Source organism: Rhinoraja longicauda, chromosome 11 (genome assembly GCF_053455715.1).
Source record: "Rhinoraja longicauda isolate Sanriku21f chromosome 11, sRhiLon1.1, whole genome shotgun sequence".
In the NCBI taxonomy this organism is placed as follows: domain Eukaryota; kingdom Metazoa; phylum Chordata; class Chondrichthyes; order Rajiformes; family Arhynchobatidae; genus Rhinoraja; species Rhinoraja longicauda.
Window position 1 is genome coordinate 22,842,620 of NC_135963.1, and position 144,179 is coordinate 22,986,798.

Genomic DNA, 144,179 nt, shown 5'->3' on the forward strand with positions numbered 1-144,179 from the left:
GCGTGAGGTGAAGACGCTCCGCCGCCAGGTGAGCGCCACCATCCCCAGGTCCGGCAGCAACCAGCGGAGGCCAGCGCTCTGGTTGGAGGATCTACGTCACGTGGGTCATCTGGTCCCGCCTACTTGACCGCTGATTGGTGGAGGGCCGCTGTCTGTCAGCGCTGTTACCACGCCCCTCCTCGCGGGCGATGAACGCGGTTGTGCGGCTGCGCGACAAAAGGAATCCGGGAAGGGCCGGGCTGGAGCGGGACGAGGCGAGTAAACACGCAGCAAGTGCGAGGCGCGGAGGCCCGAGCAAGCGGTCGGCCGGCGGTGAGTCAGTTTGTGCTGCTTGTCATGGGCGTTGGTTGAACGGGAGTCATTTTGTTTCTTGAAGTGAGTGGAAGGTGAGGTTGGGGGGGCGTTTTTAACCGAGCGGAGCGGGCCGCAGTCTCCACTCTATTACCGTGGACCAACGCAGTTACACAGTGGCGGAGTAGGGGCGTGACTCTCTTCCTATTGGCATTAACACCAGTGCTGGCGCGGCGGTGCCAGGGGTGAGTGAGTTTTCCTGATCTCCTGAAGCGAGTGTCGAGAGCCACAAGGAGCACAGGTCCATCCACCAGGTGAGCGGGAATGGGGGTTTGGTTAACGGATGGGATGAGTTTGCTGCGGGGGGCTGCGGGCATCTTCTGCCGCCAAGAAACTTGGTTCGCGGCAGCAGGTCAGACTTGAGAACTATCCGGTTACGGAACGGCGCGGAACCCTGCCGTAACCTGGGCACGACCAGCGTTTGTGTTTGTTTACAATTGCCCTGAATTGCAGTATCTAAGACATGAAATACACCAACTAACTCCAAACAAAAGTTAGTTTGGAAGTCGTATTGTGGCACGTAACGATTGCAACTTCAGTGATGACTATTGTTAATTAAAATTATTTTCTAAAATCTAGTTTTGTTACTGCTGTTCTCCATTTTTATGAAGATATAATACATAGCTTGAGAATTTGGGTGAAGGTTATAATTATTGCATAATCATTAGCACCCATCAGTTTAAAAAACGATTATCACTTAAGGGAGACACAAGAGAAACTGAAATTTTAGGCAGGATTTCTTTTTGTCCAGTTTAAAGATAAGCAGTATTTGCTGTTTGGTATTTGTGATCTGTTTTTTAAATTTCTAATGTTATAGTTACCCATTGATGTATTTTCTAACAATATGTCTGTTTGATTCATAGAATTTTAAAAACTTTAATGTGTTTTTTATTATGGTTTATCCTATTTAAAGTCAGAAATTAATTTATGGAAAATTGGTGCCCATCAACAGTTTGGGGGTAAATGGGGGTAATTTACAGAAGTTTCATCCTTGTTACAGTTGTGTGTTCATTGCATAGATTAGAAAGACATTCCGAAAAGAATAGTGTCACCCATGGTGCGATAACTGACTTAAACTTTGACGTTGCACCTAGTGATCATTCTTATAAATACACATGTTTTGATATTTTTCATTACATATCCCGTTTATTTTTACGACCTACAATGACCCATGGGGTGGCCTTCTGGCTGGGTAAGACAACAATGTTTCCATCGGTCTTATTTCCTCCCACATTTCCCTGAGCCCTTGCAACTTATTCTCCCTTTTTTATACTGTTTTGCTCTAATTTATACAAGGGATAATTTACAGTTTTGCTTTGGACTGAATTTCTATAATACAATTTCAAAAACCATTGTTTTGTCTCATGTACTTAAGAGTAATTAAAATTTTCACTGCCCGTGTTTTGGAGGGGATGTGTTTTGGAGTTGTGCAGATTTCTGGGTTTGATTTTGATCTCGGTTGCTGTCGGTGTGGAGTTTTCACATTCTCCTAGTGACCACGTGGGTTTCCCCTGGGGGCTCCGGTTTCCTCCCCATCCCAAAGACATATGGTTTGCAGGTTTATTAGTCTCTGTAAATTGTCCCCAGTGTGTAGGGAGTGACTGAGAAAGTTGGATAACATTGAACCAGTGTGAATGAGTGATTGTTGAAGGGGTTGCTTTGATGCTGTATTTCTAAACTACACTAAAGTGTTTCTGACAATTGCACAAAGACGTTACAATACAATACAATATATCTTTATTGTCATTGTACAGGGGTACAACGAGATTGGGAATGCGCCTTCCATACGATGCAATAAATTATTTAGCTAATCGGTATAAATTTATACAACCCAGTGAAACAAAATTAGAAACAGTATAAAGTTCAAGTAGGTCTGTGCCGGTTCACTGTGTGATGTGACCATCCGGCGCAGCAGGACCGGTTCATAGCAGCTATGGCCCTGGGAATGAGGCTGTTCCTGAGTCTGGAGGTGCGGGCGTAGAAGGCCTTGTAGCATCTGCCTGATGCTAGAATTTCGAACAGACTATTGCAGGGGTGTGAGGAGTCTTTGTGAATGCTGGTGGCTTTTCTGAGGCATCGTGTGTTGTAGATGTCCTCTAAGGCTGGTAGCTGTGTTCCGATAGTCTTCTGAGCTCTATGGACTACCCGCTGAAGAGATCTCCTCTTTGCCTCCGTGCAGCTCAGGTACCACACAGGATGCCATGCGTTAGGATGCTCTCTATGGTGCAGCAGTAGAAGGTCGTCAGCAGCTGTTGGGGCAGACCGGACTTTTTCAGTGTTCTCAGGTAGAACAGTCGTTGCTGCGCCTTCTTGACCAGCGCAGCGGTGTTAGTGGACCATGTGAGATCCTCTGAAATGTGAGTGCCCAGAAACTTGAAGCTGGACACTCTCTCCACACTGTCCCCATTGATAAAGATCGGAGCGTATTCCCTGTTGTGTGATCTACAGAAGTTGATGATCAGCTCCTTGATCTTGGAGGTGTTTAGGGACAGGTTGTTAACTGAGCACCAGTCCGCCAGGTTCTGCACCTCTGCTCTGTAGTTTGTTTCATCACCGTTGGTGATCAGCCCGATCACTGTTGTTTCGTCTGCAAACTTGACAATGGTGTTTGTGTCGAATGCAGGAACACAGTTGTGTGTGAAAAGGGAGTAGAGCATGGGGCTCAAAACACTGCCCTGTGGTGTGCCGGTACTCGGGGTGATAGTGGAGGACAGGTGCGGGCCCATTCTCACTGCCTGCGGTCGCTCCATCAAGAAGTCCAGGATCCAGTTGCACAACGATGAGCTGAGGCCTAGCTGGTGGAGTTTAGTCAATGAATAGCATCCTTACGTATGTGCCCTGTCTCTCCAGGTGAGTCAGGACAGTGTGAAGAGCCAGAGAGTTGGCGTCCTCTGTGGATCTGTTTGTCCTGTATGCAAATTGATGCGTGTTCAGTGAGGCAGGGATGCTGGATTTGTTGTGTGAGAGGACCATCCTTTCAAAGCACTTCATGATTATAGGAGTTAGGGCAAACGGACGGTAGTCTTTCAGGTTGGTGATTTTCTGCATTTTTCAGCACCGGCACTGTGGTAGCCGACTTAAGGACTTCAGGGACCGTAGCCAGAGATAACGACAGGTTGAAGATCCTGGTGAATACCTCAGCCAGCTGTTCAGCACAGTCCCTAAGTACCCTTCCTTGAAACACTTATAGTTTCCTTGTGTCATATAATGAGAATTTTTGAATTTGGTTAGTCTTGGTAGAATAACTTTCTGTAGGTTGCAGCTAGTATCAATATTCATATTTAAACTCTTAACTCATTACTTCAGGGCTATTCCTAGTGGCTACTATTTCCAGGGGCCTAAACTTCTCTTGCATTGGTGCAGCATCCTCTCCCCCCTCAGCCCCCCCTTATCCTCCCCCTTCCCTCCCTCCCTAGGAGATAGATATAAACTAAAATGTGAATAACTTCAAAAATATAACACCGATTTCAATGAAACTTCCATTAGCACCAAATGGACGATGTTGAGTAAGGTGGGCCTGAAATTATTGCACTGTCGTGTACCGTTTTGGCTGTAGTTCAGGAACAAACAAACAAACAAACAAACAAACAAACAAACGAGAGTTTTAGTATATAGATAATAATAATGGCAATCTTTGTATAAATAGAAATGTCAGAATTTGATGCATTAAATCCTAACCTGGGACTACTGCTTGCATTCTCTTGCGTACCTAGACCTCCCCATTCTGCCTCAAGCCACTGCCTACGCAGGTACTTTCCCTTGCAAGCGCATAAGATGCAATGGCTGTCCCTGTACTTCCTCCCTTGACTCCATCCAGGGACTGCGGCAGTCCTTTTTGGTTAAACAGGTTCGCTTGTAACTGCTCTAACCTCATCAACTGCATATGGTATGAGGCCACATGCAAATTGGAGGAACAATATGTCATATTTTACTTGGGGAACGGACAACCCACTGGTATGAACATTGAAGTCTCTATTTTTAAATAACTTCCACTTACTCCCCTCCCCTGAACTTGCCCCTTCCTCCACTCTCATCATTTTACCAGTTCCACATTGTTTTTGTCTTGAGATCGTGGCTGTGTGGTGTGGTTTCTCCTATAACCCAATGCAAGAATGTTGTATAAGAAAATAACTGCAGATGCTGGTACAAATCGATTTATTCACAAAATGCTGGGGTAACTCAGCAGGTCGGGCAGCATCTCGGGAGAGAAGGAATGGGTGACGTTTCGGGTCGAGACCCTTCTTCAGACTGATGTCAGGGGGGCGGGGGATCAACAAGAATGTTGTTGGCTTTTGAGAGATTCCTTAAAGCAACTTATCTGGGAATGACTTGAACTTGGGAGTTTTGTCATCTTTTAATACAGTGCAGTTAATTTAATCATTGAGCTATCACGAGCTACACCCATTACATGAAGTGGATATAATGAATCATTAATTGAAACTCGTGGCGTTCTCCGACTATTGAATATTCAGAATCGCATAAACACTTAAACCTAAACTTAACTTTACATTTTGCATTCAGCATGCTCAGGCTATTTAGCCCAATCCCTCCTATCTAATCCTGTGAGCACAATATTCCATTATTCTCCTTCATGTTTATCTAGCTAACGTTCTTCTTTATTACCTATTCCCTGTGGTAGCAAGTTCTACTTTTCGGTGCTCACTGGGTAAAATAATTGCTCCGATGTTCCCTATTTGATTTCTTTATTTTTTTCTGTCGGTTAATGATCTCTGGTTCTGCTCTTTTCCACTAGAGGAACATTTGTGCATCATCATCTGCCTTTTTCTGTGGTTTAGTTGCAGTTTAGTTTGGAGATATAGAGCGGAAACAGGTCCATTCGGCTCACCGGGTCTACGCCGACCAGCGATCCCTGCACATTAACACTGGGGACAATTTTTTTAACATTTACCAAGCCAATTAACCTACATACCTGTACGTCCTTGGAGTTTTACCTTTATTGACAGGTACAATTCCCCCCCACCACCACCCCTATATACTTTATTATTTTTTACAAGTTGGGATTACTATTCATCTTTCTCATACTCTTGCCACCTCGTGTCTTTGCTCTCCATTCAGATTTTGCTTTGTATTTTTTGCATTTTCCTCTATCTCATTAGGTTGCCAATATTGACTCTTGATGAAATGTACTGTCTAATGACATTGTTTTGATGTATTTTATTTATCAATGCAAAATCTTAATTTAGAAAGCTATTGTTAGGTCAGTTTATAATTCTTTCCACGATTTTGATCGGGCTGACCTTGCGTTTTTGGTACTGTCCTTTTAATTTTTTTTCCATCTTCTAATTTGATGATAGTAAATGTACACAATCTTGGTACCGTAATGTCTTGTGCATCTGGAACAATTGCTGAATTAAGATCTGATATTGTTCTTGCAGCTGTACAATCAACATTGAAATTGTTTTGGAGTATCGTATCTAAATGCATCAATGTTTCCACATGCTTACCTTTGCACTTGAACTTCATGGGGAGCATAGTTACAAAAATAAATGCTGTACAACAGTAAAACAATTTCTTCAGGATCTTTCATTCTTGTCCTTGATGAAAGCAGCTATCCATTGTTATAGCTTTTAAAAGATCTACTTTCAACCTTTGTTACACACAATATGTAAAGATAAGTGTTGGAGAAACTCAGCAAGTCAAGCAGCTTTCGTGGGGGGAATGGACAGATAATATCTTGGGTCAGTGTCTTTTGACTTGTGGAGTAGTGGGAAAAAAAGCTGCAAAAGAGAAATGAGGTGAGGAAAAGTCTGCCAAGTGATGGAGTGGGTGATCGGCAGATAGAGTGATACAGTGTGGAAACAGCCCCTTTGGCCCAACTTGCCCACACCGGCCATCATGTCCCAGTTACACTAGTCCCACCTGTCCGTGTTTGGTCCAAACCTGTCCTAGCCACGTACCCGTCTAACTGTTTCTTAAATGGTGGGATAGTCCCTGCCTTAACTACCTCTGGCAGCTTGTTCCATACACTCACCACCCTTTGTGTGAAAAAGTTACCCCTCATATTCCTCTTAAATCTTTTCCCCTTCACCTTAAACCTGTGTCCTCTGGTCCTCTATTCACTTACTCTTGGCAAGAAACTGTGCATCTACTCGATCTATTCCTCTCATGATTTTATACACCTCAAAAAGATCACCCCTCATCCTCCTGCCTTCCAAGGAATAGAGTTCCAGCCTGCTCAACCTCTCCCTATAGCTCAGTCCTTCTAGCCCTGGCAACATCCCTGTAAATCTGTCTGTTCCCTTTCCAGCTTGACAACATCTTTCCTATACATGGTGCCCAGATCTGAACACAATATTCTAAATGCGGCCTCACCAGCGTCTTATACAACTGCAACATAATCTCCCAACTTCTATAAATGGTTGCATAAAGTGACAAAGACTAGTGGTGAACAGAAGATCAAAGTATGTTAGATGAGGAGTGAAATGTAAAGCTGAAGGGAGCAATATGGGTGGAAGGTTATGGAGGGTGGGGAAAGAGGCAGGATTAAAGGATATGGGGGACTGGAATGGGAGAGGCAGGAGATAAGTGTACAGAGGAAGTGAAAATACCAGGCTGACTGGGCTGGTGGGAGCAGTGTGCCCATTGGGTTGGGGGAAGGGCCAGGAAGAGAGGCAGGGTGGCGGGGTTATTACTTGAAACTGGAAATCCAATGTTTGTACCGTTGGGTTGTAGGCTATCCAAGTGGAGTATGAGGTGCTGTTTTTCCAGTTTGCATTTGCCCTCACTATGGTGGAGGAAGCAAGCTATAAACAAAGATTGGGAGGGGAATTGAAATGGTTAGCAACTGGCAGCTTCAGAAGGTTGTGGCGTATAGTGCAAGTGTTCTTTTTTAAAAATTTCAAAATATACTTTATTCGAGAACTAAAGAAATAAATATATACAAAACATATTCTTTACAAAACTCCACCCGACAATCTCGGAAGCTATACGTACATTCAATATACCAATTAATAAAATTACCACCCACCCTTGCCACTTATGTGGCCCAATGGTGTGGAATCCCTTCCCTTATTTTGAGGGGCGTCTCCACCACACCCTGCCCCCAATGTCCAGCAGTAGAAGGACCCTAGACTGTGGCCCTTCCACACAGAGCCTTGGCATTGGCTGCACCAGCTTCAGTGCGTCCCTCAGCACGTGCTCCTGCAGTCTGCCGTGGGCCAGTCGGCAACATTTCCTGACGGACCGCTCGCTCCGCTGGGAGGTCAATAAAGCTGGCAATGCCACTCCTCTTATGCTCCTGTCCTTCCTGATGGACTCGGCAAAGGGTTCAATGTAACAGACGAACAAGACGGGAGCGAGGGCAACGCTGCCTGACTCCAGACCTGATGGGGAAGCTGTGTAAGGAAAAAAAACTGCAGATGCTGGATTAAATAGAAGGTAGAGACAAAATGCTGGAGTAACTCAGCGGGTCAGGCAGCATTTCAGGAGAGAAGGAATGGGTGACGTTTCGGGTCAAGACCTTCAGACTGATGTCAGGGGAGGGGGCGGGACAAAGGTAGGATGTGGACGGAGACAGGAAGACTAGTAGGAGAGCTGGGGAGGGGATAGAGAGGGGAAGCAGGGACTACCTGAAGTGGGAGAAGTCAAATGTTCAAACCGCTGGGGTGTAAACTGCCCAAGTGAAATAAGAGGTGCTGTTCCTCCAATTTGTGCTGGGCCTCACTCTGACAATGGAGGAGGCCCAGGACAGAAAGGTCAGATTGGGAATGGGAGGGGCGAGTTGAAGTGCTGAGCCACCGGGAGATCAGGTTGGTTGAGACGGACTGAGCGGAGATGTTCAGCGAAATGATCGTCGAGCCTGCGCTTGGTCTCGCCGATATAGAGAAGTTTGCATTTGGAGCAGCAGATACAATAGATGAGGTTGGAGGACGTGCAGGTGAACCTCTGCCTCACCTGGAAAGACTGTTTGGATCCTTGGATGGAGTCGAGGGGGGAGGTAAAGGGGCAGGTGTTTCATCTCCTGCAGTTGCAGGAGCTGTCTGATTCCCAACCATTGATTTGGACTGCACTACAGATATCGGTGTAGAGCAGTTGGATCCAATTCCAGATTCCCTCCCCAAAGCCCATTTTGGAGAACACGTCCCTCTTGTACTTGTGTGATATCCTGTTGAAGTCCTTCTCCTGGTCCAAGCTGACCAGGCAGGCATCCACCTGTCTGTCCTGTACATTTCAGCAGCGCTCGAGCAAGTCTTTCACATCCACGACGGGCACATGCGGGTTGAACATGTGCACTGTGATCATCCATTACTTCTGGGTGGGAAGGGTGAAGAGCGGCTGCACCGTCAGCAGCGACAGCGGAGCTTCCCTCTTCTCCCAGAAGTCTTGCAGCATCTTCTGCCATCCCGCCGGGTACTTGAAGGTAACGTCAAAGCAGCCGTTCCCCGGGAAGTCCTGGAGACAGTAAATGTCCTCGACCTGGAACTTGCAGGCCTCCAGCAGGACTTTCTTGAAGAGGTGCCATGAGAAGGGAGTCCCTTTACTGAGGTCCTTCACCGACACTCGCAGAGTATTGCGGATACCCTGTCCTCCCGCTCCACTTGCTGCCGCCATCCCGCCTGGATAAGGGTGTTGGGTTGGTTACCCAACCAGCATGGATCCACCCCTAAGCCAGACTCCTGGTCACCGACGTGACCTCCAATTCTATCTGTCCGTGATCCTCGTCCTCGACCCAACAAAGCTCAGATACAGATACTGCTCTGATAAGAACAGGCTGCTGTTAGCGGATCATTAACATTTGATCTTAGCCAAAAGGCTCACGTAGTTCGAGACTGTTGCCTAGTCTATGCTTGGTCTCACCGATGCAGAACAGGCCCCATTGGGAGCACCGGTAAACAATCCTCTCCGCAGCCAGAGTGAGGCCACATGCAAACTAGACCAACGTTTCTGCCTCCCCCACTGCCAGATTGAGGCCAGACGCAAACTGGAAGAACAACATCTCGAGTTCCACTTGAATAACCCACAACCCAATGGTATAAACATTACTTCATGAAGATCCTGTTTTCTTTCTTGGCACAACTTGAAGCAGTGCAGTGGATTTCTCAAAGTGCCCTAGTAGATTTTTATTTCTCAACATTTCTCAGCTGCCAAACAATATAAGTGAAACAAAGATCTGATCTAAGATATCGCACATTGTTGCCTGCATTTTTGCTTATAATAGTCACTGCAGTTCACAAATTATAGGTATACAAAAATAATTTAATGCCATATTCCTGTTTGCTATTCTATTAAAGTATAGTTGATGTGTATTTGAATTTATTTGTTTCTCTATTTTGCTTGATCCTGAACACAAAAAGAAATCCCCATTAACTTGGCATCCACATTTGGAATAAGTTCCAACTTTCTATCATTTCTAAATTTAAGATGATTCCTGCTTGTCTGGATTTTCTTCCCAGGAAAAATCCTTATTCTGTAGTTAACCTAAAGAATCCTTCGTGTGGCATAAAAATAGATGTAGGCTATATTGCATCTCGAAACAGTTGCCATTCAACAAGAGCATATCTGATCTAATTGTGCCCTCAAATCTCTCTCGCTGCCATTTCCCCATAATCCTTGGTTACATTATTTCTTAAAATAAAACCAACCTATTTTTGCCTTGAGTTGCTCTGCCTCCACGGCTGTCTGAGGCAAATAATTTCAAAGGTTCATGACCCTTGAAGAAATTGCTTCTCTTCTGTATTTTACATTTGTGGCTTTTCATTATGAATCTGTCCCTTCCTTCCAGATTGACCTTATGAGAGGGGCATCTTTGAATCTCTCTGAATCAGTCTGAAGTAGGGTCTCGCCCAAAATGCCACCCATTCCTTCTCTCCAGAGATGCTGCCAGTCCTGCTGAGTTACTCCAGCATTTTGTCTATCTTTGAATCTATGCTCTGAACCCTATGCTTCAACAAGATGACCTCTCATTCTTCTTTGACTAACCTGCTTAACCTATCTCATAACAGCTCGTTCACCCCAGGATTTAATCTGATTTTTTTCCCCTGCATACTCTCTAAAACAAATACATACCACTTTTTGGAAAACAAAACTGAATACTGTTCCAGAGAAATGAGAAACTGCAGATGTTGGTGTACAAAAAAAGCCGAGGTGCTGGAGTAACAAGGCGGGTCAGGCATCATCTCTGGAGAATATGGATAGCAAGAATGACCCTGACTTGAAACATCACTGATCCATGTACTCCAGAGATGCTTCCTAACCTGCTGAGTACTTCATGTGTGGATTCACCAATGCTCTACTTTTTCTACACCAAGGCTTTTTCTGCCTTGGTAGGCAACCTCCCTTGAAATCAAGGTGAACATTCCACTTGCCTTCCTTTTACTTCCGACCAAATAGATACACTGAACTTTTTTCCTTTGTATATATTGTTTACAGAGGACTATGTTTACATATTCTGGTGTGCAGCTGCAAGTATGAATTTCATTCTTCTGTCTGGGACATATGACAATAAAACACTCTTGAATTGCCCATTTCCCCAAATTTTACTCCATCTGCCAGATTTTAGTCTGCGAACTCATTTATCTCTTGTTGACTCTGTTCACCTCCATAATTTACTTTATTACTTATCATTCTAGCTATGTTTGTGGATGATACAAACCCCCAAAATCTGTTCATCAAAATCATTAAAATAGATAATTAAGACACAAGCAGATATCCATGTGGCTTGATAGTTTGGAAAAATGTTCCGATTATCCTGTATTTTTTCTGACAATGAGCCTCTCTATGCTATTACCCCCAATCTAAGATCTGTTGGCTTGTACAGTAACTTTCTAAGTGATAAGTAATTGAATGGCATTTGTAAGTTCAAATATACTGCATCTGTGTATGGGCATTCAGTCCATGGTTTCTGCATATTCGTGAGTTAGTCTGGATGACATCTCGAATAAATATATCTATGCACCTTGAGGAACTAATAATTCTGTAATTGAATATATCTATATAAAATAAGGTAGACACGCAATGCTGGAGTAACTAAGCGGGACAGGCAGCATCTCTGGAGAAGGAATGGGTGACGTTTCGGGTCGAGACCTTTCTTCAGACTGATTAGGTGATCAGTTTACAGGGCATTTATGCCAAATGGCTTGCTTTCTCCACTGTTCTTTGTTTACGCACTTGCATCTTGTGATTGCAAAACCAATCACAGCTTGTAAATATCAATGCATTCAATTGAAGTAGTTTGTCAGCCAATTCTTTTCCCGGAGATATTTGAATGTTTTGCTGTGTATATTATTGTGTTAATGCTTTTAGAATAAATAGCATTTTTGTTTATTTGGGAGTTTATGGGTACAAAGTTGATATCCTTGGTGGTAACGTTGTATTTTGTTTCCTGAAGGGAAATCTGTGCTGCTATCCTTCGAGGATAACAATGACAGTGCACTAACCTGAAAGCACGAGGTATTTGTGCCTTAAATAGTGCAGAAGCCAAATGTAAATGTTATTTCAATAATTTCAAATAAGTCTGTCAATCCCATTGGCATTCATTTGTTTCTATCCATTCTCTGTTCTTGGCCATTTTTCTTTCCCTTTTTCACCTCTCCACGTTTGCACTTAAAATTTCTTGCATTTTTTCAATTTTAATGAAATTATAACCACCTCACTTTCCACAGACAGGTTATTTGCAATAATGATTGCCTCCTGGTTAAGTCTATGAAAGGGGTCGGAAAGCTAGGACAGGGAGGGCCGGAGAGAGGGTAAGCAAGGGTTACTTGGTTATTTACAATTTTTACAAGCTTATTTTCATTGTTTTTGGTTATACAAGATTGCTGGAAATGCTATATAATTTTGCTCTTTTTTACACACAATCCTGCACCACCTGATGGTTCATTTGAGTTCATCGACTCTTCCCATTCCATGTGCCAGTAAACTCAACGAAATTCAGCTCTTGAATGACCTTTTTGTAAATCCTATGCTGACTTTAATGTGCTTTTACACAGCCAAAGTGTTTGGACATTCAGTCCTTGATAGATTCCAGCAACTTAACAACAACCCTTGTTAAACCAATTCCAGATGTTCCATTGATGTTTAACAGTTTGGTAATCCTAGTTTATAGCAGCTTTTTGAATCTAGGAGATGCAGTTCTTTGGGAGTAGTCATTGTGGGAGCACACTGCACCCATTTTTTAGCATTTTTTTTTCTTTGACTTTCCACTCAAACTTGCTTACTTGAGTCTTGCTAATTTTAATACTTACCCCGCTATTTGGCTGGTTTTAATGCTAATTTAAAAAATATCTTTAAGAAATATTCCATGTTAATATCTGAGGTACCAAATTGACAGAACAGTTGAAAATGGGTAGATTACATAACATGCTTTAAGCTATTCTGTGATAGTTTGAGAACAGTTGATAAGAGGCAAACTTCCTGGAAGAAGTTATTGACCAAGTACTGTTGGAAAACTGCTAAAGAAGCAGAGTTTTGGTCTGTGTTCTAGGAATATTGCTGTAGTTTTTATGTAGAAGCAAGGAACTTTGCAACATTGGGATTTGGCTTTTTTAGGGTATGCAATTTGAAAGTTAACATTGTCTCATCAAAACCTAAACTGCTTAACTAATTCAATGTAGATTTTTGAAATTCTGCTAGAGATTCTCTGCTGACATGACCTAAAAGATATTTGTGTTAGAAGGATTTCCTGTGATGTATGTTTGATTTTGGGCCGAATTTCTCAGTTTAACATCTGATTGCTTGAATGTTCTTTTATTGGTCTTCCTGTTGGTTCAAGTGGTTGCTTTTTTTTTTGCATACCTACATTTGTATTCCCTGCAAAGGGATATAAGCAAATAATAAATGTTAGCAGCCAGTGGTACTTGTAATTCAGGCAGGGGAATAGATTTTTATTTGCAAATGAAAGAGCTTTGTGCCTGTAGGTCCAATGACTCGGGACAATGCAATGGACAATTATTATGTAAACATAGTTTTTAATTAAATGTTTTCTTGGCTGTCAGCACCCATAATAAACAATGTCTCCTTCATTTATCTGTAGGAAATTTAAAATAAAACAGGTAAAAATAAGAACATGCAGGTTCTATCAAAATAGTGTAAGACAGGAAATGCTTTAAAAGAAAACATTGCTGTTATTGAATCATTCCTATACTGCAGCATTAAGAGTTTATCCCTTTTTGAAATCCTGATTCTTCCATCTGTCCCTTCCTCCTGTCTTAGTGCTGGAGGTTGTGTCATTGAAATAAGATTCATGTATATATTGAAGGGTGCAGATGGGAACTCTGTGTTCTTCTGGTCGAGTCACCTTGAACCCAGAAGCCATTGTTTCAAAATAAGAGAGAGAGACTGAATAAAATTTCCATCTAAATGGCCACAGTGTAGTGAATTCTTACAATCCTACCCAAGATACCTGTGGCATGTTTGAGGCTGAATAATAGATTTTTGGATGTTGCTAGAATATATGACTATGGTGCAGAGGCAAAACATCAGCCGTGATCTTATTGAATGTTAGAGAAGATGGCAAACAGTTGAATGGACTACTCTGGCTTTAAGCTATGCTTTGGCACCATTGATAGATGTGTCCTAATCTGACGAGATAATATGAAATTGAATTTCTCCCCCTAGGACATGACAATCCTTTTTCAAAGAATCATCTATTTAACCGATTGTAATTCACTCTTTCCCATCTGCTTGTGAGTTTGTAGGCTTGCCTTCATTGGTTGAGGGTTTTGTATAAGAGTTGGGATGTCATGTTACAATGTGTATAAGATGTTGGTTATGCTGCATTGAGAGTATCGTGTGCATGTTCTGGTCACGACACTGTAGGAACAATGGCCTACTCCTGCACCTATTGTCAATTGTCTATTAAACTAGAGTGTGTGCAGGAAAGATTCACCAGGATGTTACCTCGATTAGAAGGCTTGAGTTTTAAGGAAATATTGGCAAGTCTGCTGTTTGCCTGGAGCAAAATAGGCTGAGGGATGATAATCTGTCTATATTCTATATACTAAAACTCATTTGTTTGTTTGTTCCTGAACTACAGCCAAAACGGTACATGATAGCGCAACAATTTTACGCCCACCTCACCATTGTCCTTTTGGTGCTAATAGAAGACGTTTAATTGAAATCGGTGTTATATTTTTAAAGCTATTCACATTTTAAAGTTCAAATCTATCTCCAAGGGAGGAGAGAGGAGGGAGGATAAGGGGGGGGGGGGGGGGGGAGAGAGGTCCATGGAGTGTGGGGGGAGGGGGAGGAGAGGGTGCTGCACCAATGCAGGAGAGGCCCTACGGATCCACTTGGTTTAGTGGTATATAAAAATGGTATATCAAATTATGAAGCATATGAGGTACATGGCTAGTGTATGTTTTCTATGGTAGGAATGTCCAAAACCAGAGGGTATAGGCTTGAGGTGAAAGGTGATTTGAGGGGTAATTTTTTAATACATAGTTGGAGTCTGGAATGAGCTGCCAAAGGAGGTGGTGAAAACAGGAACAGTATTACCTTTTGAGGCAGGCACCTGAATGAAAAAGACATTGAGGGAATGAAAATTAATGCAGAGAAGTGTAAGTAGTATAAATGAGCATGATGGTTAGCATGGATGTGGTGGGCAGCATGCTCTGCTGCAGGAATCAGTGCTGGGCCCTTTTTGTCATGTACCTAAATTAGTCGGTGGGATTATGAACTAAACAACTTGAGGGTTGTGCATAATCTGGTAATGTTTAGCATTGGTTGGCACTTAAGCAGTGAATGATCTTGGTGCAATTGCAGTTGAACTTTTCAGCAGAGGATTGCGTTGATCAGAAGGAAAGGGAAGAGGAGGATTTTTTGTCTTTTTTGTATTTCATTTTATGAGCGTTTTTTTTTATTTTTAAAGGATTTTTCCCATATAAATTTCCTGAGGCATACAATTTCAAAAAACAAACAATTCAAAATGTTTATTCGTATTGTAAATGTTATTTGTCTATTTTCTCATTTTAATTTTGGCCTGTGTGTGGGGGAAAATGTCAAGGCTCCAACTTTTCTTATTAATGATTGTTGCTTAAGAAATTGGTGGAGAATACCAGAAAAGGGAGAACTATTCACAGAGTAGAATTGCATGCATAAAACAAATTAATCTAATAACTCGAAGTGACACTTTTTTAATGATCTTGATATTAGAAATTTTATGTATCTTTTTGAGGACCTATGATAAATGTTAGTGGATCTTGTGTAAGGCCACATCCACTTCTAACATTTTAAGATAAACTTTCTTTGTTTTTTATTCCAGTCCCATTGTGCTGCTTATGGGCACAATGGGACTGTGATTTTTCTGAAATTTCAGATTTTTCTGAAATTGAAATGTTACTTATGGTTTTAGGTTATTGCTTTTTTGCTCTTCTCAAAAATAACTAGCTTCTACTTTACAGGACATGCAATACCTAATTTGTGTAGGAAAGAACTTTAGATGCTGTTTTAAATCGAAGCTAGACACAGAATGCTGGAGTAACTCAGCAGGACAGACTTTGACAGTCTGAAGAAGGGTCTCGACCTGAAACATCACCCATCCCTTCTCTCCAGAGATGCTGCGTGTCCCACTGAGTTACTCTAGCATTTTGTGTCTACCTTCAATACCCGATTGTTTTTAATGAGATGGCCTCAAGTTTGGAGCAAAATCTGTGTGTTGAATTCATTGTGTTTGGGAATAACAAACTATTTGGCTCCTTGAACCATCTGAATGTTCCAACATTCATTTGGATTATCTCTATCTTGACTTTAGCTGTCTTGGAGTGCAGTTTTTTTTAGAAATACCTGAAAATACTGTTAGTCAACAGTTACTGTAGCATTACATGCGTCTCATTCATCACAACTTGCATATTGCTCTATTAATCTCATTTGCAAATTTATTGCAAATGGCTTGTTTGTTTTCCCAGTCACTAAAATAAGTTGACATCCCTGAAGCAGTAGAATGTCTGTTGTTTTAAACCTTGCCTTTCTGAAACTCTGCCCGTTTTCTTGTGTATGGAGGTACTAGGATTTTGCATTGACTTTGTCATATGTGATTTTCATAAGGTAGAATGTGGTCTTGTGTAATTAGCCTTTGCTATAAGGCACTGTACATAATGGGAAGTATTTTTCCCCAAACAAATGTAATGAGTTAGCCACCTTTTTATAGTTTCTTTGTGTATGCTGCTGTTTAATTAAAGATTGGCATTGATAGAAAATGGACCAAGATAACCAAACAATTTCATTTGAGAGGAAAAATGTATTTTGTCTATGTAATGCTGTAGAAGTTTCTTCTCCAAGACAAATTACATACCAAATGCTAGCACAGTTGGACAAGTTGTAAAACACTGACCTAAAAAATGATTACTGCCTTGGTGACCTCAACAGTGATATAATCAAGACAAGTTGTGACTTAGCTGAGGTAATGAATTATATTAAGATGCATAAAGTTTTCAAAACTAGATATTTCGGTGTTTTCAAATGTTATACATGCGATTTTCATTCTTTCAATTCACAGTACATATGCATACTTCTAATGCATTTTGTTTGTCAAGTATTATAGAAGCATACAGGCTTTTTTGAGTTTTACTTGCGTGGAAGCTAATTATTGGTTATTGGCAACATTTATATTTAGCCGACACCCATAGTATTGCCAGTAGTACTTCATGGAGAAAGGAGTTGTAATTTAGATTGATTTGACAATAAACTCCTCCAGGAAATCAAACCCAAGCAATAATGTGTTATGGTACCAGCCAAATGATATCCAATCATGTTCTAAATGGAGACCTGTGTCAGCTTTTGAACACCTTATTCAACATTTTCAGCCAATTGCCTTCAGTGGGTACGAGAAATTGCTTGATTCAGAGATTCATAACCCTCAGGGTTGTGTTGAATTGATTATTTTATCTCCAGAAACTACAGTAAAAGGGAAAGACTGATGTTTAGACATTAAGCAAGATTTTAAGTTAAAAAAAAAATCATAACCAGAATGTTTCAGTTGTTTCCGTGGATTCAATTGGATTAAACAATGTAAGATGGTTGAATCCCCAACTCCTAGCTTCGCCAATCTCAGCGTGAGCTACTGAAACTCGAGCAATTGAGGCACATGGTGTGCTTTCTGTAAAGAGAAAAATATTTTTTTGATTAAGATTCCTTGACAAAAGAATGGTGGGTAAGGAAAGAGGAGGAATGAAATGTAAAGCAAGAGCGAGGGATATGGCAAGAAGGTGATGGGAAAGGGTGGATAAAAGGGAAATATGGGACTTGAGGATGGGAGATGTGTGGGGGGGGGGGAAGAGCAGGATTGCTGGAGTGGTGGGAATAAGGGGAGAACTGTGTGCACACAGGGTGCGGTGTCGCAACGTGAATGAAAGGGGTGTATTACAAAATTGGAAAATGTGTGTTCATCATGTAGTTGTAGGCTACTCAAGCAGAATGTGGGTGCTGTTCTAGTCTTCATGTGACTATTATAGCAATGAAGGAAAGTTTGGGATGGAGAGTTAAAATGGTTAGCAACCAGGATCCCCGGTGAAATAAATTGTTCATTACGAGAATGAGTTCAGCTGGCAGGATAGTCTTGAAAGATTGATTTGCACTCCCTTTCTGGAAGAAGCTGTCTGTTCTTGCCAACTTGTTACAGAATAGAGGAATAGAAGAACTACATGTTAATACATCTCTGGTGAACTATCCCCTTTGGTACCACTATTTTAACACTTTAATGATTCTAACCGGCTGATTGGCACCGTGAGGTTTGGTTTCCAGGATTTTCTAGTTATTTCCAGTTTACTGCCTATCTGATGGATGATAGATTAAATGATCTTGGGCCAGGTGAGAATATAGCTCTCGGATTTTTCAAGTTTCTATGTTAGTATGAAACAAAATGAAGCCCGACTTTGGTTGTGGATCATTGAATTGTCCTTATGGTATCAGGCTCAAAAGAAGGAAATTAGAGGATGGTTTGCTTTACTTTGCGTTCCGTGCTCGCTAGAAGTGAAAGTTAAAAGGTTTGTTTATTGTTTCATAGAATGTGTATATTCATGGCAAAGTTTATTGCTCATCCCCAATTACCCCCAAATGTATTTTTTGGACACTACCACAAGCAGGTCAGTCGATTACCTTCTGATGAATGATGGGGCTAGAAGGGTGAGTAGGCCAGACGGCATAAAGGTTGCAGATTTCCTTCCGTGAAAGGGTTTTTGTGGTGAGAAGAAAATGCCGAAGAAAATGCTTTCATGAAAGGGGACCACAAAAAATTACTGATACCAATGAAAGCATTTTTTTCTGTATTTCACTGCTCAGATTTTGAAATAGAGGCATAATTTTCAGACAGGTCCGTTTATTAGTGATGAAAAACCATTTTGTTTGTGCACAGAAAAAGAACGTGTTCCCCAAATGACTTTGTATGGTGTACTGATTGAATCTTAGATTTAAGCTGGCTAAGAGTACAGTAAACCGTCCTTTATAACGGACCGGAGTTGGAGGGACTGATGTCTGTTATTGCTTATTGTCTGTTATAATCAAGTAAGGGATTGTCATTACATGTAGTTGAAACAACTGTAGATGATGGTTAATACACAAAAGGACACAAAGTGCTGGAGTAACTCAGTGGGTCAGGCAGGCAGCATCGCGGAAGAACATGGATTGGTGACAACGGGACCCTTCGGACTGATTCAGTCTGCAGAGTTATTCCAGCACTTCATGAGCCTGCACCAGCGAGCACTCCTTCAGTTCATGCGGCTGTTGTGGGTCATGTTGTAGCCCTTGGGGACAGCACTTTCTTCAGGCCGTTGCCAAGGATAGGACATGCTCAGTCACCACGGGGCTCCCTCCTCTCTCGCACATTGCCTTGTCCTCCCCCACCACCATTTTCTCCTCCCCCGCAGTCACCAACATCTTCCAATGTGGAGTATGTTGGCGATTCCGGAGGGAGGAGGCCGAGTAGACCGAGCGACAAGAGGAGGGGGAAGTTGTGGTTGAGAGAGCAATGGTCAACAGAAAGAAGCTTTAGCTGGTGAGAGGGGTGGGAATTCCAGTGACCGAGAGTCCTATCATTGGCAGTGGCCTGAAGAAAGTGCCACAACCAGGGGCAACAACGTAAGCCGCAGCAACAGGCCCGTCACCTGGACCGTGCTGTGAGTGAGGAAGTGCTCGCTAGTGCACATTGCAAGCCAGCTGTAGCATCAGAAGCCACGGCTAAGGAGGCCATGTGAGTGGGTAGGTCGACTTGCTATAAAAAAACACGTTATGAATCGATGTGTTAATACGAGGGTTTACTGTGCTAGTGGATATGGAATATATGCAGGTTAAGTTTGAATAGTTGTAATCTAAATCCGTTTTGGGTGAAGGTTCTGTTGCTGAATAACACTGCTTTTTTTTCAGTTGTAGCTCTTATTGGCAGTTATCTCAACTCTGAATTCACTGGCTATCCTATTTTGCTTAGGGGCTGGGGAACTTTCTTGCCAGAGAAAAATACCGGTTTAAACATTGGCAGTTAATTATTACACACTGAAAATCATTACATGGAAATTATCTTTCATCTTCCAGTGAAAATGTTTTAACTCCTAAAATGCATTTTGATTTGTTTTAATTTATGCAAGTACATGGGATAATATTGTTTTTTATTGAAAAGCACTTCATTGCTGATAAAGAAGGAACGTTCTCTGGACTGTGGCTCTGTTCATGGTGCAAGCACACTGGTGAACAACTGTGCAGTTCTGGCAATGATATATCTTGGCAATTTCTGAAGGGAAAGGAAGACTGACTGACATACCACCTCTTGTTGAATAATATAGTTATAGGCATGCATCTTTAAAAATGTTAAGTGAAGAGTGAATTTGTAGTTACAATGATAAAATTTTCAGGAACTAGGAATATGAGGAGGTTTCTTAAATTTGTCAGCAAATCGGGCATTTTGAACTATTCGACCTAGCCATGGTGGTTAAATGTTGGTCTCAAAGCTGAAGAAAGACTGCTGTTTTCAAGCTGATATCCAATGCCTTATGCACACTTTATTAATCTCAAAGGGATGTTCCTTATATTTTAGATATAAGAACTTTTTCAGTTGTAATGCTTATCGATATGAGAGAGTACACTGTAGACTAATGTATTGAATTACCAACTTTTTCCCTTCAGTACGAGTCCAAATAAGTAAAGATTCTGGATTCTAAAATGTGACAGTCACGTTAGCTGAATCCTTTGGAATGGATCGCAATAAAAGAAATTCAATAGGCGGTTTGCCATCAAGACATGAACGACTGGAAGATTTTGATGGCAGCAGAGAAGGTGGTGGCATTGGTCAATCACCGTTTCCTTCATCCTACAGAGCCTTACGTAGTGCTGTCTCCAGACTTACTAGGCTTGATGACTTCACCTGTGAAAAAATTGGATCTGGATTTTTTTCTGAAGTCTACAAGGTCAGTACATGATCACTCGCAAGCTATAAATCGGTGTCGGAAATGTAATTTTTGAAGTTGAACTGTTACTAATTTTTTATTTTGCTATTAGCAAGTATCCTTTTAGAGTTGATGGAGATGAATGGGAGGTGGGAAGAACACTCTTCTGTGCTTCCCACTGCCTGTGCTGCCGTGCAGTATGTTGTTCAAGGAAATTGAAACCTGGCTGTGCTAATGCTAAAAATGATTTTCAAATCCGAATTGGAACTGATGAAACTTTAATTTGTTATACATGATTAAAACGTAAAATATATTAAAGCAAATGCGGCTACCACTTATCGTTCACTGAGGAACCCTCTGTAACCTTTTTAAAATTTTGCATTGCTGCTTTCCCCTCCTGCTATATTGTGATCTGACTGTAACGTCAATTTATATTATCATTTGTATGTTAGGGTTTCTTGGAATGCAACTGTAATTCCCACCAGCAATGACTCTAATCATATTAGCTTCAAGGTTACATGGATATCCATGTGTTTCACAATTCCATGAGCGATCTGCTCTGTAATACAACACTATTGGCGCAGATGTTTTCAGAAAATTGCACCAGTAACACAAAAATATCATGTGACTTTGCTAATATCCCATTGTTAGTCATTGCACAGCAAGCTGACAAAGCTCTGAATGCCATCATTTGAGTTTTAACTCCATCTATCTATATGGAATGTTTCTTGTAAATTTGATCTGTAAAATATGCACATAATTTAGCCGTAGAGACTTGCTGCATCAGGTTAGATAACTGAGCCCGTTCCATTTCCTTGTGTTGGTCCCACACACCTCATAAACCTTTTGTATGCATGAAAAAAAACTGCAGATGCTGGTTGAAATCCAGCTGATTTTGGATACCTACAAGGTCACCCCTTGGCCCCAATGCTCCAGGGAAGCTGGCTGGAGGTAACAATAATGATAACGGGTAGGGCAGTGTATGTTATATTAATTAACTTTAGAAAGGGATTTGACAAGGTCCTTTATGGCAAGATGATCCAGAGATTAAAGGACATGGGATTTAAGGACACTTCGGGGAATTAATTCGAAATTTACTTGGCCAATAATGGTGAAGTGGTATTGTTGGAGGTGATTCTGAGGGCCAGGATCCAGCTGCATTTGCATAGGCAGGATAGATATAAAAAGTTGGAGTAACTCAGCGGGACCGGCAGCATCTCTGGAGCGAAGGAATGGCTGAACTTTCAGGTTGAGACGCCTCTTCAGACTGGTTGGAGATTGTAGGCATGGTTTTGTGCATAGAAAATCGTGTTTCACAAATCTGATTGTGTTTTTTTTGGAAGAGGTCACCAAGAAGAGGGCTGGGCAGTGGACTTTATCTATGTGGACTTTGACAAGGCCTTTGACAAAGTCCTACATGGTAGGCTAGTCTGGAATGTTAAATTACAGGGAATCCAGTGTGCGCTATCCAATTGGATTCAACATTTACTTGGAGGAAGCAGTTGAATTGGATTCAAAATTTGCTCGGAAGTGAAAGGGTAATTGTGGAGGATTGTAAGGTTCCTAGGCCTTAGACTAGTGGTGTGCCACAGGGTTGTGCTGGGTCCACAGTTTATCTACATGATTTAGATGGCAATGTAGTTAGCATTGTTAGTAGATTTGCAGGTCAAACATATTGGTGGTATCGTGCACAGTAAAAGCGGTTATGTACATAAGAAGATCTAGATCCGTTTGGAAGATGAGCCAAGAAATGGCAAAAGGTATTTAGCTTTGACAGGTATTATGGGAGATAATACGATATTATATTATTTTATACACTAGACATTTTTACGGTATTATTTTATACATTGTTGTTTAAGGTTTGTAACTACTTAGGCATTAGGCGCCTCTCTGTAACTAATTAAGGCGCTCTAGACATTCCGTACCCTTGACACGTCTCTGTAACATAACACTCCTTTGCTTTAGCTTGTACCCTTGCTTTAGCCTAGATGATAAGGGTAGCAGAATCCGAAGAGATGCAGACATTCATCAATGAATAGGATTTAATGGTGGCAAGAGAAGAGATAAGGAAAAACATAGGCCTTGGGGTGATGGATGGATGTGAGGATGAACTAGCAGGAAATAAGGGAGGCGAAATATGAAGGGATGTGAGCATTGAGATAAGGATATATTACTAAATGGGATTTAATGGTGGTGGGACAAACAGGTACTACAAAGCAATGAAGGACTGAAGAAAGGAGTGTGGGTATGAGGTAATGCAAAGGAGATAAGGTTTAGAATAATCCTATAAAAATAGGCTGCCGGGTGTACTAAGTGGGCAGTCAGATGGTTGACATCCTGATTGTTCCAGCCGTTGTTTGCAAATAAAGGCTTTTAACTTCTTGAAGAATTCTCCGTGTCATCTGCTTCATTTTGAACACCGGTAACCACGACAAAATTGGCGTAGTCGGCAGGATCGGAAAGAGGCCCGTTCGATAACGGACGACAAGCTAAAGGCGCTTCCAAGCCCGTCAGGGGCTCCCCGGTTCAACAGGTAAAGGGTGGCCACCCGCAAAAAAGGTAGGCGGTTTTCCGCTTTATTTGGACTAATGGCCTGTTGAAAGCGGGGGACCACTGGTGGCACAGGAGCGCCCAGGCGGTCCAAGGGCCTCTCCGATCCAAAGAATCTGTCTAAACTATTCTAAAAAGAGACCCGGAGGATTGCTCAAGAAGGCTGCGCAGTGGGGTAAGTAGAAAATAGATAAGTTAAGAAAGTAGATAATAGTTGAGTAAGATTTTGTGACGTCACTAAGACCTCGTGGATACCGCCCTAAGAGGATAGGGGACTGAATAGACGAGGCGTCCTGTGGATACCGCTCTAGTTAACTAGGGATCACTCTGATTAGCTAGGGGTCTGTACGGGCAGGATAAAACGTCCTGTGGATACCGCTCTAGTTAACTAGGGATCACTCTGGTTAGCTAGGGGTCTGGACGGGCAGGATAAAAGGTCCTGTGGATACCGTTCTAGTTAACCGGGGATTACTCTGGTTGGCTAGGGATCTGTACGGGCAGGATCAAAAATTGGAATAATTGGATAACATAAAAAATAAAAATTGCAAAATATTAAAGGAATATAGTAGAACTGTAGAAAATAGAAATAGCGTAGTAGGTAGCATAGTGACTATAGAGACGGAACGAAGTGAGAACAAGGACTGCATTTAAATTGACCAAGTGCACTAAAATAAGACAAGTACAATGAATAAAATAACTGCAGTTGAACTACTAAGTAAGAAATTCCCCGTATCCAAAGAGGATATTAAAAAACACTGAAAAATGGGAAAAAAGGACGAAAAAATTGGTTACGAAATGGCCCACGGAATGATATAAATATGATATAAATTTTGATATAAGTATGTGTGACGAAATGGAAGTGCTGATTAAGAACTATAAGCCTAAGGATAAATCAGAAATCCGAGTAACGAAAAAGGAAAAAGAACTAGGCGTGCTTAAATTGTTTAGAATAGAAGGAGAAAGGCTGAGGAAAGCATACCAGGAAAAGAATACCACCCCAAACAAGGGTGAAAAACCCGAAAAACAGCATGAAAGTCAGGAGCTTCAGGGGAAAAAATCAACTCTGTACCCCAGCCTAAGGGACCCTGGGTATCCCCCTCCCTATTCCAGCCAGGACGGAATAAAGCAGTGCCCTTTGGTGAAAGGGATAGTGGAGATAGAGGGAGAAGTCGAAGTTTGGAGGAATGGGCAAGACATAAAGGAATATAGACAAAGAAGGGGGCAGTGAGAAAAGGAAAGGATAAGGCAAGAAGAACAGGAACTAGATTCAAGATTCAAGATAGCTTTATTTGTCATCCAAATTGGATGAAATTCAGTCACCCACAGTCCAACAATAAAAGCATTAAATAGGCATTAAAATTACACAACCCCAAAAACACACAAAAAAAGAAACATCCATCACAGTGGGTCTCCTCCAGTCCTCTCCTCACTGTGATGGAAGGCCACAATGTCTTTCCCTTCTCCTGCCGTCTTCTCCCGCAGTCAGGCTGTTGTGGTTGCAGGCCGCGCCGGACGGTCCGCAGCGGGCCGAGCCTAAGGCGAGTCGTAGCCGCTCCCGCAGCCTCCGAAGACGGCCGGCTCCGCCGATGATAAGTCCGATCCGGGGCGGGCGAACACGCTGCTGCTGTTGCTGCATGTCAGGACAATCGTGGCTCCCGACATTGAAGCTCCCGCCCAGCAGAGAAAATTTTAGGCCGCGCCGGACGGTGAAATGTCCGCGACCCAAGCCCCGCGATCCGGCGGGCGAACACGCTGCCGATGCCGGAGCTCCCGATGTCGGCATCCACGCGGCCCGAGCCTAAGGCGAGTCGTAGCCACTCCCGCAGCCTCCGAGGACGGCCGGCTCCACTGATGGTTAGTCTGGTCTGCGGACTCTGCGAACCGGAGCCCTGGAGGCTGCCAGCTCCAGGAGTTGGGCCGATGGTAGGCCGCAGCAGGAACGGAGACACGGCCCAGAAAACAAAGGTGGGGTCTCCGTTCGGAAGGGACACCTATTTACAATTTTACAGTTCCCCCCCTCCCCCCCACATACACACATAGTACACAAACACAAAAACACGGCATCACAACTACAATTAAGACAAAAAAACAACAAAAACACAAAGACAAATGGACCGCAGGTAAGCCGCAGCTGCTATGGCAGCGCCGCCATTGGGTGATAAAGGAGACATTAAAAGGTTGCAGGTCCTCAGGGACCTCAGAGACAGAAAGATTTGTGAGATCCGTCAGGCAGCAAATGAGGAGTATGAGGGAGACTGCAATGCAGAAACACAGGCGAGTAATCAACAGGCATCAGAGAGAGGGCAAAACTGTGAGAATGAAGCAGAATTAGAAAGTGATGGGGAAAGAACAAGGGAGCGTAGAAGGGAAATAGAGGCATCCATGAAGCACTTAGAGATGGAGATGAGGGAGTTGGAAAAAACTATAGAAAGAGAAAGAAAGGAAAGCGAGGGGTACGCCCAGGAAAGAATAAGGTGGGAAAGTATACAGATAGAACCACAACAAGAGATGGTTAAAGAGAGACAGGAGCTGAGGGATGGAATGATGCCGTTACTTTTGAAAAAGGCAGGACAAACCCAGTATATTCCTTGGGCGACCCGAGACCTAGAGGGGCTGAAAAACACCTTACCCAACATATATAACGGGGCAGGAAAATGGATTAGGGCCTTTGAGGAGGAAACTATGGGACGATTATTGGCTATGGGAGATTTGAAGGCACTACTGGTGAAGGTAATGGGAACCACGAAATTCGCAGAGCTGTTTGAAATGGCTGGGATAAAAAACGCAAATAACCCGATGATTGATGGCCAGTCATTTGACCTAGTCAGACCGAGGGTATGGCAGGCCCTCAGAGACTGTTACCCGCTCAAGGTGGACCCAAAGACATTGAGGGGAGACCCGCTGGGGGACACGGATGCCCCCTCTGGTTAAGTCCAGACTGGAGGAAGTGGAGGGATTGTCAACCATACCCCACTCCCAGTTCAGGGACCACCTGGTTCATGCAGTTGACAAATATCATATGGAGAGACAAAAAATGGTGAACCAACAAGAAGAGGTGCAGAGAAAGGTGATGCAAATGCAACTAGAAGAACTAAAAAAAGAAAGAACGTGAAAAAGGAAAGAAAATGCTGGCAGTAACAGCAGACCTGGCTGAAACAACAGAAGTGAACGATACACCGATGCACAGTGAGTCCTAATGCAGAGCCAGACGGGGGCTGGATAATCCCATGCCAATAATAAATGTCTTTGGGGGAGCTTCTCCTCAAATGTCCTATCAGGGGCAAATCAGATCAGGGAATCAGCCCCGACAGGATTGGGGCCCTCAAGGGGGAGCACAAGGAAGAGGAAGGTCAGATGGTTGACATCCTGATTGTTCCAGCCGTTGTTTGCAAATAAAGGCTTTTAACTTCTTGAAGAATTCTCCGTGTCATCTGCTTCATTTTGAACACCGGTAACCACGACAGTATGAGGTGTTGCGACTTGGTATGTCAAACCAGGACAGGACTTGTATGGTAAATGTTAGAGCCCTGGAGAGTGTTGTTGAATAGAGATCTGGGAGTACAGGTGGGAAAGAACTTTCCATCATTGAAAGGGTAGAAAAAGGGATGATGCCACTGTGCATGTTGTTGGTGAGACTACACTTGGAGTACTTGATGACATCCCTCCTTTTGCATTATTGCAGAATTGCATTGTTGGAAAGGTGCAGATGCAATATATAAGCACGTTACCTGGACTTAGGAGCTTGAGTCATAGGCTCAAGGGGGAAAGAGGGACCTTGGGGGCAATGTTTTCATTTGGAGTAGTTCTTGTCTACAATGAGTTGCTAGAGGAAGCTATGGAAGTGGATAAAATTAAGGCTTTTGAAAGACAGTTGGGCAGATATATGGATAGGAAGGGTTGAGAGGGAAATGGGCCTAATACAGGCAACTGGGCCTAGCCCAGAATGCCAACTTGGACAGCATGGACAAGTTAGGCAGAAGGGCCTGTGACCACACTGTATTACTCTACAGTACAATAAACAGCCATTGTGGCCCTAGTGTTCTGATGGTGTTCAGTCTTCTAATGCTAAAAAAATGGAGGTTACTTCTGTCCCTCTGCCTCAGAAGGCAGTGGAGGCCAATTCTCTGAATGCATTCAAGAGAGAGCTAGATAGAGCTCTTAAGGATAGCAGAGTCAGGGGGTATGGGGAGAAGGCAGGAACGGGGTACTGATTGAGAATGATCAGCCATGACCACATTGAATGGTGCTGGCTCGAATGGCCTCCTCCTGCACCTATTGTCTATTGTCCCCTTAACCTTGGAATGTAGAGTTTTTAATGGCAGTTTGTTATTTAAAATATTGCAGGTGTGCCACAGAACATCGGGGCAAGTAATGGCACTAAAGATGAACAAAATAATCAGTAACAGAGCAAACATGCTACGGGAAGTGCAATTAATGAATCGTCTTTCTCATCCCAATATTCTCAGGTAGGTGGTTAAGCCTTCCAGAAGAAAATTAACCTTCTGTTAAATTAACACTTGCAAAAATACCCTTTTTGTTTATTTGGTGAATCTCCTTAAACACTAATGTTACCAGATATTCTTCCTAGAAATTTCCCCTTGTTTATTTGAATGTCACATTCATATTTGGTTGCAATTAACATTTCTGTGGCAGTTTCATTTATGTTTTGTGATGAAACTCCAATTTGAATATTCGTGTAAAAGTAAAACAAAAATCTAATGAGATTGAATTAAAAAGAACTGGTTGAAAATTTCTACTAGTGCTCAAAAATTTGGACATTAATCGTAACCCCAAAAATTCAGATGATGTATGGTGTGTGTGTGTGGGGTTGTCAATTTCCTGTTAATTTCTTGTACTCTACTGCCTGAATTTAGTGTAAACCTGTGTGTGTGTGTGTGTGTGGGGCAAATATCCAGGAGAAACTCAAAGTTTAAGGACTGGTACATACTAGTTAAGAGAACAAAGGTTTTGCAAGGGGTGTAATGCATTATTTAAATTTGCTGTTAGATTTCCAAAGTGGTTATTTTTGGTGCTGTTTATAGATTACATATCAAATGGTTAGTATCTTCTAAAGTGCTTCCAGTCAGTTGAACACAAGTGCATCAGGTGGAACTGTGCAGTGAATGGACGGATGATATTTTGGTTCGGAATCCTTTAGTCTGAAGAATGGAACGGTAATTAATCTATCCATTTTCCCCCACAGATGCTGAATGACCTGCTGAGTTCTCCTAGCACAGTTTTTCGCTCTAGATTTGAGCACCTGCAGTTTCTTTTCTTCAGTCAGTAGATATTGAGTCTCTTGTTTATGATTATCAAGAGACTTCTACTCCCCTTTGTGCGTTTAAAGTTCAGAAATATTGTCTGGAGAGTACATTTAACACACAATAAGGAAAAACAAAAACAGATCGCTAGCCTGTAGTTTTATTTATGGTTTTCTCATAGAATAGTATAGCACAGGAACAGCCTCAACTTTAGCTAGTAGAGCTGCTGCCTCACAATGCCAGAAAACCCGCATTCCATCCTGACCTCATGTTGACTGTGTGAAGTTTTCACTTTCTCTTTGTAACTGTGGACTTCCTCCAGGTGCTCTGGTTTCCTTGTACGTTCCCAAAATGTACAGTTTAGCACGATAGTTGATCCTAGTTGTGTAGGTGAGTGGTGGAAACTGAAAGAAGTTGATGAAAATGTGGAGAGCAAAAAAACAATGGGATTAATGTAGGATTAGTGTAAGTAGGTGTTTTATGGTCAGCGTGAATTTGGTGGTCCGAAGGGCCAGTTTTCCGGGGCTCGCTCTCGCTCTCTGTCAAACTAATCCCTTCCATGTGATCACTGTCCCTCCATTCATTGTCTGTTTATCTGCCTATTTAAAAGCCTCTTAAATGCCACTTACTTCCACCCTTGCACTGTGTTCCAGACACCTACCACTCTATAAATTAAAAATTGCTTGCCCTGCATGTATTCTTTAAACTTTCTCCCTCTAACCTTAAAGTATGCCCTTTATCATTTGATATTTCTGTTGCATAAGATTAAGGATTTGGATTTTGTGTGCCTTTTGAGCAACTGTTTTATTTGTTTGAAATTTTATCTAACCTTTTCATAATTTTTGTGTACATGCAAAGTTTTTTGCTGTGCCTAAAACACAGCTTTTGCTTCAATTTCTATTTTCTACTTGATTCTTTATTCATAATGTGTTAACTCCACACCTGCTATATTCTTGTTTTGTAATGGGAGGTAACTCCTGGAGCTTGTGATCATCATTTTAATCTTTAATCAAATGAGCTTCACCAGTGAGCTGTCACAGGTTTGGGAGCCAATTGTGGCTCAACTTGCCAGTATGATTCATTTCCCATGGTGTTTTCCCTGTATCTTTCAGATTCTATTTTATAGGTGAATTTCTTTGTTTAATTGTGTTTGGTAGATCTGTTGACCATCCTTCTGGAAATTTTGTACTTAACTGGGGTGTTTTGTGACCTTTCACTGTTAGTTTTAATGACATCAGAATGCATCACATTTTGGTGATGTTTCATTTGGAATATTGTGTGCAGTTCTATTTGCTGTGTGGCCGGAAGGATGTGGCTACTAGTGCTACACAACCTTCATTGAAGCTTAGCCCTAACGCCTCCGTCTGCATTTTAGAAAATCTGACTCAGGCTGTGCTCCTACTCCCTACCGACACGTAGAAACTGAAACGCGAGGATCTGGTATAGAAAACTGTATAGTGCTCATCTGACGAATCCGTTGAGTTTCTATGTTCAACTTTTGAGTTAGTGAACTGGTTCATATTCAAACATGCAGAGACCATCCTAATTGATTATACAAAAACCCATCTTCCACAATAATTCTCAACACCAGTGCCCTGCTAGGCTGCATTCTCACCCCCTTTCTATATTCCCTATACAATCATGATTCTGCAGTCAAATTCTGCTCCACTATAACATAACATAACATAACATAACATAACAACACTTTATTGTCACTCGGCACAACACCGAGCGAAATTTCAGCAGTCACACAAAATACAGCAAAAAGAAAAGAACACAGGACACCCGACCCCAACACAAACATCCATCACAGTGACTCCAAACACCCCCTCACTGTGATGGAGGCAACAAAACTTCCCCTCTCTTCCCCCCGCACCCACGGACAGGCAGCTCGACCCCTACCGAGGCAAACGACACGCACAGCCCCCGCAAGGGGATGGAAGGCCCCCCGGCCGAGCCGCCCCGGGCACCGAAACGTCCCGCGGCCACACCGGGCGATGTTAAGTCCAACGGCCGAGCCGCACCGGGCACTGAAACGTCCCGCGGCCGAACAGCGCTGACGATGTTAAGTCCAGCGGCCAAGCCGCACCGGGCACTGAAACGTCCCGCGGCCACACCGGGCGATGTTAAGTCCAGCGGCCGAGCCGCACCGGGCACTGAAACGTCCCGCGGCCACACCGGGCACTGAAACGTCCCGCGGCCACACCGGGCGATGTTAAGTCCAGCGGCCGAGCCGCACCGGGCACTGAAACGTCCCGCGGCCGCACCGGGCGATGTTAAGTCCAGCGGCCGAGCCGCACCGGGCACTGAAACGTCCCGCGGCCGAGCTGCGCCGGCAATGTTAAGGCCCGCAGCCGAGCCGCACCGGGCACTGAAACGTCCCGCGGCCGAGCTGTGCCGGCAATGTTAAGGCCCGCAGCCGAGCCGCACCGGGCACTGAAACGTCCCGCAGCCGAGCTGCGCCGGCAATGTTAAGGCCCGCAGCCGAGCCGCACCGGGCACTGAAACGTCCCGCAGCCGAGCTGCGCCGGCAATGTTAAGGCCCGCAGCCGAGCCGCACCGGGCACTGAAACGTCCCGCAGCCGAGCTGCGCCGGCAATGTTAAGGCCCGCAGCCGAGCCGCGCCCCGGGGAAGAGACCTAATAAAATAAAGGTTTCCCCCCGCCCCACCCCCCCACCCCACCCCACACCCCCACCACACACCCCCACCACACATACACAGCCAAAAACAGAAACAAAAACCATCCCAACACCGACACAAACAAAAAAAAAGAAAAAAAGACAACAGACTGCCAGAGAGCCGCAGCCGTTAGGCGCAGCCAACTCCTCCCCTCATGATGGGCTGGATCACAAACAATGATGAGACAGTGTACACTAAGGAGAATAGAAAGCTTAGTAGCATGGACAACCGCTCCCTCAAAGTTGACAAAATAATGCTTGAGGCATTTAGGCATACACATGAACATACAGGGAATAGAGGGTTATAGACCAGGTGAAGGCAAAGGTACAGACTAAATTGGCATCTTGGTTGGCACAAACATCAATGGCTGAACAGCATGTTACTAAGAATTGAAAAAATAATGCACAATTTCCAACTGGAATGTCCTGTTCTTGGGTTTATTGAAAGTTTAGCTGTTTCTTAGCACCTCTTGGCATTGGACCTCTTCCTGGTATACAGGCTGAACCTGTTCCCACTTTTGTCAGTCAGGTTAATTTACATTCTAGTATGGTTGTGCATTGCTGTTTTGAATTCTACGAACATTGATTGCTATAGGGACTACTCGAAAGGCCAGTAAAGTGCAGAATATTGTGGGTACCCTCCATGCCCAACTTTAAAAAAAAAAAAACTGGACAGCCAAACCTGTCTGCATTAAATTGTAATGTCCATTTTCATTTGGGATAAAATTGTTTCACTTGAGTCCATTCAGGGACTTCGTGCAATCATTTCCAATAATTGTTGTGTTCAAATAATTTGTGAAATAGATCAAAGCTTCCATTTTTCCAATCAGTTTATATATATTTTTATTGGAAACACCCTAAAATGCCTTATGAGTCATAGTTTCCCCCCCCATAATGGCCTTGGTCTATATGCAACATGAGTAGGCAGTACAGTTTTTCTTCGTGGGAGTTCCAAATTGATGTGTGTAATGATAAATTGGTCATTTTCTTTGAAATTTTATTTTCTGTTTTATTTTCTCCGTTTTCTCCCTTTACTTCAATACTTAACTGTAGAACAAGTGGGAGATTTTATCATTGTGCTACTTTCGCAGTGTAGATTAGCATCCTTTTGCAAACCTGTGGGAGTGCCTTACTATTGCAGGTTCTCTCGGATATCAAATCTGGCCTCTTTCCTCTATCAGCTGTGTAACTGACCCTGTGACACTATCACAAAGAACTAGGTGATCTCGATGTCCTGGCCAGTCTTTTAACTTGTGTCATGTAGTCTGTAGAGCTTGTTATATGCAAACTTGTTTTCATGTATCACTATGGTACAGAGAAGTCCTCTGCCAGTGCTGGCAAGAAGGAGATGTATCGCAGGACATGAGGGATGCCTCGGAAGGCAGTGGAGGCCAATTCTCTGAATGCATTCAAGAGAGAGCTAGATAGAGCTCTTAAGGGTATGGGGGTATGGGGAGAAGGCAGGAACGGGGTACTGATTGAGAATGATCAGCCATGATCACATGGTGCTGGCTTGAAGGGCCGAATGGCATACTCCTGCACCTATTGTCTATTGCCTATACCGCGATCATTACCCTCTGCAAGATCAAGGGCGAGAGAAGCGACTGCAACAACTACAGAGGCATCTCCCTCCTCAACATCGTCGGCAAGGTCTTTGCTCGGGTCATCTTGATCCGCCTGCAGAAGCTGGCAGAATGTGTCTACCCAGAGTCACAGTGCAGTTTCCAAGCCGGAAGGTCAACAGTAGATATGGTCTTCTCCCTTCGCCAGCTCCAGAAGTGCAGAGAACAGTGGATGCCCCTGTATATGGCTTTCATTGACCTCACCAAGGCGTTTGACTTCGTCAGCAGAGATGGCCTATTCAAGGCTCTCCCAAAGATTGGCTGCCCACCAAAACTGCAGAACATGATAGAATCCTTCCACATCACCACGAAGGGGACAGTGCAGTGCAATGGCAGTTTCTCGGAGCCCTTCGACATCTGCAGTGGCGTCAAACAAGGCTGCGTCCTCGCTCCCACACTCTTTGGGATTTTCTTTGCTCTGCTCCTGAAACATGCCTTCGGCACCGCAACAGAGGGGATCTACTTGCGTACTAGATCAGACGGCAAGCTCTTCAACCTCACCCGCCTCCGAGCCAAGACAAAAGTACCTGAAGCTCTCATCAGAGACATGTTGTTCGCCAATGACGCAGCAGTTGGGTTCCACACCCAGCAGGAACTAGTCATTGATGGACCGCTTCTATCGGGCTTGCAAGGACTTTGGGCTGACCATCAGCCTGAAGAAGACGAACGTCCTGGGACATGATACAGAGGCACCGCCGGTCATCACCATCGACGACTACTAACTCTTTGCCGTCCATCAGTTCACGTACCTCGGCTCCACCATCACCGACAACCTCTTCTTGGACACAGAGATTGACAAGAGGATCGGGTAGGCAGCTACAACTCTCGGTCGCCTCAACTCGAGTGTGGACCAATCCAAAGCTGACAGTGAAGACAAAGATAGCAGTCTATAACGCCTGTGTATGGCAGTGAGACATGGACTACATATGCCAGACTGGAGAGAAGACTCAACACCTTCCACCATAGAAGCATCCGCCGTATCCTGGGTATATTCTGGCAAGACAGTGTCCAACGCTGAGATTCTGTCTCGCACTGGCCTTCCGAGTATGTACACTCTACTCGGGCAGCGCAGGCTGTGGTGGCTGGGCCATGTCCACCGCATGGAGGATGGCCGTATTCCAAAAGACATCCTCTATGGAGAGCTGACATCTGGGAGGAGAACCATCGCCCCCCCGCCCCCCCCCCCCCCCCCCCCCAAGCTATGTTACAAGGATGTCTGCCAGAGAGATTTAAAGGTGCTCGACATCGATGTGGAGTGCTGGGAGTGCCTTGCAGCTGACTGTACAAGGCGGAGAGGTACCCTGAACCAACATCTCAAAACGGGGGAAGAGAAACTGATGAATGAGCGGCAGACAAGCGGGCACGCAGAAAGGCGCGCAGCAACTTGAACAGACCAGAGACCACACACAAATGTGACCTTTGTGACAGAGACTGTCACTCCCGCATTGGTCTCTTCAGCCACAACCGACGCTGCTCTAGTCGAGGTGTGGAGCAAGCAGCCAACTAGGATGCATCACCCATGGTCAGCCATGACCGAGGGGTCCGAAGAAGGCAGAGGTAAAAGCCTTTTTGCGTGCTATCCAGTCAGCAGAAAGACAATCATTATAATTGCACCAGTAATGTTTGCATACTAATATGTTGGAAATATGTAGACCTGGAACAATGGTTATATCATGCTTACAACATGTATTGAGGTAATTGAAATAAATTCTTGTTACTAAATAGTATGAGCAATCATTACTTTGAGAAATTATGCATTCAAATTGCAAAGTAACTGGAAATGGTGTTTTCATCTAGTAATCACTTTTTGATGTTTTCAATGTTGAATGCATGTTTAATTTCAATTAAGTATTTATTTACTCTGATCTTGCGGAATGGCTTCTCACTGTGCTATTGGTGAAATACAGGACGGTGTTTGATGCATTTCTTTTGCCTTTCAGGTTTCTGGGTGTTTGTGTTCATGAAGGCCAACTGCATGCACTAACTGAGGTAAGTTACTTCTCTGTGCATTGGCTGTTGGGGAATAGCTGCCTTTGAAGTTTGCACCTTGACTTCTCAGGTCAATGCCATAGTACAGCTGGGTACAAAAATGGAAAAAATTGTGGCACTTCAGCATTCAAGGACTTTTTCCTGTTCAATCCGGGAGTGTTTCTTGAGATAAGAATGATGATTTTCTGTAGTTAGGGTACACCTTGGCCATTTTTTTCCCAATTGTGACTGGGACTTACTTTATGTGGTGCTACTTTTACTTGTATCAGTTTTTTAAATGAAAAAAACACCACAATTTGAAAGAGTGGAAAATTTGTGTTAGTTTACAATGTGTTGTACTCGGGGCTTGACCTACTTGCCATTCTCTTGCTTGGTCCCCTTATGACAATTGGCTCTATAATAGTTAGTGTCTTGTCAGCTTGTAAGGTTTCTTGACATTCATCAGTTAGTAACATCTGTCTCTGAGGCATGATTTGTTTTGAATACAAATGGTTTGTTACGGTGCTTCAAAGATTCTGCAAATGTACTGCTCTGGAGCAAAAGTTATCACTCTGCATTGCTGGTTTGGCTTCATGAACTGGGAACTGCTAATAGTTCTATGATATTCAAATCCATTAAGGTCAATATTGTAACAAAACTTTATAACAATAGTTTGGGATATTTTGATCACAAAGTGGAAAATCAGTGGATCGCCATCAATGCATTTATAACTGATATTCGGTGATAATGTGGCGCGTCGATAGAGGCCCGAAATAAAGGCAAGAAGCCAGGTATTTCGGGGACGTTATATTTTATTATACCTCGGTTATCAGACGGGTCGAGTGCCGGAATGGCTTCGCGCCCAAAACCTTGTCCTTATATACATGGTACCGGACCCCCTCCCTGGACTGGTCCATTCCCGTGCCGAGGGGTCGGTAGTAGTATGGCCCGACTCTTGGGAGCCGCCACAGGACCCCCCCCCCCCAGAACCGGAGGCACGAAACGCATTGGTGGTCGCACAACCCGACCGGACCGCGTACGGTAATCGGTCGACAGAGGGGCCGGCGGAGGCACAGTTGGAGGGACAGGTGGTGGGTCCCGGAAGGGTGGGCGACCTCGTGGCCGAGGCTGGGCAACCCGCACCGGTTGGTCGATGTCTAAGTGGGCCGGCTTCAGGCGGTCAATTGACACGGCCTCCGGCCGGCCCCCCATGTCCAAGACAAAGGTTGTCTGTCCGTGCTCCAGCACCAGGTACGGGCCCTCATACGGCCTCTGGAGTGGCGTCCGGTGGGCGTCACGGCGCAGGAACACAAAGGCGCAGTCCCGGAGGGCCGATGGCACGTAAGGGCGGAATGTCCCATGGCGGGACGTCGGCACGGGTGCGAGCTTGCCAACTCGCTCTCGGAGGCGCTGTAGGGTGGATGAGGGCGGTTCCTCTCGCCCCGACAACGAGGGCACGAACTCCCCGGGCACCGTGAGCGGGGACCCGTAGACGAGCTCCGCTGAGGATGAAGCCAGGTCTTCCTTGGGCGCAGTCCGGATGCCCAGCAAGACCCATGGTAGCTCGTCCATCCAGTCGGGGCCGGAGAGTAGCGCCTTCAGCGCTGTCTTCAGCTGCCGGTGGAACCTCTCCACCAGGCCGTTTGCCTGCGGGTGATAGGCCGTGGTGTGGTGCAGCCGCACGCCCAACAGGTGGGCCATGGCCGACCACAGCTCGGAGGTGAACTGTGGCCCCCGGTCCGATGAGATGATCACCGGCACCCCGAAGCGAGCAATCCAGTGCGCGGCCAACGCACGAGCGCATGTGGCTGTAGATGTATCGGCCAGTGGTATGGCCTCCGGCCACCGCGTGAAGCGGTCCACCACCGTGAGGAGGTGGGTGATGCCCCGGGACGGCGGGAGCGGGCCCACAATGTCCACGTGCAGGTGGTCGAAACGGCGGCAGGGTAGACCGATCCCTTGGAGTGGCGCCCGGACGTGGCGTTGAATTTTTGCTGTCTGGCACGGAATACAGGTGCGGGCCCAGTGGCCAACCTGCTTGCGCAGACCATGCCACATGAACCGCGCAGCTACCAATGCGATCGTCGCCCGGATGGATGGGTGAGCCAGCCCGTGAACACCCTCCTGCGCCACGCGGCCGGGACGATGGGGCGAGGCTGACCTGCCGACACATCGCATAGTATCGTCGCTGCTCCGGGGTCGAGGGGAACATCCTCAAGGCGGAGGCCAGAGATGGCAGTCTGGTAGGCGGGCATCTCCCCGTCCGTTAGCTGGGCCTCCGCCAGGGCAGAATAATCAATGCCGGGTGCCACTTCTAAAACGGCATTGATGGCGGGGCGAGACAACGCATCGGCCACCCGGTTTTCCTTCCCCTCGATGAAGCGGATGGAGGTAGTGAATTCCGAGATGTAGGCCAACTGGCGCTGCTGTCGGGCGGGCCATGGGTCGGAGACCTTTGCCAGGGCGAACGTGAGCGGCTTGTGGTCTGTGTAAGCGGTGAAAGGGCGGCCCTCCAGAAAATAGCGGAAGTGACGAACGGCCAGGTACAGGGCGAGGAGCTCGCGGTCGAAGGCGCTGTACTTCCTCTGGGCGTTGTTGCGGTGCCGGCTGAAGAAGGCCAGTGGGCGCCAACCCCCGTCCGTGAGTTGCTCCAGTATGGCACCAACCGCCAACTCTGAGGCGTCCACCGTAAGGGCTGTCGGGGCATCCTCCCGTGGGTGAACCAGCAGCACAGCCAGGGCCTCCTTCGCGCCGTCAAAGGCTGTTACCGCCTCGTCGGTCCACACAACGTTCTTACGCTTGCCCGCCAGCAGCTCGTATAGCGGCCGCATGATGTGGGCCGCGGATGGCAGGAACCGGTGATAAAAGGCCACCATGCCGACGAACTCCTGCAGGCCACGCACCGAGGACAGACGGGGAAACCGGCGGATGGCGTCTACTTTGTCCGGCAGGGGAACCGCTCCTTGCGAGGACACACGGTGGCCGAGAAAGTCGATTGTGGCCACGCCAAAGCGGCACTTGGCGAGGTTTATAGCCAACTCGTGCTCGCTGAGCCGCTGGAAAAGCTGCCGGAGGTGGGCACAGTGCTCCTGCCGCGAGCGGCTGGCTACCAACATGTCGTCAAGGTAGACAAATAGGAAATCCAGCCCGCGACACACGCCGTTCATTAACCGCTGAAATGACTGCGCGGCGTTCTTGAGGCCGAAAGGCATCCGTACGAACTCGTAGAGTCCGAACGGCGTGATGATTGCCGTCTTGGGCACATCCTCCGGGTGGACCGGGATCTGGTTGTGACCTCGCACCAGATCCACCTTCGAAAATATCGTGGCCCCAGCCAAATGGGCGTTGAAGTCCTGGATGTGGGGCACGGGGTATCGGTGCTCGGCGGTAGCGACGTTCAGCCGCCGATAATCCCCGCAAGGTCTCCAGCCCCCGTTTGCCTTGGGGACCATGTGGAGTGGGGATGCCCATGGGCTGTTGGAAGGGCGGACGATCCCCAAGGACTCCATCGTGCGGAACTCCTGTCGTGCCAGGTGTAGCTTCTCAGGCAGCAGTCGGCGTGCTCGTGCGTGGAGGGGTGGGCCAGTAGTCGTTATATAATGGAACACCCCATGCTTGGGGCCATAATATCGGGAAACTCCGCCAGAACCCGAGAGAAATGGGAGTCCACGGACGACAGTGGGCGTACAATGGGCTCATTCAGCCGCAGCGCAATGGGCTCCATCGTGGCGGAGTGGACCAAGCGCTGCTGCCTGACGTCCACAAGGAGAGAATGAGCCCGCAGAAAGTCAGCCCCGAGCAACGGCTGGGAGACGTCGGCGATCGTGAACTGCCACGTGAAATGACTGGCGCCGAAAACGATGTGGACCGTGCGGACGCCATAAGTCTGAATGTGGCTCCCGTTTGCCGCGGTGAGGATTGGCCCCCGCTTCCCAGAACGAATGTCCAGCGGCGAAGGGGACGCTCAGCTCCGCCCCAGTATCCATGAGGAAGCGGCCCCCGGAGCGCCGATCCCAGGCGAAGAGGAGGTGAAACTGGCCGGCCGCCGCGGGGACTATTGGCAGCCGGCCCCGGCGTTTCCCGGAAACGTGCACGGCTGGCGGCATTGTCGGGCTGCTGCACCCCAGCGCTGGTGGTAATAACACCAGTACCTCCTGCTAGTGCTGGCTGGAGCCTGCTGGTGTGGGACTGCAGGTGCATGTGCGGGTGCAGGACCCGCAATGGCCACCGAGGGCGATCTCGCAGGCCTCCGGGGCATAGCTGTCACTCCTTCCACAGCTCCCCCGCCCGACGGGAAAAAATCGGGCGCTTCTCGAGTGACGTTTAGCACGCTGACGTCATCACGGCGCGCCGCCCACAGCGCGTCCGCGCGCCTGCCGAGGGCCCGGGTGTCTGCAAAGGAGGCGTCGGTGAGCTGCAGGCGAATGTCGGCCGGCAGCAGGTGCAGGTAAGTGTATTCAAACATTAGGCACGGTCTGTGCCCGTCGAGCAGCGCGACCATCTCCTTCAGGAGGCTAGATGGGCGCCGGTCACCGAGGCCTGGCATGTGGAGGAGCATTTCGGCCCGCTCCATTCGGGTTAGCCCGTAGGTTTGGAGCAGCAGCTCCTTAAGGGCTTCATATTTATCGTGGGCCGGGGGGTCCTGGAGGAACTCCGTTACCTCTTCGGCCGTGTCCTGGTCAAGGGCTCCCACCAGGTGGAAGAAACGGGTGTTATCAGATGTGATGCCCTGCAGCTGGAACTGGGCCTCCGCTTGGTAAAACCAAACGCGAGCCCGGGTGGTCCAGAAGGTCGGGAGCTTGATGGCTACCGCGTCGACAGCTGGGGCCTGGTCGGCCTGCGAGCCGGACGGGCGGTCGGCTTTTGCTCTTGTGCCCATCATAATATGAATGGACCGTCGAGGTCACCAATGTGGCGCGTCGATAGAGGCCCGAAATAAAGGCAAGGAGCCAGGTATTTCGGGGACGTTATATTTTATTATACCTCGGTTATCAGACGGGTCGAGTCTGCCGGAATGGCTTCGCGCCCAAAACCTTGTCCTTATATACATGGTACCGGACCGCCTCCCTGGACTGGTCCATTCCCGTGCCGAGGGGTCGGTAGTAGTATGGCCCGACCCTTGGGAGCCGCCACAATAAAATCTTAAAGGACCTGTCCCACTTAGGTGACTTTAAGGCGACGGCCGGCGACTAGGCTGTCGTCGACAGTTTGCCGGGGTGTCGCGGGCATGATCCTGAGGCGTCTTCAAAGCATCTCAGAGCGTCGCTGAAAAATCAACCAGTGAAATTTCTCGTCGACAGCTGGCTTGTCACCAGGTATCGTTGCTTATTGCGGGCGCTGTCGCATCTGTCCCCAGGTTTGCTATGTTGTCTTGGATACATTGAGAAGCACGTAATATTAAATTAAGTAAAGTCACTTGAAGATGTCATAAAATACTTGTGTTTAACCAATTCATTTACAGTCAGGCCATTTCACAGGGTGACGGTCAGGTAAGCGTGGGAATTTATGCGATGTTTATGGCCATCAGCGATTACATTTAAAGTAGGCGCCCAACCCAGAAATGCAACCCAGACCCCAGATATGCATCTCCCGTACATTTTCAAAGAATGCCCACACACTTTTCACAAAAATCCATTTAACCACTTTTAATATTAAATTTCTTAACGCTATTAGTAAACTGGAAGTCAATCCAGTTTATTCCTTGTTACCGTGAAGCTTGGTTTTCAAGTAACCCGGGCAAGATGTTATATTTTAAAACTCTCAAGTACTTACCGACTTGTCAGTGAATTCAGCGAAAATTAGGACGCCGGAGAAACATTGACAGCGTGGGAATTTTGCAATGTTTCGGAAGACGGTGTAATCTCGACCTGACTCGGCATTATCGTGGTTATTGTCGTCGGGTAAAAGAAAGTTTTGGCGATCTGCTACGACTGACAGTCGCCTAAAAAATCGCCTAAGTGGGACAGGCTCTTAAGTCTTGGACTTCCTCAATTGCCCTCACTTTCCTGCACATTAAATCCCATTTCCTAGGTTTACCTAATTTTAACCACACAGCCAATATCTTTATGCTCCAGAGAGAGCGAGAGCACATTTAATACATAGACGATAGGTGCAGGAGTAGGCCATTCGGCCCTTTGAGCCAGCACCACCATTCAATGTGATCATGGCTGATCATTCACAAACAGTTACTCAACCAGACGCAACTAAATTTAAGGCAGCTCTTCTCCAAGAAACCCTTCTTGCCATACTCCACCACCCCCAGTTTAAATTTAATTTGGAATATTTTGGAGGACCAGGAACCAAGAAGAAGAAGAAGTGCCCTGTTCCTGCCCTCCCCATACCCCCTGACTCTGCTTTCATTAAGAGCTCTATCTAGCCCTCTTGAAAGTATCCATAGAATTGGCCTCCACTGCTTTCTGAGGCAGAGAATTCCACAGATTTACAACTTTCTGAGTGAAAAGGTTTTTCCTCATCTCTGTTCTAAATGGCCTACCCCTTATTCTCAAACTGTGTCCCCTGTTTCTGGACTCCCCCAACATTGGGAACATGTTTCCTGCCTCTAACGTGTCCAATCCCTTAATCTTATATGTTTCAATAAGATCCCCTCTCATCCTTCTAAATTCCAGTGTATACAAGCCTAGTCGCTCCAGTCTTTCAACATATGACAGTCCCGCCATTCCGGGAATTAACCTAGTGAACTTACGCTGCACTCCCGCAATATCAAGAATGTCCTTCCTCAAATTTGGAGACCAAAACTGCACACAGTACTCCAGGTGCGGTCTCACTAGGGCCCTGTACAACTGCAGAAGGACCTCTTTGCTCCTATACTCAACTCCTCTTGTCATAAAGGCCAACATGCCATTGGCTTTCTTCACTGCCTGCTGTACCTGCATGCTTTCTTTAAGTGACTGATGAACAAGGACACCCAGATCTCTTTGTACTTCCCCATTTCCTAACTTGACACCATTCAGATAATAATCTGCCTTTCTGTTCTTACCACCAAAGTGGATAACCTCGCATTTATCCACATTAAACTGCATCTGCCATGCATCTGCCCACTCACAACCTGTCCAAGTCACCCTGTATCCTCATAGTATCCTCCTCATAGTTCACACTGCCACCCAGCTTTGTGTCATCTGCAAATTTGCTAATGTTACTTTTAATCCCTTCATCTAAGTCATTAATGTATATTGTAAATAGCTGCGGTCCCAGTACCAAGTCTTGCGCTTCCCCGCCAGTCACTGCCTGCCATTCTGAAAGGGACCTGTTAATCCCTACTCTTTGTTTCCTGTCTGCCAACCAATTTTCTATCCTTGTCAGTACCCTGCCCCTAATACCATGTGCTCTAATTTTGCCCACTAATCTCCTATGTGGGACCTTATCAAAGGCTTTCTGAAACTCCAGGTACACTACATCCACTGGCTCTCCCTTGTCCATTTTCCTAGTTACATCCTCAAAAAATTCCAGAAGATAAGTCAAGCATGGTTTCCCCTTCGTAAATCCATGCCGACTCGGAATGATCCTGTTACTGCTGTCCAAATGTTCTGCAATTTCTCCTTTTATAATTGACTCCAGCATCTTCCCCACCTAATTGGTCTATAATTTCCCGTTTTCTCTCTCCCTCCTTTCTTAAAAAGTGGGATAACATTAGCTACCCTCCAATCCACAGGAACTGATCCTGAATCTATAGAACATTGGAGAATGATCACCAATGCATCCACGATTTCTAGAGCCACGTCCTTAAGTACCCTGGGATGCAGACCATCAGGCCCTGGGGATTTATCAGCCTTCAGTCCCATCAGTCTACCCAACACCATTTCCTGCCTAATGTGGATTTCCTTCTTTTCCTCGTCACACTAGGACCTCTGTCCACTAGTACATCTGGGAGATTGTTTGTGTCTTCCTTAGTGAAGACAGATCCAAAGTACCTGTTCAACTTGTCTGCCATTTCCTTGTTCCCCATAATAAATTCACCTGCTTCTGTCTTCAAGGGACCCACATTTGTCTTAACAATTTTTTTCTCTTCACATACATAAAGAAGCTTGTATTATCCTCCTTTATATTCTTGGCTAGCTTACCTTTGTACCTCATCTTTTCTTCCCGTAATGCCTTTTTAGTTATCTTCTGTTGCTTTTTACAAAAGTCCCAATCCTCTGGCGTCCCGCTCATCTTTGCTATGTTATACTTCTCTTTTATTTTTATACTGTCCTTGACTTCCTTTGTCAGCCACAGTCGCCTCTTACTCCCCTTAGAATCTTTCTTCCTCTTTGGTATGAACTGACCCTGCACCTTCTGTATTATTCCCAGAAATACTTGCCTTTGTTGTTCCACCATCTTCCCTGCTACGGTCTCTTTCCAGTCAACTCTGGCCAGCTCCTCCCCCATGCCTCCATAGTCCCCCTTGCTCAACTGCAATACTGACACTTCTGATAGTCCCTTCTCCCTCTCAAATTGTAGATTGAAACTTATCATATTATGATCACTACCTTCTAATTGCTCTTTAACCTTGAGTTCCCTTATCACATCTGGATCATTACACAACACTAAATCCAGAATTGCCTTCTCCCTACGCTCGAGTACAAACTGCTCTAAGAATCTGTCTCTGAGTCACTCCATGAACTCCCTTTCTTGGGGTCCATTACCAAGCTGATTTTCCCATTCTACCTGCATGTTGAAATCTCCCACAACCACTGTTGCATTACCTTTGTGACATGCCAATTTTAACTCTTGATTCAACTTGCACCCTATATCCATGCTACTGTTTGGGGGCCTGTAGATAACTCCCATTAGGGTCTTTTTACCCTTGCAATTCCTCAGTTCTGTCCATACTGATTCTACATCTCCTGATTCTACGTCTCCCCTTGCAAGGGACTGAATATCATTCCTTACCAACAGAGCGACTCCACCCCTTCTGCCCACCTGTCTTCCTTTTCGATAGGTCGTATACCCCTGAATATTCAGCTCCTGGCCCTCTTGCAGCCATGTCTCTGTAATTCCCACAACATCATACTTTCCAATATCTAACTGAGCCTCAAGCTCATCCACTTTATTTTTTATACTTTGCGCATTCAAATACAACACTTTAACTTCGGTATTCACCTCCCTTCTCAAACCTAAGGGGAAACTTCTTCACACACAGGGGAAATAGTTGAGGCAGGTATAGTAATATTTAAAAGACATTTGGTATATAGCTAGAGCAATATGGACCAAATGCGGCCAAATTGGATTTGTTTAATCGGGACATCTCCATTATTATGGACGATTTGGGCTGAAGGTTTGTGCTGTATATGGTTCTAAATGTGAAGTCTTGCCTTTCCGTAAATGAAATCAAACGTCTGGGTATTATGTAAATGGTGACGGGTAAGAAGTCGATGTGGTTGAGAGGTGTTCTGCTCGAAGAATCACGAAGGCTAGCGGGAAGTTTAACATAGTTAAAGAGCTTTGCAAATTAATCCTACCTCTGCAGGCCATGACTGAAGTGCACATCTATGAACTTTTATTTTTATTTTGTGTATGCACTAAACTTGAATCTGAAATTAAATTATGGGAGTGGGAAAAGATTACTTCGATTTGAATCGATAAGTGAAATTTTGGACATTATATTTCTAAGTCACTTGAAACATCTTCAACTTTTTTTGTAGAAATCATAGCACAAGGCATAGAAGCATTTGATGGAAGTATGATGTTTGCATCTGAAGTTGGAGCTTCTAAGCTGATAAGTTAATTGTTGTCCATGTGTGCTACAGACAAAGTTGTAACAGTAAAGGAAAACTTCGAATGAAATGAATAGGTCAGCTCCCCTGTGCACTGTTATGGACCAATGGGTTGAATGGCTGCCTTGTGGTGTCCTGAGTAAAATTTCAGTTGAGATTTTGGAGATGCGAATTAGGTGTCTGAAATGTTAACTAACATTATAGGCATTGGCCCAGAGGTCTCCAATATAACACTATACAGCTGATAAAAGTGGAAGGTATGGAAGTGGTCTTTCTTTGAATTAATTGGAAATTAAATTGTCCCAGTTAAGTGGTCACATTTCTCAGTTTAGTTGATTGTTTTACACTGGAAAAATAATATTTTTGGATGGGAAAGAAACACTATGAGGCTGCTCGATACTGACTTCCTGGATTGTGTGTTTTCTTTTCAGTACATCAATAGAGGGAACCTTGAACAATTGTTGGCCAGCAGTGATCATCTTTCCTGGCCTGTTCGGGTCACGATAGCACGCGACCTTGCTTCTGGACTCAGCTATCTGCACTCAAAGGGTGTCTTTCATCGGGATCTGACTTCTAAGGTACAATGTGTTGAGTGGAACAAAATTTCCATTTGTTTCTTTGGACCCTATTTCAGTCATGCGTTGCTTGGGCAAATACTTAATTTGCATTAAATTTATTTCAAAATCACTTATTCACTGATGGAGCAGAGGAAAAATGCATATTTGTCTATTGAATATGTATCTGAGCATGCAAATCTTGTTTGACTGGAAGCATTTGTACAAAGACTTCTAGCACCAAAAAGTTGTAGAAAATTAAACTGTATGTCCTTCAGTGTTCTATAGAGATCTGGCTATTATAGCATGACCACATTGCCGCAAGGCGATGCTTGTGTTCTCAAATTGCCTGATTTCGTCTTTAGACTAGTTTAGAATAAATAGTCCTTTCATATTTTTGTGGAAATATTTCTTCTCAACTAGGCTTTGTGTTATCTCCTTTTAACAAATATTAACAGTAATTTTATTTTCATCAGGAATCTAAAGATTACAATGTAAAACCTTATCGACGTTATTGATCAATTTTTGGTAATAACCATTTTTGCTGTTGGGCTATAACCAACTGCATTCTTGTAAGTAATCTTTAGGTTTAGGTTTATAATTGTCCCATGCAGAGGTACAGTGAAAAGCTTTGTTTTGCATGCTTTCCAAACGGGTGAGATAATACTATACATAAATACAATCAAGATGAACTAAAGTTCAATACGTCGAGGAAAGGGGAAGATACCGAGTGCAGATTTGTACCACTTGATGATTTCCAAGTCAAATCAGAAGTAGAATAGAGCACAAGAAAAGATACAGAATGCGGGATATAGTTATTGGCATTGCAGAGCATCAGTTCCATAAACAAAGTCCAGTGTCTGCAATGGGATAGAAGTGAATTGGACAGTACTTTAGTTTATTGAAGTATCTCTCAGAATCCTGATAACAGAGGGGCAGTCTGATGGTACACGGTTTCAATCTTCTGTCGAGCAGGAGCAAGGCAAAGGAAAGGAAACATTGGAAACATGCTGAATTTTCTTAGTCTCCTCTGGAAGTACAGACATTGGTGTATGGCCTTGGCTGTCACATCAATGTGGTTGGCCATGCCAGATTGTTGGTAATATTAATACCAAGGAACCTGAAGCCCTCAACCATTTTCACTTTGGTAGCATGGATGCTGACTTGGGCATGTAGTCTTCCTAAAGTCGATAACTCGCTTCATCTTGCTGATGTTGAGCAGAGGTTATTGTCTTGACATCATGTTACAAAGTTCTTTATCTCCTTCCTGTACTCGGTCGTATCATTCCAAAGAGCAAGAGTGTAGCAGGAAGCAGTAATTTAGTTTGTAACTGATACACTCCATGTTGTTGACCTTTGATAACTAGATTAACATAGTAAACGGCAAAGCAATGACTGATTTATTCCAAATAAATGCCTGACTTGAAATAGTTGGAGGACAGTAAAGCATTTCATCAGGTCCTTCATGGTAGGCTAGTCCAGATGATTGTCACATGGGATCTGGGGTGAGTTGGTAGGGAAGCAATAAAAACTAATGAAGTCTGAGGTTAGTACTGGCATTTCTCTGACTGGAGCTCTGCAACCAGTAGTGTTCAAGAAGAATTGGTGTTGATACCTCTGTTTATGAGATGCATAATTGATCTGGATGAAAATAAGTGGTCTTGTTAGTCGGGGGAGAAAGTGGTCGGGCTGGGCTTGTTTTGCAGGGAGTACCTGATGGAGGTACAAAATTATGAGTGGCAGTTAGGATCATCTTCCTGTGGTAGGGACATCAAGAACTGGAGGACATAGGTGAGAGGAAGGAGTTTTAAAGAGTATTTGTGAGGGATTTTTGTAGTGGTTCACATTTGAAACAATATCAAAGTGTAATCAACACTATCATTAAATTTGAGACATTTCAATAGGCAAATCACTAAAGTCACGGACCTGAATGTGGGCAAATGAAATCCTACTGTATTTTGTTTTGACCTTTCCACGCATAGCAGCTTAGACCGCCCCGACCGCGGGAGCTTCGACCGCCCCGACTGCGGGAGCATAAAGAGGGAAGATGATCAGACTTTATTGCCTCCCATCACAATGAGGAATGTGGGGAATCCGCTGTGGTGAATGTTTGTTAACTTTCAAGTGGTTGTGTGTCTTGTTGCTTTTTTTAGTATGGCTGTTTCACTGTACCTTAATGGGTACATGTGACAAACAATAAATTGACCTTGAAACTTTAATATGGGTCAAATGTAGATAAATGGTACAGGGCATCTTGTCAGCATGGACAAGTTGGGCTGAAGGGCCTGTTTCCTGTATGATTCTGACTAACTTCCCTGCTGGTGGGCTGGATGATTAGGCTCTCTTTGTGAGCACCTGAAGGTGATCAGCATTTTGGTTATGTAGTGATCTGACATGGAGGGGAATTGAAGTTAATCTTTCCATTTCAAAAGAACATCCAGCATGCTCTATTTGAAGTGTAATGTTTTGTGCACAATGGATGTCTATTTATTAATGCCTCAATTGTTGTCAGTGAAAGTATGTGGTTTTATCTAATTATATAGCAATATTTGGCAACTTCGTTTGCATCTTGTGTATTTGAATTCAGTATCAAGTTAAAGGTAGTAATGTCCAGCTATGGAAATGATCCTTCAAATGGCAAATTAGCAAATGCTTTTTCACTGTTCTTGGGTTCAAACTGTAAATGTTAGCTGTTGCTGTTGGATTCTCTCCAATCAGGTGGTTAGTGCCACTAGCGCTTCAATTAATAGTTAGATGCTCAATCTTCACTTCACTCACTTTATATATTTTTGGGGCAAGTTTACACGACTTTTTTGGGCAAGTTGGGCCGAAGGGCCAGTTTCCACGCTGTATGACTCTATATATGAAACCAACCTAATTTTGACTAAATCCCTAATGGAACATGAATATTTAAATCTCAGTATTTTGCATGAAATATCAGCACCAAGACTCAAGTTGCATGCTTCTGTGAGTGGGTAGGGCAGTTGGTCAACATTCCAAACATTTTTACTTGTTATGTACTAAATCTTTCCTTAACCGTGTACTTTCAATGGGGAAAAAACATCAGATCACCTCTTTACATTGAACACTTTTTATCAAAGCAATTGTTTACTTTTGGAAACAAGTTTGAAAATGCAAATTTGATAAATATAAAATAGTAGAATTCACTTTCTTATTCCTTGATAGAAGAGTTGATCAGGAAAGTGCATTTTGTTCTGCTTGTGTTGACTATTTAGATTCGCCTTCTGTAAGTTTCACTTGAAGCTATCCGTAAAGAAGTTGGAATGTTCTCAGTTTCCCCAGCTTATCCATTGGCTTTTCTGACACATTAACCCAATTCCAGGTATTGCTGCTTATTTTAGTTTTTTAAGACTATAAGGTCAAAGAATTAACACACTCGCCCAGAACATGACCTGATGTATTTTGGCATGCACTATGTATTTGCATTGTTTTGGTCTGGTTTACCTCAAATGAATGGCAGTTTATGGTATGTTTATTTCTTGTGCTGCATTTAATGTGCCTGTAAAGCTGCAACAGGTAATAATTTAATTGTTCCAACCCTGGTGCACGTGACAATTGAAACGCCTACTCTTGTTATACTTTGGGAAAGCTGGAAGCTGCTTAATCAGAAATAAGGTAAATTTCCCCGAGATGTTTGAGCTGTGAGGATAGGAGTTTCTATTTGCATGTGCATGTGAAATTTCTCTAAGGTTGGTTGGCGTGAATATGGTGGTCAAAGTTTCGATGCTGAATTACTGACCGTGATTCTATGATGAACATGACTGGATTTGAAGTTGGTAAAATAACGGCCATCTTTGAGGGCAAATCACCCGCAGTGCTTAAATTGGAAAAAATCATGGATTTGAGTGCCTTTTAAGAACAAGTTAGATTAAAGAAAAAGGACGATGCGTTTAGTGCCAGATCATACTTTATCTTGCAGCAATTCTCATGCCATTTATTTGTGCACTGTGGATGGCTTCATGTATAGTCTGTGACTGGACAGTATAAGCTAAAGCTTTTTACTGTATCTCAGTACACATAACAGTAATAAACTGAACTAAAGCACTGATAACATCACAGGAAAATAAGTCTTGTAAAGCATAAACAGAGAAGTGTCGTTTTTTTAAATTGCATTTACCCAAATTGTGACTGGGAACTAATTTTATTGGTTTACATGTTACAAAAAAATCTTGAATGCCCACTTGGAGAAAATTTGAATTTTGTTTGTTAAATGCCAAGTTCATGTGGGTAGTATATGGCAACCATGCAGAATTTATATTTCACTTTCAAAATGTCAAGTCTTTGGGCAACTGGCCAAAACCATTTTTGCTGTACATTAGTCAGTGGGAAAAGTAAACAGTAAAGCTATGGATCAAAATGGAGCTGAAAACCAAAGGTATACATGACTAAACTCGTAAATGCAATGAACAAATACACTGTTCTCCGTTTCTGCTTTCCAAGTGTTATTTTCCTGTTATATTACAAGTACTTTAGTTTGTTATTATCACTTGTACCGAGATGCAGTTGATCATATCTAACATGGCAGGGGTTAATATTTCAGATCATCAACTCTATTTAAAAATGTTAAGTTTCTCACCCCACAACTGCTTCCTGACCTTAGCATTACCAACATTTTGGTTTATTTCAGATTTCTAGGATCTTTTGCTTCCAAAAGGGAATTGGTTAGGCCTGGAGAAAAGTAATATATAGGTCTGCAAGAAAAGAATGGAAGAATCAGCCACTGTGCAGAGAGCCAATATAGGCGTGAGCTGAAAATGCACCCATCTACAATATATCATCCTGTTTAGCTTGGTTATAAATCAGTGCATCTACATATTTCATAAGAGATAATGGGAGTAATGAACTTTATGCATCTAAACAGTCATTTTAAAAAGGTCTGCTTTGATCTTTTATAGAACTGTTTAATTAAAATGGAAGACGGTAAATACATTGGAGTGCTGGGTGACTTTGGTCTGGCAGAGAAAATTCCGGACAAGTAAGTACATTTAAAATTATTAAAGTTATAACTATGGCAATTTTTCCCCCCACTTTTTTGTTTTAATTAAGGCAGTTAATCAAAATGTTCAAATATAATAAATGCACATAATTCTGATTAATCGCTATTGTTTATAATTACTTTTTTGTTAAACAGTTTTTCAATATTCACAATGTTGGTGACTCATTCAACAGGCCAGCAGTCATCTGAAGAGAGAAAAGATAAACTTTAGTTAGTTTTTTTATCAGGATTGCTTTGAGTGTGCACAGTGGACTCTATACTGGAGAACTAAGGACAGATTCTCCATCCACATCCACTTTTGTTCTGATATGAATTGGTTATCTGAAATTATCTAGTTAGAAAATACTGTTGAATTTCTGTTAGAATTATGCAAATGGGAATGGATGGAGAATCAGTGATGGGAAACTGTCAGATTGGGGCCACCTTTCCAAACTGAATAGAAAGAATCATTCTGCAAAGTCGTTACCCAATCTGCTTTATTTTTCCAGTGTAAAAGAGTTGTGCACATTGAATTTAGCGATGTAGATTTTCGGATGTGCTTACTATTTGCTGACTCATCTCGATTAAGTATATTAATGCTTGGATGGTACGAAGGGGAAAAGCTAAAGGACAGATGTTACATCTTCTACCAAACAAGTAAAATGAAGTTTGAGAAGCTGGGAGAGTGAGATCAGGGTGTGATATATCAGCAAAGATATTAAAACTCGCAAGATCTATAAGGGACCACAAAGTAAGTTAATACAGTCGCCTGAATGCTTGCCACTGGAATAATATGAATTGAAATTTATGAAATGTTGGAGGAAAGTGTATGGTGGGTGTCCTGGATATATATTTATGATATGGGCATACAGGACAATTTTTAAGTTTGCATATGACCATGGATTTGGTACGGTGAATTGCCAAAATATTAATGAACTTCAAGGATAAATATGTACTGTACAGTTAAGTGACAGATTAAGTTCAACACTGATGTCTTGCATTTTGCTGGAGAGATTGAGAAGGGGCAATGTAAACTTGAGAGTGCAGTTCTTAAAGGGGTACAGAACAGATATGGAGGTATTTGTGTATGGTTGAAAGTGGCAGGATGTTTGATAATTTTTTTAACACAAAGCACATGAAATCCTGGTCATAATGAAACACTGTTCCAATGATAATGTAGGTTCTCTATTTACTTTGGGGATGTCTCCCTTTAGGAAAAGATATAGAGGGAGGATGCAGAAGAGATTCAGTAAAATGATGTTGGGTAAGGGGCGACAGTGGTTTGAATAGCTGGAGAATCTGGGCCTGTTCCTGGAATAGGAGATTGAGAAGGGATGTGATAGAGGTATTTAAAATCTTAAAAGGAGTTTAAAGAATGGATAGAGAAGCATTTCCATTGGCACAGGAATCTAGAATTGAGATATAGGTTTAAGGTGATTGGCAAAAGAATCAAAATGACTCAGGAAATGTGTTTCCACACAACATTTGAATCTGGAAAAGATTACCATGGCAAGTAGAGGAGGCATATAAAAGTTTGATACTTTTTAATGACAAATATCTGATAGGAAAGAATCTGCATGAGAGCTGGGAAGTGGGACTGTCCAGCTGGTACAGACTACCTGGGTTCTTTCTGGAATGTAACTGTTCTGTATTCTATATACGTCATCTTTTCTGTAAAAGCAGTAGATCAATGGCCAGCAATCATCCAATTGTTAACAGTCATTCGGATTTTCAAATTGGTTATTTTTGACTTGCAGTTCTTTATTTTTAAATGCAATAATACTTTTGCTTGTCTTTTTTAAATTGAAGTCATCATGTTTGTCATATTTAAAGAAAATAATTATATGCTGCCTGAAATCATTTTGTATCTTGGCTATTATTGTATCTACCTACTGAGATCCAGCATCGGCACCTACTGGCACATGAAATAGTTATGCAAACAAATGCACATTTGAGTCATTCGAGTTTAGAATTTCTGGTGAGTTGCCTGATATGATTTGATTATTAATTTGTGATATTTGAGGGTTGGCAGTGGAACCAAGTTGATGTGGTAGGAAAGACATGAGTTACACTGGGGAGGTTTGTAGGAAGATGCAGAGTTTAGATTTAGAGATACAGCGTGGAAACAGGCCCTTCGGCCCACCGAGTCCGCACCGCCCAGTGATCCCCGCACATTAACACTATCCTACACACACTAGGGACAATTTTTACATTTACCCAGTCAATTAACCTACATACCTGTACGTCTTTGGAGTGTGGGAGGAAACCGAAGATCTCGGAGAAAACCCACGCAGGTCACGGGGAGAACGTACAAACTCCGTACAGACGGCGCCCGTAGTCAGGATCGAACCTGATTCTCCGGCGCTGCATTCGCTGTAAGGCAGCAACTCTACCGCTGCGCCACCGTGCCGCCTGAGTTGGATCTCAACCTGAGGAGAGGTGGCAATATTCAGGCCTGGGTTTAGAGTTGTAGGGAATTATTGAAGATGTGAATAGATTAGGACCAATAGAATTATGGAATTAGTTGGTTATATTAAATCATTCTTTTGTGATGAGAATTGTGATGTCTAGTGACTTATGGAAGTTGGGTTTGGTTCATTTGGGAAAGGATGTGCCCAAGGTGTGCTTGTTCAAATGGCTAGAGGGTATAATGAATGCAATTGATATGTGATTTTAATGACTAGTGGTGATCTGCCACAGACCAGGTAAGTATTAGCTATGGAGCCTACTGATAATCTTCAATTTGTGGTTATATTGCAAGCAGTTTTTTCATCCAACTATCATGCATTGAAGTTCAAATTATGAACTGAAACTTTTCGATGCTATGCTAAAGGAATGAGAACATTTCTATTTTCTGAGCATGTTTTTTCCATTTTGTTTCTCATTCCAATAGTTTGAATGCAGAAAGGCTGTCAGTGGTTGGATCACCTTTTTGGATGGCTCCAGAAGTGCTGCATAGTCTGCCTTATAATGAAAAGGTATGTGTTCTATTCTGATTTGTAGCACTTTTATCAAGGACATCCTTGGAAAATTAATTTAAATGCTTAATTTTCCATCTTTGCCCTTTTAAATTCAGCTTCAACATTAACAAATATTGCTGTTGCAAATTGGGTAAGGCTTAAGTATTTTAAATAAATCCAAACAGATTTACTGATCAAAAATGCGTTTCATTGCACTCTTTGCACCAAAAATGCCTTTTCAGGCTGTCCTTGTTATTGGCGACTTGGAGAAGGGGGAGAGAGAGTGAAGACAGTGCTGGAGTAATTCAGCAGGTCAGGCAGCATCTCTGAAGAAAATGGATAGATGACTTTTGAGGGTGGGGGTTGTGGTGGAAGCTAGAAGAGGAGAAGCACGATAAAGCCTGGCAAGTGATAAGTGGATACAGGTGAGAGTTTTGAAATAGGCAGCTGGTTGGACGAAGGCCAGTGATTAAAAGACTAAAGATGTGAGAAAATAGAGGTGCGAATTGTAAAGCCAGAGGAAAGAATGCAGGTAGAGGGGGAGGAGAGAAATGGGTGCTGTGGTGAAACTGCAAGTTTCTTCTCATTGCCCAAGGTAGGATATACTGGCAAAGATTATGGAGAATGTAGTAACGTGGTGTCAGGACAACCTCTCTCTCAATGTCAGCATGATGAAGGAACTACTTATCAACGAGAAAGCATGGTGAAATACATCCCCCATCTGCATCAATGGTGCCAAACTGTAAATGGCTGAGAGCTTTAAGCCTCTTGCTGTTAATATTTCCAATGGCTTGTCATGAACCAACCACATTGAAGCGACAGCCAAGAAGGTACACCAATGTCTCTTCCTTCTTGGGAGAGTGAGGACATTTGGGATGTCTCCAATGACTAACTTCTACAGATGCACCATATACTGTTGGGCTGCATCACAGCTTAGTTTGGGAACACTCTGCCCAAGACCACAAGAAATTTCAGAGTTATGGATGTAGTCCAGTCCATCATACAGCCTAAACGTTCCACTGTTGACTCTATCTACAGTGCCCTCCATAATGTTTGGGACAAAGATCCATCATTTATATTTGAGCCTCTGTACTCCACAGTTTGAGATTTGTAATAGAAAAAAATCACGTGGTTAAAGTGCACTTTGTCAGATTTTAATAAAGGCCATTTTTATACATTTTGGTTTCACCATATAGAAATTATAGCAGTGTTTATACATAATCCCCCCATTTCAGGGCACCTAATGTTTGGGACACAGCAATGTCATGTAAATGAAAGAAGTCATGTTTAGTATTTTGTTGCATATCCTTTGCATGCAATGACTGCTTTAAGTTTTTAAGGGTATTATTTTGTTTGTAATCACTTTATAAATATAATTTTCCTAAATGTAGCCAGTTTTGAACTAAAATATAATCCTATTTCTCAGATGAAGGCTATTCGGCTGATTGAGTTCTCAGTGCAATAATCACACTTATTTCCATGTAATCTATTCTTGCATCAACTCCTCCGCTCCACATTGATCCCTTGCCACCCATCTACATGTATTTAAAGTAGCCAGCACGTCTCTGGGATGTGGAGGGGAACGTGGGGACCCTAAGCAGAATGTGCGAATTCTGCACAGCGCCAGAGGTCAGGATTGAACCGAGCTCATTGATAAATTCAGAGAGCAACAATACACCGATTAACCAAAACATTATGACTACTGACAGGTGAAGTGAATAACATTGATTATCTTGTTACAATGGCACCTGTCAAGGGGTGGGATGTATTAGGCAGCAAGTGAACAGTCAGTTCTTGAAGTTAATGTGTTGGATACAGAAGAAATGGGCAGGAGTAAAGACCTGAGCGACTTTGACAAGGGCCAAATTGTTATGGCCAGACGACTGGGTCAGAGCATCTCTGAAATGGCAAGGCTTGTGGGGTGCTCCCGGTCAGCAGTGCTGAGTACCTACTGACAGTGGTCCGAGGAGGGACAAACCACAAACCGGCGACAGGGTGTTGGGCGCCCAAGGCTCATCGAAGCGCGACAAAAGCTATCCCGTCTGGTCCAAAGCGACAGAAGGTCTACTGTGCCACAAGTCACAGAAAATCTTAATGGTGGTCGCGGGAGGAATGTGTCACAATACACAGTGCATCGCACCCTGCTGCGTCTGGGGCTGCGTGGCCACAGGCCAGTCAGTGCCCATGGTGACCCCTGTCCATTGTCGAAAGCGCCTACATTGGGCATGCGAGTGTCGGAACTGGACCTTGGAGCAGTGGAAGAAGGTTGACTGGTCCGATGAGCCCCGTTTTCTTTTAGATCACGTGGATGGCCATGTACGTGTGCGTGCGCCGTTTACCTGGGGAAGTGATGGCACCAGGATTCACTGTGGGAAGATGACAAGCTGGTCGAAGGAGTGTGATGCTCTGGGCCACGTTCTGCTGGGAATCCCTGGGTCTGGCCATTCATGTGGACGTCAATTTGACACATGTCACCTACCGAAACATCATTGCAGACCAGGTACTCCCCTTCATGGCAATGGTATTCCCTGATGGTAGTGGCCTCTTTCAGCAGGATAATGCGCACTGCACACATTGTTCAGGAATGGTTTGAGGAACATGATGAAGTGTTCATGGTGTTGTCCTGGTCTCTAAATTCTCCAGATCTCAATCCGATTGAGCATCTGTGGGATGTGCTGAATGGACACGGCGGCTCCACCTCGCAACTTACAGGACTTAAAGGATCTGCTGCGAATGTTTTGGTGCCAGATACCACAGGACACCTTCAGGGGTCTTGTAGAGTCCATGCCTCGGCGGGTCGTTGCTGTTTTGGCGGCACACAGAGGACCAACAGCATATTAGGCAGGTGGTCATAATGTTTTGGCTCATCAGTGTATCTGCTGCATTGCGGTGGAGCATTGGAAAATGCATAAAGCTTTGCACCACAAATAAGTTTAATTGCCATAAAATGCTTGTTATTCTGTATTCATTTGCTACTTTAAAACTCAAATCTAATTTTGCCATGTAAGGCGAGGAGAGCTCCATTTTGCTAAGCTTAAAGGGTGGATTTTCTGCTCTGACATCAATGCAAATGCTGGAAATTACCAGTATTTCCCAACCTCTGGGCAGATAAACCTGCATGCTAAACTTCAGTTGGGTTAAAACTTTTGCATCACGACAGTTAGTGTTCAGATGAATTTTAGATGTTGATTTGTAGTTATGTTTTTATTTAATGATTCATTTTCAGTTTATGGATGCATCTTTTATCTTTGCCCTCTGCCAAAAATATTTTCAATGTTTAATTTGTTGTAATTCATTGATTCTGAATTTTCAGTAATTTCAGATGTTCACAAACGAACCCAACTATATTAACTGTTTTGACCACCTCAGTCTTGGTTGGAGGGGTTCTTTTGGAACATTTCAACAGAATATGGGGTACTGAGTGAGGTGCCCAGTAGTAATTGTGCTATGAGTGAATCTGCCGAATGGTTGGGGGGGGGGGGGGGGGGAGAGGAAAGGAAGGGTCCCCGATTACTGTACACTAGGTATGTTACAGTATTCTACTTGGCTGTTTGGACACACGCTAATGCTTTTGAGCAAAAGGGTTTCATTTAAGAGCAGCCTGTAGCTAGATCCACCTGTTCAGCTGAATAAAAAATCTTTACAGCAGTGTTTCCGGCAATATGACCAAATCTTTTTTTCCCCCGCTACCAATATTACCAAAATATTTTAATTATTTGTGAAATGTTGCTATGTGAATAGGCTGAATAAAGGTAACTACAAAAATATTTCTCTGCTGGGTACCTTGGTTCTGAGAAGATGAAAGACACTTTTTATGTACAAGATTAATGTTTAATTTTTATATATTTAGTTGTTGGAAAGCCTTTTATTAATAATGTCCCTCATCTAATGGCAGGCCGATGTATTTTCATTTGGGATTATTCTGTGTGAAATTATAGCTCGGATACAAGCTGACCCTGATTATCTCCCTCGAACAGTGGTAAGAAATTTATTATGCTTCCGAAAAGATAAGCAAAATCGAAATGTCAAAGATGTTCTGTTTCTTTTGTGGTTTACCAAGCTGACCAAATTTTATCACTGATTAATGCATTGCCTATTAAGAGCAAGTTTATTTCTAGGCAACGTTCAAAAATAAATTTCTTTTAGCATAGTCATATAGTGTGGACAATATCCTCATGGAAATGCTGTATTTGAACAGTTTTCCAACATGATTATCATGGATCAACTTGGTAGATTTTAACAAATTATGGAAATATGTTCCAAATTTGTAATCGTTAATTTTTGGAAAGGTTCCTTGAGGAAACGCATCACCTTGAGCCATTGTGATCTATGCAAACATTTGAATATAGACAATAGACAATAGATGCAGGAGTAGGCCATTCAGCCCTTCGAGCCAGCACCGCCATTCAATGCGATCATGGCTGATCACTCTCTATCAGTACCCCGTTCCTGCCTTCTCCCCATACCCCCTCACTCCGCTATCCTTAAGAGCTCTATCCAGCTCTCTCTTGAAAGCATCCAACGAACTGGCCTCCACTGCCTTCTGAGGCAGAGAATTCCACACCTTCACCACTCTCTGACTGAAAAAGTTCTTCCTCATCTCCGTTCTAAATGGCCTACCCCTTATTCTTAAACTGTGGCCCCTTGTTCTGGACTCTCCCAACATTGGGAACATGTTTCCTGCCTCTAATGTGTCCAATCCCCTAATTATCTTATATGTTTCAATAAGATCCCCCCTCATCCTTCTATATTCCAGTGTATACAAGCCTAATTGCTCCAGCCTTTCAACATACGACAGTCCCGCCATTCCGGGAATTAACCTAGTGAACCTACGCTGCACACAGTACTCCAGGTGCGGTCTCACCAGGGCCCGGTACAACTGTAGAAGGACCTCTTTGCTCCTATACTCAACTCCTCTTGTTATGAAGGCCAACATTCCATTGGCTTTCTTCACTGCCTGCTGTACCTGCATGCTTCCTTTCCGTGACTGATGCACTAGGACACCCAGATCTCGTTGAACATCCCCTCTTCCTAACTTGACACCATTCAGATAATAATCTGCCTTTCTATTCTTACTTCCAAAGTGAATAACCTCACACTTATCTACATTAAACTGCATCTGCCATGTATCCGCCCACTCACACAACCTGTCCAAGTCACCCTGCAGCCTTATTGCATCTTCCTCACAATTCACACTACCCCCCAGCTTAGTATCATCTGCAAATTTGCTAATGGTACTTTTAATCCCTTCATCTGTCATTAATGTATATCGTAAATAGCTGGGGTCCCAGCACCGAACCTTGCGGTACCCCACTGGTCACTGCCTGCCATTCCGAAAGGGACCCATTTATCCCCACTCTTTGCTTTCTGTCTGTCAACCAATTTTCTATCCATGTCAGTACCCTACCCCCAATACCATGTGCTCTAATTTAGCCCACTAATCTCCTATGTGGGACCTTGTCGAAGGCTTTCTGAAAGTCGAGGTACACCACATCCACTGACTCTCCCCTGTCAATTTTCCTAGTTACATCCTCAAAAAATTCCAGTAGATTTGTCAAGCATGATTTCCCCTTCGTAAATCCATGCTGACTCGGAATGATCCTGTTACTGCTATCCAATTATTATTTGTTAAGCAATATTTTTTGGGTCAGTTGACTTGGAACAATGTTTTTACTATTTAAATCAACTTTTCACAAATTAAGTTCTGTTGTTGAAATAGAAGTGTGCCTAATTCACATGCAAAGATAAATTGGAAAATCGGTGCAGTTTAGAACTAATTAGTGACCTGGCACATCTGATAAGTGTCGCTGAGACAATGACATCCTTCACTCTTTATGATCTATTACAATAGATTTAATTGTATATATTATCTGTGTTTCACACTTTATTTTAAATGTGTATCTCCATCATACAATTAATTGTTTTCCTCTTCCCTTTGCCCTTTCAAAAATTTAGAAATTTGGATTGGACTATGATGCGTTTCAGAACATGGTAGGGGACTGCCCACCCTGCTTTCTTCAACTTGCCTTCAATTGTTGCAATGTGAGTAAATTACAGTAAAAAATAATCTTTTTCTAGATAAACCAATGGACGGAGAAGGGAAATGTCAACACTTGCAAAAAAAGTCCTACGGTTATGTTATTCTTCTATCTGATAAGATAGCAGTGGGGAAGTTTTCCTGGAATGTAGCATGAGTATATTGTTCACTCCGAAGTTGCAACCTTGAATAGAAATCTTCCATGCTCTGCTTTTTTTAAAAGAATAACTACTTTATGAAATGTTACCTCTGACTAACAGCAATGGGGAAATACACTCCCCACATGGACAGTAGATGTTGAAGTTGGCTCAGTTACAGATGAGTGATAAATGCATGTAGGCAAAGTGGATTAGTTTATCTCTGCTTCATGTTTGGCATTGTAGGCCAAAAGACCTGTTCCTGTGCTAAATGTTCCGTGCCCTACATTCTTGTTGGTTTCCTGTCAATACTAAAACGTGAATAAAACATAATTACTGATGCTCATTTAGCCTGAAAGATTTCAATTGATATTCTCGTTAAAAATGAAAATATAAAGGCAAATACAAGTGGAAATACATTGCTATTTGGTAATGGTAAGGCTGGTGGCATTTGATGTTCGCAATATTATCAACTCCCATCATCTGCATTTATGCAGTTAAATATAGGCAGAGGGGATTATTTGAATTTGGCATCATGGTTGCTGCAAATATTGTGGGCTGAAGGGCTTGTTCATGCTCTGTTGACACCCTACCTCTCTACGTTGGTGCATTATTGCTAATTTTGCCAGTGGAATTTGCACTAAAATCACTGCTGTAAGGCATGACTATTGTTTGCCCACTTTGGTTCAAATTGCCGATGGGTAAAGAGTTTGAATCAGGAGTAATTAAATGTTTAATTACGTTTTTGAATAACTTCTATTTAAATGTAATTATGCAGCTCTGCATTTACATTCTCTCAATTTTGTAGCAGAATTTTAATTTTAAAAAATCTCCTTTAATGAGCTGTGCATTGATTGACGGTTCTTTTGGATATTAAATGTAAACAGGTGCTGGAAATGAGGGCATCTCCAGAAACAGGGCTGTTGAAAGTTATTCGGCATGTGTTTGCAAAATCAGTGGAAATTAAAAAAAAATCGCTTTTTTTTACCGAATCTCTTAAAATAAAAAGTTAGCGATCTAGAGGGTAAATTATTAGAAAGAAGGCATGATCAAGGAGAGAGAGCAAATTAAGTTTAGTTATGTATATCTTGCTATACAACTTAGGAATGCATTGCAATTGAAAACATCGCTTTGGGGTATTGTCATTTTTAAATATCTGCTCTAGTCTTTCAAGTTGTGTTTTCAATGTTTTTGGAAACAATAGGTAAGTTACAAGGGCTGGAAGTATATTGATTGGAGATAATATGTTATTCTCGTGCAAAAAGCCTGTCACTTTTAGTAACTGACTGTTTCACAGCACATTTTTTGAATTTTCATCCTGTTAAATTCTTTCCTGGTCTGTAGGGACATAGTTTGACTTCACGTCCATCCCGCTTTACCCAATGTAAGGCTTAAGAGTTTAGTTTAGTACCTCTATTCCTCCCTCCCTCATGTATGGATAAAGCCATTGCATATATTTAATTTAACTATCCCATATAGATAAAGAGGAGGAGAATGTGATTTTTTTGTTAGCTGCCTTGTATATTCTTTAAATTACAATAGTAACAGAGAACCATAAAAGTGAATGTTATGCATTGTGTGTGCTCTGCTCAAAACAGGTCTTCAGTTGGGTGTTGGGGCCCCTCAATCACTAGTATAAAGTCAGAATGATGTATGATGTACAGCTCCATAAAATCAGATTGTTTTTTCTTTGTATGAAGCACAGCTCCGTAACCTGATAATCCACAAATATCAAGTTCAGCAGAGTGAAAGAGTTTGGACTTTGAAATTTCTTAACTTGTCATGCCAATATTAACTTGGCAATTAGTTAATTGATGCATCTGGCATATGCCATTGGTATCGCCCTACTTGAGATTCCTAATTTTACCATTATATTCTCCTATTTCCACTTTCACCTCAGACCAAAAATGCGTGCATTCAGTTTACCATTGCACTCCTCGTCTTTCACTTTCATTTTAAGTATTTACTACCTATTTATCATACCTAATCATGTCCTGGTTATTATTCTTTTGGCACTTCAACAATGTTACTTTCAATTTCAATTTTTTCATAATTTGAATGAGACAAAACTGCCATTGTTATTGGTGATCGACATAGTGCCCCACTACCTATTTTAATTTCTCTAATATATTTAATATCCCATCAGTCACCACAACAAGTTGCATGTATATCACGTGTTGAATGGATTAAAATGTCCCAAGGCATTTGAGTCTGGTGCTAACGAAAGTCTGACATATGTCAATGTCAATGGGCAGGGCATTTGAGTCAAATGACGTGTATTTTTTTATACTATCTCCAAGAGATTTTTAACTATTTCGCAGATAATAGTAAAGCACCCATTTCATATCTGTAGTTCTAATTATATTCTATATTAAAATGTCCGATTTTCAGTAGTAATTCATTAAGCATCTTTTGGCTAGATTTTCTGTTTAAAAAAAAACGGGTAACTAAAACGATAAACTGATTTTTTTTTAATGCACTTAATTGAAAAGGAAAAATGCTTTAATACTTTTTTCCAGATGGATCCAAAGCTTCGCCCATCCTTTCCAGAAATAGTAAATATGATAGAACAGATTATATCACAACTACAAGATGAGGAGCAAAATAGATGCATTAACAGTGAAGAAAGTATGGAGAGCAAGCCAATTAATCTACAAAAAAGTAAGCATGCCTTTTTCATTCGCAAGATTGTCAAATAGAGCTATTTTATTCTTTTATAGCCTCCAAACCTCCAGGGGATGGTGTAAAGAAAGAGCAGAAACATTAGCTACCTGTCATCTGAAGTTCTGTTTATTCTTCCTGTCAAGAGTAATTGCAGCAACATTATTTTGCTGATTTTCATCATTATATGTAAAGTTTGTGACACATAAAATTATTTATTCTTCAATGAACATCTGTTGGATTGTCTTGTCTTTTCCTAACCTGATGAGCTGTGCATTAGTGGTAGTTAATTATTGGAGAAAGTCCTAAGTGTTAAGATTTATGTACATTTGGAAAGCCATTTGCTGATCAGGAATAATCAGCATTGCTTTGTGCAGGGGAATAAATACCTCACTAACTTTAGTATATTGAGAAGGTAACTATATGAATTATGAACGAATGCGGTCGATGTCAACGTAGAATTTAATAAGGCATTTACCACAATTCTGCTAAGTATGCTGGTCCAGAAAGTGGGATCCAACTGAGTTGATTAATTAGAACCAAAAGTGGCTTGATGATAGGAGGCAGAAGGCAGTGGTGGAGGATGCTTTTCTGATTGAAAGTCTATCCAGTGTTGGTACATTTGTTGCTTGCAATTTATTACTTTGGATGTGAATATGGGAGCTGAGATCAGTTTGTAGATGATGTGAACATTTGTGGTGTGGATAACAAGGTTATCTGAAACTACACCAGGATATAGATAAAATGGAAAGTTATGCAGTTTATTGGCAGTTGAAATTTAATTCACAAGTGCAAGGTGACAGATTTTAGAAAGTCAAGTAGGGTAGAACATAGTAAATGATGGGACGTAAAATAATGTTAATGAATAACGGGTCCTCTGGGTACAAATCCATAGGTCCATGAGCGTGGTGAAGGCATGTGCATGCTTTCACAAGTTGGGGTGTGAGATATAAAATTTGGGATGTTTATTGCAACTTTACAAAACACTGGATAGATGGCACTTAAAAGTATTGTGTGCAGTTCTGGTCACCGTGCAATAGAATTGATACGGTTGGGCTGCTGAGAGTGCAGAGGAGATGTGCCAGGATTTGAGGACTTTAGCTTCAGGGAGACATTTGGATAGGTTGGGTTTGTTTTCCCTGGAGCGAAGAAGGCGGATTGGTGACCTGATAAAGACTTGGAAAATTTTATGAATCATGGTGATGGTAGCTAGCCAGAATCTTCTACATGGTAGGGTTGCTATAAATAAGAAGTCTTGGGTTTAAGCTGAGAGGAATTGGAAGGGAAATATTTTTTTACACAATGGTTGATAATTGGTACATGGTTGCCAAAAGAGTTATTTAAAAGACATTTTGGAAGGCACTAAAATGGTCAAAAACTAAAAGGACCCCATGTGGGCACATGAGATTCGTATAGACGAGTAAAAAAAGGTCAGTGTGGGTTGAAAGGCCTGCTTGCGTGTGTACAACTCTGATTTTTGGTATACTTGAGGTACATTTTGACATTGGGTGATGGACTAAACTGGACGATTTGATTAGTTCTCAGCTTGACTTCAACGACTATGCAGCAGTCACTCAGTGGTGTTAATCTCGGCACCAGAGACCTGGGTTTGATTATGATCTTGCATGATGCCTTATCCCAGTAATCAGATGGGCTTCACCTGGGTGCTGTAATTCCAGCTATCTGCCAAAGATCTGTTGGTCAGAAGGGTTAATATAGTTTGGGTGTTTGCAGGAGATTTGGGGGATGGGGATGCGAATAGATGGGGATGCAAGAAGAAAAATTTAATTTGTGCTTGAGGGCCAGTGGCAGAGATGGTCAAAGGAACTGTTCCACACTTTACCACGAATTGTACCAGGATGAGAAATGACTGAACTGTATGCCACTTCTCACGGCTGTGATTTCCCCCCCAACTGCTTTTTGTCTTGAACAATTTTGTTTTGTAATGTGATATCTTCCTGAGCAAAGAAAGGGAAAAGGAATGAGTTGATTATTCAGTTACTTTTATTGGAAAGTATATTTGGGCTTGCCTTTGAATTTGTTCCTGGTCATTTTACCAGGCACCATCAATTTAGCTTGTGCAAGCAGAACTGGCAAATAACAAAGAAAAGCTACCAGCGTTTATAGAATTGCACGCTGGCAAAAATTACATCGTCTGAAGAAAATTGAAAAATCTGCAAGATTTGTTTATTGTCACGTACTGTAATGTGGTGACAAACTTTGTATGCTTTCTGGTCAAGTTGTAATGTACATGGGTACAATCAAGTTATACACAAGTATAGTGGGTAATGCAAAGAAAAATACCAAAATGCTGACTCTTACAGCATTATAGCGTTACAGCTACAGCGAAAGTGCAGGCGCTGCAATGTGGTAGGTTGGGAAATTGGAACTGTGCCCCGAGTTTGAGAGCTCCATTCAGATGTCAGATTCAGCAGGGAAGAAGTTATTCCTCAATCTAGTGGTACAGCCTCTCATATCTTCTACTTGAAGAGTGGAGATTGGGGAATAACTGCAGAGTAAATGGTCCTTTATATGTAGATAAAGTTTATTTGGGGAGCTGGTTTGTCAGACTGGACTACATCCATAACTCTGCAATTTCCTGTGGTCTTTGGCAGTTATTGCCAAACTAAGTTGTGGTTCAGATAGTCTGCTTTCTACAGTATATCTGTAGATTTGGTAAGAGCCATTAGAGACATTCTGAATTTCCTGGTTACTTCTGAAGAAGTCTCGGTAATGGTGTACTTTCTTGGCCATGGCTTCATTGTGGTTGGTCTAGAACCCATTTGGCGATATTCATGCCCAGGAACTTGAAGCTCTCGATCATTTCCACGATGGCAACGTTGATGCTGATTGGAGCAAGTACATCACCTTGTTTCTTGAAGTCAATAACTACCTCCTTCGTCTTGCTGACATTGTGGGAGAAGTTGTTATCTTGACTCCATATTACTAAGCGCTCTATCTCCTTTGTGCACTGTTTTGTCATTGTTCAAGATCTGGCTCACTGCAGTACTGTCATCAATCTTGTAAATGGGGTTAGAGCAGAATTTGCCTGCTCGGTTGTGAGTGTTTCGGGGTTTTTGTAAGGAGCTGAGAATACATCCTTGCAGGGCATTCCGATTGGAGTAGGAAAGGGTTAATGATGCCCATGAATGCTTCTGCTGCTGCTCCCAAAGACGTGGCCAGGGACTACTTTGGGGCCAGTAGTCTCCTCTCCTTTTCAATGATTTAATGATACTTTCTTGTCAAATGTACCTAGGTACTGTGAAATGCTTTGTTTTGCATACAGCCCGGTAAAATCATACAGCAGACCTCACCTAGGCAGTACACAAGAGTCGCCACGTTTCTGGCGTCGACAATTGCATGTTCATCGAACAATTTATTATATAAAATAATATATTTAAAGAATGCTAAAAGACAAGGTGTTGGAGGAAAGCTGTCAAAGTATACAGCAACATATAGATTAGCAACAGAAATGGATGGAGAAATGGTAGATGATTGATCCGACCGAACAAGGGAGCTGTTGCATTTTGGGAGATCAAATTAAGGGGAAAATATACACATAATGGGAGGAACCTTAACAGCATTGATGTACAGAGGGTTCCTGGGGTCCAATTCCTTAACTCTGTGAAAATGGTAGTGGCTAAAGAAGGCTGATGGTATGTTTGCCTTCAGTCTGGGCATTGGGTACAAGAGCCAGGAAGTCATAGGTATTTGGTTACGGTGCATTTGGCGTACTGCATGCAGTTCTGGTTGCCTAATTGCCAGAAGGATGTGGAGGCTTTGGAAAGGTTACATGGTTTTACCAGAACAATTCCTGGATTATGGGTAATTAGCTACGTGGAGAGATTGGACAGACTGGGATTGTTTTCTCAGGAACACTGGAGGTTGAGGGGAGATGTGATAGAAGTGCATAAAATTAGAAGAGGGATAGATAGGTTAGACGGTCAATCTTTTTTCCAAGGATTGAAAGATCAAATAATGAAGAACATAGCTGTCAGTTGAGAGGGGCAAAGTTTAAAGAATATGGGCAGGGCAAGTTTGTTGTAGGAGGGAAGTGTGTGTTTGAAATGCATTGTCGGGGGTGGTGGTGGAGGCAGTTGCGATAGTGGCATTTAAGAGACTTTTGGATAGGTATATGGATATGCTGGGACATGGATTATGTATGGGCAGATAAGAGTTGGTCTTAGCATCACATTCGACACAGATAGTGTGGGTCGAAGGGCCTTTCCTGTTCTGTACAGTTCTATGTAACTCGGCAGGCCACGTAGCATCTGTGGAGGGAAAAGGACCAAAAAATATCTGTTCTTTGCACTCCACAGGTGTTGCCTGAGGTGTAAATTTGCAACTCCACACTTGAGCACTTTGCTTTGTGCTCAAGCTTCCAGCATCTGTAGTCTCTTGTTTTCATGCTCAAGGGCGAGATAGTTTTATGGCTTTGCCCTCATATGCACTGAGATGCAAATTTTTATTTAGAAAAGCCAATACCTCATCACCCTATTGCTACTAGATGCAGTATTTTACTGTGACCGTAAAAGGAGGTAAGCACTAGATTGATAATTGTCCAAAACTACTCCTTTGCCACTGGTGAGAAACATGTAATTGGGACTGTCTGCCTTTTTCTTTCCATTGAATAAGTCATTTGTTTAAACGTTGTTGAGATGAGTAGACCTTTTCCCGAGCGTCTGGAGTTTTAATCATTTTGCAAATGTAAGTTATAACATTGGACCTGCTGTTTGGATAAATCAGGTTTTCCCTAATGTTTTGTTTTGACTGATCTTATTCTTTTCATCTCCTTATTCACCATTTTTATGTTTGTTTGGGCAGCTGTTTGTTTGTACTGTAACACTCAAGCACGGGGGAGCCAGCCAAGCAGGATCTGGCTTTAGATCTGGATTCTCGCTTGTACTGGCAAAAACTGTTTTAAATGTGTTTAATGAAATGTTACTGCTCCAAGATAGGACACAAACATAATATGTTATCTGGTGTCAGATCAATGTGCGGGTTGTGTTCCCATTTAAAAATTAAATTATGCCCCTCATCCTCGCCCTGATCGGAACTCCCACCTGATGTGGTTTTTAATATCAATGTCTGTGTGATTGCAGTTGGGCTTCAATATGGATTGCGAGAGGCCTTAAAAAAAAAAGTTGTGTAGTTGTGTAGATACTCTGTCCCATGATACACTGATGAGCCAAAATATTATGACCACCTGCCTAATATGCTGTTGGTCCTCCATGTGCCGCCAAAACAGCGTCGACCCACCGAGCCATGGACTCTACAAGACCCCTGAAGGTGTCCTGTGGTATCTGGCACCAAAACAGCAGATCCTTCAAGTCCTGTAAGTTACGAGGTGGAGCCGCCGTGGATCGGACTTGTCGATCCAGCATATCCCACAGATGCTCAATCAGATTGAGATCTGGAGGCCAAGGCAACACCGTGAACACTTCATCGTGTTCCTCAAACCATTCCCGAACAATGTCGGGCAGGGTGCATTATTCTGCTGAAAGAGGCCAGTGCCATCAGAGAATATAATTGCCATGAAGGGTTGTATCTGGTCTGCAACGATGTTTAGGTAGGTGACACATGTCAAATTGACGTCCACATGAATGGCCGGACCCAGGGTTTCCCAGCAGAACATTGCCCAGAGCATCACACTCCCTCCACCAGCTTGTCGTCTTCCCACAGTGCATCCTGGTGCCATCACTTCTCCAGGTAAACGGTGCACACGTATACGGCCAACCACATGATCTAAAACTGGACAAATCGGACTAGGCGACCACCTTCCACTGCTCCAAGGACCAGTTCCGACGCTCGTGTGCCCAATGTGGGCGTTTTTGACGGTGGACAGGGGTCATGGGCACACTGACTACGCAGCAGGGTGTGATGCACTGTGTATTGTGTCACATTCCTCCCGTGACCACCATTAAAATTTTCCGTGGCTTGTGCCACAGTAGACCTTCTGTCGTCTCGGACCAGATGGGATAACCTTCGTTGCCCTTGCGCATCGGTGAGCCTTGGGCACCCAACACCCTGTCGCCAGTTTGTGGTTTGTCCCCCCTCTGACCACTGCTGACCGTGAGCACCCCACAACCCTTGCCATTTCAGAGATGCTCTGACCAGTCATCGGGCCATAACAACTTGGCCCTTGTCAAAGTCGCTCGGGTCTTTACTCTTGCCTATTTCTCCTGCATCCAACACATCAACTTCAAGAACTGACTGTTCACTTGCTGCCTAAAATATCCCACCCTTTGACAGGTGCCATTGTAACAAGGTAATCAATGTTATTCACTTCACCTGTCAGTAGTCATAATGTTTTGGCTCATTGGTGTATACTTACAGTGGATTAGCCAAGAGGAGCAGGTTATGACCATTCTAACAATGTTTTGTTGGTCAGTTAAACTTTTATTTTATATTTATCAGGGTTGCACATTCTTAAATTAGAACTACTTTAAAAATAAGCTGACAAGAGGACGGTTTTTGCACAAAGTGCTGGAGTAACTTAGCGGGTCAGACCCTTCTTCAGACTCCTGACCCGAGACAGCACCCATCCTTTTTCTCCAGAGATGCTGCCTGATGCTCTGGGTTACTCCAACACTGTCTTTCTTCAGTATAGCGCTCTCGCACAGCTGGCAAGGTCATGACCCCTGACCTGTAATGTTGCCACGCAACACCTTCTGGAGGACAAGTGGTGAACTGGAAGCAAGCCCTTAGTATCCCAGCACCCAGTCAATTGTCGCATTTTTTGCCAGAATTCTGCCGGATACTGAAGCCAAAATCGCCACTAAACTTGCAACACCTCAGCCCCAACCAAAAATCTTTATGAATGGCACCACATAATTACAGTGCTTAATCACATCAGGCTGCTTGACTGTTGTTTCCTTGCGTGTCATAAATGTGCCTTGACTTGTGTCTGTGGCCGATACCAGTGCATGAAGTGAAGCCTCTGGTCACGGATGGCAAATCAGTTCTCCACTCATTACAATACAATGGTTGACATCGCAGTTTGGACGCCGCTTCCCCTTGAAGTGATGCTGTGGAGGACACGTTAGATACAAAATGCTGGAGTAACTCAGCGGGACAGGCGGCATCTCTGGAGAGAGGGAATGGGTGACGTTACGGGTCCAGATCCTTCTCGACAAGAGGTGTCACCCATTCCGTCTCTCCAGAGATGCTGCCTGTCCCACTGAGTTACTCCAGCATTTTGTGTCTATCTTCGGTTTACACCAGCATCTGTAGTTCCTCTCTACACAATGTGGAGGACAACATGTTTTAAGCTTCCAATTCCCTTCAAATTCAAAGACGGCAAGACACGAGAGGGAAGAGGTCAGACAGACTCTGGACCTGGCCATCTTGTTCCAGGACATGCCGTGTAATTATGGCATTGATGGGTTGTGGACATGAAGTGGGGCATCCATCCAGTTGTAGCATGTCTTGGCTGGGCTCCTTCTGGTGACTCAGCCCAGAGTCGCTGTAGTGTATCCAGCTCTGGAAGGGCATTGGCAGCCATGAGGGAGTGTAAACCCGAGGTATTTTGAACAGGAGCCACGTCTTGAACTGCAAAGTTAGTCCTTTGTTTTTGCGTGGAAGTTAAGCTCTCTGCTCTCTCTGTCTCCATTTCCACTGGCGCCGTTTCCAATGTGACGACCGCATTGTACTAGATAAATCATCATGATGAGAAACGCAGTGTAAACCTGACACCTGGTGACCCACGGCACACTATAGAGCTGTGGTGTGGGGGGAAATGTAAGCGAGGAGGAGCTCTAATGAACTCTGAAGACTCGCTGTACAGTAAGTGTTCAGCTTTTTAGAATCCTGACCTGCTGAGTTACTTCAGCTTTATGTGTCTCATCTTCGGTTGAAGCCAGCGTCTGCAGTACCTCCCTACACAAGCGTTCAGCGTTGTCAATGTGCCACCGCTGGATGGATACAAAGCCGGCTTATAACGCGCAGTCATCTCATTCATCCTTCTCTGCAATCAATTCCCGGGCACAGCCTGTTGCTAACTCGGTGCATTCTCCTCCTCTCTCGTCGGAGAGAGAGAACTTCAAAGTAGACATACCTTGAGGAGATTTTGCAGTGGAACGGACAAAATGTGTAGGAAAGAAGTGCAGATGCTAATTTAAATCGAAGGTAGACAAAATGCTGGTGTAACTCAATGGGACGTACGTGTTGCGCGTGTGATGAGTGTATGTCGGAGGCTTGCTTGTCCTCCAGAACGCTTGAGCGACTCCGTGCGTCACACCCTTTGACTTTTTGATCTATCGTGCAAGGGCCCTGTCTATACACCAGCATCTGCAGTTCTACACAAGGGAATGGTTATGTTTCTTTTGGTAGTTTTGCTGCCATCTGGTTATTTTATGCAAAGCAGATTAGCCTTTGGGGATTAGAAACGTGGTACTAGCCAGGATAGCGTATTTAAATTAAAATAGCCGTTAAACTGTAATTGTTGTAATGTTCTTTATTTGTGTCCATTTATAGGTGCTGAAGAGAAAGGACAGGCAATAAAAAGGTGCAACCCTCTGGCAATTCCGACTGATAGCATTCCACCTAAATCACCTCGGCCACATCGTAATATATGGCTTTCTCGTAGTCAGTCTGACTTATTTACCCGAAAGGTCAGCCGGAAGATTAATGTTCAAGATCCGTACTACACTCCTACCAAGGGAACTGCACACAAAATTAACCCCTTCATTGCAAGGCAGGACTTGAAAGGTGGAAAAATAAAATTTGTGGACACACCAAGTAAATCGGTAATATCACTAACGTTTGATCTGCCTTCACCCGATTCTGTCGACTATTCATACACTTCAACGTCCCAAGCCAAGCAGAACTTTATTGGCGATTTTCAGGAAACTCTTCTCTGTGAGCGACGATATCGATCCCTTCCAGGTTCACCTGATTTGCCAACAAAAGAATGTCACAGTTTTGGGCCCTTTTCATTAACGTTGGGGAAGTGTGACCCATTGCAGGTTGGGACTGATGTGAGGCAGAAAGGGTCGAACAGCTCCAAATATTCTGCATTGGAAATTCCACCATTTAAATGTAAACGTCAAACTCCGCAATCTTTAGCATCAGAACAGCATGATGCAGTGGACTGTTCAGGGATCGAGAATGTACCAGATGTAAATGACCTATGTACGGTTAGCAGAACACAATTAATAACCTTAAAAACTAATCAAAGCTTGACTCCTCGTGTTCCGGAGAGTCTCGATTGTAATCGTATAGCAGGAGGTGATGAGCCAAATTTAAATGGTACCTCATACGGCAACTGGAATCGCTCAATTTCTGGTGAAGAAATGGAGGAGCAAGAAATGCAGAGAGACATGTCAAAATTAGCAATACCAGAATCCAAGTCGTCTTTTAGTGTCAGTATTGCACTGGAGCGAGATGAAATGGACCCAGGTAACTGTGCTGTCTTTGCAGCTGAAGCATCCGATAGGGAAGGGCATTCATCTGTGGTGTTGGCTTCAAATCCATGTCACCTCCAGTCAAAATGCGATATTTGAAGGCACATTTATGAATATCGTACAGAGGTTTCATAACAGTACTTTTTCTGCTTAATAAAAAAAAAATCAGTTTTTATTTTGGTAGGAAGGATGTGTAAGTCTAGAATTCCAAAGCAATTTTCTAATGTGGATTCTGGTACTATGGATGTTAGTCTATTCTGAACAATCATTTGATATTTGGTGGTAGGCCAGTGATATAAATTGTTATAATTTATTCAGGTGAACCTTTCCCGTCTTGTTATTTCAAACATTTTATGGAAGTAGCATCATAAACCAGCTGTAGGTATCTTCTACTAAATATGATCTGTGCACAAGCCCTATATACCCCAGCATTATTCAGTATTTGTGGGGTGTATAAATGTTTTGTACAGATCAGCTGACTAGTTTTCTCAACCTGAAAGCAAATAAAATATTTTATTTTTTTCTCTTGTTGCATTTTATATGGACTTAAATAGTCATGCTGACTTCCATTTTGAATTAGAAAAATAGCCAGCTTAATTGCATTTTTAAATTTGTGCTAAATTGAGATTTTTTTTCCTAAGTTATACTTTTATTTTAAGAATTATTTAAAACCATTCAATCTTATTTCCATGATTGCATCCAAACCTGCCTTAGATAAAATTACTGTTGCATTTAAGAATAGCCTGCAAATCCAAAGGTACCAGTATATACATACTAAACCACATTGTGTCAATGCGATCTTCTGCGTCCACACACGGGATATAGTTTTTGATTACATTTGTTTTATTTTAAATGACAAAGTGGACCACAAATGTTTCTTCTTACGAGAAAAGCACTTCATCACTTTCTTTTCTATAGCATGAAAGATGCTACTACTGTATATTTTGTATTTCAACCTGGACTACTGTAACTAGAATTGGATGTATTGCCGCAAGGTGCCATGTACATAATTGTTTATGATGGGTCAATTCACAGAATTAGTGCAAAGATTTTTTTAATTTGCAAAAAACAAGGTGTGTTTATCTTTTACTGTGCAATCAATTCCATTATAATGAGATTTTATTTGAATTAGTTTTCTTCTCTTGATCTCTTCCAAGAATGTGAACCCCTCTTGCCTATTGCTTTGTAAATGGCCGCTGTGCCATGGTTCAAAAGTAGATTTGTATTTCCTGCTTCTCTCATTTACCCGGTGCAAATGACCCTGCCCAGATGTTTACTACTCCACCTATTTTATTTAATCAATTAGATTTTAATAATGGATGTGAATTACAGAACAATTTTATTGTTACATTTTTGTTTAACCAAGGTCTGGATTTAACGCAGATTGAAAATATTCATGAAGATAATTTAGACCATACAGTTTGCACCTTTGATGGTAAGGTTACCTGGGATAATCGTAACCCATGGTTCAAATTTATTCCAGATTTTCCTACAGCTATGCATTTTGTGTACAAATCTGACATTTTCTACCCCAATCAGATTTGATATATTGAACAGATGGGAAATGTATTGCCAAGTGTTCAGACCTGTGAAATTAAATTCATTAAGCATTGCTTCTAATTTTCTTTAAATAGTGTTATTTTAGTTTTTTTTATTTGTGTACAGTTATTTTCTTGTGACAACCAGTTTCCTTTTGAATAACATACAGTTTGACCATCTGCGTTACGGTGAAGAAAAAAATCCAGTGCTAATTGGCTTATACTTTTGTTTTCTTAAAGCTCTTTAGTTTTTAAACTGAAATGTGTTGAAATCTTGCATTGATTTGGCAGGTGTACAGCTTACTTTGAGGTGTATTTGATTTTTTTTTAAATCACCACGCGTTTTAGTTCATTCTTAAAATTACATGTTATTCGGACTACTTGAAGGGCATGGATTGTTAAATCTTGTACTATTTACTTTCTAACCCTTTTTAAAATTCGTTATGGTCATTTTCTATTTTTCCTCTGCACTGGAGGTTTGCAAGACAAATGCACAATTCAATGCTATGGTGAAAATGGCTCATTATATTCACAGTTGTGGTATTGAAGTGTGACCAACTAATCTAATACCAGAATGAAAAGGTCTTTCCCAGCTTCTATTCAATTTACCATGTTTCTTTCTCAAAGATAATAAGAGAAGTTGCACTATGTTATTGACTTTATAGTTGTAGCCTTGCATGAGGGTGAAGTGCTGCATGTTGCAGCATAGATTATCTTTTATTTTAATGAGCTTTACTTCTAGGATACAACTACATTTGCCATGCACCATCATTCAATTGGATTAGGGTTACCACAACATCTTAAGCGAGAACGAATACAACTTTGTATTTTTAACGGTTTGTCTTTTAAAATGCCTTTCTTTTGGCTTTATTAAAATGGTGTTGTTTCCAAATAGAATGTTAAACAGTGTGGAAACTAAAACTAGTGGATTACTAATACCAGGTGGACATAAATACTATATACTGGTTTATAACTACTTCCAAATCTATCATCAAACTAAAAAATGAAAGAATTGTTGCACAACAAAAACACAGACAGTTTATTTGAGAATGTGAGGGATGATGGAGATTTAAAAATTCTAGAAAGGCTCAGCATTTCAGGTTGCATATTTGGAAGAGATAATAGATACTCGTAGATGCTCTATGACCTGCTAAATGTTCTGTTAATTTCTCTCGTTTTTTTTTTGCATCTTCAGTTTAATTTTTCCCCCCATTTAGTGGTGACGGCAGGGTCTCGTTGATACTGTACCATTTTTCTGTTAGTACTTGAACCAGTCTACACTCGTTGCAAGGCAAAAAAAACAGCTGTCACTTGAAAGATTATAGACTTAAATTCAGGATAATCTTTTTTTACTTGTATTCTATTGCTACTTCTACCCAAGGGTGCCTTGACACTATGTATGTTATCAACATGCACTTAAAACATTCTGGTTCCTCCTTGCCCTTTTTGACTCCCGATCCACCAAGTTTTGTACAAGCCTCTACGTACGTGAGAACCTGCCTGTGATCTGCTGGATTACCATCACCCTTGGGAGAAAAAAATGAAGGTGATGATTGTTTAACAAAAGTGGGACTATCCAAATGTCTTGGTTTTCTGTAATATCCAGAATATGCGCAAGACTCCATTAAAAAAAGGATTCTTGAAGATTTGTAGAAGTGTCTCAACTTGATGCATAATGTAGTTGAAATGTACAATGTAAATGCGCATACATGTGTGACATGCTGTAGTTATATATATATTATATATATATATATATATATTATTACATATACATACACATGTTTTTCCCAAAGTTTTGCACCATTTAAAATTGCTGGAACTTTGAGGCTGGAAAAATGATCAAGCCTAGCCCTCTAGCACAACACTCTGACATTGGACCCTATTCAATAGTTGCTATTGTGTACTTTCATGAAACAACACGGGCATTTGAGTAGTGCATTAAATTCCTAATTTGGACTTAAACAAAAAAAATTCACACAACTTTCCATTTCTGAATTGAGAATTCTTGATATTTTGCATTTCAGAAATGGAACCAGGCATGAAAGGGCAGAAACTAAGTGAGATTGAATTTTAAATCTGACTCTGGTTTTCTTTAATCCATGTTTCAATAGCTATTTAGTACTGCTGTACTAAAGGAAAGGTGACATTTTTTCATGTAATATAGTTTTAAAATGTTCAATATAATAACTGCAGAGAATTGTATTAAGCTGAAAGCCTGGCCTTGCCACCCTGAATAAAATTGCATGTAACAAATGTAACTCGAATTATTTTCACATTTCTGGATGCATGATAATTTCTCAGTAATGCAATAGAAAAAACTGAATGTCCTAACAACTAATACTGACATTTTACTCTGTAGGAATAACTACAGAAGGAAAATCTGAGTTGTCCCTGAACAAAATTATGTAAAATTGTCATAGAAAAGGAAACCTATACAAATTGCCCTACTTTTTCTCTGTAGATTTCAGATCTTTTCATTTGCAGGATTAACTTCATTTCCAAACTTGGAGGGATATGTTAAAGCTTGTACCACAGTTTTTGACAAGGTGCAGATTAATATTTTAGGCATCTCCACTTAACTATTTACTACTGAGTTATTTTCATAATTATGCTCATGCTGTCTGCACATGGATTCTTAAAGTATATACAAATATATAGCTACTTGGGACCCTCTCTATGTAACAATAAAAATCCATATAGGATATTTGTGATATACTGTGAAGCCATCACTATTCTCTGTAATATGAAGGGGGACTTCCACCTGGAATCCACCACATAGCATTGGGCCATGCATGCAGCTTCAGATGGTGTGTAAGTTCAGAGAGATGAATCGCACAAATCACTATTGGGGATGGTGTAAAGACAGGATTTTTGAGAAATGTGATGGCCCAATTGAAAAATGATTATGTAATGAGTGATCTGTGCTCAGCAAAAGCTATTAAATTGTTTTCTTTACAATTTCACCAGTTTTCAATGTAATGAATAAACGGTGATCTATCTGGAAGTTCCTGTGAAATGTGCATTTTCAGTGGGTGGAGAGAACTTTTCTCAGCACCTTTTATTCATTTCAAATTCATCACTGAAGTCCATCTGTCTTTTCAATTATTTAACACATAATTGATTTGAAAACCGCTTATTTTTATAACTGCTTTAATGAGTCCTTTGGGTTGTGGCTACTGATTGTATGAAGTGTAATTTACTTTCACGTAGCAGGATTTTTGCTTTTCTTGCATTTCTTCGTGAAGTACTTATTGAGGTCAAATGATCCCCTAGTGTGAATTTGTCAACTAAATGTACAACATGCATTAGACATTTTTGGAAAGGCATTATTTTGTCAAATTGTTTGGCAAGATGGGAAGAAAATTTACCAATAAAAGGTAAGCATTTCAAAACCTAAGTTTAAGTCGAGACATAATTGTCAAGGTTTAGAATAGAATTGTAACTTGAACCCCAATTAAAATTATGTATGACTTTGATTATCAGTTGATCTTCTATTAAACCATTTTCATGTGATTCATTTATTTGCAAATCATTAAGTGCAAAAAAAAAAAGAGATAATTATCCTCAAGTTTGCAGTTGAAAGTTAATTTGCTTTCTTCGGTTCATTTCTCTTTTACATATAATTTTCAGAATGGGCAAATGAATGTATTGACACTTGCTGTTCTTCACATTTCCATCATTTGAACATGGTTTCTGGCTGAACATTTGTGATACATTAATCAGGAATTTTAAGGGGAACTCAACCCGCCACATAGCTATTTAAAGCACATAAAACGATTCCATCAAAATTATAACAAGTTGAGCGGTTTTATCTGCATATTTAAGACAAACTAAGCTTTTGCAGAAGAATGGTGAAGAGATCCTGGGCACTAATTATTTTTTGAAACAGTATGAAAATGGAAAGTCCTGCTGCCCCCCCCCCTCCCCAAAATATGGAAATGCTATTTTTCAGCGTGCAAGGTAGCCATTCATGGATAGGCAACACATATTTAAATTTATGGAGTCTCTAATTTAAAAAAATAATGTTGGTGCTAGGCTCTGATCAATTTTGCTGATCATAAGTATTGGTGTCAGTGAAGTGGGTATTCATTCCACCAAGGTTATTTGGAGTCTAGTTTCCATCTGCTATCATTTTTCTTTGGAAAAGTGGGAACTAATTGCATGTTTGCATTAAAACTCAATGTGGCAGCAAAAAAAATTAACATTTTTGTAAGGGCATTTTTGTATTTGCAAAATGTGAAAAATTACTTTGAATTGTAACAGTACCAAATGTATCCAAATTATATTTTCTTGAAGCAAATCCTCAAAACTTGCCGAACTTTGCGAGCAAGCTTTGTTTTTATTGATAGGCAATTGAAGCCTGCTTGAGACTTGGAAATTATTTTTGTAATGATTATGGAGAAATCCTTGAATTTTAATTGTTTGGTACATTTACCACTGCAGATGATCTAGTTATGTAGTGTAATCTACAATTTGTAATTTTCTAGGAATCGCATTGCAAAGAGTCAAACAACAAATTTGCTCGTGCACATTTAGACGTTCACTTGGTCATGTATGTTGCATTGTGAAAAATGGAACCTGCGAACAATGGATTATCAACAGAAGATGCTGTGTAAATCCAAATTACAAGTTTGGGCACTGAAGAGATGTTAAACCTGAATTTCATTTTAAAAATCAATCTGGAATTGAAACGATCAATGATTTTAAATTTTAGCATTCTGCTCCTTTGCTGCAACACTGAATAATGACAAATGATTGGAGAAAATTTGCAGTTGCAAAGAATAACTTGAATAATATATATATACAGTAAGTTTGTTAAATGGAACTGTTCCTTTCCAATTTAATAGGAAAGAAAATTCTGAAATGACCACTAATTACCTAGCAATTGTGAAACTACCATGTTCTGAGAAATGTGTGCTACATTAGAAAAATCATTGAATAGGATGTGTTTTGTGATAGCATCACGAAAGTGCTGTTTTAATGTGTACTATAGAGCATTTGCTTAAATTTAAAATGCCATCTATTTTGTTTAATTGCATCTCAACTAAACTTGTATCATGTATTTTTTGCGAATTTAGAATTGTGTAATGCTTTCATTATAACAATGATTTACTCATGCAAGCGTGACAGATTTCAATTATAACATGTTTATTTTAACAGGTGATATTAGACACTTAAATGACTAGATCATTTGCACTTGAAATGAAGCCCTTACATTGTATCACTCCATTTTTATGCAAAATTCCTTTTTGCAACAGGAAGAAAATGTTTATGTAGATCTATTTTCTTATTTATGAAGTTTGATATGTCTTAAATTCAGAATATAATAAAAAGCTATTATTTAAAGAACATTGTGGAAAGTTTGTTATTTGTGACTGAGAAACTATTTGAAGTGCTTTCTGAACTATAATGCTGGAAATGCTAACATTCTTCCAAGTTCAGATCTAATGAATGGTCTTGAATTTGAAATGATAAATGTTTCAGCAGGTGGTCCCACGCCACCTAAATGTGTTCTAGTTTTATTTCAGATACTCTGTGCAGTTTCTTTTGTACTTGGATTGAATTTATGTTGGCTGTGGACAAATCGTAATATTGTGAAGCTTGAAAGGGTTCAGAGAAGATTTACATGGACTAGAGGGTCTGAGCTATAGGGAGAGGTGGAGTAGGCTGGCTCTTTGTTCCTTGGAGTGCAGGAGGATGAGGGGTGATCTTATAGAGGTGTATAAAATTATGAGAGGAATAAATTGGGTAGATGCACAGAATCTCTTGCCCTGAGTGGGGGAATCGAGGACATAGGTTCAAGGTGAAGGTGAAAAAATTTAACAGGAATTTGAGGGGTAACTTTTTCACACAAAGGGTGGTGGGTGTATGGAACAAGCTGCCAGAGGAGGTAGTTGAGGCTGGGACTATCCCAACATTTAAGAAACAGGTACATGGATAGGACAAGTTTGGACCAAACGCAGGCGGGTGGGTGGGACTAGTGTAGCTGGGACATGTTGGCCGGTGTGGGCTGAAGGGCCTGTTTACACACTATCACTCTATTGTAAACCACATACCAAATTGTCCATAAAACAATGCACCTATTACTACGGGAGTCAAGATTTTATTTAATCTCTATTTCATTATAGGAGTACCTCATTTTAGGAGTACTCTGCAATGTCTTGGGCCTAACTAGCTTTAGCTGCTTTCATCAGATGTGATGCATGTTGCATCTTTTAATTTAAGCTCATGGCTGCTGCCTTCAGCATTTATATTCATAAAAAACCTAAAGGCTGATCAATTAAAAGTTAAAATGTTGTGCCATTGATTTTAACCTGCAGATTAGGATAAAACGCAGGAGTCAATGTTTTGTTGCTCCAGATTCCGCATCAGCAAACATTTTGCTGGAGGAATTCAGCAGGTTAACTGTGCATCTGGACTAAGTCAAATGGGAAGATAGTGTAAGGAGGAAAGGCAGAGTAGTGGATTGAGGGGTGAAGGAGGACTGGTAGGTGGATGATTGATTGTAGAGTGTGGCTTATGGTTGGATTAAATTTGCAGTTGGAGGAAAAGGATGGTGTGCAGGCAGTTGGGTGAAAGGTGAGTAGGTGGACTCCTGTTTTCAGGGAGGTGGGGTGAGAGTAAAAGTACAGGAAAGGAAATGTGAGCACTCCACCATAAGTTTTCATGAAAAAGGACATTTCAGATTCCGTTGGGCCTCAAGAGCAGGTGAAACATGGACAGAACTGGGAGGGAAGGGATGGCACCCTTTCAAGTGTCAGGATGGGAGGAGATACAGTCTAGCTAGCTGTAGGTGTCAGTGGGTTTATAGTGAATGTTATTTGTATTTCTCCTGAGATGGAGACAGCAATCTAGAAAATGGAGCATTGGAATGGTCTAAGTGATTTGTGTTCCAGCTGGGTGCAGGGTACAGCAGCAATGGTCAGTGTTACCAAGAAAGGTTTGGAACAAAGTGCTGGAGTAACTCAGCGGGTCAGCCAGCAGTTCTGGAGAATGTGGGCGCGGTTAGGCAGGGACCTAGACAAGGGCCAGTTGTGAGACAAAAGAATTTAAGGAATCTTGGAGGGAGAGGGGAGAAATTGATACAGGTCTAGGTGAGCGGTGGTGAAAGGGCAGTCGGGGCAGTTGCCTAAATTTGGACAATTCAATGTTCATACCATTGGGCTGTAAGCTAGCCAACTGGAATATGAGGTGCTATTTCTCCAGTTTGCATAAGCCTCACTTCCTGGCAATGGAGGCCCAGGACAAAGGTCAGTATGGGAAGAGTTAAAATGATCAGTAACCAGATCTAGTAGGCTATGGCAGACCAGGCACAAGTGTTTGGCAAAATGGCCACTGATTCTACACTCAGTTTCACTGATGTACAGGAGACCACACCAGGTACACTGGATGCAGTAGAAGAGGTGCATGTGAACCTGTTTCACCTAGAAAGACTGCTTGGGTCCCTGGATGGAGGTAAGGTAGGAGGTATAGGAACAAGTGTTGCATCTCCTGGGGTTGCAGGGGAAAGTACCTGGGGAAGGATGAGTGATCCAAGGAGTAACAGTGGGAGTAGTCTGCAGAAGGTGGAAAGGGGTGGGGAGGGCAATGATGTTGGAAGTGACAGAAATGTCAAGAGGCTGATGTGTTGGATACGGAGGCTGGTGGGGTGAAAGGCAAGGACATGGGGAACTCTGTTCTGTTGGGAGGGCTGGGGTGGGGGAGGAAGAGGGAAAGTCAATAGTCTGTCCCCTGTGATAGAGACAAAGATCAAGGTGAGACAAGTATCAAAGATATAGTCCCAAGTAAATTTGAAGTTAATGTAATCAAGTTCTGCACAGGTGCAGGAGACAGCCCCAATGCAGTCATTGATGCAGCAGAGAAAGAGTTGGGGGATGGTGCCGGTATACATTTGGAACAAGGACTGTTCAACATAACCAACAAAAAAGTAGGCATGTCTGGGGATAGACACACAATTGCTGGTACAACTCAGTGGGTCAGGCAGCAACTCTGGAGAAAATAGATTGTGTGGGGGGGGGGGGTTGGAATCAAGGCATTTGGAGACAGCTTTGGGGCAGGAGCAAGCAGAAACAATAAGTCTGGTCGTGTGGGACTGGGAAAACAATAAGGTTGGATGCTGTGGAGGGGAGAGTACCAGAGGTCATGAGATCAGAAATAGTCTGGGAGCTGATGGCCAGGTGTTCATCCGTGGGGTCAAGGGGTAAGTATGAGGTGTCCGAAAGCTGGCAATGGGCTCGGCCTAGTAGAGGTTAGGGCTGCCAGGTTATCCTTTGTCAGCGAGTTGAATAACAAAGTTGGGATTGTTGAGGGAGTGGAGGGCCATGTGTTCAGCAGGGGTGAGATTGTAGTGGGCAACGGCAGTGAAGTAGTTAAGATGGCTTTTGTGCCAGCAGTCGGAGATATAAAGGTCTATGGAGGATAGAAGGCAGGCAGGGGATGTCGGTGAGGAAGAATGTTGAAGGGGTCATCACTGGGTGGCAAGGACTCCTTACCAGTGAAAAAGGACCAGAGGTGACTGAACTCAACATCATGACAGGCCTAAAATTTGGAACAAAACCCTTTAATTCCTGCAACAAAGATTAGACCAGTTCCCCTCCCTCTACATACTCGCTATTGTTCTTACCCTGATGATTTCTCTTTTAACCCCTCACTTCCTACAAAGCAACAGTGTAGCCATAGGCCCTCGCTACACCTGTCTTTTCATTGACTACATGGAACTGTTCTAATACTTGCCCTGCCTTGTATATTTTCAGGAAAAACACTGACTTGGGCATGGAAGAAGTTTGTAAAACAAAATCTTCAAGCAATGCAAATTCTGAAAGATTCTCAAGTGAAAGCTTTAAATTTTTGAATAGATGTCAGAATACCTTGTGCAAAAAGAGTCCACTGTTGATATTTAAAAACTTTATCGGAATCCATTTTGAAGATTGTACAATTACATTGTTTTACAACATAATTTAAAGAAACTAAAAGTGAAACGATTGTGGCATTCACACAAAGCCTATAGCTATTTAAAAGTACTCTTCCTCCTCAGTATCTTTTTAGACTTAAATTTATCACATGCTTTAAACAAGTCCGAGGGAAATAAACGATTTACTTAAACTTTATTTCTAAAAATATTTGCCATAAATTTCTTTGATCCTGCTCTCAGAGTTTGCCCCAAACTAACTCAATCTTCACTTTGTGAGCTTTTGAAGATTTTGAAAATGAACTTTTACAAATCTGCAGTGGTATGGATTTCCCACTCAGATAAAGTTTATTGTGGCAGTCAGGGAGCCAGGGATCCATAGTTGTGCTGTTTTCACTATTTTTCCACATCAAAATATAAGCCAGTATAAATCCAGTCATGAAAGCATCAAACCCTGCACGGTGAGTACCTCCCTCACATTTTTCCATTTTCTTCTTTTCCACCACAGTTTCAACTCCTGGGCAGGTTTGATTATCAGGGTTATTTTCCTTTTTATTGTCACTTAAAACATCCCCCTGTATTTCAGTTCCGTCAAAGAGATCATTTGTTTCCTTCTCGCCACACTGCCCATCTGAAGCTTGTTCATCACATAAAAGCTTTGCCTGAGCTTCTCCAGTGTCCATTATTTCTGGCTGCTCATCACTGCTGCCACACAGCAACTTGTGTGGAGGCTCTTCAGTGGGAGTCACGTTATCTAAAGATTCGGTTACGGCAGGGTGGTCACTCTTATCCGCTGCCTGCTGTTTCCGTCTTCTTCTGGCCTTTCTCCTCTTTCTTTTAACGTCTTTCATCCGTTCATCTTCATCAATGATGAGGTCAATATTGTGTGACAGCGTGCAGCTCATTCCATTTGGACACCAGCCATAAGCCTTTTCAAAGACAAGTCATAAGAACATAAACAGGAGTTGACTACTTGACCCCCACATACCGTTGGTGATTTTGTACCTCAAGCATTTTTATGTAGTTACCAAATGGGGCTAACTCAGGCACAACTTGGTCAGGATAGACAAGTTGGGCCGAAGGCCCTGTTTGTCGGCTGCATTAGTGCAGGAATAATATCCCTTTACATTTAAAAAAATTGACCTGTCAAGTATCCACAGCAATTTCATAGCACTCTTCGGCAGAGAATTCCAAAGATAGTGAATAATTCACTTCTTAGTTTTGCATGGCCAATGTCTTATTTTGAGTCTGACTTCAGGTTCTGCACACCTTGCATTCATTGTCATGCTGCATGTGAATTAATGAACCTTATGAAAAATCATCTAATTCCTCTAAATTCTCCTCACTAATTAATATGGTGAACGTATGTTGAATGCCCTTTATCACATATCTTTCCTTAAAACACTATTCCAGAAGTGGTCTCACCATTGCCTGCGGCCTGTGCACTAAGACATCATGTAGTCAAATCAGCCTTCAACACAGACAAACATGCTATTGGCTTATTACTTGTTATCTGCAGAGTAACCTGTAGTAATTTGTGCACAAGTACACTTGGGTTCCACTGAGCACCATCACATTGCACCCTCACCATTTCAAATATATTCCACTTTATTTTCCCCATATTATATTCTTTCTGCCATGTCCTCTCCCATTCACCATCGACTTACATCATTCTCACAATGCTTGGCTCTCTGATTGAAATCACTGATAGATAACGAACAGCTGTGGCACCAGCACCGAGGAGTCATTCCCACCCAATTCAAAAATGATCTGAACATTCCTACTTGGTGTATTCTGCCCGTTGACTAATCTTCAATCTACAGCAGAATTCACCCCATTTCTATATGTTTTAACTTTACAAGCCTGGATTGGCATATCATTGGGCTAGCCACTCTTGGTATTCCCATGAGGTTGGCGAGGAGTCATGCTGTGCTACTTTACAGACATACAGTGGCCTCCGTAATGTTTGGGACAGAGGCATTTATTTATTTGCCTCTGTATTCCATAATTTGAGATTTGTAATAGAAAAAATTACATGTGGTTGAAATGCACTTCGTCAGATTTGAATAAAGGCCATTTTTACACATTTTGGTTTCACCATGTAGAAATTACAGCAATGTTTATACATAGTCCCCCCAATTCAGGGCACCATAATGTTTGAGACACAGCAATGTCATGTGAATGAAAGTAGTCATGTTTAGTATTTTGTTGCGTATCCTTTGCATGCAATGACTGCTTGATGTCTGCGATTCATAGACATCACCAGTTGCTGGGTGTCTTCTCTGGTGATGCTCTGCCAGGCCTGTATTGCAACCATCTTTAGCTTATGCTTGTTTTGGGGGCTAGTACCCTTCACTTTTCTCTTCAGCAGTTAAAAGGCATGCTCAATTGGGGTCAGATCGGGTGATTGACTTGGCCATTCAAGAATTTACCATTTTTTAAGCTTTGAAAAAACTCCTTTGTTGCTTTAGCAGTATGTTTGAGATCATTGTCTTGCTGTAGAATGAACCGCCGGCCAATGAGTTTTGAGGCATTTGTTTGAAATTGAGCAGATAGGATGTGTCTATACACTTCAGAATTCAGCAGTTGTATCATCAATGAAGATAAATGAGCCAGTACCTTCAGCAGCCATACATGCCCAGGACATAACACCCCCACCACCGTGTTTCACAGATGTGGTATTCTTTGGATCTTGTGCAGTTCTTTCTCTCCTCCATACTTTGCTCTTGCCATCACTCTGATACAAGTTAATATTCGTCTCATCTGTCCACAAGACCTTTTTCCAGAACCGTGGTTGCTCTTTTAAGTTCTTCTTGGCAAACTGTAACCTGGTGATCCTATTTTTGCGGCTAACCAGTGGTTTGCATCTTGCAGTGTAGCCTCTGTATTTCTGCTCATGAAGTTTTCTGTGGAAAGCAGTCATTGACAAATCCACACCTGACTCCTGAAGAGTTTCTGATCTGTCAGAGACAGGTGTTTGGGGATTTTTCTTTATTATAGAGATTATTCTTCTGTCATCAGCTGTGGAGGTCTTCCTTGGCCTGCCAGTCCCTTTGCGATTAGTAAGCTCACCAGTGCTCTCTTTCTCAATGATGTTCCAAACAGTTGATTTTGGTAAGCCTAAGGTTTGGCTGATGACTCTTAACAGTTTTATTCTTGTTTCTCAGTCTCACAAAAGCTTCTTTGACTTTAATTGGCACAACTTTGGTCCTCATGTTGATAAACAGCAATAAAAGTTTCCAAAGGTGATGGAGACTGGAGGAAAGACTAGGTGCGGAGAACTCTTATACCTGCGTTAAGGAGGCAATTAAACACACCTGAGCAATTCCAAATGCTTGTGAAGCCATGTGTCCCAAACATTATGGTGCCCTGAAATGGGGGGACTATGTGTAAACACAGCTGTGATTTCTACATGGTGAAACCAAAATGTATAAAAATGGCCTTTAATAAAATCTGACAATGTGCACTTAAACCACATGTGATCTTTTCTATCACAAATCTCAAATTGTGGAGTACAGAGGCAAATAAATGATGGGTCTTTTTCCCAAACATTATGGAGGGCACTGTAACCCCCCCCCCCCCCCCATTTTTCATACCAATCAGAAAGAATACTAAAATGTCTACTTATTCTGTGATTGTTTCAGGGATTTTATTCCAAAATGTTTAAAGCAAAACATTTACCTTTCCAAGTAATTTTCACTGGAGGAATTATATGGAAAAGGGTACATTTTATAAGCACAAAATTCTCCAAAAACTAAAAAAAAATGCTGCCAGTTCTACTCACAGAAAACCGTTCACATATTCCCACTTTGCTCTGTTCTGTAACTTCCTTGTCGGCCTCTGGGAGGTTGCAGTACCGATAGTCAATATAATCTGCAAATACCTGTTGGTAATTACAGAACTCAATGGAGATATGGCTGCTATTAGCATCAGTTAATCTGGTATTCTCTCTCCTGCTGCAAATTGAAACAAATATCAACTTATTTGCATCCATAATTTTTTAGGACTTCAGGCATTAGAAAAGACGAAGTTTACTGATGTTTACAATCCACTAGAGGTCAATAAAGAGCTATAGAAACCTCTACATCGGCGAGACCAAGCGCAGGCTCGGCAATCGTTTTGCTGAACACCTCCGCTCAGTCTGTCTTAACTTACCTGATCTCCCGGTTGCTCAGCACTTCAACAATCCCTCCCATTCCCAATCTGACCTTTCTGTCCTGGGCCTCCTCCATTGTCAGAGTGAGGCCCAGCGCAAATTGGAGGAACAGCATCTCATAATTCGCTTGGGTAGTTTACACCACAGCGATATGACATTGACTTCTCTAACTTCAAATAGCCCTTGCTTTCCCTCTCTAAAGAATGGAAATAATTTTCCATTCACAGAGTCTGACATTTAGTACCAAGTTAGGACCCTGCATCTGATCAAAACAGTGCCTTCCTCTTTCGTTCCTTGCTCAGTTCCGACTCTTATTCAGTTCAAAAGTTCAAGCTCCACTCCAGAGATTTGAAGTGACCATGTCTGACACTGCAGTGTAGTACTTGGAAGTGCTTCCTTTAAGACAAACAGCTAAACCACTTTTCTTATCTACTTGAGATCAATGCCAAAGCTCCCTGGCATTAAATAAAACAATGTACTTATTGTCCTGATCAAATTATATTCTTCAATCACTCGTTTCAAATATTTCACACTTTGAAAGTATTGTGGCTGTTGCAATTAGCAACATAATGGGTTTTTTTTAAACTCCAGCTTTTCCACCAATTATAAAAATGAACATGATTCCACCACACACAAAAAAAAATGTTTAGTGTTCATCATCCCCATTATCTATATACTAAAACTCTCGTTTGTTTGTTCCTGAACTAGTCAAAATGGTACACGATAGCACGACAATTTTAGGCCCACCTTACTCATCGACTTCCCTTTGGTGCTAATGGAAGAACTTTCATTGAAATCGGTGTTATATTTTTAAAGTTATTCACATTTTAAAGTTTAAATCTATCTCCTAGGGAGGGAGGAGAGTGGAGGGAGGGAGGAGGGTGGAGGGGTTGGGGCTGGGAGGGGATGAGGGTAGGGGGGAGGGGGAGAGGAGAGGGTGCTGCACCAATGCAGGAGAGGTTTGGGCCCAACGGGTCCACTTGGTCTAATGTTTTTATATTATTGCCTTGGTCTTTTAATTCAGAAAATCAGTTTGCATTACTTACCACTTTTTGTAGGCATACTCCAAATAGGAAGAAACAAAGCGCGTTTCAAATTCAGAGGCATATTTGGTATCATAAACCCCTGATGGAAACATCTCAGATATGTCAGCTGTGAAGGTCATAAGTTGGTCTGGTAGTTGGGCATAAAAACACTGGTACAGGAATGCCACGTCTATTAGTCCATTGTGAAGAATTAAAGGCTTCTTTGACTGAATAATTTCTAGGAACAGAGCTCTAATATTCTGGCCACGACATTCGTTAGGCTGCAAGGAAATATACCACAAAAAGATATTTAGTTTAAGAGCACAGCGAGTTACATTATTTACATTTCAAGACTGTACCCAGTTATTGGAATGAAGGGATCCTGGTTGTCATGAATCCTCAATAGAAAATATTTGGACGGCATCATGTTTTATGTTTCGAATCGGTCCAAATCTTTACAGACTTTAAGACCAGTTGACTATTTTTGGTCTTGAAGACTTGTTCTTTTGAGACTGGAACTGTGGCACCGGGTTCGAGTGAAGCAATGAAAGTACTGTTAAAGTGACCATGGTTTAGCTGCTTCTGATTGATTACAATGGTATCTGAAGTGGGAAACACTCTCAGGAAGCCTTGTTCACGACAATGGGATTGCATATTTGCTTTGTATTGTAAAATGGAGCTAATCTTTAGAACTACACACCATAGCCAAGGTTATCTGAACTTTAGTCGAGCTGTATGTCTGTATTTGTATATGCTCATAGGCCAAGCTATGAGCATAACCATAGTCATTGCATACAAGCCATTGTATATTTCATTGGAAGCAACAGCAAGAGGACCCATCCATATACGACCTCCTCGATATCCATATGCACATCCCATCTACCAATCTGCCCCAGCCACATCATATTGCTTTTGGCTAATAAAGGTTCATGGTTAAACCCTGGAAAACATGGACCACTTCACACATCTCGGGAGCCACGGTGAAACCAGGCATTGATGTTGAAATAAACCACTGCATTTTGTGCACCAACAGTCTTTGGTTGTTGAGTGAAAAGACATTTGAAAAATCAATACCATAGACCTGGCACAAAACTCATGGTCTTCCTGCCCTCCTTTTTGCCTCGGAGACCAGGATCACCTACAGAATGCATCTTAAGGCATTGGGATAAATATCAGCAACACCATCCTAGGTCCTAAGGGACTGCAGAAGAAGCCTAGTGGCTGAGCACTAAATGCAGCAGTAATAAATCTTGCAGAAATCAGTGAAATCAACATCCTTTCCACCATTCCTTGCAAGTGATTAACGCTGCAAGGTGTTGGAAGGGTAGCAGAAATAGAAATTCTGAATGGATTATAAGTATTTGACACAGATCAAAAACAGTTGAATAAAATTTACTGTTACCTTGTCATTCCCTTTATGGTATGGAATCCCTTTGGCATATTGTTTATTGAAATCAAAGCCATGCTGGACCAGGAACTGGACCGACTGTGGCTCAATTACATATTCATCCATGCACAGTAGCATGAGGTTGTACACTTGGCTCAAGTAGGTACCTGGCTGAAATATTTATAGCGTCAATTAGCTAATTACTAACACAACATGAATTATAGTAACTGTAATCACATTAAAATAATCTGGTGGTGCAAAAATCTGCACTCTGTATCTTCTGCTTTCCTCTACATATTAAACTTGAGTATAGGTTGATAGTATTTAGGTATAGTATTATATAATCAGTTTGGATAGCATGCAAAACAAATGTAGTATTATATAATCAGTTTGGATAGCATGCAAACCTAAACCTAAATACTTAATTAAAAAATATATTGTAAAGTCCTGTTATGACAATAAGAGAAAAACTGCATTGCAAAGATCCTAACACCTTATAATACATGTAACAACTGCAGACAATATTAAAGGGATTGAAAGTACAATAGTCTGTAAAGGAGCACCAGCTACTGTACCTCCACTCAGCGGTAACAACAGCTGATTGCAGTAAAGTAGGGTTATTGTTGGGCAACTTAACCTTTGTGATCCTTAATCAGAAGCCATGAATCCCTCTCCTCTCCAACACTAATTGTCTTTGTGCAGCAAGAACTCTTCATGAGACGTCCAGGATTCACTGCCAAGAGACTGAACAAACATCTGATCCCTTCACTAGAGTCACTCCCAACAGCCTGGTCTCCAGTAAACCACCCCATCAAAACTGCCCTGTCCCCACACTCTTCCCTCAAACAGCCACAACCATTCACAAACAAATCTTGATCCATATTATACAGACTGCCTGGGTAATTTGAACAATATCATAACTTCAAACCTCTGCTCATTTCTATCAGAACAAAACAAAGGTGAACGTGAGGATGACCAAATTCTGGCTGGAATAAGTAGGTATCTCTTGCATTCTATCAATGAGAAAATTGAAAACCAGTGGGGATAAAATTTGAAATAAAGATAAGACAGTTTGATAGTTCATCCCCTTTTCCATGTTCTTTAATTTCAAATTGAGAAGGCAAATCTATCTCAGAATTATTACCCATAATAAAAACTCTTTGTCCCGGGGATTTGGGCAAAGAGTCATCATATCTTTCCAGCCACGGCATTGAGCCTGTACTCTCTGGAGTCGAGAAGGATGAGGGGGGGACCTCATTGAAATTTACCCTCATTGAAAGGCTTGGATCGAGTGGATATGGAGAGGATGTTTCCACTAGTGGGAGAGTCAAGGACAAGAGGTCATAGCCTGAGAATATAATGACGCCCCTTTAAGAAGATGTACAGGAATTTCTTTAGTCAGAGGGTGGTGAATATGTGGAATTCTTTGCTACAGTGGGTCATCTTCAACTGACCTTTGCTGTGGAGGACGTCAATGGACATTCTTAAGGCAGAGATAGATAGATTCTTGATTAGTACGGGACGGGTGTCAGGGGTTATAGTGAGAAGGCAGAGGAATGGGGTTTGGAGGGAGATACATCAGCCATGATTGAATGGCGGAGTAGACGTGATGGTCCGAATGGCCTTATTCTGTTCCAATCACTTATGACCTTAGGCCCGCCCAAACTAAAATGAAGCACAATTCAATTGTTATCCCTTCCAGGTTTATATGGAAATCTAGGATACTCTTAGGCAAGATAGTTTCCCTCTGCACTTTCCATATTTCATTTATCTTGTCCTATAAACCTCTTACTAATTGATCAATTCTTATTGTGTAAAAATGAACGCTGACAGTTCTGATTCAAAATTATTAAATGCACAAAATCATGGAAAACTCCCAATCAATGTCAGGAGTTTTGAAATAACAGGATAACAGAATGCTTTGAAAATACATTGGAGAAAATGCCTATAGAGATTACAACACCATGACCAAACATGAACGAGAATTCAGGTGACCTCATCTCAGGATGCAGTGGAAAAAACCCCACTTCAGAACATTTCTAAAGAATACAAAGGCATAAAATAAAATGGTCTTACTTTATTTGGTAGTTCTTTGAAACTTGCTATCCCGAGAGAAAGAACAGAACGGGTTCTGGCAGCCTGGCATATTGCTTTGTATCGATCTTCAACTGACCTGTATCCAAGTGAATGCAAATTATTCAATCTACCATTAGAAATACGCATTTTATCCTATACCTCAGGACTAATGGAATAACTAAGTTGAGAGAGATTTTTCCTCTCAATTTAAAATGTATTCTGCTGGGGTTGGGGGGCAAGAAACCAACACAGTCAGCATGGATGAGTTGGGCCAAAGTGTCCATGCATTATGACTCTGATCATATTAAGAACATTTATTTTAATTTGAGGGATCCAATGTGATTAACTACCACTAAGGGATTTTTTTTGAGAAAGTAATGGATGCAAAACCCAACTAGTTCTCTGGATCTGTTCACCTCCACCCTTGAGTAACCTCTCGTATAGTGAACAATCAGGAGTGGCTCAAGAATTTCATTTTCTGTTTTTGGTACATATGACAATTAAACACTCTTGAACAGTCTTTCTGCAGCCAGCAACTTTTGGCAGCACGGTGGCTCAGCTAGAGCCGCTGCCTCACAGCACCATGGTCGATCTTGACCTTGGGTGTTGAATATTTTTTTTTAATTGGCCAAGTATGTACACATGCAAGGAATTTGCCTTGTGTGCGGAGTTTGCACGTTCTCCCTGTGACTGCATGGGTTTCGTTCTGGTACCCCGGTTTCCTCTCACATCCCAAAGACGCACGAGTCTGTAGGTTAATTGTCCTCGGTAAATTGCCCCTTGTGTGTCGGAAAAGCAGGATAACATAGAGCTAATGTGAACTGGTGATCAAAGGTTGGCATGGACGGTGGGCCGATGGGCCTGTTTCCATGCTGTATTTATAAAAACTAGACCGCTTTCTTTATAACATTAAAGCATGTCTACACCAATCCATGTTCTCCAGAGAGGCTGTCTGATCCATGGAGTAACTCCAATGCTTTAAAAAAAAACTAGCATCTGTAGTTCCTTGCGCCTATAAGTCAAGTCTCTACTCACTGTGCCAGCAAAGCTTTTCGTGTCCCAAGTCCACTGAGTTCCTGTGTGGAGAGCAAACAAATATATACTCGTATTTAAATATTACTTCAAAGTTGTTTAAAAACAATAAATGTCATACTCACAGTATCAAGGGCTATGAAACTTGCTGTTCTAACTGCAAGCAGCATAGATGGCCAGATCTCTTTAAAATTGTCGATGTGAACATCAACGACAGGCACTTTCATTAAGGACATCTTTAGAAGATCCTCAAAAGCAAATTAAATATTTACGTGAGTTTTCCCTCATGAAGGTAACCTAAAATGGTTAAATAAGATAAGGTAAATAAGTATTAACTTTTTACATTCGAATCCGTTACAAGGTAACTTTGAAAAATACAGCGTTTTCTTTCAACAAAATCTAACTTGCCTTTTACATTGTTTATTCCAATGTATAACTAGTCCGTTCAAATGTCGCAGAACGCTCTTACAAATTTGCTCTTTACCACCAATTCGGGGCTCAAATGTGTATTACAAACATGCCACAATTTTTCATAATTCAAATACAGTGAAAGAATAATCTCTCCCTTTTCTAAATAACCCCAGGCCTCAGGCCTTTACCAATGCAAAGGAGAGTAGAGTACAGGAAGTTATGGGGAGAAGGCAGGAGAATGGGGTGAGGAGGGAAAGATAGATCAGCCATGATTGAATGGCAGAGTAGACATGATGGGCCGAATGGCCTAATTCTGCTCCTATCACTAATGATCTTACGACTCGTGTTTTACCAGCCGAGAGCTGCGCTCGTTAAATATAAACCCGAGATTGAATTTAGAGATTTTTTATTGTTTGTAGCAAAACCCAGTTGTCTCAAGTAACTCTAACCTCTCGCATATCATTTGCTATTAAGTCAGATGTGATTTGTTATGGAAAGGCAAGCGCTACTGTACATTTTCGATGAAAAAAAACCGTTCAGGAGACAACAGCCTTAAGAATTCAGTGCAGTTCCACGTGTTAACGTTAAACCACAAGTGGACGGGACATCATTAAACCACAAGTGGATGGAATATTCTCCCTCCCTTCACACCCCAAATAGCAGTTGTTGTCCTTTCTCCCTCTCCCAACCTTTTCCTTCCCGCTGCTCCCTCCTCCCCCGTTGGCCGGGATATCCACTCACTCGGTCCGCATTAACGCAACTGATCTCCCGGTGGCCCAGCACTTTAACTCCCCCTCCCATTCCCAGTCTGACCTCTCTGTCATGGGCCTCCTCCAGTGCCATAGTGAGGCCCGCCGGAAATTGGAGGAGCAGCACCTCATATTTCGCCTGGGCAGTTTGCGGCCCGGTGGTATGAACGTCGACTTCTCCAACTTCAGATAGCTCCTCTGTCCCTCCCTTCCCCTCCTCCTTCCCAGATCTCCCTCTATCTTCCTGTCTCCACCTATATCCTTCCTTTGTCCCACCCCCGACATCAGTCTGAAGAAGGGTCTCGACCCGAAACGTCACCCATTCCTTCTCTCCCGAGATGCTGCCTGACCTGCTGAGTTACTCCAGCATTTTGTGAATAAATCGATTTGTACCAGCATCTGCAGTTATTTTCTTATATCCACTCACCAGGTCAGCTCCTCACAGATGGAAGGGAAGTTGAAGCCGTCGCCGTCGCCGTCGCCGTCGCCGTCCCCGTTGCTCCCTCCTCCCCCGTTGGCCGGGATATCCACTAACCAGGTCAGGTCAACTCCTCACAGATGGAGGGGAAGTTGAAGCCGTCGCCCCCGCGCCGCTCAGCAAGCCTTCCCGCTCGGGTCCTCCGCCGGACGTCGCGTCCTGATGAGAAGCAGCGCTGCCCCAGTTCTGGCCGCAGCGGCCCGGCATCGCCGCGGCTCCAAACTCTCTAATAAACTTGTCCTTCAACTGTCTTCGAGGAAACATTGACATTCTACCATTTTACTTTACGCACGCAAATAGTCAAATGAGATCCACGAGTACTCTTTTACGGTGATCGACTAAACTGCTCGTTTGGGGCCCCTTTTAAACGATGGTCGCCCCTGAATAAGGCCTATCCGGCTCAGTGTCTGCCCCTGGGATCGACAGCGGCGCGTGCGCTGCCCCTGACTTGTTACACAATTGTGTCATTGCACCCACTTCAGCTGCAAGGTATGTTGTGCTGCAGATTATATAGATGAGTAGCATCTTTTTCAAGATATACATGTGCAGCTGACCCCTGTCTCCCTATTTCCAATATTTTCAATGGTAGCTCACATATCGAACAATTTAACAATTTAACTTTATGTTAAACAACCTTTAACATAAACATTTAATAATTTCTTGTATCCTGGGAACTGTGCTGAGTTTATGTTGCAGCTGTGGAGTTCGTCTACAAACAGAAAAAAAATCCTGATGGTAAGAAGTCAACAAAATGCATGTTGTTGCACTCCTGATCCATTTGTTCGTAACTGGAAAAGTGACAAAATGAGAGTGCTAATGAGAGTGCTGTAGTTGCTGAGCGAGGAGGGTAGAGAGAATGGAAGGAATGTCGAGAAAGAGTAAACACCGCAATTGTCCAGGTGACATAAACTCTCTTGATAACATCCAATATACTATATTTACTCGCCTCTGGATAGATCAGTTGTGATCAACGAGCATTCATCACCCTATATTGAATATAGGGTGATGAATGCTCGTTGATCACAACTGATCTATCCAGAGGCGAGTAAATAAAGGAAGGTGAATTACAGGTGTCGAGAGATAACAAACACTGCTGTTCCAAGCTGTAAAAGCAGAACACACCAGTCAAAGGAAATGTGAAATAAGAAATTGCTAGAAATATTCAACACATTTGGTAACATCTGTGGAGAGAGAAAAACTGAGTTAATGTTACATGCATATTATCTTGCATTAGAACTGGCTAGGTTGAATGTCAGAAAGGATTGCTACCTGCAATTGATGAATTCAATATTGTAACATGCCGAGATCAACAAAGAGTTATGAGGTACTGCTCCTTGAGCCTATTTTGGGCTTTCTTGGAAGAGTGTATGAGGCCAAAAATGTTGAGATCAGAATGGTTGGAGATGGAGAGTTGAAGTGACCGGCAACAGTAACCTGTGTTGGAATCGTGCCTTGTAACCTGTATGGAATTACGTCATACTAACTTGATCAAGTTTTTTAAGGGGTTGATGAAGGTGACCGATGAGGGTAGGGTAGTGGGTGTTGTCCACATAGATTTTAACAAGGCATTTGATAAAATTCCTCGTGGTAGCTGATCCAGAAGATTAAAATGCACGGGATTAACAGTGACTTGATTTTATGGATTCAGAACTGGTTTACTAATGGAAGACAGAGGGTTGTGGTGGAATGGCAATATTCGGGCTGGAGGTATATGTCCAGTAGAGTTCTGCAGGGATCTATGCTGGGACCTCCACTGTTTGTGATATATATAAATGACTTGGATGTAAAGTAGATAGGTTGGTTAGTAGGTTTGCAGATAACATGAAGATTGCTGGGCTTGTAGACTCTGAGGAAAGCTGTCAAGGTATACAGAGGGACATAGATCAGCAACAGGGTAGGGGCGGAGAAGTGAGAGATGGAGTTTAATCTGAGCGAGTCTGAGGTATTGCACTTTGGGAGGTCAAATGTTAGGGGGAAATATACAATTAATGGTCGAACCCTCAACAGCATTGATGTACAGAAGGATCTTGTCCAAGTCCATAGGTCAATGAAAGTGGCAATTCAAGGAGATAGAGTGGTAAGAAAGGTATATGATATGCTTTCCTTCATAGGTTGGGGCATTGAGTATAAGAGTCAGGATGTCATGATGTAGGTTTATAGGACTTTGGTTAGGTCACATTTGGTATAATGTGTTGCAGCCTTATTATAGGCAGCATCTGGAGGCTTTGGAAAGGTTGCAGAGGAGGTTTACCAGAATGTTGCCTGGTTTAGGGGGTATTAGCCCCCTCTCTAGAGGTTGGACAGACTTAGATTGTTTTCTCCACCCGGGGCTGCAGGGTGGCCTGATAGAGGTATATAAAATTATGAGAGGCATAGATAGGGTCAGTAGTCGGAGGCCTTTTCCCAGGATGGAAAAATCAAACACTAGAGGGCATAGCTTTAAGGTGAGGTTCAAAGTTTAAAGGAGATATGTGGGGTGATGTTTTTACACAGAGGATGGTGAATGCCTGGAACACTGCTTGGTTTGGGGTTTGAGGCAGATACGATAGTGGCATATGGGGCATATGTATTTACAGGGAATTGAGGGATATGGATTATATGCAGATAGATTAGAGAATGGTGTTGGCATCATATTCAGTAAGCACATTGTGAGCCCAAGGGCCTGTTCTTGTGCTGTACTGTTCTATGTTAACCCCGGAGACAACCTGCAGAGTGTTTTCAGTTTTTATTTCACCTTTCCAGCATCTGCAGATTTTTGCTTTAACAATTTGTGTTTTTAATCTTTTTCAAAAGTTAGTTATGTTTGGACAGAAAACTTCACGGTATGAACCTAGATCATCATAATTTGTCATCCATGAAAATGGGACTTCTTTTGCACAACCCCGTGCCCTTCATTTCCTTTCTGCTACCAATGCCTTGGGTCATCCAGTGTAAGATAGAGGATATAATTACTTGCATTGGGAGTATATTGAATTGAAAAATATATTGTGAAATAAATAAATTTGGGATGTGAGTGTCACAAGCATGACAAGCAAGATGAGGTAGTGTTCAGTTTCCTACTTGAACTACTGCAGTCCTTCTCGTGAAGGTATTCCCAGAGCGCCATTAGGTTGGGAGTTCCAGGATTTTGGCCTAGTGCCCACAATGAAAAAGCAATACTTTCCCCAGTCAGGTTGAGTTCCTGTGCACCTGCTACCCTTGTCCTTCATGCTAGATATTGCAGGTTTTGGAGAGGTTGTTGGATTAGCCTTGGCAAGTAAATGTGGAACACTTTGTAGATAATAGGCACCGCAGTCACTAAGCAATGATTGTGTGAGGGATGAGTATTTTTGGTACAAACTCCATACAGACAGCACCCATGGTCAGGATCAAACCTGGGTTACTGGCACTGTAAGGTTGCAACTCTACTGTTGTGCCACTGTGCCGTGTTAGTTACGATTTTGTATTCAAATGTCTGGAGAACCCCCTACCTTCATGACATACATGAGGGTAATCCTCTGAGCAGCCCTAATACATAATGTTCCCCACGTTCATTATCACATAATTAATTTGGGGGCTGACTTTGGAATTATTGGATATGTTTTGTTACTTGCAAAGATATATTTCTGCAAATGCATTGTAGTTTTGATATGCCCTTCCATCCAAGTAACATTTACAGGAAATAAGGAACAAAGATTTATCCTTCATGCTTTTTGTTTCCTTTATCTATGTGTTACTTATTAATGATATATCTATATAGGATATTATGAACATGATGAAACCCTCAGTGAAAAGCAGGAAAACATCACTAAAGAGAAAGGAAAACACGATAATGTCTCCTCAAAAGAAGAAACCATGTTTCAATCAAATCAAAGAAGGTAGGTAAAAGAATGATTAAGACGCAGAACAAGGCCATTAGGTCCATGAGGTCTGTACACTTGTTTAAAAAAAAAAAAAAAAAAAAAATCCATCTGGTCTCATTATCTTGCTCTCACCCTATAGGTCTGCAATTTTCCCCTTTCAGATATCCATCCATCTCCCTTATCAACTCTATAGTTGAATCTCAAGGTAAACTCAAGGTAAAGGAACCGCTTGGAGGTAGTGACCATAATATGATTAGTTTTAATCTGCAATTTGAGAGGGAGAAGGTTAAATCAGGTGTCAGTGTTGCAGTTGAACAAAGGAGACTATGAAGGCATGAGGAGCTGGCCAAGGTCGACTGGAAAAGGATCCTAGCAGGAGTGATGGTGGAACACCAATGGCAGGAATTTCTGGGCAGAATACAGAAGATACAGGATTATTTTATTCCAAAGAAGAAGAAAAATTCTAAGGAGAGTAAGAGGCAACCGTGGCTGACAAGGGAAGTTAGGGATGGAATAAAACTAAAAGAAAAAATTTATAACATAGCAAAGAGTAGTGGGAAGCCAGAGGATTGGGGAACAACAGAAGGTAACAAAAAGGGCAATACGGGCTGAAAAGATGAAGTACGAGGGTAAGCTGGCCAAGAATATAAAGAAGGATGGTAAAAGCTTCCTTAGGTATGTTAAGAGAAAAAGATTAGTAAAGACAAATGTGGGTCCCTTGATGGCAGAAACGAGTGAAATTATTATGGGTAACAAGGAAATGGCAGAAGAGTTGAACAGGTACTTTGGATCTGTCTTCACTAAGGAAGACATGAACAATCTCCCAGATGTACTAGAGGACAGAGGATCTAGGGAGACAGAGGAACTAAAAGAAATTTGCATTAAGCGAGAAAGAGTATTGGGTAGGCTAATAAATCCCCAGGGCCTGATGGTCTGCATCCCAGGGTACTCAAGGAGGTGGCTCTAGAAATCGTGGACTTCTAGATGATCATTTTCCAATGTTCTTTTGATTCAGGATCAGTTGCTGTGGATTGGAGGGTAGCTAATGTTATCCAAGAAAGGAGCGAGAGAGAAAACGGGGAATTATAGACCAGTTAGCCTGACATCGGTGGTGGGGAAGATGCTGGAGTCAATTATTAAAGAGGTAATAACGGCGCATTTGGATAGCAGGCAGTGGAGAGTGGAGTGCCGCAAGGCTCGGTAAATCTCTTCTGTACTTTGTCTGAAGCTTGTACCTATACTTGTATCTGTGTCACATCGTACTTGTGTATATGATGATAGACTTGACTTGCTTTGCCTTGCCTTTACGAAGTATGTTGCCAAGAAATGGGCACATTGCTTCGATTTTGACTGCATTGAATAATAAAACATAGTTTGGAGGTACATAATGTCTGCCTTGGATGGACAGTTATGTGAAATACTGTTGCCAAATGGCCCATGTTTATTAGATACAAAAATTAACAGCTTGTTAAAGAAATAAAAACTAAAATTGTTTGACAAACCTATCAAGGTGTCCTTGTTTGACACTTGTCATTTTACACTGGCCATCAATGATCTCTGTTTTTTTCTAAATATATTTCTCCTCAATGGGGAAGGGGAGCGGGATGGAATTCAATGTTTAGATGGAGTTATAATTATCACTCTGTTTGACCATGTACATCACTCCCAATATCCCCAGATTGTGTTATATTTTTCCTCCGGATGTAAAGCAAGCCTTCGTGGGCTGCAATTTGCATTTTTTTCTAATTTAGCTTTGTTGACTTTTCTTGTTTTTGCAGAGCTACCAAAGGAAAGTATATATCATACTTTTAAGGATCCTGGTGAAATCTACTCATTTCGGGCAAGCTTACTGTCCTGGTATGATAAAAGCAAAAGGGAGTTACCCTGGAGGAGAATGGTATGATCTGAAAATGTAAATTTCATTGAACTCCGTCCAGCCCTTCCTGCTCTGAATTGTTTGAAGATAATAAAGATTTATAATTCTGTGTGTGTTTAATTTGATTTATGAACTATTTTTTTTCCAGGCTGTGTCGGAGTCCAATTTGAACAAAAGAGCTTATGCAGGTATTGTGAACTGTAATTTTGTTTAACATTTTTTATTCCTTCCCATTGCATTTGATCCTTGTTTTCAAATTACGTTTCCCTGGTCAAGAAGGCAGACTGGTGACCTGTTCCTGGGGCTTTGGGAATGTTTTCTTTGACAGAGTCAATAGAGTGTGGCTTATCCAATTTTTGCTCTCACTCCGTGTGCCCTGATCAAGTCATCACCATGAAGCCAATTCCAAGCTCTTCCTATACTGATGCAAGATAATGTCATTTTGTATCGACAAACTCCTCTGTCAGATGGTGAGGTAATTAGTTTGTTTGTTTGTAGCTTCGCACACAGTTGTCTTTATAGTTTTGTGTCTTTACTTTGTAAAGTTTAGTTTAGTTTGGAGATACAGCATGGTTACATGCCCTTCTGCCTACTGAGTCCATGCCGACCAGCGATTCCCACACACTAGAGACAACTTACAATTATACCAAGCCAATTAGCCCACAAACCTGTACGGCTTTGGCGTGTGAAAGGAAACCGGAGCTCACAGATAAAACCAAAGCAGGTCTCGGGGAGAACGAACAGACTCCGTACAGACAGCACCCGTAGCCAGGATCGAACCTTGTCCCTGGTGCTGTAAGGCAGCAACTTTATCTCTGCGCCACCATGCCACCCAATGGTTTCAGACATTCAGTTGGATATTGCTGCTTTAACAACTAATTGACCAATTAAAATAACAATGGACAATGGGGGGGGGGAACAAAGTACAATGGGGACCCAGCATGGGGGAAACTGTTGGGGGGGGGGGGTGTTGGAGAACAAAGGGGGGGGGGGTGTTGGAGAACAAAAGGGGGAGCCGGCGTGCTTTGTAACCTTGTCAGTGCCATAGGTGGCTGCTATTTGTATACATTGTGTATGCAAGCAAAGAATTTCAATGTGCCTAGTCACATATGACAATAAAATATTCCTATTCCTATTAATTCTTACCACCTTTCTTGATTTCCCACTCCCACCCACCTTTCACCAAAAATATCGACGCTTTTATCCTGTAGGTTGCTCTGCATATTCACCGTTGCTCTTCTTTCTTATGTCACCCTTTCTTGGCCTCTACTCCAAGGCACTTCCAGAACTGTTCTGGCTGCCAGACAATGTGTTAGAATTGCTTAATTACTGACATTTTGATATTTCTCACCATTGAAAAGTAACTGGCCTACTGTCAGCACCTCTTTTAATAACAGCGCTGAGATTATCTGAAATCACAGATGCCAATAGAGTTTTCCTCTTGTCATCCCAGGGTTCCAATAGATTTATTGCAGTTTTTAGTCAATGTTACTGGTGTTTCTGGGAAATAGAAGGCAAGTTGGATGAACCATGTTCTTTCATTACACAGCAGACTTTTTTTTCCTTTTGGTAAAAATAATTTCATGTAGCTCTTCACTTTATTCTTCTTCACAGTTTGGGTATCTGAGATTATGTTGCAGCAAACTCAAGTTGCCACGGTGATCGACTACTATAACAAATGGATGCTGGTAAAAAATAATATTCCCAATGGTCTCATTCTGAACGTCATTTAGTTACTGCAGACAGTACGAGGTTTAATATTCTGTCATTTTTTTTTTTACTTCCAGAGATGGTCAAACCTGCAGGACTTGGCCAAAGCCACCCTTGAGGTAAAAGGCATGTTTGTCTACACTTGGTACTAATTTCCATGAAAGCTGAAAATCAGTTGTGGTTTTTTTTTCATGTAAGTAATTGATGAATATAAGTCATGATTCAACTTTTTGGAAACGCTTTGTTAATTTAGTGAGTGTGACTACTGTGGTTTGGCTGTTGTTTGTCTGGCACTTCAGGGCAATGAATGCATTAGAACTTTTCATAATCATAATCATATTTTATTAGCCAAGTAGGTTTTGCAACATACAAGGAATTTGATTTCCTATACAGTCATCATACCAATAAAAAGCAACAAAATGCACAAAATACATTTTAACAAAAACATCCACCACAGTGACTCGTCCACATTCCTCACTGTGATGGAAGGTGAAAAAAAAGTTCAATCTCTTCCCTTCTTTGTTCTCCCGTGGTCGGGGGCCTTGAGCCTACTGTTGGCGGGATGATCTTGGCTCCCGTAGCCAGCGTTTCAACCAGAAACGTCACCCATTCCTTCTCTCCAGAGATGCTGCCTGTCCTGCTGAGTTACTCCAGCTTTATATGTCTATCTTCAGTTTAAACCAGCATCTGCAGTTCCTTCCCACACATTTTGTCTAACAAAGATAATCCTCATTATTCGCTGGGTTCATCCTTGCCTCCATCTCCACCATGCATGATAGCATTGAGCTGCAATCAGCTCAGATGCTAATCTCCAGTACGTCAATAACCCATGCTGCATGATTGTCTTCATTCTGCCCCACCCATAGCACTTCCCTCAGCTGCCCAAAGTGGCAATCTCCAGCCGATTGAAATACCTTTGCTCCCTCCACCCGCTCCCCTCCCTCATCCCATGCAGTCTGTGCTTTTCTGTGGTGGTCCTTGACTAAAAAAAGGTGCCATGTGCTTAGCACGGAGTATGCCTTTTATAGTGCATGTCATTTAATAAGCCTGTTCCAAAAGGAATGAAGGAATTGAGTGTTTCACACCATTTTATGAGATCTGTCTGAAATAGTTTGAAGTGCTTCACACAATGAATAGCATTGTATTATTACTCCAGTTATATACGTTTCCTTGTTTACTTCTGCTTATGTTCTCCACATGAAAGCCATTTCCAGGGGATCGTATTTCCTATAATATTAAACCTATATAAAGTAAGTTGTGGTAGCTTGCTCAGGCTGGACAATGGACCCATTTGTTGTCTGGATTTAGGTAAGGGATCTTTTAGTATGCCACCGATTCACTTCGGATCATTAATATCTGTCACATCAGATGCCTTCATGATAAATGTTTATTCATACATGGCTGTTCACAGATTTTTTTCCCTTGCATGAATAATGAACAGTGAGCTGCAGGTGGCCATTAGCAGACTTTGGTTTAAAGTACACCAAAGTAAGCTACTAGCCACCTGTGGTGACTGATTCAATTTGCATGCTTCTTTAACAGGTAATTTTTAATTAGTGCTAGTATATGGGTATCCTTGGTAGCCATTTGCCAACTGCTGTGTGCATCTGGACAATCAACCCTATTAAGTTAACTGGGTCTTTCTTTGTGTGCCTCCATGCAGCTCTGAAACCATTTGAACTTGTTTAAAATTACTCGTTGGAAGTTTGTTAGACCATAAGATATAGGAGCAGGATTTGGCCATCCGGACTATTGATTGCTCTGCCATTCAATCATGGAGGATCTATTTTTCCCTCTCAATCCCATTCTCCTGCCTTCCCTCCGTAATCTTTGATGCCCTTACGAATCAAAAACCCATCAATCTCCCCCTTAAAAATACCCAATGTCTTGGCCTCCACAGCTGTCTGTGGCAATGAATTCCGCAGATTTGCCACCCTAAGGCTAAATTAATTCCTCCTCATCTCCATTCTAAAGGTACGTTCTTTTAATCTGAGACTCTGGCCTCTGGTCCTAGATTCTCCCACTACTGGAAAAATCCTCTCCACATCCACTCTATCTTGGCCTATCTGTGTGGCATTGAGGAATGGGGAGGAAGGAAGGGAGAGAAACGCATTTCATCTGAAAATAGGCTTGGTGCAGAACAAAGCTCATTTGCAACCATTTCTGAATCGTTGGTGTCATGGCCAGTTAATTGACTCCTCATCTTACTTATTTTAAGGGACATCAACTAATTTGCATTTTTGGTCCTCACTGAAATCTCAAACAAAACTTGCACATGTGCCTGGACTTTTGTTCCATGGGGGCAAGGTCAGGGTCACCTGGTTTCTTAACGCAGGGTCATTCCAGGGTACTGCCAATGAGTTCTGTTTCCACTCACAGCTGGTTACTCAAAACCCCCAAGCTCAAGAGCATTTGTATGCGCTCCAGGCTTCCACAAAGAGCAGGCATTTACAGACAGCACATGTAGTATTACTCATGACACCCCCCCATAACATCATCTGCCAAAAGGGAAGAGTGTAGAAGAGATTAACAAAGATTGTTACCAGGATCTGTGGGCTTAAGTTATAGGTAGAGGCTAGATATGCTCCGACATTTTCTATGGATTGAGGTCGCCTTATTGAAGTATACAAAATCATGAGGGGCATGGATAAAGTGAACACTCACATTTTTCTATCAGGGTAGAGGATTCTAAAACTAGAGGACATAGACTTAAGGTGAGAGGGGAAATTTTTTAAAGGAACATCTAAAAGAGCAGGGACAGCTTATTCATTCGGAGGGTAATGCTTATTTGGAACGAGCTACCAGAGGAAGCTATAGAAGCAAATACAGTTTATGACTTTCAAAAGACATTTGGACAGGTATATGGATTTGAAAGGTTAAGAGGGAAACTTAATAAGCACTGCTCATTTCACACACAATACAGTGTTTAGTACAATAAAATGTAATTAACCAATTTCTCGGCTTCAATTTTCACACTATGAATTGGACCATGACTGGAGAAAAATTCTTGTAAAAGAATCCGGGTTTCATTATTTTTTTAAAACTTGGAACTTAACCCATCGCTAAATCATTTTCCAGCTTTACAGAAATAATGTGTTCATTTGGTTGCAGTTCTACTGCAGTGGGCTGGAGATTGCATCAGTGATATTCAAATTGATCTCTCAATATATTTACATTGGTATTTCATGCTGCATTGTAGTAAATTGTCTTCTTAATGTTGTATTGTAGGAAGTTAATCAAATGTGGTCCGGTCTTGGATATTACTCCAGGGGAAAAAGACTGCACGAAGGAGCTCAGAAGGTAGCCTTATACAGTTACTCCAGCATTTTGTGTCTGACTTACACTATTGCTGTGTTGCACTTTGGAGGAATATATTTTTTAAGAAAAGGCATCCTGTAGTGGTAAACGAAACAGAGTTCTCATACAGGAAGTGTATTAATATTTATCTGTGCTGTGCGTTTCAGATCACAGTTGTATAGCTGTAAAAGCATTGTGTTGAGGCAAGGCATGTAAGGGGGGGGGGAATTAAGTCCATCTGGTCCATTCTGTGTACTAATCAGTGGGCCATTTTTACAGAAGTTATTGTGGAATTGTCTGAATGTTATCCATCCTGTTCTTTGACATTCTGAGTACTCGAGTAGCAATTCTGAGTACTCAAGGCCAAGAGGAAAAGTGTTTTACTTTGCTGATCTCGTGCAGAGGAATTGAGTCATTTGGTGCCTTTGCTCTCTCATAGATTTCATCTGAGTTCAAAGGTGAAATGCCAAGGAGTGCAGAAGAGCTGCAAAAGCTGCTACCTGGAGTTGGGAGATACACAGCTGCTGCTATTGCCTCAATTGCATTTGGAGAGGTAAGAAAACTGACTCTTCTGGCTAAATGTGTTACCTGGCTCCCATGTTTATTATAACATATATACACCTGTTTTAGTATTCAATTTCCCATATTTTGCTTGTATAGAATCCTCAGGTGGGACAATATTCTCTCTTGTACTCATCAGAAATATTCCATTCAATTTTCAATTATAGAATAAGGAAAGCATTATATTAAGGTATGTTGAGTCTCACCGTACAGGAAACCATTACTGTTTTGGCTGTAGTTTTTCCCCTAAAGGCCTCAGAATTAAAGTTGGGGATAAAATAAGGAAAGGTGGAGGAATGAAAAGAGAAATGAGAGGGTATCTTTTTAGGTTGAGAATTTTTTTTTTACATAGATGGTTGTTTGCAATATCTCAGAGGTATATTTTCTCCAAGATAAGGCCGTTATTCCAAATGATACATTAAGTCCTAGATAGATGAGCAAACATTTAAGAATATCAGAAGTAACAGAAGAAATATAAGCACAAAAGTACATGAGAATAGATGAGAAACTTCATATTTGAAAGTTGTATTTTAGAAAATAGAAAATTCAATGATATTTCAAATCATGATGTTTTTTTTTAATAGATTGAACCACAACTCTTTTTTTAAATGCAAGAGTGAAGATTTGGCTTATTCTTTGCCCCTTGTAGGTGATTGGTGTGGTAGATGGGAATGTAACACGGGTTCTATGTCGTACAAAAGCGATTGGAGCAAACTGTACTAGTCCAATAGTGACTGAAGCCCTTTGGTGAGAATTGCATGTTTCTTGTTAATGTAGTCCAATTATTGATCAGAAGCATAGACCAAACACACTACATTCAGGATCGATTTGTTTGGGTTTATTTATGCAAAAATCACACATCCTCAGTGATTTTAACTGTGTTGGATCACTAGAGATCATTTGGGGTGAAATTATATCCATCAGGAAACTGGCCTGGGCACTTGTAAGATGAGCCATCTTAGCACAGCTCATGTTTCCCTCATTCCTTCGATAAAATAGAGCTTTTGGGACATGAACTATAACCTTAATAACCTTAACTATTGTTGATCACTCACCAAAATCTAGAAGCATATTGCACATTGAGATAATAACCAAAGGGAGATTGATGCCGAGCACATGCTAGTCTACACCTTTCAGAACAGGATAATTGAATCTATAGATGATGACATTATGGGTCGGGAACCTTTTTGAGTCTGAGGAAGGGTCGCAACCCGAAATATCACGTGTCTTTGTCCTCTAAAGATGCTGGCTGATCTGCTGAATTACTCCAGGACTTTTCTTTTTGTAAGCCAGCATTTGCAGTTCCTTGTATCTACAGTTGAATCGATTTCACAGTTTGCAGTCTTTTTGTAGAATTTACTGCTAAACTGCATGCTGCATTCACTGACTCTCTTGATTGACCTGCTTCTTGTGGTGGGGCAGATCTTCCGGCAGCATGAGTCTCAATGAGGGTCGACCATTGCCTGGAATAGGGCTTGGACACACGGGAGATCCCTGTGCCTCCTCTTACCTAGTGTATTCCCTCACTATTCTCTGGCTGCCATGAGGAGAGTAATGCAATGTCTGACACACTTCCCAACCCAGCGATCAGTGTGGCAATGATGGGGCTGTTGCAATTTCTTCGTTCAGCTTGCAACAGGATTTGCACAGCTCTGCGCATAGTGCAAGATTCCATAGCACCATCACCCACTGGTTTCAAAGTGCTTTTACCCAATTTCATGAGTGCTTGCAGAGAATATGAGTGGCTATTAGTGCTGCATAGCACTTGTTTAGTTCACAATAAATAGAGAAAAACTCAATGTCTAACTAAAAAAGGTAAAGAGTCACAGAGTTGTACATCACAGAAATGGGCCATTCAACCCCACTCATCTGTGTCTGCCGTGATGCCTATCAATACTAATCCCTCTACTCCTTGCCTATCAAGTACCTGTCCAAATGAAGAAATTTTAAACCTGCTTTTTGCAGTGCACAATGTTCACAAGGTCTTTTCCAAAATATACATATTTTTTAGAAAAAAATTAAATTACCTTGCCCTAAAATGTTGTACCTGCTCTTGGGTGAAAGTCAAGTTCCCATCCCATACTTGTCTATGATTGCCTAAGCTCCGGTAATGCAGCCGGGTAGCAGTTATAACTGTTATTAGTCCCAATCTCTTTGTCCCACCCAGTCCATGTTGATCATTGTTAACCCCTTCACACTAGTACTATGTTATCCCACTTTCACAACCACTTCATACACACTGGAGACAATATACAATTAATCTGCAAATCTTCATTTCTTTGGGATGTGTGAGGAAATCTGAGTTCCTGGAGGAAACCCATGTGGTCACAGTACCAGAGACCCGGGTTCGACACCTGACCTCGGGTGCTGTCTTTTGAGTTCTCCTATAACCGCATGGGTTACCTTTGGGTGCTCCAGTTTCCTCACGCATCCCAAAGAACTTGCGGGTTTGTAGATTACTTGGCCCGGTAAATTGCCCATAATGTGTCGAGAGTGGATACAAAAGTGGGATAGCATAGCACTAGATGATTGGCGTGGACTCAATGGACCACAGGGCCTGTTTCCATGCTTTGCCTCTCATTAATCTAAAACTCAAAACAAGGTTTTTAGCATTTTGGTAAAACAACTAACTTGCAGTAACTGGATTTGAAAAGTTAGCCACTATGTAAAAGATTGTATCACAGCAGAGAGGCACAAAATATGCATACTTGTAACCTGATCTTCATGTTGTTACAATTTAGGATGTTGGCCAATACCTTGGTGGATTTGGTCAGACCAGGAGACTTTAATCAGGCTATAATGGAACTGGGAGCTACAATTTGTACTCCCAAAGCTCCCCTTTGTGCAGAGTGTCCTGTTCAGACCCACTGTAGAGCTTACCAACAGGTAGGTTTGGAGTATGTACAAAAGTATGTGCAAAAGATAGCCATGAATGTGCTGCTTCTTAACTACCAGCTGATTGTCTTTGTCATTTGTAGGCACGTAAGCATCTGTGAGTGACCCAGGACTCTCCAAGAGTTCAGTTAAAGCAAAGATTTCATTTTCCAACAAGTATACACCCCCCCCCCCCCCCCCCGGGTGAATTCTACAGCTTTATTCCTCAGGAAAATACTTTCATTGCATTTTTTGTCAATGGCATCCCACCACATCTTATTAGAATTTCCACACCTGAGGAATCTCCCTGCATAATTCACATGTTGGTGCTGCCATTTGCTAAATTCACCCTTCAACCATTGTCTCAACCCTCCCCATCCCACATTGTTGCTTTATCCCAAAAATGAGCAACTGCTCTACCAGATTGCTACCAGATATTTCCGTCTGGGCCAACCTGTTCCTAATAACCCCACATTCAGAAATGTTTCCTTCCACTGCAAACTAAATTTTTTTCCCTAGCTCTTATTTCCTGGGAACAACTTCCAAAACTTACCAAATCTCACAGCAACCCTAGTTTCCTATTCATGATACAACTTACCTTGCATTCATCCAAGACTCACTTCTGTGGATTAAAAATTGCAAATGACACAATTATCTAAGTGGCTGAACTGTGTGTTCCTAGTTTCTCAGTGTAAATGAACTGCTGAGAGTGAGATTCAGAATTATTTCAGTTGAGGGACATAAATGTAAAACTCTGTAAAACAGCACCTCAGAGTTAAAATTACTCCTGGACAAAGAAGTTGTCCATTCCCAAGCATTGGTTGACTTTGACCCTTTTTGGGGGTTTGCTGAGTTGAGTGATCCATGTTAAAATGAAATGTTGAAACCCTAAGTCGCTTGAAATGTTGGAAGAAATCTTTTGTTTTTTAAATTGTACAATGAGGGAAGTAGAGGCTGGAAGGTAATTCCCTGTATTTCTGAAGTGTAGTTATAATTGAGTGGAATAATGATTTTCTACATTACAATGGTAACTGCACTTCAAAAGTGCTTAATTAGCTGTAAAATAAGGTGTGGGATGTCCTAAATCTGTGTAAATTGCTAAGTAATGGGAAGTTTGGGGTGCACTGAACCTTTTTGTCATTTGTGTATGTGTCTTTTTCAGGTTATAAAAGAACGGGAAATGGTTTCAAAGAGACTGCTGGGTAATACCGCTTCACAGATCTCCACGCCAGACATTGAAGAGTGTGGTGAGAATTATCATGGATATTGTGTGTGATTTATTGAGCACTGGTGATACAATGGAGGGGTGGAGTGGAAGGATTTCATACATTTTAGAATCACTGCAAATGTTGTCATTAGAAATGTTTGATTTGTTTTAAAAAATTTATTTAGTTTGAAATCTTTTTCTCAGCCAAACACTAGGAGGTCGCTGAGAATGACTGGAAGAATTTGCACTTTGATTTCCATTTCAAATATTTTTATCGCTTACTTGCTTAGAAGAAAATCCTGTGGGGTAATTTTTGTGTTCACACTCAGATTGAAAACACACCATTTGGAGAATTGCAAAAGAAAAAAATATCCTCTCTGATCCCACCACATTATTCTGTGGGGACAATAACATCGGCACACAGTCTTTAAAACTCTGGGAGTAATGATGGCAGGAATCCAGCCCAGAGTGTTCAGATTAAACACTCTCCGAAACAGCTTGCTGTTACTCGATCCAAGCCCTGACATTGTAGTGATCTTGATCCATTGTGCTGTAAGTTTGAGCTGCAAAGCAGTCCTTTTGTGCTTATCAGATAAAGTAAGATTTGTATTTCTGTCTAATGTTGCAGGTGGTGCAGGAAACTGCCCCTTATGTTTGCCTGAGAAGGAGCTTTGGGTTAGTGATCTCGGAGTAATGAATTTTCCAAGGAAACCCACAAAGAAACCACCACGGATAGAGCACACGCTGACTTGTGTGGTGGCTCGGAGGAGGGATAATGACGATACAGAAGAATATTTCTTGGTTCAGAGACCCAACTCTGGTATCTACTGCCAGCTGAAAAAAATTTGGTGGGATGGCGACTGGGAAAGGAGAGGAGAGAAATTAGTCAATCAACCAGTCAGTTACCCTAAATGCTCTATATGTTTGTGACCTCATACTGGTACTTGCCTCCATAACTCAGTTCAGATGGGAGCTACTGACTGGGAATAACTCCGAGACACTAATACTTTCCACCTCCCCTGAGCATTCTAACAATGGTATGAAAGGCAGAAACTACTTATGCTCCTTGTTTCTGGAGTTAATTCCCATCTGGTTGTGAGAAAATATTCATGAGAGTCTGTCAGAGCTGTGAAATAAAAAAGCACAGATTTTGCAAAGTAACTAGTTAAATTTAAGTGACTGTTTATCTGAGGGGAGAATATATCTACAGATAAAGCTTTGCAGAACTATGAAAATTAAATTTATTAGAAAACTGCAATATTAATGGTTTCTGTACTAGTCAATGGGTCATTTTCAACAAGTAATTGAAATGTTACCAGGGAGGAAGTGTTAGGTGCTGCTCCTCCCCCAGTTATGACAAGTTTCTGTTCCTGAGAACCATTCATACCCGGAAAGGTTTGCAAGCTGGAAATGCAGCCATCCAGAAATGTATTTAATCAGAACAATGTTCAACCAAGAGTAACTACCAGGGTGTTTAACTCAACCATTTAGATATTGCCATGATCCAAGTTTCCACAAGGAAGACTATGCCTGCGACAGCCAGCAAATCTATCCTGCCAGTTGTCCCAGTTGCTTGATCATATGTATGGGCTCTCCACAACCTGGAGATGATCTGTAATTGCAATAGTAACTGCATCCAATCTTTGTTTTTTGACATTTTGCAGAAACTGGTTACTCGAGACCATTCGCTCACTGTCTCGTATCTTTCCGCTTTTCAGGACTCTTGGCTGGGATGTGGGAGTTCCCCAGCGTTCTATTGGAGACTGAGGTGAAGGAAAAGAAGCAGAAATGCAAAATTTTTGATCGGCTCACAGAATTAATGGGAAATCTAGTTACTGATACACATTTGCAGAATATTGGGGAGGTGAGTTGGACATGCCTTTGGCTCAAAGTGGAAGTTTGCAATGAAGGCTTATTTGAGAGGCCAAATTATAAGCTACTCGTCTAAGATAAAGAAAGACTATAGGAAGGAATCTGAAAGATTAGAAAAAGAAATCACCGTATTAGAAAAAGACTTACAGAAAACTTCTTCAGATACAAAAAAAACACAACTTGCAAATAAAAAATTTCAATACAATACTTTACATACTCACAGAACAGAAAAACTAATATTACGAACTAACCAAAGATATTATGAATTAGGAGAAAGAGCGCACAAGGTATTGGCATGGCAACTGAAAGAAGAACAAATATCAAGAACAATAAATTCAATTAGAACAGATCAGAACATTATTACTTATGAACCTAGAGAAATCAATGAGGTATTTAAGCAATTCTACACTAATCTGTACCATTCTGAATCTGAAAAGGATGAAATTAAGATAAATAATTTTTTATCCAAGATACAATTACCAACAATCTCTAATGAGGAGCAGATGGGACTAAATGCCTCCTTTACTTTGAGAGAGGTGGAGGAAGTATTATATTCTTTACCAAGTAATAAATCTCCAGGGGAAGATGGTTTTCCGCCTGAGTTCTATAAAAAATTTAAAGATTTGTTGTTACCACTATTTATGGAAGTGATACATCAAGCGGAAAAAACTTCTACATTACCAGACTCCTTCTCATTGCCAATTATAACTGTAATTAAAAAAAAAAGGGAAAGACCCGTTAAATGCATCTTCTTATAGACCAATATCATTGTTGAATGCAGATTATAAAATAGTTATTTAAAGTATTAGAGAAGTACCGATTAGGAAATGGTTTTATTAACTGGGTAAAAGCTCTTTATAAACAACCTAAAGCCAAAGTGGTGACAAATGGCCAATCTTTTCAATCATTTAATTTGGAAAGATCTAGTAGACAGGGATGTCCCTTGTCACCGGCTTTATTTGTATTGGCCATTGAACCTCTGGCAGAGCTAATAAGAACAGATTTAGATATTAAAGGATTTAAAGTTAATCAGGAAGATCACAAAATTACTTTATTTGCTGATGATGTCTTAATTTGTCTTACTAGACCATTGGAATCCTTAAGAAAATTATATTTCAGACTGGAAGAATATGGGAAAGTATCAGGATATAAAATTAATAAAGATAAAACTGAAATAATGCCTCTTGTTGAAGGCAATTATGATCAATGTAAAAGAGAAAGTCAGTTTAAATGGCAAAAAGAAGGCATTAAGTTTTTAGGAGTTAATGTAGATAATAAGTTAATAATTTGTATAAATTAAATTATAAACCACTAATAAAAAGAATAGATGAGGACCTGAAGAAATGGATGAATCTTCCAATTACATTGATAGGGAGAGTGAATTGTATTAAGATGAATATTTTTCCGAGGATACAGTATTTATTTTCAACACTGCCTATACCTTTGCCAAATAAATTTTTTCAAGAATTGAACAAAACTGTGAGGAATTTTCTTTGGAAAGGTAAAATGCCAAGAGTGTCTCTGGAAAAATTAACATGGAAATTTGAATTAGGTGGATTGCAATTACCAAATTTTAAAAATTACTATCTGGCAGCACAAATGAGTTTTATTTCATCCTTTTATCAAGAGGGTGGAAAAACAGCATGGGTTAAAATTGAAATGGATAAAATAAAAGAATCTTGTCCAGAAGAATTTATATATAAATGGGAAGCGAAGCTATTAGTTAAGGATAAAGAGTCACCTTTGCTAAAACATTTAATTAATACATTGTTGAAAACAGTTAAAGTTAAGGATAAAAGATTTTTCTTAACAGCTAAAACTCCATTAGTAAAAAATGGATTATTGCCGTTTGCTTGGAATAATCAAATACTACAACTCTGGGAACAGAAGGGTATTAAAAATATAGGAGACTGCTATGAAGGGAATATCTTTTTGACATTTTCGCAATTGAGAAATAAATATCAAATTCCAGGGAATAGTATTTTTTTCTATTATCAATTACAATCTTTTTTAAGGGAAAAGTTAGGTAATTCAATGTCTCTATTTCAGATTAAAGGAATCGAATCCTTGATTCAGGGCAAGGGAATGAAAAAATTTATATCATCAATGTATAAACTACTACAGATATCTAGTCCAAAGATAGGAATTCATAAAGCAAGACAAAGATGGGAAACAGATCTTAATATTATTATTGATGAACCAAGTTGGGAAAGACTGTGTTTAGATAGTATGAAAAATACTATTAATGTGAGATACAGCTTAGTACAGTATAATATTTTGCAGCAACTATATTTAACCCCGGAAAAATTAAATAAATTTAAACCAAACTCATCTGAAAGGTGTTTTAGATGCAACCAAGACGTGGGCACTTTTATACACTCTACATGGGCATGTCAGAAGGTAATTCCTTTTTGGCAAGACCTAAAAAAGTTTTTAGATCAATTGATGAATAAGATCATACCAATGGATTCAAGGTTGTTTTTGCTAGGAGATACAAAAGGAATAATACCAAAGCTAAGTTTGGATAAACATCAGGAAAGATTTCTCAAAATATCATTAGCAGTAGCAAAAAAATGTGTTGCGGTCACATGGAAAGAACAAAATGAAATAAGATTTGAAAGATGGCATGCAGAAATGCGGAGTTGTATCCCATTAGAAAAAGTAACGTATAATCTGAGAAATGGATATGACTTCTTTTTGAAGGTGTGGAACCCATTCATGGCAAAGCTAGGATTAAGAATAGGAAGTAGTTAAATTCAGGATTGCTTTGATACCTAACAAGAATTTAAAAAGAAATTACTCGGAAGTGACTCCCTCGGGACTCCAGGTTTTTCTTTTTCTTTCTTTCTTCTGCTTTTTCTTTTTCCTTCTTTTGAACTGGGGGGTGGGGGGGTAGGGGGGAGGGGAGAAAATACAGAACAATATGTGTATAATCGAAGTTATAGGTCAGTGACTATTGTTTACTAAGGAATGTAAAATGTATAACGTATGGGTTCTGTTAAAACTTAAATAAAATATTTTTTTTTAAAAAAGAAAAAAAAAGTGGAAGTTCAGAAATCCAGAATTGGATAATAACCATCAAATTACATCAGATTTCAAATGTTTTTTGTTAAAAGACTTATTACGTTAAAAAAAAACTTTAAGTTCATTTTTATATTTGCTTTATATATATAATACCAAAGTGATTTTGAGTCTGAAGAAGGGCCTCTACCCAAAAAAAGACACCCATTCCTTCTCTCCAGAGATGCTGCCTGTCCCGCTGAATTACTCCAGCATTTTGTGTCTACCTTCGATTTAAACCAGCATGTGTAGTTCTTTTCTACACAAAGTAATTTTTCTGTTCTATTAATATGAAACGGCCAATGTTCATCTCTTTAAAGAAGGATTTTCCCCTTTGTTATTCACTTTTTTTACAGGTAGTACATATGTTTTCACATATTCATCAAACCTACTTGGTGTACAGTAATTCATTTAGTGACGCATCTGGTGATAGTGTGATGCAGGAGGACCGAGGCCAGCCTTGCTTTCGCTGGGTTTCTGAGGCTGAATTCTATCAATCAGCTGTGCCCACTTCCATGAAGAAGGTAAAAACTCTGGATAAATGTGGCAGCACTAAATTGCAGCAAAAGGGACTGGGGTCCATAGAGGAGAAAAGCATTAGTTTCCATGCTAATGGTTTGAGGGCCCATAATGATGTAGACACATCTGAGCAGGACATTTTATACTCCGTGACATTGGTCTTCATCATGAAGATGTTAACACCATCTTGAGTTAACACCTATCTTTAAGTATATTGTTCTTTGAAAGAGTCTGCACAGATTCAACAAAGTGAAACTTTCTGCATTATACAGCAGTTACAAGAAGGTGATTGTCAAGAGCGTTTTATTTTCATATGTTCCAGATAGAACAATGAAATTCTTACATGCAGCAGCACAACACAATGTGTAAACATAGTACAGTGCAAACAATATAATAAATGAGAAATAAAAAGTTCAGTGTGTGTGTGTACATATACACACACACACACACACACACACACACACACACACACACACACACACACACACACACACCCCTCCCCCCTCCTACCTGAACAGGCCCAGCTATTTGGAATAAGCAGTCTTTCTTAATTCGTGCTTAGAATTACTTTAAATTTTGTTACAGATTGCGACTTTGAACCATAAGCTTTCGATGATTGTGTGTGCAACTGTTATAGAGCTTCACTTGGAATAGATGATGTTCCTTGTGATTCATCTGTACTTCAGTACTCTCTATCAGTGTTGTACTTCTGTAAATCAATCAGTTACGGTTGTCCAACTGAGGGTACGGGCTAGAGGCCCATTGCTACCTCTGCTGCCTGGTATAAGACACAATTTTTATTCAGTATTTTGGCATAGAGAGAGCATGGAGCTGAATAGCATGGAAATAGGCCCCTTTGCCCCAATTTATCCATGCTGATCAAGTTGCCTAACTGAGCTAGTCCCACTTGCCTGTGCCTGGCCCATATCCCTACCAATGTCTTCTATCCATGCACCTGCCTCAATGTTTTTAAATGTAATTGTACATGCCTGTACCACTTCCTCTGGCAGCTCATTCCATAGATGCATGATCCTCTGTGTGGAAAAAGTTGACCCTTGGATTTTAATTCTGTCCCTTCTCATTGTAAACCGATGTCCTCTAGCTATAAAGTCTCTCGCCATGGAGAAACGACTGTGGCACAGTGGCGCAGCGGTAGAGTTGCAACACCAGAGACCCGGGTTCGATGCTGACTATGGGTGCTGTCTGTACGGAGTTTGTATGTTCTCCACGTGACCGCGTGGGTTTTTCTCTGAGATCTTCGGTTTCCTCCCACACTCCAAAGTCATATAGGTTTGTAGATTAATTGGCTTGTATACTCGTATACTCGGTACAAGTGTAAATTGTCCCTAGTGTATGTAGGCTTGTGTTAATGTGCTAGGATAGCTGGTCGATGCGGATTCGGTGGGCTGAAGGGCCTGTTTACGCACTGTATCTCTAAACGAAACGAAATGAAACTATTCACCTTCTCTGATTTTAAATACCTCAATTGAGTCAACCTTCAGCCTTCTATGCACCAGCCTCTCTTTAAATCAAATCCACCAGACCCCATAACTACTTCATAAATCTGTTTTGCACCCTTTCCAGTTTAATGGCATCCTTTCTATGGAAGGGCAACCAGAAATGTGGACAGTGCTGCAAATGAGGCTTCACCAATGTCCTGTACAGCTGTAACATGATGTCTCGACTCACGCACTCAAAACCTTAATCAATGAGCAATGAGTTGTTTGAACTGTTATGGGTTTCGAGTAACAAGTCAGAGCATGGACATAATTAATTATTCACTTATCATGAATGATTTAAATTTTTGCAATATGGCTTAGAATTCATTGTATTTCTTTTCAAAATACTTTCAGGTATTTCGTTTGTTTAAACACTCAAGTGTGAACGAGAAGCAGTTGGCCAAGGTAAAGTAGCACTTATAATTTATTTTGGCACTTCCTCATTTCTCTTTTGACAATTTCGCGATTCATTATTCAAAGTAGATGCAATGGCTCTGAAAGGTTTTACTCTGACTGAGCTTTTCATGTGACCAACTGAACAGTGCAGTTTAGGAATGCTGGCTGCACACTGTCGGGACTATACTGCGTTGGATGGCTTTGGGTAGGTGATGTGAAACATAGAACAATTGGCCTTAATCCCGAGAGAAAGAAAATGATCTTGCCTTCAGCTTTTGTATAAATATTGATTTGACTCTAAATTTCTATGTAATTAAATAAGGTGGTAGTAGATGCAAGTAGTAGAGAACACTGCCTCACCGTCAGAGACCCAGGTTCAATTCTGACCTCGGGTGCTCTCTGTGTGGAATTTGCATGTTCTCCCTGTGACCGCGTGGGTTTCCTACGGATACTTTGGTTTCCTTCTACTTCCCAAAGATATGCAAGTTTGTAGGTTAATTGATGTTTGTGAATTGCCTCGGGTGTGTAGGGAATGGATGCAAAAGTGAGATAACATAGAACTAAGATGAATGGGTAGAAACAAGGAATTACAGATGCTGGTTTATACAAAGGGACACAAAGTGTTGGAGTAACTCTGTGGGTCAGGCAGCATCTCTGGAGAACATAGATAGTTGACATTTTGAATTGGGACCCTTGTTAGTGTGAATGGGTTATCGATGGGCGGTGTGGTCTTGGTAGGCTGAAGGGCCTGCTTCCATGTTGAATCTTTCAATTAATCAATCAGATGTCTCATTCATTCTGGGACAATTACACATGCATTATAGCCATATATGTTTTCATCGAGCAGCTAATTGAGAATGTCCATGCCAGTTAAAAGTAATGTGCAACTTGCACTTTAATCCCTCTCCAGGGTGATAAGCTACAGCGTGGCTCTGAAAAACATGAGGGGAAGCAAAAGGGAAGAAAACGCAGAGCACCAAACGAGGTGCGGGGACAACAGCTCTCAATTAACAGTTTTTTCCAACCTGCTGCAATCAAGTCTCTGTAGGTAGCCAGAAAATGCTTCGTCTTTCACTTCCAGACATCTGGAGAGCCAGGATTCCCATTGAATGCAGCACAAGGCCAAGCATTTATTTCATCTCCAAATAATTGGTTCCATTGAAGTCCATGATTTGTCCATCTACTTTCACAGACATTTAACTCCGGCAACTAATTCTTGCCCATCTGAATAATATTTGCATAAGTATGAAGAACAAATGGCTTTGTTTTATACGCATTTTCAAAATCTACCCATTGTATAAATTGTTTTTTTACTTGTTTGCAGAATTTCTAAAGGGTTTTTAACAGTACTATATTTTTCTACAGTTAACAGTTTGTATACTCAAGGGTCATGTTTCTGACAAATTAATAACTTGCTTCTGCACTATTGTATTTATCTCGAGTCACTATTTTACATCGACCCTGTCGTCTTTTGTACTGATATTTTCCATCTGTCGGAACATAAAGGTTGTTTGAAGTCGCACTTGGGTCCCCTGCAAGACTCAGTGCTCAAAATCACTAGATGGTCTGAGCAAAAAAAAAAGTCCTTTCTACAAACTCCCTTGATCCGAGAAGAACTGTTTGTAAGAATTGCTAAATAAAGGCCAGATCCTCTCTTTTCCGTTTGTTGGAAGGGAAGACTAATCACAGAGTGAAGTCTTACCATAAATTCCTGACACAACTTGCGATTGGCCATTGACCACATCATGGGAAACTGGCCAGGCCCTTGCCCCTTCTACCCTGTTAGCTGTTGGACGATGGGTAACTTAGGAAAAGAGAAGTAGAATTCAAAATTTGTCAATGGACTTTAAAGTGGTGGTTCAATCAACTTCTTACTTTGCTTGTATATTTTTGTCAAACAGATGATGAAGTTTCACTGAGGCTGGTTGATACATTTTACTTGCTGTGAATTCCAAAAAGTCTAGTGTGCATGGGAGCTCCTGTTATGTGCTGTGTTATTAGGACAGGTCTCAAGAAACATTTTGAGAATTTTTATATTAATATTGATCATGACGTTTTTTGCTCTGTGTATAAAAGGCCTCTATAACTTTGAGTGTAAATATAGACTGCAATTTGTTATTGGTTGCTCTGAATCCCACCATCTGCTGTTTCGTCATTGTTTTCCCTCAAGAGATGGCAGTCACTTGTTTCTAAGAGAAGATAAATAACATTGCTTCAATGTGAGGCGTCTTTTTACCTGATGATAAACATTTTGTATATTTTTAATGATCAGAACTTTTCAAATAAACGCACTGAAACATGTTTTAAAGTTTACTATCTTAAGCCTATTAATTATTGGGCAGGATGCACAGAAGCTAATAAGAAGAAAAGTGGAGTTTATATTTATATATAATAATATCTCTCAATTTCAAAATTAATAAGTGCTTTTGAGAAAGGAGGAGCCAAAATTGTTATTTTATTAGTACTGGTTCAATGGTTCTGGTGCTTATTCATATTCCAAACTACTCATCAAATAATAGAGAATAGAACCATTAAACTGTAAATCACAGAAACAGTCCCTTTGGCCCATAATGTTTGTGCTGAGCATGCTGCCAACAACATAAGGATTAACAGCAGGTATAGGTTCATAAGACCATTTGACCCTATGTACTGTCGACGTTCTTGACCAATCACCTCTTTCCCTGTTACTATTTCAGTTTCATGTTGATTAAAATTTCTGACATTCCAGAAAAAACAATCCAAGTTTATCCAATCACTGCTTTGTAGCTGGAACCCTCTAATCCAGGCAGCATCCTGGTAAACCTCCTCTGCACCCTCTCCAAAGCCTCCACATCCTGTGATGGGGTAACTAGAACTACTTGTGGCCTCCAATCTCCAAATGTGGCTAAGCAAATTAGTTCTGAACGACCATTCCTATCCAGAAATGTTGCCTGCCTAGCTGAGTTATTCCAACATTTTGTGTCTATCTTCAGTGTAAACCAGCAAACGCAGTTCCTTCCTACACAAATTAGTTCCCTTGTTTCATGGGTTATATCTGTTGTAGTAGTGGCACTTTCCATACCAGTGCTTCTGATGACTTTCCCCAATAAGGACTCCTCTCTCCAGCAGTGTACAATTTCCTTGATTGTGTCTTTTCCTGCACTTCTCCCTTCATTCTCCTCATTCTTGGAATCATTATTGCATCCTCCTTATCCTTAGATTTTATCCTATCAATCTCCCAAGATGCAGGACAGAACGCCACAGGAGATCCTTCTTCCCTGTGGGTATCAAACTTTACAACTCCTCCCTCTTCTGTCGTGGGGTAGACTGTGACCAACTGTCCTCCTCCTTCGCCCGCCCCCCCCCCCCCCCCCAATCTTTGCACATCACCCAAGCCTTTCCACTCATCATTTTAATGTTTCATGTATTTTGTGGTTTTTACTGATGGCAGATCAATTTCCCTCCTGGGATAAGTAAAGTTCTATCGTATCGTATACTGCAAATCATTCACTGTCATTACTGATACTGATGGTATCACTGAATTCACCTTTCCCTTCCTTCCATAGTCAAAATTTCAAAAGGACCATTTATTTTGTGAATCTCTAATTCATTCTTCCCATCCCTCATCCTCTCCCCTTCATATCTTGTGGTGTAACTGCTCTTTTGCCTCATTTCTTTAATGACCTCTTAAAAGGTCTTGCTTTTTCTGCATTATAGTGACAGCTTCTTTAAGACCATAAATAGGAGCAAGTGGGGGAAATCCAGCCCTTCAAGACTGCTCTGACATTCATCAAGTTCTTATCTGATTTTCTACCTCAGTGTCATTTTCCCACAGAGTACCCATATGTCTTGATTCCTTTAAAATCCAGAAGTCTAATATTCTGTGTTTTGAATGCTAAAGTCCCAACTCTTATTTTTTGGTCAAAATAAATTCTAATTTTATTCTGAATAAAATTATTCCTGCAGCTAACCAGTCAAGCTGTAAGAATTTTGAATGTTTTGATGACAGCATATGGTAATTCTGCCATGCTTGGAACCAGCCGGGTGAATCTTTGTTACACTGCCTCTATGGCACATCCACCCTTTCTGAAGTAAGGAGACTAAAACTATACAATACTCCAGGTGCAGTCTCCCAAAAGTCATATGTAATTGCACCAAGAACGTCTTGCTTCTGTTTGAATCCTCTTGTGAAAATAAAGCTAACGTCATTTGCCCTCTTTATTATGTGCTGCACCTACATGTTGACCTTCAGCAATTTGTGTACAAGGAGAGCCACATCCCTATTTAACATTAGCACTACCCAACCTCTCATCTTTCAATGTTTCCATTTTGTGCATATATCCCTAAAGCCTCGGTATTCTGCTATGTACGGTACATCCCATCCATATAACCATATAACCATATAACCATATAACAATTACAGCACGGAAACAGGCCCATTCGGCCCTACCAGTCCACGCCGACCACTTTCTCTGACCTAGTCTCATCTACCTGCTCTCAGACCATAACCCTCCAATCCCCTCCTATCCATATACCTATCCAATTTACTCTTAAATAATAAAATCGAGCCTGCCACCACCACTTCCACCGGAAGCTCATTCCACACAGCCACCACCCTCTGAGTAAAGAAGTTACCCCTCATGTTACCCCTAAACTTTTGTCCCTTAATTCTTGTTGGAATCTTCCCCACTCTCAAAGGGAAAAGCCTACCCACGTCAACTCTGTCCGTCCCTCTTAAAGTCCCAGTTTAGTATTGTCAGCAAACTTGGAAATCTGACATTTGTTCCTTTCAGCTCAATCATTGATGCAGACCGTGAATAGATGGGGCCCATGGATTTTTTGACTTCTCTGCAAATTGTGGCAAGGAGCTTTAATCAGGAACTTTAAGCAGGAACTTGATGCCTCGGGTAAGAACAATACCATTAAAGTTAACAAGAAAACAAATCTATTTCTTATTTTATTCCAACCAAATTTCACTGATGTCATATTCTGCAATTCTTTATCTTATATGAATGAAATGTTTTTTTTGGATTAAAACTGAACTATTGGTTTTGACACCACTACCTTGGATTGCAATTCTCTGCATTTGCACTAGATGGCACTGTTATATAACAATTTTCATGCAAAGTTCATGGAGTGTTTCCAAGGCACGAAATAAATGGACATGTGTTGTGACCTGGAAAACTAGTAAAGTTCGCCATGTGACTGAAGATGATCTAAATCTTAATCACAGAACTTCTATGAGCACAGAACTGTGTGGTTTGGTCGGATTATAGACCAGGCTCTCGGAAGCATTCTAGACAATGCTTATTGTGAAATTGTGGCCAACTCTGTTTTGTTTTCTCCTTTTTGATCCCATCAAACTTAACAAACACAAGATATATTTCTGAAGAAATGCTCTTCTTGGAGTTAGAACAAACCCTCATCAGTTTTCCACTGTTTGGAAATTTCCTTTCACCAAACATATTGCTGCTTTCTAATGCTTAGATGTATTCACTCAGTAGATATTGTTTAATATTAGTAATATAGAAACCCTTTAACATTTCTCTAATTATTTTACCACTTAATAAAAATCTATGCCCTCTGACCACTGTTAAGGGAACCAGACCCCCCCCCCCCCCAATCCATTATGTATAGGCTCTCAACATTTTATATTGATCCACCTTTGTTTCATGGAAAAAATACAGTTCTCTAGTTTTGGCAACTTCCTTGTAAGTATTTTCTTCACGCTACCTAATGCCATTCCTGTAAGGCAGTGATTGAATAATAGTCTAACTATGGTCTAACTACAATTAGACTAGCATTCCCCCCCAAAAATCTTTGTTTTGTCTTCTGTTCCCAGGTTGCAGGCTACAGATATTTTCCTCTTATCAAATGAAAACTTTGCATGGAAATGTAAGGCATCTGTGTATGGTGGAAAAAAAACAAGGGACCTAGCAATATGAACAAGTAACAAACTACCCATTGACCATATCCCTTTGTAGTGGCATAGCATTATAGCTAGCAGTTATTGCCTTACAGCTCTAGTGACTGGTTTAATCCTGACCTGTAATGCTATCTGAGTGGAGTTTGCAAGTATTCCCTGTGCTCCAGTTTCCTTTCACATCCCAAAGATATATGGTTTGGTAAAAATTAATTAGCCATTGCAACATGTCCCTCTTGTGAGATGGGTGGTACTATTTGGAAGAGTTGATGAGAATGTGGAAAAATTCAAATGGAATTAGTTTATATGGTTCCTTAATTTACAGTACAGCCAAAGAGTCCATTTTAGTGCTGTATGACCTATGATTGCATATTGCATCTTGCTGACTCTATGATTAGTCCATGCTGTTCTAACTGATGATTAATATTGTTCGCCAGAAATTTGCCCTCCAACAAGGCCTGCAATTATTGTCTCTTTTATCCTTTTAAAACATCAGTAAATGGGTGACAGTCTTCAAGTATTCTGTGGTTATGTTTGTGGCCAGAAATGATTGGATGACAAAAGCCAGAGACTGTTACTTCCTTTCCTTCTCTCAACAATTAAGGCTAGATTTTCTTCAAGCAATTTGCATGCAACTGCTGAATCCTTTAATAATCTTGTCCACACATGCACAATTAAACATGGCAAACCAGATATTGTTCAATGACGCATCTTTCTTGGACGTGTTGGGCTACTGCAGTCTTTGAAAAGGTAATTGATGCAATCAGTGACTTTAATTTCGAGTTGAGAGATACAGTGTGGAAACAGGCCCTTCAGCCCACTGAGTCCATGCTGACCAGTGACCACTCCCTACACCAGCAGCCAATTAACCTACAAACCTGTACATCTTTGGAATGTGGGATGAAATCGGAGAACCCGGAGAAAATCCACGTGGTCACGGGGAGAATGTACAAACTCCGTACAAACAACACTCATAGTCAGGATTGAACCTGGATCTCTGGCACTGTAAGGCAGCACCTCTACCACTGTGCCGCCCAGTGATTTGAATAAAAAAAAATCATGAAAATATTCGGTCTTATTGAGCAATGTGCAACTAAGTTTTTAACAGCATGCCAGACTTTGAACATAGCTGAAAAGCTAATTTATGAACATGGAATTATCAACCCCTCAACGGAACACTTAAAAGCACAATTTAAAAAAATAAACATACTGAACAAATCATTGTATTTATGGGATTTCAGTTTCTGCCTTATTCTTTGTTTTATTTTTGGCAAACCACCTAAGAAGTGAATATTGGTTCATGCTTTTTATTTCCTGCATGCCTGTCTGGACACAATTGACATCTTGTATCTGGTCCAAGGTTCAAATCCGTGGCACGACAGGATGGTTCATATACCAGAGCCCATGACATTGTGCAAGGTAAGCCTTTTCTGAGTACATAGTACACAGCACCCTTCACCACTGACTGCAAAATCCACATGATAAATTGCAACTTTGCACCAAAAATGTCTATCCAATAGATCTGAACTTATCTCCTCATACCTCGACTCTATCTTGTATCCTCTTGTTCGTCCCCTTCCCACTACATCTGGGACACCCCACATGCTCTGCACCAATTCCTCAACTTCCCCAGCCATATCCTCCTTAACGTTACCATGGACATGTACACTTCCATCCATCATCAGGAAGGTTCTTGAGTTCTCCACTTCACTCTTAGAACTAGGATCCAACCAGTTCCCTTCTACAATTTCCTCTGCCTGGCAAAACATGTTTACATCCTTAACAATTTCACAATTGATCCCTCACATTTCCTACACATTAAAGCTGTAGCAGTGGACACTAGCGAGCCTGCTCTGCCACCATTCCCCAACTGTTTCGCTGATGCTATTCCCCAATCCCCCTTTCTCTGCTTCATTGACAACTGCATTGGATCTGGCTTCTGCACCAATTAACATAATCAGTTTTATCAACTTTGAAACTATTTGCATCCTACCCTCAAATGTATTAATAATAATAAGTACTTTGTTCGTCCCACAACGGGGACATTTGCAGGGTTACAGCAGCAAAGTGGATAGCAAAAATAAATAAGCATGCATTAAAAAATTAAAAATAGTGGTAATTATCTTTATTTACTGGTCTGCTGGGAGCAGTGCTGATTGTGCAGTCTGACGGCAGCAGGAAGGAAGGAAGGACCTTTGATATCTCTCCTTCACACACTTGGGGTGAAGAAGTTTGTCACTGAAGGAGCTGCTCAGTGCAGTGACAGTGTCCTGCATGGGGTGGGAGGAGTCGTCCAGCAGTGATGATAGCTTTGCCATCATCCTCCTCTCTCCCATCGCCTGCACTGAGTCGAGGGGGCAACTCAAGACAGAGCTGGCCTTCTTGATCAGTTTATCTAGTTTTTTTCCTGTCAGCAGTTGAGATGCTGCTGCTCCAGCAGACCACTCCATAGAAAATGGCTGATGCCACCACAGTGTTGAAGAAGGTCCTCAGGGGTGCCCCCTGCACTCCAAAGGACCGGAGTCTCCTCAGCAGGTACAGTCTGCTCTGGCCTTTCTTATACAGTACATTACTATTATCAGTCCAGTCCAGTTTATTGTTCAGGTAAACACCCAGGTACTTATAAGAATCCACTCTCTCAATGTCCATTCCCTGGATGTTCACCGGTGTCGAGGGGGCGTGGCTGCGCCTGGGGAAGTCCACCACCATCTCCCTGGTTTTCCCCGCGTTGATCTGGAGGCGGTTCCGCTGGCGTCAGTCCACAAAGTCCTGGGTCAATTCTCTGTACTCCCTGTCATCGTCAGCTGTGATGAGGCCGACGATGGCAGAATCGTTAGAGAACTTTTGCAGATAACAGTTGGCTGAGCTGTGCATGAAGGATCATTTCCAACACCTTTTTAGATCTCTCTGTCACCAACACAGGAGACAGATTATCCACTGATATCTACTACAAACTCACTGACTCCCACATCTACCTACACCACACCTCATCCCACCCTCTCTTGTAAGGACGCCATCCCTTTCTCTCCGTGTCTTTGTCTCCACAGCATCTGTTCTCTTGTTGAGGCTTTTCACCAGGATATCTGAGATGTCCTCTTTTTTTAAAGGAAACGTGGCTTCGCCTGCACTGTGGGTGACCAAGCCCTCATCCATATCTCCTATACATCCTACATTTATGATCTCACCTCATCTCCCCACAGTCAGCATAAGAGTAGAGTTCCCTGGGTTCTCACCTCTCACCCCACCAACCTCCGCATCAACAATCATTCGTTGACATTTTCACCAACTACAACATGATGCCACCACAAATCACAACATCCCCCTCCCCCCCACACTTTTCTACTTTCCACTGAAACCACTCTCTTGATGACTCCATGATTTGTCCATCCCTCCCCCACCCAGGTACTTTCCCTTGCAACGGTACGAGGTGTAACACCAGTTCCAACACCTACTCCCTCTCCTCCATCCAGGAACCTAAACACCCAGCAGTCCAGATGAAAGGTCTCGACCTGAAATGTTGACTGCTCACTTCCCACTACAGATGCTGACTGACCCACTGAGTCTCTCCAGCTGCTCTCCTTTCCCCCCCCTAGGTAATATTCCTGTGTAAGTGCACCATGGAGGCTGTGATTCTATATCACGAGTATAAATCCTTTCAAGGCTGTTTTTTGACACTCACCACCATCTGTTCTTGTTTTTTATCACGAGGCTAAAGTGTCAGTTTTGTCAATGTGTTTTATTTCAGCTTGTTCACATACTATTAACTTTTTTAAAATGCAGCAATTCAACTGCCCTCCTGTGAAATGGCACCTTTTTAAAAGAATAACATAAATATGTACGATGAATCTATATTTACTACAAATTTGCCTGCCGCTATTTTGCATTTTAAGAGCCTCCTGGTGCACAATGACAAACCACTGCAGCGTTAGAAACAAGGTCTGGGATTTCTGCAGCCTTTTACCTCAGGAAAGAAGGAAGCACACTTCCAAAACATAACGTGCAATCTTTCAACTGTTCATTGTAGCTGGCAGATCCCAAAGGCTGGGATTATATCAGGCCTGGAATGATAGCTCCAAAGAGCTCTGTTGTAAATTTTCATCGTAAAGGGAAGAAAAAACACCTTTTCCAGAATTCAATTCTATTATTTCAAGTACGACATGTAAAACTTTGGTATCTTATCCTTTTTATGTAGGTGTAGTATACGGCATGACATGATGGTTGTTGAGTACAGATGAACATTATTGGGTAAACTGTACCAAATATGCTGCAGTATATAGTGGGCTGAGTCCTGCAATGGACAGAGGAGGGATGCTTCAGTGGTGAGGAATGGTGTATGTGGGTGGCATGTGGCCATCTGATCACAAAGCTGAGAAGTCCTGTCTCTTAGGAGGATTCAACTTTATTTTGTGCACCTCATTTTATTTTTTTTCAACAGTTCCCTGCCCAAAAGACAGGCTTATTGTCAAGTCAAGCAAGCACCGTTTTGGAAGAGGCCATAGATGCTAGAGCTCATGGAGTGCCTACGGGTGTACAGTGAGGGGTGGGGAAAGGATAAATCATTGTGGGATTTGCTAATGCTCAATGTAGCTGGCAGTCCAGGCCTGATAATGATCCCAAGCTTTGGGATCCAGGGTGGGGTCCAATGATGGGGCGTTGACCAGTTGCAGAGAAGACACTACATGTGAAAGGAACAAGAACACCCATTCCTCCACAACCATAAGCAGGCCTCTCATGCCAATTACCTTTCCCCAAAGGTTGTCCCAAGGCTTGGGAACCCACGCAGTCAGGATTAAATATTTTAAAACCTAAGTTTTCAAATTTGATATTATGTTTAAAACCCCTTAGATCCTACATTGCAGGCAAATGGTTAGCATTCCTTTGTGTGAATCAATGTTGAATTTTCCATTGGTAATATTTTGGGTAAATTAAGTCACTTAATCCACAGTTAAAGTCAAGCCTTTTGGACCAATAGTTAAATTTGTGTTATAATCAATAGCAAATGATGATTTTTTTAAAATTGTCATAGTATGAATCCAGGAGCAGAATGTAATTTGCATTAGTTAACATGCACAAGATGGCAGTGTGCAGAGTGGAGTGCCAGTTTATCCAGGTGTTTTTCCCCATAAAAACATGCTTTCAAGCAGAATAAATCACCTTGTTTTCCTTCCTCTGGCACAGGGAGTAATTTCATTAATCCTGAGCACCAGCTCAATGTAATTTGCACCCAATTGGAATCATGACTGCTGCTTCTCGACGTGTGAGGAACTTATTACTCACATCCACTAGCTTTAAAAACTAGCAGTTTGAGATAGAAAGGGAAAAAAAAGAAACAAATTGAAATAGGAAGTTCAGCTCTTTATCTGTGGAGAAAGAGAGAGAAAAATAGGGCCAATTATTTAAAATTTTAGCTGCAAGTCGAAAGAGAAATGGCAGTGACAGGTAGTTTCTGATCAAAAGAAGAGTTTTGATGTCCCAAGAAATGGTTTCAGTTCATTAAGAAGTATATTTTGGGTAAATTAAGTCACTTAATTTACGTGGTCACACACGTGGTCAAGACCAGTGAACACATCGATTAATTTACAGCAAGCGTCAGTCAATTGTCACTTTGGGATGTATTGCTTTTTGTTCATGTGGACATTGGAATGATGCCTATGGATTCTCCCTCTAGCTTCGGTGAGCTTTATATTTGGGTTGAGCTAGAGGGCCAGCACAGGCGGCATTAAAACTTGCTTCCATAAGGACATACAGCACTTTCACCTCTCCAAATGATGCTGGCAGCTCCATGGTGCAGCTGATAGAATAAAATAAACTTTCCTGCAATTCAATCCTCAACAATCTTGCAAATAATTGATTCTTTTTAAAAGGGTAGTTCAGATTTTCCTCCTGCTGCTTGAGCTGCCCACATTATGTATGAGTTGTGCAGAGGTAAAGCCTTGGTGACAGGTAAGGCATCAACTGAACTTTGTACAATTATTAATGTCATTCTTCCACAGTCGGTGCACGTCATGCACGTGTGAGTACACAACTGTGTGGCACAGTTTGAGAACTTGTGGGAGGTGGTTTAAATTGCAGTCCAACTTGTGGAAATATAAGGATCTGCAGCACATGGTTTCATTTGGCTATAATAATGCCCCCCCCCCTCCTCCCTGATATAGTTCCCATACACATTTTGCTTCCATGGATGCTGCCTGAACAGCTAAGGTTTTCCAGAGTTCTGTTTTATGTTCCTTGGATCTTTTCCTCTGTCAGCCTGCTAATGTCCTCCTGTGACATACGTTGGAATAGTGTTTGTTTGGGAGGGGTCTGGTGTCAAGCATGCAGACAGGATAGTTTGTCTGTTTGTCTGTTTGTTTCTATGTTAATTGTATTTGTAAAGCGCTTTGTGCATGTGTTAAGGCGCTATATAAAATAAATATATTATTATTATTATTATGTGTCCGAGCTCAACTAGGGCATCAATGGGGCAGTTAGTTGGACAATTCACTTGAAAGATAAGCATACCAATGTCAACAATCATTATTAGGGTTTCTGGCATGTTCTGGAATATCTGCCATCTGTTCTATCCTGACTGCAATATTATGAAGGATTATTGGGTGGAGAAGTCCCACGTTGTGGTCAAGGTAACCAGGTCCTATAAAAAAAGGATGGGAAGAGTGGCAACCACCAAACTGGTAATTCATATGAAAAACTCCTCATCATTTTCTCAAGGTAAATCCAGAGAAGCTAGGTGGATATAAGAATGGGGTTAGGAGGGAGAGATATATCAGCCATAATTGAATGGCGAAGTAGACTTGATGGGCCGAATGGCCTAATTCTACTCCTACTCCTATTCCTTATGACCTCATGACATTTAGATGTGAGCTATTAGGAGCAGGGCAATTTTGGCAAAGATTGTCCACACAGTAAAGCAGTTATCATTTCAAGTTCATCTGCATTGTAAAGTCTCCTATCATTGCTCAGTTTTACCTTCAGTAACAAGATAACTAGTCTCAGGAGTGAATTGTCCCTCCAGCTAGACGGTCCTACATTAACCCATTAACCCCACCAATGTATCATGACCCTTGTGTACCTGGCCAGTGGCACACCCACACAAGAGGATTTAATTAGACTTAATTAGGGTGCATTGGGTACTGGTGGGAAAGAGTGAAATGGGGTGGTAAGGGGTTGCCTTTTCTGTGATTCACAGAAGGTTTCAAACAAAATATTGACCATCCTTCCCAGGTAGTAGAAACTGCTTTAAAGTAATGGAATCACTGAACCTGTGCCAAAGGAGCATCTTCTCCAATACTGTGCCGACCAGTCCCAAGTAACGTTAGAAACCCTGCATTTGACTCTCCATACATGCATGCACCAGATTTCCTTCCATTTAACAGCATAATTTTGCAAAACCCTATCTCTTATTTCACCCTACTGTGTGATTTTCAGCATATGGACATCTGTTGCTCCTGGTTGTGCATTGAGGAACTGACTACTGAAAGGCACACAGTTTAGAGGTTTGGGAGAACATTGATCATAACTGTCCAATGCAGCAGCCTTATCCAGAGGGTCATATGCTTAGCTGTTTTACACAAGTTCACTTTATTGAAAGCAGTTGGTAATAATTTCCTCAAATCTCTTTAGCTGCAGGCATTTTTTCTTTTGCGAAACACCTCATCTCCCTTCTGGGTAACCACATCATTATCCAGAAATGGTGGGGCTGTTCCTTCTTCCTCTTCATCATTCTGCTGCACATCTGGAAGAACTAAACCTTTTTGATTTGCATTGTTATGCGGCATACAGCTGGCCACAATTACTCTTGATACCCTTGGTCCGTTCTGCGATTGGGCTTCACCAAATCTATCAAGACATTTCAAGTAAGGACGGTGGTTTTAACCTAATCATTCAGAGGGAGACTGATTGGATTGGTTGCCTGCATAATTTTCTCTTGCTTTTTATTTTTCATTAACTTCAGCAGAGAGTTAAAAACAGGCAGTGTGAATAATGAGTGGCTGATTTGATCCCATTGATTTTGAAATGGGTAATTTAGACTTAAATTGTCCACTTAAACATTCCAATTATCTGTCTAATAATAATATGATGTTTTAAGGATTTATTACATAACTAGAGCTATGGTCTCCAGTTATCCATGTTAGAACATGGAACATAAAATAGTCCTGCCTCGGCAGGAGATGCATGTCCCTACACCTCCTCATTAAACTCTGTCCAGGGACTCTGACAGTCCTTTCAGGTTAGGCAAAGGTTCGCTTCAACCTCCTCCAACCTCATCTACAGTATCCATTGTTCCAGGTGTTGACTCTTATACATCGGTGAGACCAAATATAGTCTGGGTGATTGTTTCGCTGAACACCTTCGCTCAATCCTTTTGGGACTACATGATCTCCCGGTTGCCTAACACTTTAACTCGCCCTCCCATTTCCATACTGACCTTTCTGTCCTGGCCTCCTCCATTGTCAGAGTGAGGCCAAACGCAATTGGAAGAAGAGCACCTCAGATTTTGCTTGGGCAACTTACAACCCAGCAGTATGAATATTGATTTTTCTAACTTCAAGTAAACCTTTCATCCCCTTTCTCTCCATCCCTCCCCTCCATAGTCGTTGCACTAATTTCACTGTCGTCCTGGTGAGTTTCATTGTCTGTATAACTCGGATACACCTAGCCCACAGCCAACAATGGACTGTTTTCTTGATAATCATTACTGTTTTGAATATCTTTCATTTATTTGTTCTAGATATACCACCTATATCTCTTGTTTCCCTTTCCCCTTATTCTGAGTCTGAAGAAGAGTCTCGACCCGAAACGTCACCTATTCCTTTTCTCCAAAAATGCTGCCTGACCTGCTGTGTTACTCCAGCTTTTTATGTCTATCTTTGGTTTAAACCAGCATCTGCAGTTTCTTCCTGCACATAAAATTGTACAGCACAAGAACAGACATTTCAGCCCACTATGTCCATGCCGAACATAATGCCAAGTAAAACTAACCGTCTATGCCTGCACATGAGCCTTATCCCTCCATTCCCTTCATATCCATTGAGCTATCTCAAAGTTTCTTAAATACCAATATTGTATCTGCCTCCACCAACACCCCTGGAAGCACGTTGCAGGCAACCATCTCTGTGTAAATAAATTCCTCTGCATATTTTCTTTAAACATTATCCTTAACTTTAAGATGTGGCGTTGAAAGCATTTTATTGGGATGCATCACATCCTGGTTCGCGAACAACTCCATCCAAGACTGCAAGAAATTGGACATAGCCCAAATCATCACGCAAACCATTGACTCCATCTACACTTCACGCTGCCTCAACAAGGCCTTCAGCATACTTAAGGACGAATCTCACCCTGGTCACTCTCTCTTCTCCCCTCTCCCATCAGGCAAGATGTAAAGAAGTGTGAAAATGCATAGCTCCAAATTCAGGGACAGTTTCTTCCTAGCTGTTATCAGGCAACTGAACCATCTTATCACCAACTAGAGTGTGGTCCTGACCTATCATCTACCTCATTTGACTATATTCAATTGAACTATACTGGACTTATCTTGCACTAAACGTTATTCCCTTTATCCTGTATGTGTACACTGTAGATGGCTTGCTTAAAGCCATTCAAGGTGAGAGCGATTGTTTAGTTTATTATTAGTTTATTTTATTATTGTCACATGTAGTGAAGTACAGCTAAAAACTTTTTTGTTGCAGGCTATCCAGTCAGTGGCATTTCCACCCTTGGAAAAAGATTCTGACTATCTACCTATTTATACCTCCCTTAATTTTATATATTTCTGTCAGGTTTTTCCTCAACCTCCAACGTTCCAGAGAACACAATCCAATTTTGTCCAACCTCTCCTTATAGTTAATACCCTCTAATCTAGACAATATTTTGGTAAACAATTTCTACACCTTCCACTACATCCAAAGCCTTTACATCCTTCCTGTAATGGAGTGACCAGAACCAGAGTGACAGACCACATAATTCTCCAAATGCAGCCTAACCAAAGTCTGTTAAAACTGCAATGTGTCTTCCTGACTCCTTTACTCACTGCATCAACTGATGAAGGCTAACACTCCAACTTTATCACTCTATCTACCTATGTTTCCACATTCAGGAAGCGATATACTTGGACTTCAAGATATCACTGCACATCAATACTGTTAAGGGTCTTGCCATTATATTACCCCTTATATTTGCAGCTCCAAAGCGCAACTCCTCACCGTGCTTGGATTAAACTATATTTTACATTTTTCTGCCCAATTCTGTAGCTGGTCTATTTTCCGCTGTATACTGTCCGCAATGCCATTAATTTTGGTATCTTCTGCAATCTTACTAACCAACCCATCAACAGGGACAGGAAGTAAAGGATCCCGAATGGTCTTGATAGGGTGGATTTGGTGAGGCTTTCTTCTTGTGAGAGAACTTACAACTAGGGGTCTCCATTTTAAATGGAGTCGTCCACTAAAGACAGAAATGAGACATTTCTCAGAAAGTTGTGAGTCTCTTAAATTATTTTCAAAAGGCAGCAGAAGGTAGTGTTTTGAATAATTCTAAGGTAGAGAAAGATAGATACCTGATAAATAAGGAGTGAAAAGGTACCTCATGTTGACAGGAGTTTAGTTTAGAGATATAGCATGGAAACAGGCCCTACGGCCCACCGAGTCCGCACTGACCAACGATCCACCGAGTCCGCACTGACCAACGATTCCTACACTAACACTATCCTACACACACTAGGGACATTTTTTACACATACACCAAGCCAATTAAGCCTGTACGTCCTTGGAGTGTAGGAGGAAACGGAAGAACTCAGCAAAACCCATGTGGTCATGGGGAGAACGTACAAACTCCATACAGACAGCACCCATAGTCGGGATTGGACCCAGATCTCTGGCAAGCGCTGTAAGGCAGCAACTCTACTGCTGTGCCAACGTGGAGTATGGGATTGAAGTTACAACCAGATTAACCACGATTTTAATAAATGGCAGTTCAAGCTCAAAGGAATACATGGCCTATTCTTGCTTTTAATTCACAGGAAAACTTGTCAGAGGAAATCAAAAGTAAAGTGGCATTGTACAAAGTATTGGAATCCAATACTCAAACTAGAGTCACAAATTAAATATCATACCAAAATAAAACCTGGTCTGGCACTATATCATGACTGGCAAAGGAATATTTTGGATTCTGAATTTTTCAGGAGCATTGGGAATAAAGCAAATAGGTTCAGCAATATTAATCAGGCATATTGCTGAAAGTTTCAAATACATGACATGGGTGATATCAAACTGGGTTCCACTGAAGTGGTAAAGAATGTGTATGCTATACTTGCCTTCATCATCAAAAGCATTGAGTACAGGATTTGGGACAACATGTTACAATGGTTAGGCACAACTGGAATATTGTGTGTAGTGCTGCATGCGGCTCAATAGCAAGGTTGTGATCAAGCAAGAGGAGGCGCAGAAAAGATTCTCAGGAATTTTGCCTGGATTGGAAGGTTTGAGTTATAAGGAGAGATTGGATAGGCTGGGACTATGTTTCCTTGAGCAGAGAAGGTTGAGGGGTGACCTTATAGAGGTTTATTAAATGACAAGGGACATAGATAGGATAGATAATCAGTCTTTTTCCCCAGGATGGGGGAAACTAAAACTAGAGGGCATAGGAATAAGGAGTGAAGAAAAAGTAAAGGGGATCTGTGAGGCAATTTTTTTTACACAAAGAGTGGTGAACACATGGAACAAGCTGCCGTAGGAAATGCTAGAGGACGGTACAATTACACTGATAGATAAGGTTTAGAGGGATATGGGCCAAACACCGGCAAACACAATTGGCATATTTAGCCATCTTGGTCAGCATGGATGAGTTGAGCCAAAGGGCCTGTAGCACTGCTGTATAACGCTATGAATCTATGAACAGAAAAACATTTGGGCAATAATTATAACCAGTTGCTGGGCAGCATCACATGTCATCTCTGCCAAAATTAAAACTTTCACTTAGTCATTGAACAAGAGCACAAAGCTTAAATGGGGAACCTGTCCAAACCAAATACTTGATAATTGAGCTAAGAAATGGATAAAGATTAATTGTAAATCTGGCGCAATGCAGTAGAACAAAGAGTAAAAAGAGCTTCAAAGACATGTAAACAGATTGGAACATTTTAAAACACTTAAAGGTAATTAAAACATTAAAGCAAACCAAGTTAATTCATTACAAGGTGAATATTACCCTACAGACATCTTTCTTCATTGAAATGAATGGACTTGCTGTGCTTGCACTGGGTCTATGATGGCACAGGTCCAATGAAGCAATGCAGAGGATGCGTGGCCCATAATGAACTAGAAGGCAAGGGGTGGGGTTCAATTTTGAAGCATATTGAGCAAAGTCCAAGCAAATAGTAGCCTGTAAGCTTGTCCCTTCCACATTCAGAATCTTAAACTTTGTAGCATTCACAGTAGTTACGCACAGTGCTGCTTGCACTCCCAACATGTTCTTGCCCATAACTTTGCCAATGCTTGCATTGGACCATTATCCTAGATTTCTGTATTCAAATCACTGGAGTGAAACTTCAACTTAGGACGTTTAAAAGCAAGAGTGTTACCCATTGTACCACAGCTGTACTCAGCCCATAAATTAGGGAATACACTCTTTTCGCTGATCTTTCAGAGACTGAGGAGGATTTTTGGTGACTTTATATGATTGTGCTAAGGGAGTGCAGGAAAGGGAGAATTATCAGATAATTAGAGAATTCAGAGAATTAACAGATTTCCCTATGGAAATATTTTTAATTTCTCTATTATCAAAAGATGTAGATTTGGAAGAGGATTGATGTTTGAGGATTTAGTTCGGTAAATGGGGCTTCACAGTTATCTATATCTAGCTAATAGACACACAATGGAGTTTGTTGATCAAAACTGCATTGATGTTGGGAAATTCAGAATATCAGAATATCTGCATCTTTCTTATTTTTGAGCTCTACCCATATAGCCTCAGTGGGTGAACCCTCCAATTTGTCCTCTCTGAGTGCCACTGTGACGTTCCCCCTGATCAGTAATCCAACTCTTCCACCTCTTTTACCTCTCTCTTCATAATGTCTGAAACACTGAAACCCAGGTATATTGAGCTGTCCCTCTCGCAACCACGTCTCCTTAATGGCCATAACATTGTTTAGTTTAGAGGTGCATCGCGGAAACAGGCCCTTCAGCCCACCGGGTCCGCGCTGACTAGTGATCCCCGCACACTAATACTATCCTAAACACATACTATGGATAATTTACAATTTTACCAAAGCCAATCAACCTCCAAATCTGTATGTCTTTGGAGTGTGGGAAGAAACCAGAGCTCCTGGAGAAAATCCATGCAGGTCACCCCGAGAAAGTAACAAACTCTCTACAGACAGCACCCGTAGTCAGGATCGAACCAGGTTCTCTGGCGCTGTAAGGCAGTAACTCTACCGCTGCGCCACCGTGTCTCTCCTATTGTCTATGCACTGATGCAGGCTCTTAAGTTTGCTTTCTACTTTCTGATTATCCAAACAATCCCTTCCAAGCTCAACTTCTCTGTTTACTTTTCCTTCTCCTGCTTTGAAATTCTCGGTTGCTGTTCATATTTTTCAAGGTGATTGGCTTCTATTGTCCTACAAATGGCACAGGGATGTGGAAGGACCATCATCACCTGAAAGGTTATTCCTTTCAGGGATTTTGATGTTATATACAATTGTCCTCCTGACTCAGATAGCTAGCCAATAGAGGACAAATGCCAGAATTATTTTCTAAGAAAAACTACAGCAGTTAATAATTGGTACAATTTATCTATTGTGAGAATAAATAAATCATTTTGAATCATTACGAATCAGATGTTTCAAGGCATTGCCTGTGGCTGTTCTTACACCTCTCAAAGCAGACTCAGATACACCTTTAACATTTAGTGTTAACAGTTATTGAATTAAGCAGAAAGCTATTTAATCACCAAATTATGACAACAGCCCCTTGAAAGTGTGATGTTCGACCTTTAAATTACTTTCTATGCAAATCAGTGCAAAGCTGGTTTGAATGATAGGATGTGTTCATGATTTTCAATTTTATTTATTATTTGATAGTTCATGCACAATGCACAATAAGACAATGTACACATTCATCTTATACACATTGAGTATAAGATGAATGTGTAACAATTCTAGTGTGAATTCACAGGGTTGAAGCATTTTTATTTGTTAGGTATAAGAGAAACCCAAATGTAGTTTGAGGAAATATAATTCACCTCAGCTCAAAGAAGGTGATCTGTTAAATTAATTTGGTTTCTCATTCTGAATTTCTTCTTGGTCTATTTCCCCTCTTTGGGCAAAAATCAGTTTTTCATTTAATTCACAGATTTGTTTCAATATAGATTTTGTTGATGATGCTATAGTTAACAATAAAGTGAATGTTTATTATTAGGTTTAGGCTTAATGTCATGTAGAGAGAGAAAAGCTTTGTTTTGAATGCTATCCCATCAAATCTGACAATGCTATACATAAGCATAATCAAGTCAAACTCAAGTGCAATGGGTAGAGCAAAGGAAAAGATAAAGAGGGCAGAATATAGTTCTCAGCATTATAGCGTAACAATTCCAGAGACAAAGTCCAATATCTGCCCTGAGGTAGAGTAGATCAGTTTTATCTATTTATAGGGCTAAACCAGAGCCAGTTATATTCAAATATACCAGAAAAAGCATTATGCCTGACCTCCAGGGGCAGTTAGCATACTGCTGAGTTAATTGGGGTGCTTTCCATAATTGGCCCCGAAATGAGCAGAGGAATGAGCCTCTTACAGACATTTTCAACTCAGACTTGTAAATTTGCTTTTGCTGGTGAGAATCTGTAGTGCACAAGCTCCAGATTGTGTTTCTAGGTTTTGAGGGGCCTCGGTATGGGTCTTCAAGGAAGTGATTGAGGTTAAACAAAAGAAACATTTAAAAAAAATCTGCTTCTCCAGACCCAACCAAATAACCTATAATATTGCAGATTGTTTTCATGTTGATTTGTGCTCGGTGCACATTGAGATTGATAAGTATGATAACGTTAATTCTCAGAACGCCTGATTGGAGGACATAACTCTCCTAAACTATTACTATGAAGCATGAGAACTGATTTGGCTTGGTTCTGTGGCCTCTGCATTAAAGTGCACTGTCACACTTGAAACTGACATCTCACACTTTCTGGGTCGTGTCTCCGTTCCCGCTGCAGCCTACCATCGGCCAAGCACCTGGGACTCGCCAGTGGAGACTCCGGCCGCGTGGACGTCGGAAGCTCGCAGCCCCCTGGGTGGGGGCCGACATCGGGAGCTCCGGCAGCGGCAGCGTGTTCACCCGCCCCGGATCGCGGGGCTTGAGGCGGCCCGCTGCGGACCTTTCACCATCCGCCGCGGCCTGGAACATGGCAAGTTCAACAGCCTGACCGCGGGAGAAGACGGCAGGGGAAGAGAAAATACATTCTGGCCTTCCATCACAGTGAGGAGGTGACTGGAGGAGACTCACTGTGATGGATGTGTCTTTTTGTTTGGTGTTGGTTTATGATTGTGTGTGTTATTGCTTATTTTTATTGCTCTTATTGTTGGACTGTGGGTAATCTTTCATTTCACTGCGCATTTATGTGTATGTGACAAATAAAATTGACTATTGAGCTAAGAACGTTCAACCTCTATAAGAAAATTATTCCTTGTGTTTCACTTGAGTCCTCTGGAATTGTTGTGCTTTAATGCTTGAGACCTTGAAATTGTTTAATTCTTTTATTCAAGAAAGCAATAGTACATTAACTATCCTGATCAAATTTGACTTTTATATGGTCTGGACTTCCCACTGCCTCACGAGGTCTTCCACAAGATGGCTGATACCCACAAAAAGGAAAGATACAAAATGCTGGAGTAACTCAGCGGATCTGGCAGCATCTCTGGAGAACATGGATAGGTGAAGTATCGAATCAGGGCCCTTCTTCAGACTTCAGACTACCTGCAAAACACTGTTCCCCTCTCCAAAATGTAAAAATTATACATTTAATGTCAATCATGCCATTTGTTGCATGAAATATATTAAAAATGGCCCCCTGATAAGGCCTCCAGACCTTGACAGAAAGACATCTTGATGGTTTAATCTGTCAAACTAATGTTTCCTGAGATTACAAAGGAACTAAAGAATTCCTGAACCCTGTCAGTCAGTGCCATTATGCTAAATTGTGTATCAGAGTACCACATATCAATTGTTCCATCTAAATCAAGAGTCAAGAAGTTAAGAGTGTTTAATTGTCATATTTATTGACAACGGAATAATGAAATTCTTACTTATAAATAGACTCAAAATGTTGGAATAACTCAGTGAGACAGGGAGACTAAAGTCTGAGTCTGAAGAAGGGTCTCAACCCAAAACATCACCCATTCCTTCTATCCAGAGATGCTGCCTGTCCTGCTGAGTCTATCTTTGGTGTAAACCAGCATCTGTAGTTCCTTCCTACAAATTCTTACTTGTAGCAGCTTAACAGATAAAAATCCTATTTTTCGAATTAATTCATATCTGATTTTGAAGTGTGATGAACTATTTTACAAGGTAGGAACTACGCAATTTCCAATAACCCCTCCGTGACTAAAATGGGGAAACAATTCAATTTTTAACACTAGCGTCCACTTACTTGGGAATGAAAAATAAACAAAGGAAGAAAGCACATTAATCGCCATATATAATTCTTATCTTCAAAACTATTATCTGTCTATATTTTAAGTGCTGCAATAATCCAATTTGTGAGACATAAATATTTACTTGCAGCAGCTGCGGTAGATACAAGATTGATGCACTGCCTCTATGAGGTTGATCTTATTGTTTAATGTTCTTTTATCTTCGTTCCTCTCAACATATTTGACTTTGTAATGTTGGAAGATCACCACTTTATTGGCCACGAGGTGACAATCTACAGTGAGGAATTCCGGTGGGAGTGTTGACCATTAAGTATTTCAGATGAATTACTCCTTGTTTTGTTTGTAAGCTTCCCATTTCTAGGCAAGGCACCTTGTACCACATGGCTAACACCAACTGAGCGAAGCTGTATCATCATGAAAAGTAATTTTAAAATGCTCTGTCGCCAGTTGCTGATTCAAGTGCTCCAAACATACTTGAGGATGATTTGCTATTAATATAGTCATCATATTCCCTTACAATATTTCAAGTTATTGGTGCTCTCAGGTTTGATCCTGACTACGGGCGCCGTCTGTACGGAGTTTGTACGTTCTCCCCGTGACCTGCGTGGGTTTTTTCCGAGATCTTCGGTTTCCTCCCATACTCCAAAGACGTACAGGTATGTAGGTTAATTGACTGGGTAAGTGTAAAAATTGTCCCTAGTGTGTGTAGGATTGTGTTAATGTGCGGGGATCGCTGGGCGGCGCGGACTCGGTGGGCCGAAGGGCCTGTTTCCGCGCTGTATCTCTAAATCTAAATCTAAAAAAAATCTTAGAATCATAGATGACTTACAACAGGATCATAGTGTCTGTCGAGAAAGAGCTACTCAGCCTAATACCATCTTAGCTTTGAAGGAGCCAGATCTTCAACTCTTTAAATGTGATGAGAACCTCTCTCTCTCTCTCACCCTGGGTAAATATTTATGTCCTCCCTCTCCTATATCATTCTATGGCTTTGACCTTACCCTTCTCAGATTTTGATTGTTCTGCTAAGAGAAATAAGCTTCTTCCGGTTACCCTTTATAGGCCCTTAATAATTTTAAACAATTCAATTAAATCTCCTCTCTATCTTTTCTGTTCTGAAGGAGACAACCCTAGTTTATCTAATCTTTCCTCGTAACCACTATTTTCCATTCCTGGTAATATTTCAATGAATCTCTTCTGTACTCTTTCCAGTGCCCTCTTCATAATTTGAGGATATGAGGATATGAGAATTGCCAGTAATTCCAGCATTTTGTATCCTTCGCCAGTGATCCCGATAAAATGGCAACAAGTCTTGTTCTGATTGCATTCAATGAGAATTCCAGAATTTTGTGCTGGTATCAAGGAGGAAAGTATGATAGGAGAATTCTTTGAGGTGATGGCATTCTTATGCACCTTCTAATCTTTAATTCCAGGTTGTAGAACTCAAGAGTTTGGGAGGTGCTGTTGAAAAAGCCTTGGTGAGATGCTTCAGTTCATTCTGTAAGTAGTACTGTGTATCTTGCAGGCTGGTGGGGATATCTATTTAAATTAGGAACAAACCTTAGGCTGCCCTGATACTTGTTCGATCATGGATCAACTCTACATCAATTCTCTTTAGCAGCTTTTGCCATTATTCCTTCATAACAAAGTCACAGAGTCATACCCCACGGAAATAGGCCCATCAGCACATCTCATCCATGCGACTCTGATGCAAATTTTATCTTGTCCTATTTTCTCGCATTTGGCCCATATCTCTCCAAACCTTACCTATAAATGTATCTGTCAAAACATCTTTTAAATGCTGTTATAGTACCTGCATTAACTGCATTCTCTGGCAGCTCGTTCCATATACCCACCACCCTCTCAGTGAAAAAGTTGCCCATCACATTCCCATTAAATATTGCCCTTCTCACCTTAAACTATGTCTTCTGGTTCTTGATTTAGGTAGAATTCCTACCCTAGAAAAAAACCCTCTGGGTATTCACCCTATCTATACCCTTTATGATTTTATAGTCCCCTAAAAGATCACCCTTCAGCCTCCCACACTCCAAGGAATAGTCTGCCCAACCTCTCCCTAAAGATTAGCCCTTCATGTTCTGGCAACATCCTCATAAATCTATGCTGCACTCTTTCCAGCAACAATGACATTCTTCTTATAGCAACCCTGTCCAACAGTAATCTAACCCTTTCAGTTCTGAGACCTCCAGTTGTATAATCATCTCTCCCTTTTTGCAGGAGGGTGTTTCTCAACTCCTATTTTTTTGGGAGGAAATGTACTGACTGATTCTTGAATAGTCTCGACATGGTACATCGAACAGTGCAGCACAGGAACAGGCACTTCTGCCCATGATGTCTGTGGTAAACATAATGCAACATAAACAAACCCCATCTACCTGCACAGATCTACCATCCATATCCCTCCATTCCCAATATTTTCATGTGCCTATCTAAATGTCTCTTAAACATCGCTGTCATATCTGCTTACACCACCAACCCTGACCGTGTGTTTCAGGCACCTACGGCACTCTGTGTAAAAAAACAAATTGCCCCACTCACCTCCTTTAAACTTTCCACCTCTCGTATGAAAGCCATGCCCTGCAGTTTTTGACATTTCTACCCTGGGAGAAAGACTCTCTCTGACCAGGTTTGTGATACTTGTATTCTGTCTCCCCTCGGCCTTCGATACTCCACTAAAATATAATCCAAGTATGGCCAACTTCTCCTTTTGGCTAATACTCTGTATTCCAGGCACATCCTGGTGAACCATTTCTGCAAAGCTTCCACATCCTTTGTGTAATGCGGCAACTTGAACTGCACACAAATGCCACCTATCAGATTTGGCTCCAAATGCAGCCTAACCAAAAGTTTTTAAAGCTGCATAATGATTTCCTGACTTTTACACTCATTCCCTGACTGATTTAGCCAAATCTGCCAGATCCCTGCTTGATCATCTTATCTACTTGTGTTACCAGTTTCGGGGAGCTATGACCTTGGATCCCAAGCTTCCTCTGGACATTAATGCTGCTGAGGACCATGCTATTTACTATTTACTATCCCCTTATATTTGACCTCTCAAAATGCAATCCCACACACATGTCCAGGTTAAACTCCATTTTACCTCCTCCTTTTTGATCTCAACATGCTCATTAGCATACCTTATGCTGATCTCACTATTTTCCATGTTCTTCTCCTTGTTAAATACCAATGCAAAGTACTGGTTCACAATATCTCGCCCACTTCCTCTGGCTCCAGGTATAAAACCCTCCTTTATGCTTGAACAGTCCTACCCTCTCCCTAGTGACTCTGTTGTTTTTAATACCTGAATAAAAAGCCTTTGTGTTTTCCTTACTCCCTACGGCCAAGGACATTTCATAGTTTCTTTTGGCCCTTCTAATTCCCTCTTTGAGTTCTTTCCTCCTTTCTTTATATTCCTTCAGGGCCTTATTACCACCAAAGTGAATTCTTTCACCTGTCTACTTAATCAAGCTTTATGTTAAGTTGTTAAATTTCAAGACGCAAGTTCAGGGTCAAGAGTCAAGAATGTTTAATTGTCATATGTTCCTACAACGGAACAATGAAATTCTTACTTACAGAGAAATTCTTACTTAACAAACGCAATAGACAGAGACAAAATATAATGGTAGAAAAAGGCTCAATAAATTAATAACCGTAATATCAGGCAAACATAAGAGTGCAAAAACCAAAGCCCATAGTGCAATCAAAGACATAGTCCATAGAAGTTCATATCTGTTGATGTTAGTATTGTGCAATATTCAAGAACCTGATGGTTGCTGGGAAGAAGCTATTCTTGAACCTGGTCGTCATAGTTTTCAGGCTCCTTTACCTTCTTTCTGATAGTATGAGTGAATTAAGAGTGTGGCCAGGGTGATGTGGATATTTGACAATATTGACTGTCTTTTTGAGGTAGCGCCTCCTAAAAATCCCTTTGATGGTGGGGTGGTCAAGTACCTGCGATAGGCTGGATAGTGCCTACCATTCTCTATAATCCCCTTTGTTCATGGGTGTTCAAGTTGCTGAACCAGGCCGTGATGTAACCTGCAACCTGCAAGTGTGCTCTCTTCTGTACACCCGTAGAAGTCCAATAGTATTCATCAACATACCAAATCTCCACAATCTTCTAAGTAAGGGAGTGATGACTTTAATCTTTATCAAATGACCTGTCTGGCCTCATTGCATGAGGAAAAACATCAAGCTTATGCAGCACACTAAGAACATTCCACACACATCTTCATTTGTGCAAATAGCTTTGCCATGGTTTTAAGGTTTTTCAATGTCGTTGCAACTTTACTCAGCAAAACAAACACCAAATATTCCATGGTAATCCTGTATCTGTTGTGCTGCTGGAAGCAAGAATTTCATTGTTCTGTTATGGGGGATATGACAATAAAACACTTTTGACTCTTGACTCTTAAAGAATTGATGCCCTCAGCAGAGAGCAAGAGATGATCATTGGACTAGTTTTGCTGCATTCAATAGTCCAGGACAAGAATTAATCTTTCGCATTTTTGTTTCCCTCTATTTTGTTTATCATTTAATTTACCAATGGGCTGTTGCTTTATACTCAGAATGAAAGATAATTACAGGTTATTGTTAATAAATCTTATTGCATTGTCCTTAGGAAATTTAAAGTGTATCCTAGGATGGTTGGTGGGGATGGGTGGTTTGGAAAGAAGGCCTCCTAAGAAGGGAGGAATTACCTTGTTATGGCCAAGGACATGGCAATGTTCTCATCTGCATTTTATCCTGTGCCCTTCCTGTTTTCATGGCTCTGTGCAGTTGTTGATTAAATGAACACTAAAGTTAATCAAAATAAATTAAAAACATATTTTGATGTTGTTCCTTTCATGAAATATTATTTGAAGAGAGGCAATTCATCCCACAAAAGTTTCATAAGAACAATTGTGGTTGGAATGTCACTTTGTTTTCAAAAGCTGCTTTTCCATCACCACCACCCCACCCCCTTCCCAAGCTTTAGAGATTTAGGGTAGTGCGCCTGTTTTCCATTGTTCTGAGTGGGAGAGTTCCTACATTTATTCTTGGCAATCCCTGTGAAACTCCTAATAAAATGTAACTGTCAGTGAATTTCAGCCACACCATTGTAAATTTTTAGAAAAAGGCAGCGTAATAAAGCATTCAGATTTAAAGAGAGTTCAACAGTGTTTTCAATTAAAAATTGCATTAACCTTGTTGCAATAGAGAACGTAAAGAAGTGCACAATCCTTACAGAGGCCACAGGCATACGCATTAATGGAAACATATGCTGCCTCATATGTCTTTGTTTCTGTAATTATGACCCCTAGCTACAACTTATGTCTTTCTATTTCAGAAAAGAAAACAGGTATCTTAAATGAAAATACATTTTCAAGCTTGCCAAAAATTCTTGTTAATTAGCAGAGGCCTATGCTGACATATATTTTTGCCTTTTAGTGCCATAGCCTCAGGTTCTTCTCTACAGAGTGAGCTTTTATCAAAGTTTGATGAAAGACTTTAAACAATGTCCAGACTCCAAGACAATGTTGCATTACAATGGTTTATGGTGTTTGAAAGAGTATTTTGAGAAGTTTTAATGCTGGAATCACTGAATATTATTTGACAATAGATGCATGCATTAAAATGACATTCTCGGAAGTATTAACACTTAAAAGGACAAATTTGATGTTTCCATTATAGAAACAAAGGAACTGCAGATGCTGGTTTACACCGAAGATAGACACAAAATGCTAGAGTAAGTCAGCGGGTTAGGCAGCATCTCTGGAGAAAAGGGATAGGTGACATTTTGGATCGAGACCTTCTGAGGAAGGGTCTTGACCTGAAAGTTTCAGGTCGAGACCCTTCCTCAGTGGGAGGGTTTAGATCCAAAATGACACCTATTCCTTTTCTCCAGTGTTGCTACCAGACCTGCTGAGTTATTCGAGCATTTTGTGTC

General features: G+C 41.6%; 3 protein-coding genes across 5 annotated transcripts; 2 read left to right on the forward strand and 1 right to left on the reverse strand.

The window, feature by feature from the left end:
- Positions 1-226: 226 nt before the first annotated feature.
- LOC144598370 (dual specificity testis-specific protein kinase 2-like) lies at positions 227-78,086 on the forward strand. 2 transcript variants are annotated; one of them, XM_078408452.1, is made up of 12 exons: positions 227-312; positions 20,419-20,699; positions 27,573-27,694; positions 34,731-34,779; positions 44,903-45,049; positions 49,942-50,021; positions 52,915-52,999; positions 56,877-56,960; positions 58,937-59,023; positions 61,675-61,816; positions 70,292-71,215; positions 72,587-78,086. In XM_078408452.1, the coding sequence occupies exons 2-12, from the start codon at positions 20,487-20,489 to the stop codon at positions 72,763-72,765; spliced, it is 2,112 nt and encodes a 703-aa protein (XP_078264578.1). In that variant the 5' UTR covers positions 227-312; positions 20,419-20,486; the 3' UTR covers positions 72,766-78,086. The 2 variants fall into 2 exon arrangements, with proteins under 2 accessions (XP_078264578.1, XP_078264579.1); XM_078408453.1 differs by having other exon boundaries at positions 70,292-72,714.
- A 3,561-nt stretch (positions 78,087-81,647) lies between these two features.
- On the reverse strand, positions 81,648-93,341 carry toe1 (target of EGR1, exonuclease). Of its 2 annotated transcripts, XM_078408454.1 has the most exons (8): positions 92,930-93,341; positions 91,468-91,639; positions 91,346-91,386; positions 90,311-90,407; positions 88,250-88,405; positions 86,869-87,128; positions 85,451-85,622; positions 81,648-82,595 (listed from the first exon to the last, which is right to left on the reverse strand). In XM_078408454.1, the coding sequence occupies exons 2-8, from the start codon at positions 91,576-91,578 to the stop codon at positions 81,906-81,908; spliced, it is 1,527 nt and encodes a 508-aa protein (XP_078264580.1). In that variant the 5' UTR covers positions 91,579-91,639; positions 92,930-93,341; the 3' UTR covers positions 81,648-81,905. The 2 variants fall into 2 exon arrangements, with proteins under 2 accessions (XP_078264580.1, XP_078264581.1); XM_078408455.1 differs by lacking the exons at positions 91,346-91,386; positions 91,468-91,639; positions 92,930-93,341 and having other exon boundaries at positions 88,250-88,401; positions 90,311-90,389.
- A 3,406-nt stretch (positions 93,342-96,747) lies between these two features.
- mutyh (mutY DNA glycosylase) lies at positions 96,748-117,928 on the forward strand. Its single transcript, XM_078408456.1, has 15 exons — positions 96,748-96,837; positions 98,601-98,719; positions 98,847-98,886; positions 100,313-100,386; positions 100,486-100,527; positions 103,637-103,708; positions 104,145-104,258; positions 104,916-105,013; positions 107,008-107,152; positions 108,303-108,387; positions 108,976-109,167; positions 110,066-110,211; positions 113,636-113,803; positions 115,652-115,702; positions 116,604-117,928. Exons 1-15 carry the CDS (start codon positions 96,792-96,794, stop codon positions 116,739-116,741), a joined length of 1,530 nt encoding a protein of 509 aa, XP_078264582.1. The 5' UTR covers positions 96,748-96,791; the 3' UTR covers positions 116,742-117,928.
- Positions 117,929-144,179: the final 26,251 nt, after the last annotated feature.

Excerpts from the sequence above, each read along its gene's own strand:
- LOC144598370 (XM_078408452.1), top strand. The coding sequence starts at position 20,487 with ATGGATCGCAATAAAAGAAATTCAATAGGCGGTTTGCCATCAAGACAT. Across the intron at positions 50,022-52,914 it reads GCAGAGAAAATTCCGGACAA|TTTGAATGCAGAAAGGCTGT; the intron begins GTAAGTACATTT and ends TCATTCCAATAG. Across the intron at positions 53,000-56,876 it reads GTCTGCCTTATAATGAAAAG|GCCGATGTATTTTCATTTGG; the intron begins GTATGTGTTCTA and ends ATCTAATGGCAG.
- toe1 (XM_078408454.1), bottom strand. The coding sequence starts at position 91,578 with ATGTCCTTAATGAAAGTGCCTGTCGTTGATGTTCACATCGACAATTTT. Across the intron at positions 88,406-90,310 it reads TCAAAGAACTACCAAATAAA|CCAGGTACCTACTTGAGCCA; the intron begins GTAAGACCATTT and ends TAAATATTTCAG. Across the intron at positions 87,129-88,249 it reads ACCATAAAGGGAATGACAAG|CCTAACGAATGTCGTGGCCA; the intron begins GTAACAGTAAAT and ends ATTTCCTTGCAG.
- mutyh (XM_078408456.1), top strand. The coding sequence starts at position 96,792 with ATGTCTCCTCAAAAGAAGAAACCATGTTTCAATCAAATCAAAGAAG. Across the intron at positions 109,168-110,065 it reads GGTTCAGAGACCCAACTCTG|GACTCTTGGCTGGGATGTGG; the intron begins GTATCTACTGCC and ends TCCGCTTTTCAG. Across the intron at positions 110,212-113,635 it reads ATTTGCAGAATATTGGGGAG|GTAGTACATATGTTTTCACA; the intron begins GTGAGTTGGACA and ends CTTTTTTTACAG.